The sequence below is a fragment of the Siphateles boraxobius genome, unplaced genomic scaffold, assembly GCF_051911475.1.
Source record: "Siphateles boraxobius isolate OS27281-9 unplaced genomic scaffold, OSU_SipBor_1 24, whole genome shotgun sequence".
NCBI lineage: Eukaryota > Metazoa > Chordata > Actinopteri > Cypriniformes > Leuciscidae > Siphateles > Siphateles boraxobius.
Window position 1 is genome coordinate 15,118,365 of NW_027508855.1, and position 144,179 is coordinate 15,262,543.

General features: G+C 35.8%; 10 protein-coding genes and 1 long non-coding RNA gene across 19 annotated transcripts in view; 4 read left to right on the forward strand and 7 right to left on the reverse strand.

The window, feature by feature from the left end:
- Nucleotides 1-2,606: 2,606 nt before the first annotated feature.
- On the reverse strand, nt 2,607-38,002 carry LOC143749131 (metal transporter CNNM4). Of its 3 annotated transcripts, none has more exons than XR_013206884.1 (8): nt 36,576-37,962; nt 22,067-22,210; nt 21,591-21,725; nt 20,459-20,628; nt 10,428-10,524; nt 5,727-5,902; nt 3,587-4,470; nt 2,607-3,480 (listed from the first exon to the last, which is right to left on the reverse strand). XR_013206884.1 is itself a non-coding variant. In XM_077241609.1 (8 exons), the coding sequence occupies exons 1-8, from the start codon at nt 37,945-37,947 to the stop codon at nt 4,231-4,233; spliced, it is 2,397 nt and encodes a 798-aa protein (XP_077097724.1). In that variant the 5' UTR covers nt 37,948-37,982; the 3' UTR covers nt 2,607-4,230. The 3 variants fall into 3 exon arrangements, 2 of the variants coding, with proteins under 2 accessions (XP_077097724.1, XP_077097723.1); XM_077241609.1 differs by adding an exon at nt 8,411-8,473 and having other exon boundaries at nt 2,607-4,470; nt 36,576-37,982; XM_077241608.1 differs by having other exon boundaries at nt 2,607-4,470; nt 36,576-38,002.
- LOC143749132 (uncharacterized) lies at nt 26,925-27,811 on the forward strand. Its single transcript, XR_013206885.1, has 3 exons — nt 26,925-27,027; nt 27,604-27,659; nt 27,771-27,811. It is a non-coding gene; the product is annotated as an uncharacterized LOC143749132 (long non-coding RNA).
- Nucleotides 38,003-39,335: 1,333 nt separating the features above from the next.
- On the reverse strand, nt 39,336-56,420 carry sec14l8 (SEC14-like lipid binding 8). Of its 2 annotated transcripts, XM_077241618.1 has the most exons (12): nt 56,272-56,420; nt 55,847-55,922; nt 51,983-52,026; nt 50,446-50,508; nt 49,510-49,698; nt 47,834-47,929; nt 47,681-47,741; nt 46,961-47,044; nt 45,908-46,014; nt 42,059-42,198; nt 40,463-40,632; nt 39,336-40,380 (listed from the first exon to the last, which is right to left on the reverse strand). In XM_077241618.1, the coding sequence occupies exons 1-12, from the start codon at nt 56,323-56,325 to the stop codon at nt 40,277-40,279; spliced, it is 1,188 nt and encodes a 395-aa protein (XP_077097733.1). In that variant the 5' UTR covers nt 56,326-56,420; the 3' UTR covers nt 39,336-40,276. The 2 variants fall into 2 exon arrangements, with proteins under 2 accessions (XP_077097733.1, XP_077097734.1); XM_077241619.1 differs by lacking the exons at nt 51,983-52,026; nt 56,272-56,420.
- Nucleotides 56,421-56,593: 173 nt separating this feature from the next.
- Nucleotides 56,594-68,075, reverse strand: tctn2 (tectonic family member 2). Of its 2 annotated transcripts, XM_077241616.1 has the most exons (18): nt 67,924-68,075; nt 67,562-67,675; nt 67,003-67,076; nt 64,540-64,741; nt 63,419-63,519; nt 62,915-63,114; nt 62,146-62,266; nt 61,927-62,065; nt 61,377-61,457; nt 60,471-60,584; nt 60,267-60,341; nt 60,076-60,165; nt 59,880-59,997; nt 59,678-59,781; nt 58,181-58,319; nt 57,905-58,048; nt 57,508-57,596; nt 56,594-56,927 (listed from the first exon to the last, which is right to left on the reverse strand). In XM_077241616.1, exons 1-18 carry the CDS (start codon nt 68,009-68,011, stop codon nt 56,806-56,808), a joined length of 2,115 nt encoding a protein of 704 aa, XP_077097731.1. In that variant the 5' UTR covers nt 68,012-68,075; the 3' UTR covers nt 56,594-56,805. The 2 variants fall into 2 exon arrangements, with proteins under 2 accessions (XP_077097731.1, XP_077097732.1); XM_077241617.1 differs by lacking the exons at nt 67,003-67,076; nt 67,562-67,675; nt 67,924-68,075 and adding an exon at nt 66,747-66,841.
- Nucleotides 68,076-68,305: 230 nt separating this feature from the next.
- ccl19a.1 (chemokine (C-C motif) ligand 19a, tandem duplicate 1) lies at nt 68,306-70,717 on the reverse strand. The gene is made up of 4 exons (XM_077241620.1): nt 70,534-70,717; nt 69,567-69,690; nt 69,247-69,367; nt 68,306-68,744 (listed from the first exon to the last, which is right to left on the reverse strand). Exons 1-4 carry the CDS (start codon nt 70,607-70,609, stop codon nt 68,706-68,708), a joined length of 360 nt encoding a protein of 119 aa, XP_077097735.1. The 5' UTR covers nt 70,610-70,717; the 3' UTR covers nt 68,306-68,705.
- Nucleotides 70,718-72,568: 1,851 nt separating this feature from the next.
- ccl19a.2 (chemokine (C-C motif) ligand 19a, tandem duplicate 2) lies at nt 72,569-73,816 on the reverse strand. 3 transcript variants are annotated; one of them, XM_077241622.1, is made up of 5 exons: nt 73,694-73,816; nt 73,506-73,587; nt 73,063-73,183; nt 72,855-72,982; nt 72,569-72,682 (listed from the first exon to the last, which is right to left on the reverse strand). In XM_077241622.1, the coding sequence occupies exons 2-4, from the start codon at nt 73,564-73,566 to the stop codon at nt 72,880-72,882; spliced, it is 285 nt and encodes a 94-aa protein (XP_077097737.1). In that variant the 5' UTR covers nt 73,567-73,587; nt 73,694-73,816; the 3' UTR covers nt 72,569-72,682; nt 72,855-72,879. The 3 variants fall into 3 exon arrangements, with proteins under 3 accessions (XP_077097737.1, XP_077097736.1, XP_077097738.1); XM_077241621.1 differs by lacking the exon at nt 73,694-73,816 and having other exon boundaries at nt 73,506-73,649; XM_077241623.1 differs by lacking the exon at nt 73,694-73,816 and having other exon boundaries at nt 72,682-72,703; nt 72,871-72,982; nt 73,506-73,649.
- An 18,827-nt stretch (nt 73,817-92,643) lies between these two features.
- Nucleotides 92,644-99,157, forward strand: ube2l3b (ubiquitin-conjugating enzyme E2L 3b). The gene is made up of 4 exons (XM_077241613.1): nt 92,644-93,015; nt 94,857-94,952; nt 95,616-95,802; nt 97,321-99,157. The coding sequence occupies exons 1-4, from the start codon at nt 92,989-92,991 to the stop codon at nt 97,473-97,475; spliced, it is 465 nt and encodes a 154-aa protein (XP_077097728.1). The 5' UTR covers nt 92,644-92,988; the 3' UTR covers nt 97,476-99,157.
- A 247-nt stretch (nt 99,158-99,404) lies between these two features.
- Nucleotides 99,405-106,420, reverse strand: ydjc (YdjC chitooligosaccharide deacetylase homolog). Of its 3 annotated transcripts, none has more exons than XM_077241612.1 (6): nt 106,314-106,420; nt 105,037-105,215; nt 104,302-104,458; nt 101,959-102,058; nt 100,659-100,783; nt 99,405-100,381 (listed from the first exon to the last, which is right to left on the reverse strand). In XM_077241612.1, the coding sequence occupies exons 2-6, from the start codon at nt 105,198-105,200 to the stop codon at nt 100,373-100,375; spliced, it is 555 nt and encodes a 184-aa protein (XP_077097727.1). In that variant the 5' UTR covers nt 105,201-105,215; nt 106,314-106,420; the 3' UTR covers nt 99,405-100,372. The 3 variants fall into 3 exon arrangements, with proteins under 3 accessions (XP_077097727.1, XP_077097725.1, XP_077097726.1); XM_077241610.1 differs by having other exon boundaries at nt 100,606-100,783; XM_077241611.1 differs by lacking the exon at nt 106,314-106,420 and adding an exon at nt 105,753-106,085 and having other exon boundaries at nt 100,606-100,783.
- Nucleotides 106,421-108,531: 2,111 nt separating this feature from the next.
- On the forward strand, nt 108,532-110,968 carry sdf2l1 (stromal cell-derived factor 2-like 1). The gene is made up of 3 exons (XM_077241614.1): nt 108,532-108,837; nt 109,884-110,080; nt 110,194-110,968. The coding sequence occupies exons 1-3, from the start codon at nt 108,660-108,662 to the stop codon at nt 110,470-110,472; spliced, it is 654 nt and encodes a 217-aa protein (XP_077097729.1). The 5' UTR covers nt 108,532-108,659; the 3' UTR covers nt 110,473-110,968.
- A 25,365-nt stretch (nt 110,969-136,333) lies between these two features.
- The window catches only part of top3b (DNA topoisomerase III beta), an 18,876-nt gene continuing 11,030 nt past the window's right edge, over nt 136,334-144,179 (forward strand). Inside the window, exons 1-11 of the mRNA XM_077241615.1 lie at nt 136,334-136,404; nt 136,512-136,622; nt 139,550-139,681; nt 139,800-139,906; nt 140,832-140,906; nt 141,010-141,206; nt 141,775-141,931; nt 142,064-142,177; nt 142,284-142,374; nt 143,429-143,583; nt 143,765-143,870. Of these exons, the coding sequence (XP_077097730.1) occupies nt 136,553-136,622; nt 139,550-139,681; nt 139,800-139,906; nt 140,832-140,906; nt 141,010-141,206; nt 141,775-141,931; nt 142,064-142,177; nt 142,284-142,374; nt 143,429-143,583; nt 143,765-143,870 (1,204 nt within the window). The 5' untranslated portion in view covers nt 136,334-136,404; nt 136,512-136,552. The remainder of the gene's footprint in view (nt 136,405-136,511; nt 136,623-139,549; nt 139,682-139,799; nt 139,907-140,831; nt 140,907-141,009; nt 141,207-141,774; nt 141,932-142,063; nt 142,178-142,283; nt 142,375-143,428; nt 143,584-143,764; nt 143,871-144,179) is intronic.
- LOC143749285 (interleukin-17A) lies at nt 137,157-138,879 on the reverse strand. Its single transcript, XM_077241832.1, has 3 exons — nt 138,781-138,879; nt 137,667-137,842; nt 137,157-137,443 (listed from the first exon to the last, which is right to left on the reverse strand). The coding sequence occupies exons 1-3, from the start codon at nt 138,877-138,879 to the stop codon at nt 137,224-137,226; spliced, it is 495 nt and encodes a 164-aa protein (XP_077097947.1). The 3' UTR covers nt 137,157-137,223.

A 144,179-nucleotide genomic window follows, 5' to 3' on the forward strand; every position in this document is an offset into this window, starting at 1 on the left:
CTATACCATGAAGCCGCTTTAGGTGGCTAGCCAGCTGTTTCAGTTTAGTTTGCGTCAACCCTGGGTTTTAGGGACCATGAAAGTGGTTTGGCTTTTAGCAGTGTTCATCGCCATAGTAACTTACGCTAGACGGCTAACCTGGTCCGGGGCAGGTTATGTTCCAGGTAAGAGGTTGCAAACTGAACTTGGACCAGTCAGCTGTGAGCAAAGTGACACATGTCTGATGCGATAAAGTCACTCCACTTGTTTCTACTCCAAATTAAAGGTCACTACATAGCAAATGATTTTTAAAGACAAAATCATCTGGTTTTTAGTGATGCTTATTTAGAATAATAAATTTGTATGATTTAGATATTATTTATGTAATTATTATACCCTTTATCAATCACACATGTACAATTTTAGTTAATCAATTATTATTACGCAGTTTAAATGAATAAATATATAAAGGTAATATAAATACGCTTTAGCATCAATAGATGAAGCTATAAAATGACTACATGTGAGCTTAAATGTTCAATTCTCTCTAAACCTTTATCAGCTGTATAAAATAACTTCATAACTTTTACTTGCATTGATATACAGTAGCGAGACTTTTTCTTTTAGTTGTCCTCTTTCATAGACAGCTGTTTTCTTCTTGCTGTGTAAATTTAATTCTTTAAATTCTTCCAATTTTAATACTTTTATTTAATAAGTGAATTGCGCTGCTTCTCTCGCAAGAAATTAATCTCAGTTTCACTCTTTCTGAACGTGTGATTGGCTGTTTGCTACTGATGTCACACCTAAACTCCTAAACTCAGGACCAAAGCCTGAGTTGACAGAGAAAGTTGATGATCAGCATCATGGTACCAACAAAGCCTGGTTGGATTGGTTTGGTTTTGTCAACTCTAAACTAATCCTGTAACCCTGAGTTTGTTCAACTACCATCATGGTACAGGCCTAGTGTGATGCACTTTCTTTATCACCTGCATATCAAACAAATCTGACAACCCAGGCAATTTTTACACCCAATACTTATGGCAGTTACAACCGTGACGATGCATTCTTTTGTTTGATCTTCATATTTGCCTGATAAAAAACAGTCATCAATGTTCTGTTGAAATTAAAATAGGCTAATTTCCACAGACAATAAAGTCGTTGTTGACTCATCTTACACAGTCTATCAGTATTCTCTGATAAATTAAATGTATTATTATCGATAAAGGTGCCCAGGTACTTATAACTTTCGACCAATTCAATCGAATGATTTTTGATAATTGTACATGGCACTACTGCCTGATTATACCACAGATCGATATCCTTGGTTTACTCAGCATTCAGAAGTAGACCATGAGGTACCTTCCTGTTCAAGCGCTGCCTGCAATCATTTACTGGTGGTGCAGTGAGGCAACAAGTCAGTTTCCTACTCTTATATTCATATGCAGCCATAATATCTAAAAGATGTGCATATCTGATTCAGGCTCAGTTCTTCATTCAAAGCTGCCTTATCTTTCTCATGAACATCCACATTAGTCAGTATCAGTGTTAAGACATTACAAGTAACATGAGTTAGGTAATCAGATTACTTTTTCCAGTAACCATAAGTAACACATTACTTTTGAATTTACAACAAAATATGTTGCACTTAAAAAAAAAAAAGTAATGCAAGTTACTTTGTTATCTCGTTTATTGAGTGACACTTCTCCTGTCCACATGAGAGAAATCAGGAGTAAGTGCAGAGACATGATAGTTATTGTAAACTGAATGTGAGCAAGCATTTACTCATTTGCAAAGAAACAGATTCAGTAATCCTGAAAATGGATGAGAACAGTGAAATGCCAACTCAGAATATTGCCCAAACTTGCATTATGTTAAATTACACAAATGCACTTCTTTTTTTTATCTCACTTTAACTAATGTCTTTGCTGCTGACATTCAATTATCCAATTCAACCATACTAATAAACAAAAATTACTTAAGCTAAATATCACAATTTGTATTTTTGCTGAAGAATGTTGAACTTTCTTCTCTTGTGTCCCATATTCTTCTACAATCTAGAATGGCAGCACAGCTGAAAGGTTTGATTGATCCACGTCATTTACTGTACAAGTGTATGTCCTAATAAGTATGAATGTATTTCCACTTCATTCAGCCTCATGCTTATTCATTACACTTTTGGTGTGAAAGGGACTTTATTAACCTTTTTTTTTTGTTATTAAAAAATAAACAAGTAGCCTAAGCCTAGTCCAGGTGAAAAAAATAAAAAGTTATGCAATGTATCACTTTCCATTAACTAAGCAACACAATTTGTTTATTTTTGTTTGGTTTTTTTGAGGAAGTAATGCCATAGGCCTACTTTTAAAAGTAACTTTCCCCAACACCAGTCAATACACATGCTGATGACTTAATGCAGAACATCTGAATTGTTACACAAGACTTTTGCTGTGGTAAACAGTGGAGGAGTCAGAGGGCTGGATGATTTACAGAATAAATCGCACTTTACAAACACAGGAAATTATTCATATAAAGTCATATAAAGAACTACTTCCCTTTAGTCCTTTTAGACATTCACTCGATTTGAGGTTTATAAAATACCACTGATTAAGAATACAAGAAAATGAAACATATTACACTGATTAAATAAATAATTTAATAGCCAAACTCAGATCATCTAAAAGAAGACCTTTCCCAAACCACAACATAACTTGGAAAAATACAGTATAAAAAGAATCAAGAAGTTGTTACACCTTCAGTTTCCATTAAAGAAACAAAAATAATCTGTGTTAATTTGCAATGCATTTCATCACTAATTTGAGAAGGACATGAAATAACGTGATTAACAGTTTGAACGAACAGGGAGTGTTTTCTTAAAAAAAAAAAAACAAAAAAAAAACTGAGCAGCTGTCAACAGCCAAAAATTGAAATACACAGTGCAGTTCTTGCACCTTTTTTTATCATAATCGAGAGATGCTACATAATTGAAGAGGCTTTTGTGTTCATTTGACTAAGCAAGATATCTTCCATGTTCTCATTGGTTTCAAACATATTTGGTATGAAAGCAAAAGATTTGCACAGAGGCAAAAAAAGGCAAAGAAATTATGAAATTTTATGAAGTCACTTCCTGAACCTGCCATCTCCTAGTTTTAGGCATCTACAATTTGTAGTTTGTACCATGTCAACCTGCATATAAAACGCACAGCAATTTTAAGAAATCACACACAAAAATAATCATAATAAAAAAGAAAATCATTTAAAAAATATACAACCTCAACTGAATGCTAAATAAATACAGCAAAGAGTTAAATTCTTTTGGTTAGGTTACCTCTGGTCCAATGGGAGCAACAGATACAGTTCGAGAGCTCAAATCACACACAAACATCTTGTGCAGAAAATTGACTCCATTTACAGTTGTACTACAACGACAAATGCTTGTTCTTTTTGGAGTAAAAAAAAAAGTCAATGCATTATTTTCAAAAGGACAATTTTACACATACACAAACACTGCATCACATTAACAAACATCCACAGACAACCAGCAGAAATATCAGACATAGAAATTACATGTGGATGCCATATGCATGAGATGCAGTGTATCTTAGTATTTCACTGTTTGGTGCATTTGACGACAGCATGCTTCACTTTTTTTGATCACTTGTCGCATGGATTCACGTAAATCAATAGGGAATTATCGAACATGCAGTTAGTATGTGAAGCTCAGCGTCTCCCTGAGTTGTTGCTTACGTGGGCTGCAACGGCCAAATCGGACTCATGCGTTGTCGTATATACAAACATATACTGGCACGTTTATCTCTATCACAAACTCACTTTCATTTTCACTCTCTCACACATATAGAATTTGGTACAAATATGACAGAGCTATGGACTAACACCAAATTAAAAGGCATCCACAGTTTCCCTCATTCGCGTTTCTGTGAGCAACCTCAATAGAAAAATGACAAAATAAACATCTTCATGTATATAGAAACGGCTCTATTCGCACAGTCTATAAAACGCCCCAGAGAGTCTGTCTGAAACAGGGGTCCTTTCTCAGTCCAGATACACTTTGGCTTCTCTGTGCCTTCGTCGTGCACAATGTGTTACAGAAAGTCTTCTTTAGATGTCTCAGCAAACTATTGCTCTTCATAGACCCACACTGATTTACTGTAATGGCTAGCGCTAAAACGGGTCTGGGAAAAGGTGCTAAAATGTCCAATGGGTGTGTGGGATATCGGTGAATTGTGTGTGAGTGTGTCAAATGGCACTCTCATTGTGTGTGCTGTGGTTGGCCTGGCACGTGGGTTGGTTGTTCTGTTCGATGAGGAGCGAGGTCGTCTCATCGGGGGCATCCGTGAGCGTGAGCATATTTTCCGACGAGGGATTGGGAATGGATGATGTGCTGTTATCCACACGGCCGTGTCCGCTGTCTGGAGACTGGGGCGAGCTGTCCAGACGAGACGCCATCAGACCGTTTTGATACTGAGAGCGTGTGATCTGGAAAACAGGAAGAGACGGAAAGGTATTATGAGAGGTATTTGGAATTTCTTGTGAAATTTCTGGATGGATGAAGGAATAAACCATAATAGTGACACACTGAAATTAATTAAACAAAAGCAAAATGAAAGTTTTCATTGAGCTGAAAACAGAAACCAAAAATAAAGTTCAATTAAGCATACATAAACATCTGAATTGTACATTGGGCAGTTTTTATATCAACCTTTTTATTAATATATAACTGTTGAAATATATACATTTAAACGGTGGCTAATAAAAACTTGTTTTCATTTCAAACTTAAGACAACAGGTTAAGCAAAAATATAATCAATAAATATAGCAAAATGCTTTATATATTTAGCCTCCCGAGAGTTATTTTTTCGAATTGACTACCAAGTTATGGTTATTGAATGGCTTTTAAATGTAATGTTACGTGACATTGTTTACACGCCGTTTTGTTGGTCTCTTTCTGTGGTTGCAACACTGATTGAGCGATTACATGAGAGATGATATATTTCTAGTTTTACTGTATCTTTCACTTGTTTATTTCGTGCTTTAACTAGTAGTAAAGATGATCGGTTCATGTGCCGTTTGTGTTTTGCTTTAAAAATGACAGAATTTGAAAGCTGAGACTTTGAGTCATGGCAAAAATAACAAAGCTTATTGTGATTTTTGGATGGTTGTTGCGATACAAATAATTTTGTGTTAAGTTTTGCTCATACATGCACTGAAAACAGCATAGACTAAATGAAGATCGATTAAAGTCGGCTTCTAGAACAAGAAAAGAATTTAGGGCGGGGCTTGATTTTGTCCATGGGGAATTGATTGGATGGTTGAATCATTGTGTTTTTTCTATAGGTGGGTCCTTTGTGAGTGACAGGTTGTCCCGACCTCGTGCCAGTAAACGTAGAGCATTGAAAAAAATTTGCTGCAAGAAGGGAGGGATTAAATATAACAAAGGCACGTGAATTATTTACAATTAAAAACTAAAAATTTTCACAAAAAATATGAATTGTCAATTTTGATTTCATAATGACTTTAAAATGAGAAATCAATAGTGCCCTAGTGTCCACTTCACACACATGTAGCCGATATGTTTACCTGTTTTAGTTTATCCACATTGTGTACATGACATATACGCTGGCACAGCAAAAATGTGCAATTGTAGAAGCGCTAATTAAATGTCACCGTTTTGGATTTCGGCCTTCCATAACGGTTTTGACCATTTCTGGAGCATAACTACACCATATCTTTACCTTCACAAACTGTAGGTCTGCCAGAGCTCGGACATTGAAGTCTGGTGAGTACTGTGGCAATGGAGCGCTGCTGAGCTGCGTGTTGCTGCCACCAACAGACTGAGGTTCAGGGTGATCCGTGTAGTTTAGAGACGCAGATCGGTTGAGTCCGCTGATGTGAGAGGGCGAGCGGAATTCTGAAACACACACATGGAAAATTGAAAAGGTTTGAGAGAGGAGGGCCAGTAAATGATAACAGACTTGCCTACACAATGATGATATAGAATGTATATAGGAGTTACAGTGCAAAAAATATGATACATAAAAAATAAACCAAAACAAAATAAATACTTATATCAGCAAGGACGCATTCATTGATCAAAAGACGTTAAATGTTATTAAAAAAAACAACTCTTTTTCAAATAAATGTTCTTTTGAACTTTCTGTTCGTCAGTGAATCATGAAAAAATGCATTACGGCTTCCACAAAAATATTAAGCAGCACAACTGTTTTCAACATTGATAAAAAATGTTTGTTGAGCAGCAAATCATCATATTAGAATGATTTCTGAAGGATCATGTGACACTGAAGACTGGAGTAATGATGCTGAAGATTCAGCTTGAACATCACAGGGATAAATTGCATGTTAAAATATATTAAAATAGAAAAAAGGTTATTTATAAATGTTATATTTCACAATATTACTGTATTTTTGATCAAATAAATGCAGCCTTGGTGAGCAGAAGTGACTATGCAAGATGATAGATGTGTAAAGTTGTCTTTAAAAGACAGACGAGTTGGTCCGAAAATAAACAATTCTGTCCTGAAAAGTTCATACGATATCAATACAAACATTTTTATGTTTAAGATTATGAAAGGGATATTACAACCAGAACCCTACTTTTTAATTGCAAATTTGAACATCTTTTAAAAGAGATAGTAAAAGGCAACATAGAGAGATGGTAAATGAAGTAAATGAAGAAGAATTCTACAAGCCCTTAGCCCTTTCCCAAGAAAAAATCTGTCAGCAGATAAGAACAGTCATTTTCTTCTGTCCAGTTTTTTGGCTTATTAACTTGCTGGACATGGAGGACATGATTTCCAGCAAGTAATTAAGCCAACAAACTGTACAGTGATCTCATCTGCTGACAGCTTTTTCCTTGGGAAAGTTCTGACACTCTAGATAAACTTGTGTGTTTTTTTAAAAGGACAACAGTTCATGCTTTTACGAGAGAGAGAGAGAGAGAGAGAGAGAGAGAGAGAGAGAGAGAGAGAGAGAGAGAGAGAGAGAGAGAGAGAGCGAGAGAGAGAAAGAGAGAGAGAGAAAGAGAGAGAGAGAGAGGGAGAGAGAGCGAGAGAGAGAAAGAGAGAGAGAGAAAGAGAGAGAGAGAGGGAGAGAGAGAGAGAGAGAGAGAGAGAGAGAGAGAGAGAGAGAGAGAGAGAGAGAGAGAGAGAGAGACCCAAAATGAATACAGAGCACATAAAATATTAGACAATGCAGGAACTCATGGAACATACACTGTTGTTCAAAGTTCTGGGTTTTACGATTTTCTGTTTGTTTTGAAAGAAAGCTATTCAACAAGGATGCATTTAATAGATCAAAAGTAACAGTAAAGGCATTTATGATGTTACAAATGATTTTGATATCAAATAAATGCTGTTCTTTTCAACTTTCTGTTCCTCAACGAATCCTGAAAAAATGTATTATGGTTTCCACACAAATATTAAGTAGCACAACTGTCTTGAGCAGGAAATCAGCATATTAGAATGATTTCTGAAGGATCATGTGACACTGAGGACTGGAGTAATGATGCTGAAAATTCAGCTTTGACATCACAGGAAATATTAACATTGTAAATAAAAAATAACGTTCAAAAACTAATCCTACCAACCCCAAACTTTTGAACGCTAGAGTACATGTTTAGAGTTGTTGTTGTAATGTGTGCAAGTGTGTAAGAAAGAATACATTATGATGTGAAGAAACAGCAGACAAAGAGATAAGGTATGCAGATGTGATGGATATCACACAGATAAAGACAAGCTCCACTCAGATATCGCCACCTACTGGCACATTCTAAGTACAGCAGACCACAGTTGGATAGTTCACCAAAAAATAAAAATTATTTCAGAATGATGTCATTATTTATTCCCTCTCATTGTCTTGTGTGAAATTATTTCTTATTTTAAACACAAAAGTAGCTATCTTGAGGAATGTCAAGCCCCAAAAAGACAAATTAAAGCACCATTACAGCATACACATTTTGAGCCTTACATTATTATTACAAAAAAGACATATCCACTGAAAATGCACCATAGCTTCTGCGTATAATTTGTGCTTGCACATATTCATTATATGGACTGTTTTTATGGTGCTTTCTGTGGCTTGGAAGTGCCTATTTTTACATTTATAGAAAAGAGCTGCTTTTCTGCTAAATATCTTTGTGTCCCACAAAGAAATAAATTCATATAGGTTTGGAACATGTGGGCGAGAACTGATCTGATCAAATCTACGTTAAATCTAGGTGTTACGTTATTGGTGTCTGTAAACAAAAACCCATTTACTTTACTATTCTTAAGTGATAGGAGAAGGAGCAAAAGGCTGCCCCTTAAATACCACTTGTAGGTTATTTCTGCAAAAACAATCACTGTTAATCAGTCTGACCCTTCCCTTTCAGTGGTTAGAGCCCCGACATGCCGGCAGTTACCTGGGAAACGAGAGAAGAGAGAGCATCTCTTAAGAGACAGGTGACGAGGACGAGACAGACTCACTGGGAGTGAGAGAGAAAGACAGAGATTGATGGGACATGTAAGACAGGGTTGAGGGAAGAACAGGTAGAGGGAAAACACAAGACACGCACTACCGTTCAAAAGATTTAGGTCAGTGAGATGTTTTTTTTTAAGTATAATACTTTTATTATAGCAAGGATGCTTTGAATAGATAAAAAAATGACAGTAAAGCCATGTATAATGGTACAAAAGATTTCTATTTCAAATAAATGCTGTTCAACTTTCTATCCATCAAAGAATCCCTAAAAAGATTAGAGAGATTTCACTCTTAGAAAAAAGGTTCAATGGGATTCTAAATAGAGCCCACAGGTTCTTGGCTCAATTTTAAAGAACACTTTATGCTAAAAACGATTCCAAATAAGGAAATATTTTCATGTTTAATTCATACAATTTAATCCAAATTAAAATCAATTAAAACAAAATTAATTCAAATTAAATTAAATTTATAAAGTGGTCTCCTGATGGGAACCCCTAAAAGGTTCTATATATGAAGACCTGACAGAAACACTTTAAGGTTCTTTAAAGCACCTTTTCTTCTAAGAGTGTATTATGTCATATGATATGTTTTTGTTTATTTATTCCTATGGTTTATTTCCAGTTTTAGAGTGAATTTTGAATCATATATGTGGGCTTTTTAACTGTTTTTTTAAACAATTTTTTTAACCATTTTACTGTATTTGTGATCAAATAAAGCAGCCTTGGTGAGCATAGAAATTTTCTTTAAAAAACATAAAATAATTATATGAATCCCAAACCTTTGAACGATAGAGTACATTCATGAGCAGATAGAAAAACACCAGGATGACCTCTATTATAATTAAAGTGTTAATTGACCCAAAAATTTATATTTATTTACTTGCCCTGATGACAATCCAAAATGGACTTTCTTTCGTGGAAGGCAAAAGAAGATGTTAGGCAGAACATTCACGCTGCTCTTTGTGTGAGTAAAAAACTGAAATTTAAGTCATTAAATCCTATAAAGCCTCCTCTCCATCACAGCTCTCAAATCTTATTCGCATAGATATATGCACATGAATATGCATTACATCAGGTTTAATATCAATAATGCCAATTGAAACTGTTTGTTGAACAGGTGGAATATATGCTCGAATATATGAAAGCTATGGCAGAGCAGATTTCCAGTGACTTCAATTTTGGTCTGTTCCTCACACAAAGCTATCGTATGGATTCAAAATGCTCATACTCTGGAAGTTGTATGAAATACTTTTATAATGCTTTTTCTGTCATTTTTGGAGCTTCCCATTTACTTCTATGACAAAGGGCAGCATCCACATTCAGCCAACAATCTCTTTTTGTACAACACTGAAAATCATACAGGTTTGGAATGACATGACGGTGAGTGACTGTAAATTATGACGATTTTCATTTATGAGTGAACTAACCATTTAAATGAACTAACAGGAAGCAGATGACCACTAGAGGGCGATGATCTACAGCTTTTTCAGAGCTCAACAAGTAAAGATGGGTGGCCTGGAAAAGTCCCAGTATCCCAAGTGAGATAATTATAATTATGAGTGATTAGTGGCAAAGCCGACTGTTGCTTTAAAGTATTTTCCCATCTGTTGTTGAACCCTTTCATAATATGGCCTTTACCATAATGCACACAGAGACGCAAAAACAAGACCACCTACTGTTCATCCATGCACAAATCCGAAAGGATCTGTGTAGGATATGATCTTTAAACAGACTATCCTGACGTCGAGCCACTTCATTTATGAACCCACAGCTTTGAAGGGGTCAGTAACAGAAAATGTAGTAGTACATATGTTTGTGCATGTTGGTAAATCAAATATTAGAGGTTTAGACTGTCCTATTGATTCCTATTGTGAAGTTGTTGATGAAAAGAAGTATGAAAAGAGTCTTGGTTTGCATGCATTTCTGATGTATGTTTTACTTTGTGTGTGTTTGACTCACCTAATGTTGGAGCGCTGAGAGCCATGACTCCATAGAAAGAGAAAGGTCCAGTCTCGAACTTCATGTTTTCATTCCCTGCCTCCACCTCCACACGGCCCTGTACACAATAAAGGAAGAGGATTCTGGGTGGGTTTTTTAAAACAACCACTGCAACAACAACAAAATAATAATAATAAAATTGTGATATGATATCAAAAAGTGCATAAATTATAGGTTTAAACTAAGTAAAAACACCATTATTCTGAAATAATATTACAATTTAAAATACCCGTTTTCTTATTTAAATATATTTGAAAGTGTAATTTATTCCTGCGATGGAATAAAAACTGGAATTTTCAGTATCATTACTCCAGTCTTCAGTCAATTAAAGTCAAGTCACCTTCATTTATATAGTGCTTTTAACAACATAGATTGTTTCAAAGCAGCTTTACAGTGATAATAGGAAATTAAAGTAACAGAGATTGTTTTGGCTTTACAGCAACTCTAGACTAAAGTTATTGTCCAGCTAAAGTTAGTTTTGATTGATTCACTACTGTCGCAACGATCATCAGTTATTAACTTAGGGGCCGCTTACACGACACTGTTCTAAAAGAAAACCCTTAATGCGTTCCGGCCGCTCATTTGCACAAAACAATGCCTGGTAGCTCGAGTCTTGAAAATTTTATAATACAGAATTTATCATCACTTCCGCATAGCCACATGAACAAGAATTATCCCGACAACGTTTTATCTGTACAGAGGTAAAGGGAAGGAGGCCTTCACAGTGGAGAGACTAGTTGACACTTCAGGACTGCGTTGTCGTCGTGCCCAGACGCAGGTCCTTCATCAGATCCGGATACGGCCTAGATCCGGCGGACTGCGGTAAACCTCAGGATAAACAGAGAGACTAATATTAGCGTAGACACCATCCTTCTTATGATGTAACAAGTACATCAGGATTTATGGGAAGTGTTCCCGGTTCCGGCTGACCTAATCTATGCAGCCTAACATTGAATTATAGAAGTCTATAATGTGTTAGGTGTATGCTAGGTCAAAGAGATGTGTTTTTAGTCTAGATTTGAACTGACAGAGTGTCTCTGCTTCCCGGACTATGTTAGGAAGACTGTTCCAAAGTTTTAGTACTAAATAGGGAAAGGATCTACCGCCACTCCACCAGCAATCGATTTTGATATTCTAGGTATTATCAACTGGCCGGAATTTTGAGATCGCAATAGACGTGAAGGACTATAATGCGTTAAGAGCTCGCTCAAGTACTAGGGAGATAAACCATTTAGTGCTTTGTAAGTAATCAGCAATATTTTAAAATGTATATGAAGTTTAATCGGGAGCCAATGCAGTGTTGACAGATCTGGGCTAATATGGTCATGCTTCCTGGTTCTGGTAAGAACTCTAGTTGTTGCGTTTTGGACCAGCTGTAGTTTGTTTATTACTCGTGCAGGGCAACCACACATAATAGCATTACAATAATCTAGCCTTGATGTCATGAAGGCATGAACTAAGCATATAATTTAGATATATTAGACGTAATTTAGATATATTTTTAAGATGGAAAAATGCGGTTATACAGGTACTAGACACGTGACTTTCAAATGAAAGATTGGTATCAAAGAGCACACCCAGGTTCCTAACCGACGACGAGGACTTGACAGAGCAGCCATCAAGTGTTAGACAGTATTCTAGGTTAGTATGTGAAGAAGTTTCTTGTCCAATAATTAGAATTTAAGTTTTTTCAGAAATAAGTAGTAGGAAATTACTACAATTTTACACAGCTATGCATTCCGTTAATTTTGTGAATTGGTAGGTTTCGTCAGGGCGTGAAAAAAGATAGAGCTGCGTATCATCAGCATAGCAGTGAAAAGTAATGCCATGCTTCCTAATGATATCTCCTAAGGGCAGCATGTACTCTGTACAGCAGCGGTCCTAGTACTGAGCCTTGTGGTACGCCATACTGAACTTTTGATCGATAAGACATCTCTTCATTTACTGCTACAAACTGATAACGGTCAGATAAGTATGATTTAAACCATGCTAATGCAATTCCACTAATGCCAACATAATTTTCAAGTCTATTTATAAGAATGTTGTGGTCAATGGTATCAAATGCAGCACTAAGATCGAGTAACACTAATAGAGAAATACAACCACGATCGGATGATAAGGGCAAATCATTTGTGACTCTGATGAGATCTGTCTCGGTACTATGGTACAGTCTAAATCCTGACTGAAAATCCTCGCAGATACAATTTCTTTCTAAAAAGGAACATAGTTGTGAGGATACTTTTCTATTATCTTTGACAGAAAAGGTAGATTCGAGATTGGCCTGTAATTGACTAATTCTGTAGGATCAAGTTTCGTTTTTTTAACAAGGGGTTTAAATCATAGCAAGCTTGAAAGTTTTTGGTACATGATATTCTAATGACAAAGATGAATTAATGATATTGAGAAGAGAATCTATGACCTCTGGAACCAGTAGGACCTCTCTTTCAGTAGCTTAGTCGGTATAGGGTCTAACATGTTGTCGATTTAGATGATTTAACGAGTTTAGAAAATTCTTCCTCTCCAATAGCAATGAATGAATAAAAAATTTCCTCAGGGAGACTACAATGCACTGCCTGATGCGATACTGTAATAGACGGTGTCACAGTTCGAGAAAGACCCAAAAACGAAAGCTGGTTTACAGGTTTATTGGAAATAGAATAAAAGTCAACACAGGCTGTCTGCCGATCACCGGCCGTCTTGGTGGACGCAGAACAGGAAAACGAAACCCAAAGACCAGGCAGCAACCAGGCAGGATGAGAGGCTCAGGTAGGAGTGGTCAAGAAGTGCACGCTGGAAATGACGAGTGCAAACTCCACTAGGCAGCAACCGCAGCACAGACTGTCAGGCATGACTCAGGATAGCAGGTGAAATCTTTCGTCTGACATACACACACAGGACAAGAATAAGCAGCAGAAATACTCGAAGATGATGCGTCTGCAACGGGCATTAACGAACAAACAATAAACCGACAAAGAAGGGAAAAGAACACAAGATCTAAATGGCCAGAAAATCAGGGCAAAGGAGAAACAGGTGTAAGAAGAGCAGGAGCGCGAACGCTGATTGAGAATGAGCTCAGCTGTGCGAAAGCGCACGTGAAGGAGAGGGAGAAGAGAAAAAAGCAAAGGAATAAGACTAGACTCCTGACAGACGGTTGCATAGTTATAATTTTCTCCCTGATATTATCAATCTTGTAAGTAAAAAAGTTCATAAAGTCATTACTGCTGTGCTCCTTGGAAACGTCTGGGGTTGAAGCTTTATTTTTCGTTAATTTAGCCACTGTTTCAAGTAAATACCTAGGGTTTTGTTTATTTCCTTTTAATAGGGTTGAAAAATAAGCAGATCTAGCAGCTTTTAAGGCCTCACTGTATGCAATCGCACTCTCTTTCCATGAAATGCGAAAAAACTCTAGTTTTGTTTTCTTCCAGTTGCGCTCCATTTTTCTGGCTGCTCTCTTTAGGGCCTGAGTGTGCTCGTTGTACCACAGCGTTGGACATTCTTCTTTTATGTTCTTTAAGCGCAAAGGAGCAACTGTGTCTAAAGTGCTGGTAAAAGAGAGTGTCAAAAGTTTCTGTTGCAATATCGAGTTCTTCTAAGCTATCTGGGATGTTGAGGAGATGAAACTGATCAGGAACATTTTTAATAAAGCAATATTTAGTGGCAGAAGTGATAGGTCTAACATATTTGTAACACGGAATCGACTTTGCAGCCTTGGTTAAATGAAGTATACACAAGACTAGATAATGATCTGAGTTGTCATCGCTCTGCTGTAGAATTTCAACGGCATCAACATTGATTCCATACGATAATATTAGATCTAGAGTATGATTACGACAATGAGTAGGTCCTGACATCTGTTGTCTAACTCCAATAGAGTTAAGAATGTCTTTAAATGCCAATCCCAATGCATCTTCTTCGATATCTACATGTATATTAAAATCACCAACAATTTGGAACTTATCTGCAGCCACTAGTACCAACTCTGATATAAAATTAGCAATTCTTTGATAAAGTCTGTATGGTACCCTGGTGGCTTGTATACAGTAGCCAGCACAAATATCAAACGTAATTTATCATATACACTAGATAGTGTTACATTAAGCACCAACACTTTAAAATATTTATATTTAAAACTAGACTTCGCAGTAATTCTGAAGATATTACTATAAATTACAGCAACACCTCCCCCTTCAGTGTCTCATGATCCCTCAGAAATCATTCTAATATGCTGATTTGCTGCTCAAGAAACATTTCTTCTTCTTATTATCAATGTTGAAAAGCTGTGCTGCTAAATTATTTGTGGAAAACATGATACTTTTTATCAGGATTCTTTGATGAATAGACAGTTTAAAAGAGCAGGATTTAATTGAAATAGAATGTCTTAAATATCTTTACTGTAACTTTTGATTAAATGAATGCGTCTTTGCTGAATAAAAGCATAGTTTTTTTTTCAAAACTAGTAGGCTACATTCTAATGAAAATCTGCTCAGTTCAAAATAAAAGCGTATTAAAAAAATATTGCTGAAACAAGTGAAACTCTTTTCATTATTTTGACAAGCTTAAAATAATGGACAAAAAAGTGTACTGTACAAAAAAGTAGTACAAATAGCCACATGATTAGCTTAATGCGAGAAAGTCAAATTAAAGTTTCTAATCACTGAAAATATTGTCTTCGATTGAAAGTCTGCTTTCATTACATTTAAATAAGAAGCGTGAACATTTTTCAAAAGATCTTCCCTTTGTGTTGCATGGAAAAAAGGGTTTGAGTGTGTGAATAAATTATAGATTGTTCATTTTTAGGTAAACTAATCCTTTGAATGAATTGGAGACTTAATGGAGATGAGATCATACCACAAGACTAGTTTCCCAGAAGCACCACCACCTAGGTGGACAGACACATAAATGAAAAACTAGCTTTAGACTGAGAAGGCCCTGAGTGTGGATTATAACGATAGGAGTGAGTGAATGTGAGCTGTGGTCAAGAGGAATGTGAGAACTGTAGCACAGTAAATCCACTAAGACAACAATGATGCTCTGAGAGAGGGGGCCGAATACCACGAGTGACGGATGTCCACATAATGAGGTGTACAATGCAGCGTGACTGACTGACACACACACACACACACACACACACACACACACACACACACACACACACACACACACACACACACACACACACACACACACACACACACGCACACACGCGCGCGCGCCAAGGTAGTGAGATTGTTTGCAGGGAGGGGACTGCAGCAGCTGCATGAATCGTGTTTTTCTGGAAAGATCAGATCAATCACGTTTCACAAATATGCAAACTGACCTTACAGAGAAAGACCTCCAGGACAAAAAGTACAGACACATAAATATCAGAAATGGAGAGAAGAGATCTTTAAATAGATTGTCCTGACTGTCATTGTGCCACTTAATATGCAAATCCACGACTGTGAGAAGGGTATAAATATGTGTGTACTGACAAAGGTAAAAGTTCACATTTGTCCTTTATAAACACACTTAACAAGCACACCTCAACTTAGGATGTCAACAACAAACAATCTTGCATATTCAGTTCTTAAAAAAACCTTTAAACACCAACTTAGCTAAATGAGGACCATCAAAGACTTCACAATTGTTTTTACAAGTCAATATTTGTATTAATAAATAGTGAAAATAATTACAATAAAACAATTAATTTATTTTGTTTTTAAATAAAACACATTTTGAGCTTTAATAAAAATATATATATATATATATATTGACATTTAAATCCAGCCAATTCTTGAATTTTAATTATTATAAATTATTAATAATAATGGTAATATTATTTTAAAATAAAGCCGAATTGTTTTTTAATAAATAGTAGTAATCATAATTAATAAATATTGACTTAATTGTTTTGCATTTTAATAAATTATAATAATAATAATACAAAACATTGACTTCTATTGTTTTTTAAAGAAGCCAAATCTTGTATTTTAATAATAATAAATTATACTACTACTACTACTAATAATAATAATAATAATAATAATACAGAAACATTTGTCTGTTTTTAAATTAAGCCAAATATTGCATTTTTATATTGCAAACTTTTGACAGATTTAGTCAACTCATTTGAATATTTTTACCTAATACACACAGTGAGCCTTTAATCCCAGGCAGATGGGCTATATGAATAATAGAGGTGTTGAGAAGAGATAATATTTGTTTATATATACATGTGTTTGTGTGTGTGTGTGTGTGTGTGTACGTGCAAAAGGCCTCGTTGAGTTGCATCATTCAGTAACCTCTTCTCAGCGTCAGTATTGTCAATCATTCACAAACATAACGTGGGTGGCCAAGCATACAGTGTAAAATTACTATGAGTATGTTTAAACAGCTCATTGTTTGAGTAACTAACAACAGTGAGCACAAGCAAACATCTTCAAATATTTGTGTACAGAAGAGACAATCACAGCCTCTCTTCCTGCACTGCTATAATTCCCTTCATCACGAAGCGGAGTTAAAAATAGGTATGTGCAAAACTATATATATCCAAAATCAATTAGACAGTGATTTGTCTGAACAATTAGACGCTCTTGAAGATGTCCTGTATAATTATGCTGCTTTACAGTTACTCCACCAGACATATTTCTTTAAGATATACCACCAAGCAAGCAAAGCCCTTAAATACACTGACCAACAGATATTTAACAAATAAACAGGCCAAATAACTATAAGGTTTTGTTTCATAAAGATATCACAGTGCTCACAAAAAAGACCTACATATTATAAATAAGAGCTTTAAATCACAGCGGATGATTCAAAGCTTGAAAGTAAATCATCTAAAACCATCACAGAATTTGCATCTTCAAAGCACTGTCGTTAAAAATATTAAAGCTAAATCTCCAGTTGTGGACCTCAATAACTGACTAGTCCTGACCTTTCACAATGCTTGCCACATGATATTTCAAGCTTACTATATATTTTTCATGACTTTGAGGCAAGTAGCCTATACGCTGAGATTCAGGTCATTTTTTCTTAGGGGTCAGACCTGGTTTTTAGTTGAAAACGGTGTGGTGTAAACGGCCCCTTAGCTAAACTTTAGATTAATCTTGAACTAAATCTTGTTTTTAGATTTGGAGAAACTAATTGTGTAGATTTAAAAATTAAAAAATAATCTAAAAGCTAAACTTAGTTTTTCTTGTCTATCTAAAACCTTAATTTTAGACAATACAAAAATAAACATCAAAAAGGTTTGTCTTATCTTTACATTCGAAAAATAATACTAAAAGATGAACATAAAAAATAATTTTGAATATTTAAAATATTTAAAGCACAATTTGAAAACTTCATCCTGTCTTTATTTACTTCATTTGTCTATCATCTTATGTTTTACAAGTTGTTATGTCTATTTATTTTTCTTGATGTCAGGTCTTCGGATTGTGCAAATTGGAAAATCAACGTGCTCTTTTATTCCTCACAAACTCCAAGTCCTTTTAGCACATATGCACAGGAGCGCAACAGAAGAAGTGCTGTGGATCTTTAACACAAAGCTTGACACCTCAGAGAAAGCAGCATTAACATTTGATGAAGGTCAGTCAGCCCGCTCTCAGCTGGAGGCCTGGCTGGAGGCCATCTTCAACTGGTGCCAGGAAAGAAAGGTCTCCATGTTGGGAAGTCTACTTGCAAGCACACTCAATGTATTAAATAATAATCATAATAATACAGCACATCCTGCTTCCAACACACACAACACTGAGCGGCTTTAAATAATAAATAACAAAAAGCCACACAAACAGATGCCCGACATATTTAACAGACTCAAAATGCTGCTAGTGTGCTCTTCATAATCTATTAATGAATCTCCTTCCCGCTGTGAATAATCTACACCGGGTGAACTAACTTCAGACATTTTAACCGGAGAGCTTGAACTTGACAAGTTAATTCCATGACAGTTCAAGAAACAAAGCTCACACTCTCAGAAGCGTAAATGCCAAAAAAGTTATGCCCCTATGCTTTTTTAGATATTACCTTTCATGTAGCGGTAATATAGCTGTTTGTGAAAGTAAAAGTTCTGCAAAGTTTTAAAAATTAAAGTGTTTCTCGAAAAAAAGAACCGATTCTGAACTGCCTTAAAAGAGTCGTCAGTTATTCCAGTCTTACTTCCTGCTCGAACCTACACGGGTCTGTAACAAATGTGCATAATGACAGCATAAGGTATTTTGCATTGTATATTATATAACAAAAAATAAAAAAAATCCACTTATCTTGAATGCATGTAAATCTATTGTAGGAGACCTTCAAAACAAAAAACTAACATGAAGAATATTTTTGTGATATTATGTGGTTCCCCACATTTATTTTGTGGATTATCATTGTTTTGAACGTTCATTATAGAAGAAACAATGTGTGAGGTCTGAAATTCACTGAATCATTGAAAGGTTGAGGTGTGCATGTGATGTTTAACCATCATGAGCTGAATGGTCTAATGATTGTTTAGAGGCCAATAATAACAACAACAAATCCAAGAAAGAGACCGAGAGAATGAATGGAGGAATACGTGATGGATGATTGTTCCACTGTGGGAAAAAGTACAACTCTGCACTTAGGAAGTCATCTGGATTTTCACATATGAAAAGCTCCAAAAATCTGAGATTAGCTTCATCCAGGTGATAACAATTTAACACAGTGTAAAATCGCCAAGCTAATGGATGGGAAAGCGTGTGCAGACACGTTAAACCTGATTTATTGGCAATAACCTCCATCGAATGCTTGTTATTGCTCCTTTACTTCCGTTGTGCAACACTTACAAGGTATTTTGGCTAATTTCTTTATACAAAACAGTTTCAGCATATTTTTGGGATGCCTTTCTTGGGAGTTTTTTTTATTTTTATTTTTTTAGCTCATGCCAGACCATTAAAGAGGACTGAAGTCAAGACAAGATACTTTGTCTTCCCAAAAAAAATCAAAACATACAGAAAACAGCCTCTTTTTTACTGTAGCTTCTGCGTTTTGAATTCTCCCTAAAGCAACCAGCAAATATACATGTATCAAAAAGTGCAAGTGCAATTTTTTTTTCTTGAATCTTCAACTTTCCTCTGTTATCTTGAAGGGAAATTAAATTGGGACACAATTGCCCACATATAGCACATATAGCAGTTAATTATTAATATTTCTGATAACTGTTTTTCTCATCTACACTATTGTTCAAAAGTTTGGGGTCAGTAAAATTTAATTTAAAGAAATTAATAATTTCATTCAGCAAAGAAGCATTAAATTGATCAAAAGTGACAAGAAATGCATTTATAATGATACAAAAGATTTTTTTTACTTCACATTCAAATAATCCTGAAATTGTTTCCACAAAAATATTAAGGAGCACAACTGTTTCCAAATGATAATAATAGGAAATGTTACTTCAGCAATTCAGTATATTAGAATGATTTCTGAAGGATCATGTGACACTGAAGACTGGAGTAGGCTAATGATGCTGAAAATTCATCTGTCATCAGGAATAAATTACATTAAAACATCTTTTTTTTAAAATATTAAACAGTTTTTACATTTACAGCATTATTGATCAAATAAATGTAGCTTAGGTAAGCATAAGAGACTTTTTTTAAAAACTTTTTTTTTTTTTTTTTTTTTTTTAAATCTTACCGACCCTACACTTTTGATTGCTAGTGTCAAAACTTGTACATCTAAAACCAAAACCTTCTTTTGAGGTCCTCTGAAATCATTTCTGATAAGGCCATAGCGCACAACATAGATGACCAGCTGGGCTGTTCCCAAACATCATCATATAGCCCTGATAAACTGTTTTGTAAGCCAGCAGTTCTGTTGAGTCAATTCTTCAATTTTAGCATGTAACAACAGAAGGCAATGCCAACCACGCGCTCATGCTGCAGGCCAAAGCCTGGTTTCTTAAACCGCTTAAAACACCTCGTCTGTCCAAATGGCTCCAAGCCGTGACCCAGGTGAGGATCAGGTCATTAGGCGTCAGTTTGTGCCGTTACCTGCAGTATGAGGATGAAGTAGTCCACGGGTTTTCCGCGCAGGTAAAGGTAGTGATGCAGCGATTTCTTTTCGCTCTCGTTGAACTTGATCTCCTGGATCACATCAGGGTGTTTAAGGATACGCAGAAGGATTTTCTCTGATATCAGAGATGGACTGAACAAATTAACCTCTGCGGAGACACAGGCGACATAGACAGAAACAGACAGACAAGAGATGTCAAATGTATAGAACATTTTGCTTAATTTAAGATGCATATTGTCTTACTTTTTGAGAAACCTGACCTGTAACACTTTACAATAAGATTAAACATGTTGGTTTGTGGTACTTTACAGTAGGGTTTCATTTCTTAATATTAGTTAACTACATTAGGAAATATGAACTAACAATGAAAAATTCTAAATCTAAAGGCAAGTTTACACGACAACTATGTACTAAAAACGGAAACGGTTTTCCTTTGCGTTTTCACGTTTTCAAAAGTTGATTTTTAAGGCACCCAAAACGTTGTTGTCATGTAAATGTGAAAGTTTCCAGTTTTTAGTTGAAAACGGTGACATGTAAACAGTCCCTTAAGGTTAATTTAAACATTTACTAAAATATTATTAAAATCAAAAGTTGCATCTGTTAATATAATTTAATGGACCTGAGCTAACATGAACAAACAATGACCAGTTGTATTTTTACATTAAAAAAAATTAATGAATACTGTAATAAATGTAAAGCTGATTCAAAGCCTGAATGCTGCCAGGATTCAATGCTATTTTCATTGTAAAAAAAAAAAAACTGGGTAAACATTACAAATTTTAATCTAGGTTAACATCAATTTCTACACTGCATGCATAATTATTTTGCAAGTCAATATTCTGATCATATAGGATTTTGATTTTTTTTGTGGATTTTTTCCACAGCACATTTTAACAATTACAAAACACATCAATCTTAATACTAATTATTCACTTTGTATATAATCATTTAAAAGTGATATATAATTGTTTTACGAGGCCAGGAAGTGAAAAACGCCTTATATTTAGATGTGCATAGTTTGTTAAGCAGGTTTTCTTTTACAGGTAAAATGAGCCGAAAAAGGAAAGGCAAGGTACACATACTGTTACACTCAGTCTGGTGATTGTTTACCTGTTGCTAGGAAGCGGTGAGCGGCCAGTAGCAGCTGAGGAGAGATCTTGACTTTAGACTCACTCTCATGTTTGAAGGCAGAGAAGTCTCGCTTGTTCTTATTGTGAGCCACTTTCTTTCTGTTGCGGTTATCAGCTGCAGAAAATACACACACAAAAACTTATATGAGCAGAACACAGGAATTTATAACACAAGTCAGATGACTTAATTCCTCCAACAACAACAACAACAACAACTAAAAATCACATTGGTACTATGAAAACTCTAACATGATGAACATGATGATAAGTGCTTTTCTCAAAAAATGCTGAGTGCATGTCTCTGTCATTTCGTAAGAATACGTGAAATGGTGTGTGATGCAGCACAGCAAGAGGAAGTCAAATGTATGTGTGTTGGAAAACTGAGATGTGCAAATGCTGTGTGAATTTATTTAAAGAAAAGACTAAAAACACATTCACTAGACACTGTCCACTCACTGTAGAGGTCAGACTCGTCCAGGATTTCTGATTTGATGATCTCCTCGATGACATCTTCCAAGGTGACCAATCCCAGCACCTCATAGAACGGATCTCCTTCCCCCTCATTATTAACTTTCTGAACAATCGCCAAGTGTGATTTACCTGCAAAAGATTTAATTATAAGCGTATTTGTGCTACTCTTTCAATAAATAGCTGTTAATAAATAATGTAAATAATAATAATAATTATAACATATTCAGTCAAATAACACTCATCAAAGAGCTTTAGTATTAAAGGGGTCATCGGATGCTCATTTTCCACAAGTTGGTATGATTCTTTAGGGTCTTCATGTAAAGTTTGTAACATACTTTGGTTAAAATTCTTCAATGGTTGTGTAAAACAACACATTTTTTACCTCCTCAAAAACAGCTCTGTTCACAGTGACCCGATTCAGTGAATATCTCTTTAAATGATAATGAGCAACTGCTCACCCCACCCCTCTCTTCCATGGGGAGTGTCGACACAAGACATTAAAGTGCTGCCATGGCGGACAGTATACAAATGGCTGAGGGTGGAAATATGCTAATACTGGACAGTCCGTCAGTGGTCGTGTACGGAGCATGAGCAATATGAAATGTTGCTCAGAAAATCCAAACAGCTAGATTATTCAGTGTGTATAGACTTTTTAATGATAAAAAAAAAGTGAATGGATTTTTTTTTTATTGTATGGTGGTGTCCACACATTGACAAAACACATCTATTTGAAAACACCACATAAAAATGAATTTTGCATCCAATGACCCCTTTAAAGTAGCAAATACATTCGCAAATAAGAAATCAAGCAGTAATGGTTTGACAGAGATTTGCATAAAGATAACATTGTAATATTATATGAAGCTAAACTCAAGATCCAAGACTTTTTCTATGTAAACAAAAGGCCTATTTCTCTCAAAAATTGTTCACAAATGTGTCTAAATCTGTGTTAGTGAGCACTTCTCCTTTGCCGAGATAATCCATCCACCTCACAGGTGTGGCATATCAAGACGCTGATTAGACAGCATTATTATTGCACAGGTGTGCCTTAGGCTGGCCACAATAAAAGGCCACTTTAATGTGCAGATTTACTGTATTGGGGGGGGGGGGGCAGTCAGTATCTGGTGTGACCACCATTTGCCTCACGCAGTGCAACACATCTCCTTTGCATAGAGTTGATCAGGTTGTTGATTGTGGCCTGTGTAATGTTGGTCCACTCCTCCTCAATAGCTGTGCGCAGTTGCTGGATATTGGCAGGACCTGGAAGACGCTGTCGTATACGCCGATCCAGAGCATCCCAAACATGCTCAATGGGTGACATGTCTGCAGAGTATGCTGGCAATGCAAGAACTGGGATGTTTTCAGCTTCCAGGAATTGTGCACAGATCCTTGCAACATGGGGCCGTGCATTATCATGCTGCAACATGAGGTGATGGTCGTAGATGAACGGCACAACAATGGGCCTCAGGATCTCGTCACGGTATTTTTGTTCATTTAAAATGCCATCAATAAAATGCATTTGTGTTCGTTGTCCATAACATGCATAACATGCCCATACCATAACCCCACCACCACCATGGGCCACAACGTTGAAATCAGCAAACCGCTCACCCACACGGCCGGTTGTATGTACTGCCAAATTCTCTGAAACGCCTTTGGAGACGGCTTATGAAATGAACTTTCAATTCACAGGCAACAGCTCTGGTGGACATTCCTGCAGTCAGCATGCCAATAGCACGCTCCCTCAAAACTTGCGACCACTGTGGCATTATGCTGTGTGATAAAACATTTTAGAGTGGTCTTTTATTGTGGCCAGCCTAAGGCACACCTGTGCAATAATCATGCTGTCTAATCAGCGTCTTGATATGCCACACCTGTGAGGTGGATGGATTATCTCGGAGAAGTGCTCACTAACCCAGATTTAGACAAATTTGTGAACAATTTTTGAGAGAAATTGGCCTTTTGTGTACATAGAAAAACTGTTAGATCTTTAAGTTCAGCTCATGAAAAAAGGGGGCAAAAACTATTTTTTTTTAATAATTTTTGCAGGCCAAATTTTTGTCAGTGTATATTATATTATAATGCATTTATAACATTTAAACAGATTCTGAATTTCAGAATGGGATTGCAGGCATTGCGCATACATTTAGACATTCCTGCAGTTATCGCAATAATAAAGCAAGAAATTCCCGCAAACATTTATGCACTTATAGCATGTTAAATGCGTAAATTAACCCAAGCAGATTATCAGAGAAAATAAGTCATTTGAAAACTTTCTGTGAGACGTAATGTGATGCAGCGGTACCGTGTCTTCTCTCTCTCTCTCTCTCTCTCAAAATGCAAAAAGATCTACACATCACCCCATAGTTGCATCTGCAATGCAAGCGAGCTGCACGCTGCGATACAAGACTTACACTCACAAAACACTCTGTGAGAGACTTTCAGCCAAAGCACACACACATAAAGTCAACAAATTGTTATTTTTTGAGGCTTATTGCGCTTAAATGGCCGAATACACGCAAAAAAATTCAAAAATACCTGTCTTGGCGAGTATTCATGTTCACACGGTCAGTTATGTCTTAAGTGAATGAATGTAAACAGCTAAGAAAGAAAACGCATGTGTATCAGTATACTGGATCCATGCATTAACACTTAAAGTGACAGCAGCCTAATAAACCTGTTGCTTTCTGTCAATGTTAATCAAACAACAAAAGAAAAAGAGACAATAACTCACTCACTCACTCGAATGAACAATTTTTTTTAGCTTTAATAAGGAATAATTTACATTTAATCAATTAAGGCTATGCAATTATTTTATATTTGAATATTCAATTTCTGTGGTATTTCTTCTTTGAATACTGTTAGACCTACCTGAAAAAGGTATAGTGCTGTTTATTTAATTTTTTATATTTATTCTATTGTATTTATTTGTGCTACTGGTTGTTATTTGTTTTATTACTGACTCAAAGTTTGAAATCAAGCTACCTTGTGCTGTCTAAATGCTATTGCAACAAAATTACCCCATTGTAGAAACAAACACAGAGAGAGCAAACGCCCCCACCCCTCCCCCCTCCAACTCCACCCTCTAATTAAAAAATCCCCCCCAAAAGAGTCAATTAAGAGGGAACCCTTTAGTGTTTGCAATCATATAACAAGGTGTTTATTTGGAATCCCCACAGTAAATGCACAGTGTAGCCTACTGTACGCTTTTGCTCAATTTAGTGATAAACCACAGTAGGCTAGTGCGCCGCTGCGCTTATTATATCTTGTTTCTTTGTAAATAGTCTCATGGACAAACAGAAAGAGCTAAGGGTTCACACAGTTTGTAAGACGTCTACTGTTGCCATTCAGCACACAAAGGGCCAGGAAATCCTAAAGCGTTTGCTCATCAAAACAAAAATCCAGGAGTTATGCCTAGACATAACACCCTGTTGCACTGACATAAGGAGCCAAAACAGTGAATTGCGAAACATAATTTAGCATCTACAAAATATTTCAACTCGTCTTGTCCAAAACCACAAAAACACTTCCTATCTACTACCACAGAAGTTTTGACTGCAAATGTTTAGACCATTGAACAATCACAGGAGAAAGAAGATTTCACTGCAATGTGGCATGACATGAAAAATCATGATATTTACATGGTATTTAAAGCTATGGTTTAAAGGCTACAATACCATTAAACTTTCGGGATTTCTAAATTCAGCAAGAATGCTTCAAATTGATCTAAAATTACAAAAAGACTGTTTAAATTTTTTTTAATTTCCATTAACGTTCTTTAGAATGTTGTTTTAATCAAATTATCCGGAAAAAGTCACTTTCCACACTTCATTAAGCAACACAACCATTTTCAACTAATAATAAAAGGAATGTTTCTTGAGCATCCAATCATAATATTATAATAATTTCTTCAGGATCACTTAATAGTAAAGACTTGATTAATGGCTGCTGAAAATTCAGCTTCACCACTACAGAAAAGAAATAGAAATTAAAATACAATAAAATAGAAAACAGCAAATAAATTCTTCATTAAAAGAATACCGAAAAAAATCTACAACTGTACAAATAAAATGTATAACTGAAATGTTTATATATATATATATATATATATATATATATCGCCGGCTTATCTTTCATCTGACTGTTTGAAATGTGACCGGATGTAGCTAATAAAGCCTGTGCGGCACATGCAGACTAAACAGCCTGTACTCGAGTGATGCAGAAGATTCCTGGATCTACAGCAAGTGTCTTTGCTTGAGGTAAACATAAGTCAGTTCAGTGCATTTGTAGAACAGATCTCCGGCAGCAGAAGTCTCTCAGTGGGTCTGCATTGTTCTGCAGAGGAACAAATGAGCCAAAAATCATGACGACACAAATGTAATGTTAAACACAATCTACTGCCAAAACAACAATTCCACACAACAAAATATTGTGTCAAACAACCCTCATTCCGAACCTGCTCAGAATCATCAAGCGCTCTGAACAAACACATAATCCTCCAATGCAATCTGGAATGCCATTAAAAATAAACCGACCACACTGTAAAAAATTCCTGTAAATTTACATGGAAATTTAACAGCAAAATGCTGTTTTCATGTAATAACTGTAAGTTACTGTTTTTTGCAATGCATTATGGGAGAACTTGGTCGCTTCAAATTGCGTGTTGACCAGCAACAGTATGACACTGTTATTTAACAATATAATACCATATTTTCCCATGTACATGTGAGTATAGGAAGACATTTTAGTTTATCTGCATGAGGTCATTTTGCAGCTCTGCCTGTTAATAATGTATTTGTAAACTACCTATTACTCTAAATATTACACTTTAAACATCCAGTGATGTTTTTGTGATTTAAATCGGATGAAGCGACTGTTTTTATCCGCAAGATACGACGGGAACGTGAGCCCATTGTACAGACTGTCATCACATCACATTCAAACGGGTAAGAAACTTTTATCCAACTCGGAAATTTTCCTAAATTTTATCTGAATAAAAAAATTTTTTGTGGTTAAAAATTTAACGTGGGATTCAAACCGTCCATTATCTGCTACTGTTTTTTGCAACCACGTCTTTGATTTGATCTGTAAGTTACCAAGTAGGCTACGTCTAAATATTAACATACAGTATAAAGATCCAGTGAAGTGTAAGATGACAGGAGAGCGTGTTTTAATCATGGAAAAGTAACCGAGTAAAATATGATAGCTTGCTTGTGAGCTTGTTAACATACACGTCAGACTGCATTTGGTTTGCTGTCGTCATGCACACTTTATGCATATGCAACGGACACATGTCCCAATCTTTATCTAAGCAAAAGATATGTGAGGTATGATCAAAATTCATAATTCTTGTGTAATTACTGCGAACGTGCACATTCAAACCGCTGCAGAAATACCAGCATAACAGATGGATGGAAGGAATGTCAATCATTTTCTGATTTTTCTTTTTTATTGAGGCTTTATTTTGTTCATTTATTTTTTATGTACCTCTTCTTTACATTATGTTTTCCTTGTAATTGTAGTTCGACTCCTGAAGGCTTACTTTGTAGAGAAGCAAGAACTGATTCTTTAAGAAACTGTAAGTTTGCCTATTGTTTGTTCTATGAACACCTGTATAGTAATTGTTCACCTAAAAATGGTATGTTCTCTCATCATTTACTTAACCTTATGTTGTCTCTTTCTCTTGGAGGAAAAATTAAGATATTGTCGTGGAGAAATTATGTCTGTTTGCCCAAACAATTGCAGACGAATGGGGACCAAACCTTCAAGCTCCAAAAGGAACATAAAGGTACAGTACCATTAAAGCTGCAGTAGGGAGTTTTGAGAAAATGTTGACTTAGCCTGAAAATTTGAACAAGCACAACTTACAGGTCCGACCCCCTTGCTCTCTGCTGCGCTACAGCCCTCCCTCCACAGCTCCTCCCCCACAGCGGAGCCTGCCGTGAACGCGCAGGCTAGTAAGCAGGACCACCGATGCCGGCGGATTATAAACAGTTATGGAACATTCACTAATAGGGACGAAACATCAACAATATGCTTTACATTGACTATGGCCTGCTCATACTTTGACTACAAACTTTGTCCTCAAATCATTATGTATTTTTCAATACATGTAACTTTATAACGTTGCACTCTTTCTATAAGTTATAAATAGCTAGTAAGATAACGTTAAAGGATTAGCTCACTTTTAAAAAAAACTTTTGCTGATAATTTACTCACCCCCATGTCATCCAAGATGTCCATGCCTTTCTTTCTTCAGTCGAAAAGAAATTAAGGTTTTTGATGAAAACATTCCAGGCTTTTTCTCCATATAATGGACTTTAATAGGACACATTTACAGTGCACTTCCTGACGCAGTTGTCCGATTGTGTAAATCTACTTTTCAATGTCTTGCTCTGGAGGCAGACATGTGACGTCACAGATCCCACCATATCCAAACAAAGCGTGGTTAAATAAATTCTTTGTTTATAATGAGGAGGACATTTTAAGCAATGAAACTTGCAGGATGTTTTAATAGTACAAAGAAATAGAGGTGACGCTGCAAAGTACTAGAAAATTCAAGTGTCTGCTGCCCACAAATGCAGGTTTTCCCAAAGTACTTTAGTTAAAATCTTAATTTCATTATATATATATATATATTACTATATATATATATATTACTATATATGTATATGTAATGAACATCCTCCGTACTTTCTGCATTTTACAAGCCAGTTTTGTCTTGCTGAGTCATCAATCCCTGCGGCTAAACAATGCTTGTCTGTCTCTTGCTCACTCCCTCCCTTTCCCTTTCCCTTTCTCTCTCTCTCTCTCTCTCTCTCTCTCTGCATCAGTAAACACACTCACCCACTGGCACACTCTGAACTCTGCGATCTACCTTAACAGCATCACCTGAAAGCCATTATGTATTCATTCATATAGTCACACAGGACAAAACTTGGCAAAAACCTTTCAAATGTTTAAAAGAAATTAACTATTTCCTGCGACACTGAGGGAATTTTCCATCATTTACGAGACAACACTTCTCCGCCATTGACGGAATATTCTGGCTTTCCGTGTCTTTCCGGTTATTCGGTAGTGGGCGCTTTTATGCAACTTCTGAATGAGCACAGAATCTCCTGATCAAAACACAGGCTAAAAAGAAGCAGAAACATGGGACATAATCATTGGTTTTGCATGTTGAAATCTTTGTGGAAAAAAGAAGCGATTTTCTCAGCTTTTTGTTCAAAATATTGCTTTTTTTTAACGAAACTTGCCCACATTCAAGGTTTGATTTAAAAAAGTATACTTTTTCTCTTTTCTTTCTTTTTTTATATATTTCATGTTCAGATATTCATACAACAAAATATTCTGGGGGCCATAACATTTTTGTGAAAATGATCAAAAATGCTGTTGGGGAAAGAGTTAATACTTTTATTCAGCTGGGATGCATTAAATTGATCAAAAGTGATAGTAAGACATTTATAATGTTCTCAAATTTCTATTATTCAAAGAGACCTGAAATGTATTATTACAGTTTTAACAACTGTTTTTAACATTGATGATGATAATAAGAAATGTTTCTTGAGCAGAAAATCAGCATATTAGAATGATTTCTGATGGATCATGTGACACTGAGGACTGGAGTAACGATGCTGAAAATTCAGCTTTGCATCACAGGAATAAATTACGTTTTAAAATATATTCAAATAGAAAACAGTTATTTTACATTGTAATAATGTTTTACAACGTATAAACTAACAATAATAAAAATACTGCAACAATAGTAAAAATAATATGATAAAAATGTAAATGTTAAAAGGTGTCTGAGTAAAAGGTGTATCATGGTAGATAAATCCTCATAATTTGGTGTTATTTAAAATTAATTTCTCGAAAATACAGCAGTATTTTAAAGGAAGTTTATAAACAACTTGGATTAATTTGTAAAGTAATTTCAATTACCAACTTAAATTGAATCACATAACATTAACAACTAGAGATCAAAATGTTACATCTTGCTTGTCAAATATATAAAGGTGAACGGAGTTGATTTAACTTGTTGAGTCACTCACATCTCTAAATGTATAAAATCAGCCCTGATTATCGATTAAAAGGTGTTGCAATATTTGAAAGAAGACAGTTAGGAGAAGGATTTCTATGAGACTTGTAATGATCATTATGTATCCTGACAAATCATGACATTAAATCATTTGAAGTCTTAATACATATGCATCCGAATGTTCTTACAATGAAGACTTGCAAAAAGCAAAATAATGCATTAAGCAAGCATGTTCACACCGTTGTGTCCCAGAGAAATTGTGTTTTGCAGGAACTGGACATTGCTGATCTCTTCCAAATGAATCATTCGCTAATCTGAGTCATATGCAATGAAAGACACCAATGTTTCTTTACGCAGGGGATGAGTAAATTGCATCTGTAACTGCACACGTCGTCTTTAGTTTTTTGTCATCTGCAGTTTCACTGAGGTTATGTTTCTGAAACTCATCTCAATTACTTCCCTACTGTACCACATAAAATGAACATCTGTCTGCAGCCAGCACTGTGGATGTGTATGCGCGATTGTTAAATATCTGAAAGTTTACATTTGTGTCCATTTATTTAACCAAAAATTTTAAGCAATTGTCATTACTGCATAACATCTTTACCAAAACTCCAGAACTATTTCTGGAACAAGCACAAATATTGTAACCGTTACGTGAACATAAATTGCCACATACACTACTGTTACACATATCAGATTGGAACCAGACCAAAGTGGAGAGTTTTCTAAAATGATGTGTAATTGGCTATTTGTCTATTAGTTTACATTAAGTAAATTCATCTGAAAAAGAAAGTGATTTGAGAGAAAGAGCAATATGGCCAAATTAATGATTTGATGACAACTATGGATATACACAGAAACTTTCACCAATTCTCAAATATCATTTTAATAACGCATCTTTAGGTCAACCATTTAACTTAATAGATTATACTATAAAAAAGAATTAAAAATCTCAAAAAACACAGAGATAAAATGTTTTTTATTTGAAAACTAAATTTTTAGCAAAAACTTTAGATCAATTGACTTTAAATAAATCATTAAATAATTATGTAAAATGCATATACATTAAATTAAAAAAATTATTTATTTTTTAGCTAGAACCCCTTGACTTTAACTAAATGGTTCTAATCGAGATTAAATGCATTTGTATTTTTATTTATTATAACTGCAACAAAGAAACCGAGATGAAAAATATGACTACTATTTATTTTATTTAGATAGTTATATTTGTATAAAAAAAATGTATATGTGTGTGTGTATTATATATATATATATATAAAACACACACACACACACACACACACACATATATACATTTTTTGTATTTATACAAATATAACTATCTAAATAATATAAATATTATTCATATTTTTCAGCTGTGTTTCTTTGTTGCAGTAATTACATCTTATCCATATATATTTCAAGATATGTCCAGAAAAAAGATCCAGAAAAAACAGAATATCTCTAGAGAACATTTCGGGGGTTTTTTTCAAATTACACTTAAAATTTGTAGTCTGACAAAAATTAAATAATTTTTCCCAGACAATTGCATATTTGTGTAATTAAGTGTATGGAAAGTGAGGCTCTGGCATTAGACCTAGAACCATCCAAATCCTCTTCTCCTTCCTCAACAGAGCCGTTCCTCCTTGGGATCGAACACAAGCACGAACACAGTGTATGCTCGGTCAGCACTCCTAATCAACAGATGACATGACAGGAAGTGAAGAATAGGAAGAGAGAAGTATTTGTGACACTGTAGCCATGAATGCATTCACAGAGAAACAGAGACCGTGATCCAACTAGAATACAGAGAGGCTTATGACATGACAATACCGTCAGAGAGCTGACCAAATCCACTTAGCAACACTAATCACTGACCAAAACAACAATGTTTGACAGAAATGTGTCTTTTCCACTTTCTCCGACTGTTTTTTTGGATTGTACTTGCACTTATATGGGGCCAAAATTCTAGTGGCGTCAAACAGGAGAGAAGACATGGTTCTTGCAAGAAATCCAATGACTAAACTCATTGTAAACAAGCTAAAAATGACTGAGTGCACTTTTAGGATTCTGCAATTCATTGGGGGTTTTGCCCTGCTTTTCCCCCTTACACATTCATACATGCATGCAATGTATAACCAAAACCATTTGCCAGAGTAGCACGTGGTAGACAGCAACCCAAACACTGAGCGGCATAAGCAGAATGCCATCTTTGAGTACTGCTATGTTTAAGTGGATGAGGAAAGAAATACAAAGATTCAGGTTTGTATCATGGACAGAAAGTGAAGAAAAGACTTCTGCTTAAACGAGAGGAAGTGCTTCAAAACGGACAAACTCATGAGCTGAACGAACAGCATGCATATCAATACCTAGTCTATCAATACCCAGTACCTATATCTAATATCTAGTAGCCAGCTGGTAACTAATATATTACATTACCTGCCCAATTCAAAACGACAATACGAAAGCACGCGTCTTGGGGCTTGACTGCCTTTCTGCTATCCGGTTAATGCGCAGCACACATTGTTCGATTTTGGGCTGTCCCGGATGAAGGATGACCAATCGAGTTGTGATTTCTGTGGTCGTGGCTCCTAAACGGTGGTTCTACGTCGTACAGAGAGAGAGGTTAAAAGACGACAGTTTACACTGTCTTGCAACCAAAGATCGTCTGCGATAATTCTCACAGTGTCAGAAATTGAACATGATCATCTCACAGTGTGTTTGCTGCCACGACCTACGACTAGCCAATAAAAATGCAACATGAAATGGCGTATTGATCAACGCGACATGGCGTTAAAACTACTTGCCTCAAGCTCCATTTGCAAAATTGGCATGACAAGTTGCAAACCACTTTTCCCTAGCCCTGACCGCATCCATATTCTCCTCTTTCACTTCCTTCCCTTTTCTTCAGCGCACAACATGTGATTCATCTTGCTCTATTTGTTTACCAATAGCGCATGCTGATGACATTTTACTCTTCTATACTAACTTGCATCATAGCCTACGATTCAATAGGTGACATCATCATTCAGTCTACATACATGTCATACCAAAGTTTATTAGATCCATGTCGTACAGTGTGATTTGTAATGATCTTAGAGGTCTGTAGCAGGCATTAGGTGCATGTCTGACATCAACAGAATCATAAGTCTGATTACCATAACAATCTGAAAGGTATCCACCGCACAGAGAAACCAAGTTTAATTAACAGTGAATCCAAAGATTTTTTCTAGGTTCTACATTAAAAGAGTCATCATGTTATCAGTTCAAATTCCTTTTGTATTATCGCCTACCATAACCGTTTGGACACATGGTGACTATCACTTCTACTGTAAATACAATTGAGCTATAATACGTGTCAAATAGGTCTCGTTAAATGAATGTGGCAGGAATATTAACACAATAACTAATACTAGAGTTAAGAATTATAATCGACTACAGGGAATCAATCAGACTTTGAATAATTGTATATGAATATGCCATTTTTGGTTTGGCCATGTTTAAATGGATGTTAATATGCAAGACACACTTCTTCACAGTTTGTGCAATAAAACTGTCCAAGATCAGAAAATATAGTCCCAAATCAAAACCTGCTGACAGTAAACTTGCACAAGCAATGATAAGATAACAGGTTTTTCTCCATTATTAGTAATGGTTATTGTGATGACAGCAAACCCATGTGATTAGTCAAACAAGTGCTGGTTGCATAAAATGCTTAGCCTAGTCTTAGACTCGTCATAACTGTTTAAAGTCAGTTACATGAAAAAGTAGATGGGTTTAATTTGAATCTGAAAAGCAAGAGTGATAACTAGCTGCTAGTTGGTCAGACTAGTTTTTTAAGTGATAGTTCTCCTGAAAATAAAATTTTCTGAAAAAGATCAATGTTCTGATGTAGAACCGGGGCCTGTACCATGATGGTAGTTGAACAAACTCAGGGTTACAGGATTAGTTTAGAGTTGACAAAACCAAACCAGTCCAACCAGGCTTTGTTGGTACCATGATGCTGATCATCAACTTTCTCTGTCAACTCAGGCTTTGATCCTGAGTTTAGGAGTTTAGGTGTGACATCAGTAGCGAACAGCCAATCACACGTTGAGAAAGAGTGAAACTGAGATTAATTTCTCGCGAGAGAAGCAGCGCAATTCACTTATTAAATAAAAGTATTAAAATAGTAAGAATTTAAAGAAATTTAAACAGCAAGAAGAAAACAGCTGTCTATGAAAGAGGACAACTAAAAGAAAAAGTCTCGCTACTGTATATCAATGCAAGTAAAAGTTATGAAGTTATTTTATACAGCTGATAAAGGTTTAGAGAGAATTGAACATTTAAGCTCACATGTAGTCATTTTATAGCTTCATCTATTGATGCTAAAGTGTATTTATATTACCTTTATATATTTATTTTTTTAAACTGCGTAATAATAATTGATGAACCAAAATTGAACATCTGTGATTGATTAAGGGTATAATAATTACATAAATAATATCTAAATCATACAAATGTAACTATTCTAAATAAGCATCACTAAAAACCAGACGATTTTGTCTTTAAAAATTTAATTAAACCTTTAATTTGGAGTAGAAACAGGTGGAGTGACTTTATCGCATCAGACATGTGTCACTTTGCTCACAGCTGACTGGTCCAAGTTCGGTTTGCAACCTCTTACCTGGGACATAACCTGCCCCGGACCAGGTTAGCCGTGTAGCGTAATTTACTATGGCGATGAACACTGCTTAAAGCCAAACCACTTTCATGGTCCCGAAAACCCAGGGTTGACGCAAACTAAACTGAAACATATCAGACTAGCCATCTAAAGCGGCTTCATGGTATAGGCCCCTGGAAGCGCTGCACTGTGTTTACTACATGAACAGTAGCAGACTGACATTGAAGAGAAGAGATTATAGCAACAATATATGTTGTAGATTGTAGAAAATATATATATAGATTGTTGAATAAAGTTTTGGGGTTTTTTTGCGCACAAAAAGTACTCTCGTCGCTTCATAACATTAAGGTTGAACCACTGTAGTTACATGGACTATTTTAATTATGTTTTTACTACCTTTCTGGGCCTTGAAAGTGGTTGTAAAAAGTCAGATTTCATCAAAAATATTTTGATTTGTGCTCCGAAGATGGACGAAGGTCTTACGGGTTTGGAACGACATGAGGCGGAGTAAATAATGACCACATTTTCATTTTTGGGGGAACTAATCCTTTATGACACAGTCTTAACCTAGCAGCTATGTTTATGTTATTGGCCCAGTGCTAGCTTCAAAATGTTAAACACCAGCTAAGTATTTTTGGCAAGGCTTTAGGACCAAACTACAAATGTCTGCTTAAACATACTTTCCCAGAGTTCCTGTGTTAATCACGGTTAGGCAACTAAGATATTGATTACAAAAACCTCATGGCTTGCTACTAATGACATTGCAACTATAAATTATTTGTGGATGCCATTAATATGGTTAAAAAGATTATACTGTATGTGGATAATTGTTGTTAAAAAATACAATCTTGATGACGTCAATATAATTAATTGTTTAAATAGTGGGTGGAGGATTAGATTATCTAAAATACAGAAGAAGGCCTGCGAGCCGAAACGTGTTATTCCTCTGTGAATAATGTAAAATAAAGTAACTAAAAAAAATTTTTAATTCTGAGTGAAGATCCGAGCTGTATTTTGAAGTAAACTGAAATAAAGCTGAAATAAATATAAAAATTCAACTAAACGAAAATTAGAAATGTTGCCTTGGCAAGTAACAGAAATAAGTTTAAGCTCAAGCACTAATTTACTAACTTGAAATAAATAAATACTAAAACTTTAACTGAAATAAAAAGCAGATAATGCTAAATAGTGATAAAATCAACAACATCAAATAAAATGACAAATGCACATAAAAATTAATACAAAATGACTAAAAAATTTTTTTGATTAAAATGAAAACTGACAAATATTAAAACAAAAGCAAATTCACAGTTATTAATAAAACCTATAATTGTATATAAAAAAAACACTAAAATAACACTGCTCTATATGACCAGTGTTTGGAGGGGCAGGATAATTTTCAGTAATTACATCATGCACTGATGACTTTATAAAAAAAGGTCAATTATGATTTCCTGTCGACTTCATGAGCTTCAGGAAGGCAAACCTCCCAAAAAATGTGTGTGGAAGAAAGAGAGAATACAAGAGAAGAAAGAATGCCAACAACTGACCCTCACAGTCAGTGGAGGAGAGAAAAGCTCATGGGGAGAGAGGATGCATGTTTTCCAACCTGATAAGAGTGGGACTAATTCATTAAAAACAGCTAGAGACCTTTACCACAAACTGTCTGAAAGTGACATCACTGCAGATACACATCCCTCCTTGCTACACCTGATGAAAACCTCCCTGATAGTGACAATGAGAAATACTGTAGGAAAAACAGAGTGTGTCACTGACAAAAATTTACCAACCTTTTTTAAACTCCTCCAGCATGGAATCCAACTTGGTGTCGTGAAACACAAAATGGACCGGATGGTTGTAGAACTTAGTAATGGTCTTCAACGTAGTGCAGTCATCTGGATCCACAAACGCCAGGTCTTTCACAAATAGGATGTCCACGATATTGGTCCGTTCATCCTCATAAACAGGAATGCGCGTGTATCCGCTCTCCATGATCTCCGACATGGTGTTGAAGTCCAGGACAGTGTCGCTGTTGATCATGAAGCAGTGGCTGAGAGGAGTCATGATGTCCTCCACTGTCTTAGTCCTCAACTCCAGAGCTCCCTGGATCATGTTCATCTCCTCTTTCACCAGGTCATTGTACGGTTCGGTCACCTTAAGCATCCCCACCAGCTTCTCTCGGTTGTACACGGTGCCGATCTCCTGGCCTAGCACGCAATCCAGGAGTTTGCTAATGGGGAAGGACAGTGGAAAGGTCAGAAGCATGAAGAACTTGGTGATGTGGATGGTGTTGGCACCCACCGCCAAGCCGTGGCGAGAGCAGAGCGCCTGAGGAACGATCTCGCCAAAGATGACTATACCGATGGTTGACGCCACCACAGCCCCCAGACCTGAGCCGATGAGATCATCGAGCAGGATGGTCAGCGTGGTGTTGACCAGCACGTTCCCGAGGAGAAGCGAGCACAGCAGGTAGTTTCCTTTCCTCCGTATGGGTTCGATCTTGCGTGCGTACTTCTTCTCTTTATCAGTGCCACAACTCTGCACAATCCGCAGCTCCATGGGGTCCAAAGCCATTAGCCCCAGGTTTAGACCACTGAACATCCCTGAGAGCACCAGGAGGCACGCTATCAAGATTATTTGGAACCAAATGGGAAGCAGCGACTTCTTCATCTCCACCACACGCAACCTTCCATCATCTTCTTCAAGCAGGTACCACTTCCCATCTTGGCTGTGTCTGATGCACAGCGCATATTCCCTCTGGGACTCACTTTTCCTAAGTGCTTTAATTTGGACCCCCAGAACCCCAGAGGTGCCCTGGCTGTTGACATTCATACTTTTACTGATGGAGATGTCTTTGGTAAAGTCAACACAAGTACTGTTGATGTCAGAGCTTCTGCCCTCGCTCTGATCCACGAACTTAATCTGCTCCCAGGTGTCATTGCTGATCTGCAGTCCGTAGAACCTGAGCTGGATGTCGCTGTCCTCGGATACCTGTATGATCCCATCATCGGTGGTCGTGGCAGGCTTGACGCTCCTCTCCAACCGCATGCCGAGGATCCTGCTGTCGCTCCCCCAGGATTCCGCTCTATTTGCACAGACTCTACTCCAAAACAACAGCATTAAAGTTAGCGTGTACCCTTTCCAACAGCATTCTGTCGCCATGTTTGTTTCACTCTGCGGAATGAGAGTTGACGTCACCTATTCATTTCATAAGACCACGCCCTTTCATTAACATAGCGTCCGCGGAACTCCAATCAGCGAGTGGTTCGTCACCTTACGAGGAAGAACGAGCCTTCTTGGGTTTGGTTGTTAAGGAAGACCGGGTTTTCTGTGCTGTTAAGGTGGAGCGGTTTGTTTTACTGTCCCGAACTCTCATTAGGCCTACGTCTGAAAATATGAAACAACTTGCCTTTTTTACGGAAAAGATTACATAAACATAAACTGATCAAAGCAACAGTAACATATTTATAATGTTACAAAAGACTTTCGTTTCAAATAAATGATGTGCTTTTTAACTTTAAATGAACATTGAAAATAATAAGAAATGTTTCTTGAGCACCAAACCAACACATTGATTTCTGAAGGATCTGTGAATTCAGGTTTGCTATCACAGCGGGGAAAAATAGATTTGAAAATAGATTAAAATAGTAATTGCAACAATGTTTCTCAATATTACTGTTTTTACTGTACAGCCTTGGTGAACATAAGAGACTTCTTTCTTACGACTCCAAACTTTTGAACGTTGGTGTATAAAGCCTAAATAAAATATACGTTAGGAATATATATTGCATTAATGAATGTCACAATAAAATATCTTTATTGTTTTAACAATCGTCTGATTTAAACACATAAGATCTTTTTGTATTAGATGAAAATATTTTTAAATTAATTCATTTATATGATATATTATTTATGAGTATAAATCATAGACAGTATAAGAAGGTATAAATATGTGTACATGTGAATGTATGTATATGTTTTTTAAATGCTTTGTAATTGGAAACGTTCTGCATCCTTAGATTCCCGTTTTTATGGCGCCATCTAATGGACAGAGATGTAATTCGCTTGATTAAAATGGATCAAAATGCTTCACCAAAAGATGGAGCCATCAGACCGGGTACAAATTAACACTACTACAACTATATCACACATTGTGATATTAAAGGGATAGTTTATGGGCCACATTGATTTCCATAGTATTTAGTTTTTCCTACTATGGAAGTCATTGGGTGCCGTCAATTTTAAAATATCTTCTTTTGTGTTCAATAGAAAAATGAAAGTCGTACTCGGCCTAATGACAACATTTTTATTTTTGGGTGAACTATACCTTTAAGACTGATTAAAATACTCACTTTGCATGAAGATAAACTAAAAGGAATCAATCTTGATATTAACCAAGCTTTAAGTAAATGTTTGTAAATAAAAGTAAATAAATGTCTTTATTTCAAATAATTTTAATTAGATTTAGTCTGTACGTGGGAACTGGTTATGTTAGACACTCCTTTAAAAGTATGCATAAATAAAGGTCAGAAAGAAAAGAAAAAAATGTGTTTGCTATTGTATTGTATATATTTATTTAGTAAATTAATCAAAAATCAATACAATATCACTCATAAATTGTATCAATATTAAAAGGACATGCAAATTCAGACAAAATACAATGTGGTCATCATAATAAGACATGGACAAAACAGATGCATGTTGCTGGAATCAAATACGGACACCGTTACTGTAAACACAAGAACCTGAGGTAAAACTCATTACTAACCAAAAGTTTACAACATTAATTAGAATTAAAGACAATCATAAGTTAAATTATAATAAAAAATATTTTTTTTAAAAAAAAAGCAACATCATACTCTGAATCAAGCCAAATGCTCTTTGTAAACAATATATTTCAGAAAGGTTCACAGATTGTGCGTCAATAACATAAACAAGAGTATATCCTAATTTAACTCCTTACTAAATTCTGAGGGGAAAAAGTGTGCCGACTCATTATCTAAACTAATTAATTATCAAAAGGAATTAATTGAAAGAGATTAAATACCAACAACGTAATAATAAAGAAGGCAGACAAGGGCCAGCACAAATAATGTGTACCAAGACAGTTTCAGTCTAGTTATTTGCAGCAGTTATTACACTTGATAAACCACAGTTCAATGATAAGTTCAACGATTAAACTTCGTTAATATATGGCAAATCAACTTGATAACAGCTGCACCTTAGAGAAACAAATGTAAAGAATAACACTGGCATTGAAGTCAGGATCCAGATACGTTGATGGACGATCACTAAAGCTTAAATTTCATCCCACCATTTTAATGCCGCGATTGGTCATTTCAATTACATACTCTCCTCTTCCCATCAGTAGCTTCATTATTGTATTTTCCTTTATTAACTACAGCAGATATACTGTATTCAGAGCACTAGTTTCTAAACAGTTTCATAATCTCAATTTACTGGCGTGGCGGCTTGCTTGCTGCCATCATTTCTAACGCTCTGATTGGTTGACCTGACTAGGTAGGAGGACGTCAACAGTGAAGCTGACTGTTTTGGACTGGAAGATGCTGTAGGTGTTGTCAAATCGCAGTACATCTGAGAAAATGAGGACAGTACAGTAAATTCATGTGCATGTTTAATGTTTATCTCAGTTACTTGATAGTAACTCTGTACTTACACACTCCTGGTTCTGGGCAGGTGAGCGATCCGTCCTCTGGAACAAGGTGAGCGTTATAACGCTGATTCGGCACAATTTCCTTCATATCACTGGCCTTCATCCACTCTCCTATCTTCTTTTTCAAATAGACACCAAAACCTACATCGGCACCATCGCACGAGAACTGCCATCTGAGGAAGAGAGCATTGAATTGAGTAGAGTCATACATGGACTCCTGACATGTTGTTTACAATTTTTGGTTGTATTGTTCTTGTTCTTGTAACAATGAAAACTAGCCTAATTTGGGTACATTTACATTCATAAATGTTGATTAATGTACACTGTCCCTTTTTAAATATAAATAAACAAATAAATGTTAAAGTAACTTATTAAAGATTATATCAATCACATCATTACACCAGTAGCCGGCGACAAGTGAGTTAAAACTATTATTTGTCATTGAATCATTTATTCAAGAGATTTGTTCAAAAATGCTGATTCATCGGTAATGAAACAAGTGAAACAAAAGTGATCAATTCAAATTCATTAAATATTTTTATTGCAGCGATTAACATTTTGTTAGAACATCTAGTAAATTATGTTAATTGAATTAGTTGCGGGAGAATCGCGATCTCTATTTTTAAGAAAAAGATTCTTAATTTATCCAGAATTGTGCAGCTCTATTGCTCAAAAGCTTGGGGTCAGTATGATTTTTTTTTTTTTTAATAAGAATAAGAAATTAATAAGAAATTAATAGTTTTTTTCAGCAAGAAAGCATTAAATCTATCAAAAGTGACAGTAAAGAAATGTATAATGTTACAAAAGATTTCTATTTTAAATAAATGAAATGATGAACTTTCTAATCATCAAACGGCTCTATAACTGTATAATGGTTTACACAAAAAAATGAAACAGCACAACTGTTTTCAACATTGATTATAATAAGAAATGTTTCTTGAGTATATAATCAGCATATTCAAATGATTTCAGAAGGATCATGTGACACTGAAGCCTGGAGTAATGATGCAGCTTTGATCACAGGAATAAATTACATTTTTAAAAATATTAAAATAGGACATTTTTAATTGCAATAATATTTTATCAAAATATTACTGTTTTTACTTATAAAAGCAGCCCTGGTGAGCATGAGGGACTTATTTCAAAAAGTGTACTGAATATTAAACACAATACTAGTGCACTATTCTAGTTCAAGGTCCAATTTAGTGGCAATAAGCACATGCATGTGCATGTTGAATCCAGCACATTGCTGAAAGTATTTTTAATGTTTTGTTCACTAAATTAGACCACACCCTAACATCCACCCACCACCCTTTCAAAGACATGCCAACAAACCCAATATCAGTAAAGTGCACGTCTCATATGCAGAGAATGTTGCTGGTTAGCTAGTTTGGCTTAAAAAGTTTGGCTTAAAAAAAAAAAGAGGATCAAGTGCTAAAAAAAAGTATACAGAACTTCACAAACACATATTTCAGTAATGTCTCTTTTAAGCATGATTTTATCAAAATAAATTGTTTACAGCATCTTTAATGTCATGATCTGGTGGTTCATGGCAAACTCCATATTTATTGAGAGTATCAGAAAGTGTTTTTTGCTCACCTTAATGCACAGTTTGGTGCAAGTAGCTCATATTCCACCTGATGAGATGAGCCACGGCCAATAGTCACACACTGATCATAGTCCACTTTAATGGAGTCTCGAACATAGTAGGTCCTGGGAATCTCTGATCCAAACGTAATCTGAAAAAAAAAAAAAAAACAGAAACATCTGCTTAACATATGCTTGGTTGAGATGAGTTGGTAATAATTAATCAGAATTGAAAATGGAAAAACAAAGGAGGATGAAACTTACAGAAGCATCATGAGTGCAAAAGATAAAAGCCTCATATTTAAATGTTAGTATTTTATGAACGACGAGGAAACAGAAAGAAAAAAACAGACAGCAAAGCAGCCCAAATCAAAGTGGCTTTTAATAAGGAACACAAATTGCCTTTACATTCACTGTTTGAGACTTATTATCCTACATATAGGTTGAGTAGTCTACTCTGAAGCTTGAGTGGAAAAATGATGTCTATTATTTATTTTATTTTTAAAAGCTCAAATTTCAGTAAAATACAGAAACAAGAGTCTAGATTGTCAATGAATACAATAAGATAATAAACAGCTTAACATGACAAAAACATCCAACACTTCATAAAAAAAAGGTTAAGGTCATGTTGTCTGGAGTCGCAGAGCCAAATATAGATGATGGTTGAGAAAAGGTGTCACTCCAAATGATTCACTACTATTTTGATACACAGAAAAAAAAAAACATTTAGACACTCACAATCACTAACAATAGTATTAGATCACTCAACATATAATGAAATCCCAATTCACATTCTTTACATCTTATCGTATGCAAGACTAGTGAATCCCAAATAATACTATACAAACGGTTTATGGATACTACACGATTTCCATAAAGATGTAATATACACTTCTGTTCAAACATTTGAAGTCAAAATTTTTTTTAATTCACACTTTATCCAGCAATGATGCATTAAATTCAGTGACAATTCAGTAAATTCAATCAAATCAGCATATTAGAATGATTTCTGAAGGATCACGTGACACTGAAGACTGGAGTAATGATGCTGAAAATTCATCTTTGCCAACACAGGAATACATTACATTTTAAAGTATATTAAAATAGAAAAAAGTTATTTTAAATTATAATAATATTTGGTAATATTTTCTATGTTTTTGATCAAATAAATGCAGCCTTGGTGAGCATAAGACAATTTTATCACTATTTCCTAATATCTTTTTACATACTCAAAAGTACATACTTGTAATGTGAATGTGGAATTTAGGAAGTATGTGAAATGGGATTTAGCCACAATCTTATTACTCACTCCATAAACCATCTTTGTGAGAAGACATTTCAATGGAAGTCTGTTTTATGATTTGCTTAAGTTTCAACATGTCACTCAAACATGTCATGACCTATCTGTGCTTATTAGTACAAACAAATCTTTTTTAACTTGCATCCCCCTTTAGTGATTTTCCCATGAAGGAAGTGCTCTAGTTTTCTTTAAGGTTATCACAGGTTTAATAGGCAAGGAAATTGCCGTCCACGTCACACCAGAGGGAAAACAAACACTCGAACTCTCTTTAAGACAAAATAAACAACTATCTTCAGCTCTCTAGCATTAAACACAGAAAACAAACATTTATTTGACTTGTGCGATATCACAGTCCAACAAAAGACTCCAAGGATTGTAGTTAACTAAATATCAGTCCACTTTGAGTTTTCACAAAGTCTTCTGAGGTCTTTTGAGCACTTCCAATCCTGAAGGGGGCAGCAGCTTTACCTGTGTATCTACACACAGAGACAAAATGTCTCATTTCAGAACTCTGAATGTGATTCTGCATGTTTTAAAATCAACATGAAATCAAAATTGACCATTCCTACTTTTTTAGGGAATATTGCAGAGTTTCTATAATACATGATTTATCCGTACATATCATTATTATTTTAATTAATGCGCCCTCATAAACATTCATTAAAATAACTTCCCCTTCCTCTAGCAGCAACATCTCCTCCTCTTAACTGGAGCCCTACATTTTTTCTTGATACTTGTTTTACTTTTTCGGAATGGTATGGAACAAGGTTATTTTTGGCACTTACTATATGAACACGCACACTTGTGATCTTGAAAAGAATGGGAAATATCTGAAAAAAGAGGGGGTCTTTGATAATGTCTAAATACATAACCAAATGCAAAACCTAACAAAAGTAATTATTTCTGAAAATATAATTATAAGCAACTGTTTTCTTTATAATGTAGAGGTGCATATTATCTACACTGAATTTTTTTTTTCTAAGTTGTAAATAAAAGATTACTGGAGTACGTTTTACTTAAAAAAAAAAAATACTATTTCAGTTTTTCTACTTTTTCTACTTTAATAGTGTTACTTGCCGTTTTTGTTAGTGAAATAGCCTGAGTGGCTAAAACTTTTTTTCAGTGTAATGAAATCTCTTAAAAAAATACATTCCTGAAACAAAACATAGTACAAAAATTTCAATAAAATTATTTAATACAATTACGATTAACATCTTCCTGTGCCCCCTTAGTGAGGAATACCAGAGGGTTAAATACGCGTTGTCCGTTTGACAGGGTGCTTTTCAAGAGCCCGTCCTCCTGTCATAACAGCCCTTTGCTCTTCACATTTAGGATTTATCACAAACAGAATCATAACCACAACGCAAAGACAGATTGAAGGGGAAGATTAGTCATGTCATGTGTTCCAAAGCTTCAACCTTGCCAACTGATCAACAGAGTAATCAGCCTATGCAATAACCATAGAAGCAATCCAACGGGCTCTAAACCAGATTACACCACAGAGTATCATAATGAAGTTTAAATGTTGTGCAAGAGGAAAATTAAAGATAATGTGATATAGATAAACAACCATTTGACAGTTATTCCACCCTTCTGTTGCTATGAGACATTGGCACTATTGGACTCTTAGAATGCATCTATAAGGAGATTGTGAGAGGCAACAGGCTGTATTTCTTGGAATTGCTAAATAATGTGGGCATACTGGTATTAGGATAAGCAGGAAGCTCTTATTGGTTTGAACTAAATAGGCGAATATGCAAATATTAAATGTTAAACTGAGTGACTAGGTGGACTGAAAATTTTCTGCCATTGTTTCATAACAATAATTTGAGAAGGAAATGATTTCAAGACAAATGCTGATGCCTGAATACAGCACTGTTGGAAGTTATACTAGCAAATAATACATCTTATACATTAATTTCATACCAAAAATATACTCCAAAACAATAAGCGATAACCATAAAGGGTTAGGGTTAGGGGTTAGGGTTTCTATGCCGCTAGATTGTCAGGAAACAAACAGTATACAAACAGTCCAAAGTGAACTTTTTCCAACACTCTTGACAATAGCACATGAGAAGGCTATGAAAGTAATTATTTTCTAAGAAAAAAATTGAAATTGTTAAGCTATTTTCCCTAATATAAGCAATAGTTAATGATGTCTCGCATAGCATCATATACAAGCCAGAAAAACTCTCTGTGATGCCAACTGTCATTAAACTGTGATCTTGCTCTTGTTCCTTATATTTAAATTTAGGTGGTTTAACAGAAAGACTAACTTAAAAAGAAATATAATCTTAACTTAAGTAAAGTATCAGATAGAGGACACTCTGGCAAGAGAGAAAGTCGGCTTTGTACAGCTAGAACTCAAGGTTCGTCAAATGGGAACTGTTGTCTGACTCTTATGTGGGTTTCGCAACTTCCCTAATATATTAAGTGTCATTCTATTTAAAGAGAGAACTGAAAGAAGAAATCTGGGACAGTTGCAGCTCAACAATACTTCGTTAGCAAGTCAACGTCACCAGGCCAACACTAGAATGACGTGTCGAGTGTCTTTAACTCACCATGGTCTTACATTTAGGGTCACCATCAGGGTCGGTGAGTTTGCCCCCATAGTACACTGGGAGCTCTTCAGGGTCAATGTATTTCTGTAACAACTCCTTCCAGTTTGCTGAGGAGACAGACACAGAAGCTTAGTCACGGCAAACTTGATGAGAGAATGGATTTGTGAGTAAACATCTGGATGACAGCTGTGGATCCTAAAGGCCCCGATATACAGTACGATGAAGATCTTTTTCGTTCTTTGCTTAGGGGTAAAAACAAGTTCGAATTACATGACCAGCAGTTTACTGTTAAAAAACATCCCGACGCCCCTCTGTACATAAATATGTAAATATGAAAATGTAAATATGTAAATATGTGCAGCACGCTTTCTCTCAATAACAAAATAAACCCACAACAAAAATGAAAAACAAAAGTGGTGAGGAAACGGCAGTTAAGAAAGCATCTGATCATAGTGATGTGGATATGTTTGCACCAGTTCTGCAATTCACCACTTCAGTCAAGTCACGTTTATTTATATATCACTTTATACAATAGATTTCTTTAGAAACAGTGTTCGTTTCTGTTTCGATCAGAATTAAAACTTCAGTTTCTACTTTAAAGCGGCTCTGACTCTGAGGAATGAACAGGAGAAATGAAGCGGAGAAGATTTCCACGTAAAGGAAGGCGGATCCAGTTGTAAGGTGTTTACCAGCCGGAGCAAACTTTCTAGAAACTTCCCCGGAAAGTTCACTGACAAGCTGTTTCAAACTCGCCTAATTTTGTTCGAAATGACGTTACACCAGTTTGTTTGATTTAACTTGATGTATATCGGGGCCTTAACAACATTTTTGTATCAACATCTATGTATTGTATTAACAACATCTAATATATAATTCCTCAACCAAAGATATTTGAGAAGCTTTCCACCTGAATACATTTTAATACAACTGAATTATTCAAAATAACTGCCAGATCAAGTTGAGACTTTCTCTGAGAAAGTGTTATGAAAGCAATAGCAACAGATGAATTGTATAGAAAAACATAAGTGTAGTAAGATACATGTGCTAGCTTACACCCCAGGACGATGACCTTACGGCGAGTGTCCTCACTCAAAAAATGTTTCACCAGATTGTAAGCCACAGGAAACAGTTTGGGTGCTGCAACAGAAACAGTCCAGAGATTCAGATATTAAAAGGGGTGCATCACAGTGGCACGATACAATAATGTATGAAATACTTTTTATTTTCTTTAAATTCCATTTTCCTTTTACACAAATTTAATCTTTTCTTTTATGTTTCTGGGATTCTGTTTTAAGGGTTTAATTAAAATTTTAGTCATCAAAAATATTGTCTAATCAATTATATTTTTGATTTATAATATAATATGAAATGCGTTTTATTTTTTCAGAAAGGATTTGGGTCTGTTTAAATGATAACACTTTACAATAAGGTTTCATTTGTTAACATACATTAGTTAACATGAACTAACAATGAACAATACTTCTACAGCATTTATTAATCTTAGGTCATCTAAATCTCAGCATTTACTAATACATTTTTAAGATCAAAAGTTGAACATCAAGTAGTGTACAGCCCTACTTTTGATTTATTCATCCAAATTTTGCCATTTTCTGACAAATTCTGCATTATTGTTACTGTAAATTCATTATTTTGACTGGATTTCGTCTGTTTCCTGCATCACGCCCTACTTACTAAATAACTTGTGCCACTTCAATTTGTTTGATGTAATATGCTTTATAGGCCATTCGGAGAAGTTATAAAACTACTACTGACCTTTAATGACAAATAACCTCTTAAGTCCCTCTGGATAGTTATCTTCAAACATAGTGAGAATCTACGAAAAAAAAAAAAGAGACTACAGCAGCCTAACGTACCTGAAAGAGCCAAGCAGCATATTAATAATAGAGAAACACATAAAAAACACACCTCTCCATAAGTCTCTATAGCCGGCTTATATAAGTGCTTCATTCCCAGACCATCACAGTCATAGACCATAGTAATAGACTCAATGTTCCTGCCCAGCTGGGAGAAAAGAACAAGAAACAGACAGACATATAAAGACATGATATGAGTGATTATAACCACAGGACCAGTTGAATAAACTGTTACTAGTCTTACCGACTAGCTCTTAACCAAGGTATAATCAGTCTTACTTTTCAGATTCAAATTAGACCAATCTACATTTTTATGTAACGACTTAAAAAGTTATGACCAGTCTTAAATAAAATACTGATTAACTTGTAAGAGAAGTTCTTCAGTGAAAGTGAGAGTTCACCTTAAGGCTGGAATACACTACATAAAACCCCCCTCCCTTATAATTTCTCTTGTATTCATTGCCTTCTAGCAAAGAGTCCAGGGTAAGACTGCTAGTGGTCGTTTAGTGCAGAGGTTCTCAAACTGTTTTTGTCAGCCGAACCCCTGAGACATTAAATATTTACTTGATGGACCCCCCCTGAGAATTTAAGTTAATATTTCAATAATTAAAAGCTGCAGTCGGCAAGATTTTTTTGATCATTTTCACTGAAACCGACAATATGCTCCGACAGAACAACATAAATCAGCCGGTTTTAGAGAAAAAAACTGCGCTTCTACTTCCACCTAGAGCCTGTTATTTGTTTTGCAAAAGTCCATCCATCTCGGTTCTTCTGGTCCAATCAGCGCAGGGCTGTGTGAGATCTGACTGTCAATCACAGTTCATGCACACGCCACAGATCCCCCTCCCCCTCGCGCACGTTACAATATACACGCACTGACGGGCACGAACTCGATGGGAGGGGCATGAGAGTTGTAAACATTCGAAATTTTGGCTAAATCCCCTCAATCTGCCAGACTTGCCGACTGCAGTTTTAACAACACATTTGCATGTTCACGGTTCTCTGATGTCAGTTAATAGTCAATCGATCAAATATATTTAAAAAAGTGTTCATTTTGATTCCTTTTATTTAAAAATTCTTTAATTATATAGGGCTGCACAATTTAGCCAAAATATTACATTGCGATTTTTGTTGTCATATATTGCACAGAGCGGCTAAAAGGACATGGTGATGGTAAGAAAATAATAATAACAATTACTCACAAAAGTATTGCAGCCCCCCCGAGAAACTCGCAAAACTTTTGCGTTCCCCCGAGAGTATAATCTGAAGTGGGAGGGAAAACTATATTTCAGTGATTTTGTGAGGAAATTTAATCGCTTTGTAAGAAAACTCAAAATGTATTGTGAGCGAATGCAAAGTTTCTCAGAGAGAGCAATATTTTTGTGAGAGAACGCAAACGTTTTGCGGTGTAACGAATATATACTCCAGCCTTAAAAATGAAAAATCTGTTTTTATTTACTCACCCTCGTGGAACACAAAAAGAATTTTTTTCAAGATTATTCATGCTGTTTGAAAAAGAACTGCTGAAAACTTGGAATATAGTGCACAAGACATTTGCACTAGATGTTTTTTGGTCTTTTTTAGAGCTTGGTAGTTTGATCCTCATTCACTTTGTGCATGGTACTTATAAGACTTCAATATGAAGAAAGAAAATACGTATGTGTGGGTGACAGAATTGTCATTTTTGGGTGAACTATTCCTGGCCAGTTTTCACAGCCGCACACCTACCCGTTCGCTCTGTAAGTCGCACTCTTTCTGCAGAATCTCGCAGTCTCTGACTTTAGACTTTATTAAGTCCTGCTTAGACGCTGAATGCATCAGACCCTTAGGGTCCATAGGTCCGACGACATCATACCACACCGGGCTCCCTTCACGGTCATGGCCACACATGCCACCAGACAGATACTTCTCTATTACCTAAAAAAAAAACCACACACACACACACACACTGGATGAAACATGAACACAGTACCAATTATAAGTAAATCGTAAGATTCAACACTGCAAATGTCCTTTCCCTCTTTATGCTCAATATTTACCAAAACTAAACTACAAATAAGGATGATTAAAAAATGCTTATGGGTATAATGAGCATGAGCAGGTCAGCCAATCATAATAGAGGTCAAAGGCATATAAGTCTTAAAGGCACAGTAACAATAACCACCTGTTTAATTCTAGGTGACAGAAATAAGGGGAAAAATTGCGTTTTATGACTATTAAACTATTATGACTGTTTTTATGCAACAAGTTTTGACTAATATTATAAATTGACTTTAGGGGGGAAAAATTAAATGCTAGTGGAGAATATGGTCTCTTCATGATTTAATATATGAAAAGATCAATTCCAAACGGCACCTTTTTATCAATGACAAACTCTTAAATTGAATAAAATAACAAATATCAAATATTAAAATTTTCTGTCTCTAAAAAAAGTATGCTGAAAATTCAGCTTTTCCATCGCAGGAATAAATTATATTTTAAAAGATATTAAAATCAGTTATTATTATTATTATTATTAATAAAACTAATCAATATATAATAAATAAATAAATAAATATTTTAAATTTAAAATCTTCTGATCCAATACTGAACAGTAGTGCAAATATATTTAAACAAAACTATGAAACAGATATGTATTTTTATCATAAATCGAGGTTGTCGTACCTCTGGCACCTGCCATTCCGTAGTGATGGTGTCAACTTTCATGTTTTTTCGAAATTCCACATGCTGCAGATGAAAAACAACACATGGTTAAAAACATTTTGCATAATCAAATCAGGATTCAGAACCATCAACATAACAAAGTTTGACAGCATTATCAGTTCGGCCTGAACATAATTTGCCACCATGAGTCTTTGTGTATTAATTACAGCTGTGCTTTGACCTGAGGTGCAACAGATACTGGTGACAGAGTTCAAAGATATAACATGGCGACCAAAAACGTCTGTAATAAAAGACCAATGAACTACACAAGCATCACTCGCACAATGGGAAAGCAAACAGCACTTTGAACACCCAATAGCATTGAATGATCATGGTGTAATCGTCCATAAACTGTGATTAGGCAATGGTGTGACTCATCAGTGCAATGTAGGCTCCTGAATTAAATCCTGAAAAGCACAATTCACCTTTGCAGAGCTGCTATCTGCTGCATGAATACTTTTATGATTATGCATTAAAATTAAACCTTTTAAACTGCACGGCCAGACAAAACAAACAAATCTGAAATAGAACATTGCCTGTCTACCTTATTTTTAACGTAAGATTGGCCGCGGCCATTTGTAAGTTGATTTTGAATGGCTTCCGGTGTCATTCGCTTCCAGTTAGTTTACCTGTACAAAAACAGCCCATTTAGTCCAACCAGGACTAAATGTAGCATTTTCTTTATGGTCTGGACCTAAAGAACCAAGGGTACTGAACTACAAGTGTGAACCCTTAGTGCAACAAAGTACAATTTTATAATAAAATTGTGTAGTTTACACCTGTAATTAAAGGGATAAAAACTCGAAATGAGGTCCAAAACATTTACACCACATTTGGAGGACTTCAGCTATAGACTATAAAACACATTAATCAAACTTTTTTTTTTAACAGCATGCCATCGTGAGTGATGTATATAGTTATGAAATCAGCAATCCTCCCCTTGAAATCTGATCACAAGTGTTCCACCAAGTGTAAACGGGGCCTAATATTAGTTGGATCATATTTCATAGTGTTATTCAACATGTTGTTTGAAGCCTTTGGGTAATGTACACCAACCCTTGACATAAAGCCTGGCATTGTGAGGGTCCGTCACACCCATACATCATCACACTGGATGAATCCAGAGATGACGAATTTACAGAAAAGTTCTTCTATCAGAAAATTTGAGATAGTCTGTGCACAAAGGTTAATGAATTACACAGCACATTATTCTGGATTGTGTAAATGTGAAGTTTAAAGCACAGAGTTACTGACACCAAGAGCTTGTTTATAAGCTGAATAATAGCAACTTTATATATGATGATATCCACTACCGTTCAAAAGTTAGAGGTCAAAAATATATATATTTTTAAGAATTGATACTTTTATTCAGGAAGGAAACATTAAATTTAAAGGTGGCAGTAGAAAGACATTTATAATGTTACAAAAGATTTCTATTTCATATAGATGTTGTTATATATTTTTTTAAACACCATGTAGTATTAAGTTTGTGTGCTACCTTGCGCAGCATGGCCTCGGCTTTCTGTAGATTGAAATTCCTGGCTGGAAAACAAGAGAGACAAGTTGAAAAAAAAAAGATGTAATGTAGTTATTGATGTAGTTAGTATAGAAAAGATAATAAAATATGCACTAATTTGTCATTCAACAGGTTTTTGTCCAATATAACTAATTTATTACAAGAAGCTTAAAGGGATAGTTGACTTAAAAATGAAAATTCTGTCATCATTTGCTCAATTTGTTCCCAACCGTTATGAGTCTCTTTCTTCTGTTGAACACAAAAGAAGATATTTTGAAGAATATGGGTAACCAAAAAGTTGATGGTAGCCACTGACTTCCATTGTAGGAAAAAAATAAATACTATGGAAGTCAATGGGTCCCATCAACTGTTTGGTTGCCGACATTCTTCAAAATAACTTTTTCAGTAGAAGAAAGAAATTCAAAGAGGTCTGGAACAACTTGAGGGTGCATAAATGATGACAGATTTTTCATTTTTGAGCGAACTATCACCTTAAGTGTCTTGCAGGGTTCGAACCTACAAACCTTCAGTTTCCAGCCCTAATATTTAACCACATGGCTAGTAAATCCAATAATAAACTGGCACACTCACAGTATAAACAGCATATTGTAACAAACCTTACAACATCATGACTCCATAAGACAAGTTGCTATCAAGTGTTTTATTAAGATAACTTGCACATAACTGGAAGCCGTATGCCACTGAAAGTTACTATTTGGTAACAGATTAACTGTTCAGTTGAAAAGAAGCAAAGTTTGCAGACATGAGGAGACTAGGTGACCGCAGTGTGCTGACCTTCAACATATTCCCAATCCCATGTACATAGGCTTTTCCCTCCAACAAAATAAGCCTATCCTCAAAAAAACCAACCCAACCCTGTATAGGGAGTGGATTAGTTTCATTGTCTTATAGTCACTCTAGTCTGTACCTGACTGGCCTAGAGACACAACTGAACTGACCCAGAATTAGTCAGACATGGAGTCATTCATAAGTATTTAATACTCATAAAGAAGATTATGTGACACAGCTGACAGAAGCATTCAGTGTTTTGTGGAACGGATATGCCAGTTGCTTCCCTATGAAGACTTTTCGTAGTGAACTAGAGCGACGACATATTTATTTACAAACTAGATTTATTTATTTATAAGTTTATTTATTCATTCATTTAATAATCAGCAGCAAAGTCAAAATCAGAGAAGTAGATTTCAAACTAGTCACAATTATAATATAAAATTAAATAAGGCTACAATTAATTTAACAATATTTTTCTTACCACAAAAAAAAATGTTTTTTAAATATAATTCAGTTTGATAAAAAAAAATTTTTTTCAATTTCTTATACATAGTGTGTTGTATTTGCCTTTGATAGGATGAGGTACTTGGGTTTTTTTTTTTTAGAATGTTGATAATTTGGTTGCCAGGGTGTTCTGGGAGGTTGCTAGGTGTTTGCTTACTGGCGCATCCCCAAGTCTCTTCATATCTCTATGATATTCTGATCTCTAGATATGGCTTCAATGTATGTCTATGACATGTTTGCTCATTTTATTGTCCACAAGGCAATAAGTCTAATCACCTGGAAAATAATAACAGATACCACTCATGATCGTAGCATGAGTGTGGGACGAGATACACGCCTAAAAACCTAACTTTTGAATGGTAGTGTATGCATTTATTTAAAGTCATGAGCTACCTGCACACTCGTACTGTAGTAAACTGCACTGACTTGTGTCACAATCGAGTGTTTATCTTATCAACACTTGCGAGATGCCTTTATTAAGGAAATGTGCATGTGTCAACACTCAAAAGATTATAATACCGGTATGTAGAACTACGTATATGAATAACCCCAAATCCTTTAGAGGAAAAACATGCCTTGTCATGATATGTGACACTCTTGAGCTTCCATCACGCATTCCAGACTCTAGATGAGGTCATTTTTACATGCTAATTAAACAATGACATCAGTAATCTCATGTAAAATCTGCTAGTCTCTGTCTGGTGCCTAAAAATCTCTGCAGAAGACTGGCTGCATTCAGCAGCGTTCATGCACACAAATCAGCCTTTGTCAAAACCCAAGAACAGTCTCTGTAAAGCTGCCAGAGAGGGGTTTAAACACCACTCTGAAGGGTCAAATTAAAGTTTAGAAAACATTTACATTTAGCAGACGCTTTATCCAAAGCAACTAACAACAGAGAAACAAAAGAGAAAATCAGAAGAACTTAAATAAAAGGCCTCTATGTAGAATTCAGAAACTCTTGTTATTAGCGATATAACTCTTGTTATTACCTGTATATACACATACAAATATTTCTTAAATATATACATGCATATGTGTGTGTTTATATATATAAAATACTTATACACAGTAAACACACATATTATTTAAATCAAAAACTTTTATTTTTGTTGGGATTAAGCGTGGTTAATCGTTGCCCAGCACTACTTTTAAGTAAAAGAGGGACGTTTAGATGAATATGTATTTGCTGTGTGCTTTTCTCTTAATAACAAATTAACCACCAAAAATGACAGCAGAGAGAAAGCAGCAGTTATAAAACATTTGATAGTGATGTGGATATGTTTGGAACAGGTTTTGCAATTCACCGGCATCATGTCGACAGATGAGATAATTAAAATGACACTGTTGTGATATTTTGATTATAAAGAAGGCCTATATTTAAGACTACAGACTATATAGATCTGGCAATGTGAGACTATAGTTTGAATTAAACCCTTTTCTTTGCAGGACACATTGACATTACAGTACAGAATAGCTTTTTCGCCATTATCCTGAACATTGTATAAGCATTCCTTTCATGTGTCATCATAGAACGGAAGAGAGGCTCTCGGGAGAGCGCGTAAACGTCACATCCTTTAGATTTTCCAAGGAAAAATGTCCTGAATTCTTCACATAAAACATAGACAACCGAGGAAGTCTGAGAAGGTCTCGTTTTTATACGTTTCGTTATAAGCTGTTCACACTTTTTTTAATGTAATATGTTTATACTGGTAAATAAAATAGCCATAAAGATTTACAATAATTGAATGAGCAAATAAATACAGAACATTTCTAACCAGAATAATACACAAAGGCCTAATCTATCATCTAGCCTACTGTGTGAGTTCCAGCACTATCTGAATTTGTCCTCGTGCATCATGTCCTCACGACACACGCAGTCTTGAGCCGATTACACTGAATCATACGGTCTGAACATGAGTCAGTACAGAACATATCATGTCTTTCCAGAATCCTTCACAAAACCTGTGATTCGATTCTTAAAAGAGAGATCATAGTCTAAAATAGATTCTATGCTATAGACTGTATCATTACATAAGATTCCTTCTAAATAAATTCATACTTCATGGTCATTCTATAATATTGTATTAAACAGATGATATGCTAAATATGTATTTTAATGTATAGGTACGCTCATTCTATATCATTCACAATTGTGTTCCATAGGTGGTGTCAGTTTAGAAGATTCTTTCAAACAGTTGTCATTATAGTTTAATACTGTCAAAAAATAGTTTGTGTCATTCTATATAATTTTATTCTATAGATGGCATCATTCTAAAATATGTTATTCTATTCCAATCTATAAGTTTAGATTCTATAGATCATGCTCACTCTTTTAGATTAAGTTTTTTAATGCCTGTTATAATATTGCCATCTATGCAACTAAGGACTTGCAACTGTTCTCCAAGTAAAATGCATTTCTATATTAAAATAGGATAGAGGGATTTCTCTCTCTCTCTCTCTCTCTCTCTCAACATTTAAGTATTTAAGCAGGACATTAGTATTTAACCTACTTCAATTTGCATCACGAATGTGTCAGTGAAAGTATCTCACCTCTCAGCCATCGGAGCAGAAATTGGTCACTCTGTGATGGACACTGGGGCAGAATATCCTGAACCTTTTCTCGAAACTGAGGAGTAACGTTACAGATGAAGAATTATACAATGTCAACAGTATGAAGTTGCACATAAGTTACACGCACATTGCTGGAAACTATCCCTTAACTACATCGCCTCACGTGCTGACAACAGTGCAAACTTGTGCAGTCACGTCATTTACACAACTCGGCAAGAGAGGGACAAACTAATAAAGCTTAAACACTTTGTAATCTTTCTAAAGTCTATTAATTCTGCATTCAAAACGAATGTATTTTCATCTGCGATGTGTGGCCTCTCTCTGCTCGGGAGAATGTTTCATCCCGTCATCTACAGGATCACTCCACAAATAAATCCCCGAGATAAGAAAGGGAAATAATTCACCTGTGCCAAAGCTTCGGCTTGTTTCACGCTCAGATCTCCAACTCTTCCGCTCATGTCGCCACGAGTACACCAGAAATAACTGTCTAAAATGCAGCTAGAGTCAGAGAGACTGTGAGGCACTGGGTGATGTTTTTGTCCCCGCCCCCCTGTTACGCGGCCTCTGCACCGCTAGGGGCGCTGCGGGAACACTGATTCAAATCATACACTAATTATATCACATATATTAATAATAATAATAATAATAATTCATAACAATTCTTATTGTAAGTTATTATTATATGTTATAATTTGTTACATATATAGGAGTGGAAGAAACAAAATAGTTGTAACATATAAAATATATGTATATTTATTTTGCATTGTATATATTTAATAAAAAAGTACAAAAGTTGCATTTCACAAAACATAATAAATTATTTATACAGTTTATAAACCACAAAAGAAATATAATTACATCTTCACAACTATTCACAAAGAAATATGACATTTTATTTGATACATAATTTTCCTTTTCTATCTCTTGCTCTCTCGCTCTCATAATCGAGCACTGTTCCATGCCTGTCGGATTTGTCTCCATGGCGTTCCTAAAACAGACGCAGCGATGAAGAAGAACACTAGAATAAGACCCTTTGCCAGAGCCTGAGAATATGGCTCACCTGCAAAAAACAAAACAAAGCAAAAAAACATTACCTTCATATTTTAGGGAAGGGCTTAGACTAAGCCAGGATTAGGCCTTAGTACAATTAGGGCATTTAGGGAGCTTTTATAAGCGTGCCTTAGATGGTGTGCATTTTGAGACAAAACAATGGCACAGACATATATGACAGAACAAGTTGCTTTCAGTTAAAAAAGCTCAATGCATTTTAAACTATCTTAAGCTGTGTCTGTAAAACCGGGGGTATGACTTAAGGATTTAGGTTCAAATGTAGATCTATACATTTTTGTATAAGGGAAACTTTATATTTTATTTTTAAATCACCTATTTGCAGCTTACTTAAATAGTTCTGTAGTGTGACAAAATAAAAGCACAAATATTCTATATTATCCACAGATATAACAACAATGGCTTACACAAGAATTACAAAAATAGTTTTAGATGAGGTATAGCATTTCACACTGCAAGACACTGCTATTAGTGCTTCACGTTTCACATCAACTACCTAAAATACACCAAAACATGAGTGATAAACTAGTTAAAAAAATATACAAAGACACAAAGGAAATTCAAGCCCTCACCAGTGTAGTATCTTGTGAGAGGGAACGCCAGCTCAGGCCAGCACACATCATTCCGGTCACAGTCAAACTCTGTGAAGTTAATACTGAACCTGCAGAAGAGAAGATACTTCAATTCAACTTTACAGAGTTCACAAGACTGCACGACTAGCTTGGATTTGTGAAATAATGCCATAATGCAAGCAACAGATTCAAACAAATAGAAATAAGTAAAACTACTTCTGAAATGTATAACATGACATTAAGAATCTGGAATTTAGTTTATTTACATTTCAAAATAAATGTTTTATTTTTATTGCACCTTTTATCAGGGAAAAAAAAACTGTAAAAAAAAATGACAATGAAAATTTTCACTGCATCTATAATCATCAAACTCAATATGTATGCGTTTAGGACCGACCTGGATCTAGGGGGTTGTGTATTAAGAGGATTGTCAGTAAAGGTCACAGAAGAGGTCACGGGGAAATTCTGCATTAGCTCTGGGTTTACACAGGGGTTCATCCTGCCAATATCACACTGTATCCTCCATGTTGTTTCTATAAAACTGAGAATTGGAAAAAGAATGAATGGCAAACAAAATGTTCAAAACAGCATATGCATCTCTAGATACATCAAGCTCAAACATTGACAGCAATTGTTTTTGCTATCAGGATAGTGAGATGATAAGAACCTGTACCTAATCTCCACTGCCTGGATAACTGTCTGGGGCACACCCTGCACCCTGCCCGTGATGACGTGGATGTGGAGGTGGGTCGGGACGGCAGAACACTCTCCACTGCTGCCCTCTGCTGGATGACTGGAGTTCTGCAGTGATGCTGAGAGGCACAAGAGCAAGAACATCGTTTACTCATTCATTCAAAGCAGTGGTTCTCAAGCAGGAGCCGGAGGCCACTAGAGAGCCTCAGCAAACTTCTGGGGGGAAGTTATTTCAATTTAGCTATATTAACAATCTTTAAGGGATGGATTAACGCACTGTCCAGGGTGAGTGTCCAGGGCACTCGAACAGGGGGGGGTGGCAGACAAACTGCGGTGGGATCCCCCGCTCAACCATAAAATCGTCGCCAAACCCATACGCACTGCACCGCACCATTTCTCCCACCCACCCACCTCCCACTCAACAAGTAATCGGAGCACCGAAGGGCCTTTAGACCATGTCATAACCAATCCCTGACCAGAGGTACATATCAGCTTCGACAGAAGGGCCTTTGAATATTGTCTTGGAATATGGGTAGTATTGCAGTCGAAAAGGTTGTGGATCACTGACTTAAAGCAGTAGTTAACTTTTTCAAGTGGTGATTTTTTTAAACATTTTTGAAAGAAGCTTATCCAGGCTGAATTTGTTTGATCAAAAATACATTAAAAACAGTAATATTGTGAAATAGTATTACAATTTAAAATAAATACTTTTAAAGCATAATTTATTCCTGTGATGGCAAAGCTGAATTTTCAGCAGCCAATAAGCCAATCTTTAGTGTCACATGATCTTTCAGGGTGTGTGTCAATCAGCCTCGTCACTACTGGTAAATATGAACAGAGGAGCAGATATCTTTCTGTCATTATTTGTTTATTTTATTTAAAGGACATTTCCCTGCAACATTTCAGCCATAAATGAATAATAAATGTTAGCTAAATTTGAGATTTTTAGAATTTTAGAAGGATTTTAGCATTGAGACGGCCTTAAAACGTCCGACTGCCTGATCAGTGCCCTTGAACTTAGCTATTGAACTAAGGAGCTGATTGAGACACCCTCAGAAATCATTCTAATATGCTGATTTGCAGTTCAAGAAGCATTTCTTATCATGATCGATGTTGTAAACAGTTGCGTACATTTTTTTTGTGGAAGCCGTGGTAAATTTTTTTCAGGATTCTTTAAATAGAACATTTAAATAGAACAGCTTTTACATGAAAAAAAAAAACATTGTAACATTATAAATGTCTTTACTGTCACTTTTGATAAATTTAATACATTCTTGCTGAGTAAAACTAAAAGTATTAATTTCTTTAAAAAAACTTTTGAATTGTAGTTTATATAGACTTGGCGTATGTGTACATATAAAGACAGCTTGATCAGAATTCAAAGCTGCAACATTGCAGTTTATAAGATTAGGTATAAATAGACTCAAGAACAGCTTGACATATTATATTAGAGATAATTATATGATGTAGTGCTCACTAGTAATGTTGACCCAATCCACTAGGTTGGAAAAGTTTGGGTTTCCTGTTGTGGAAACGAGTGTAGCAGTCACTAATTCAGCTAGGACAGCACGCACCGTTTCTCTGTCAAATGACATGCAAAAGAAAGACTTCTGTCAAATGAAACTGTTCAATAGGAATCTTTTTTATTTTGTTCAAAAGCCTTCGGCAATGATACTCACCTCAACTGACTGCACTGTGTCACATTCAGCAAACTCACAGGAATCACACAGCCTGATGTGGAGTTGATCCCGAACAGAGCTGGTCTCAGTTCAGCAGAAGAGCATAGTCCATCTCCACCTGCACAGGACACAGAACAGGATTAAACTCATATTTTTTTGTATTCCTGTATGGATAAATATGGATATGCTACACTACCTGGCTGCCAGAGATTGATCTGGGCCCTCTGTATAACTTCTGTAGCAGAGTCAAAAATGCCACCAATCACTGGCCTCTTCACCAGGTAACCTGTGCAAACAGTAGTAATGCATAAGAAATTATTTCTGCTGGGTAAGTTTAACAATGTTCCTGAGCATCTGACGCTAAGGTATTATGGTAGTTGCTTTAACCTGAATTCCCAGAGTTTGGCTGAGATGTTTCATTTCCGTTCACAAACACTGCAGAATATCTTCTGGTCAAATATACTAGATGGGAGGTAAGAGGTAAGATTTAAAAAATATATAATAGAGAGAAAGAAATGCATGTGTAAGAAAAACGTGCAGTGAAGAGGTCTGTTATATTGAGTCAACAGGAAGACAATAACTGTGACTTACCAGGAAGCGTGATGTTTGCAGTGGTCCGTTTCACAGTAATGGCAGTGAGGCCATTCTCTCTCCAGTAAAGAGTGTAACTCAAGGCCACAACCACATTATCACACTGTTGTGGCACTAAAACAAATTAATTAAAAAAAATTATACAATGAAAAACTTTACATCAAACTTTACATATAATGTCCATTGTGCCTTCAATGTTACTTAAAGAGAAACTTTAGTCATATTTTCTGTATTATTATTTGATACGTACAATACCAAATATTTGGGGTTAGTAAGTTTTGTAGTGTTTTTTAATGAAAGAAGTCTCTTAAGCTCACGAAGGCTGCATTTATTTGATCAGAAATACAGTAAAACAATAATGTTGTTACAGTAATAATTAACTGTTTTATATTTTCTCATATTTTAAAAGTGATTTTTTTAAATTCTGAATTTTCATATCTGAATTTTCAGCATCATTACTCCAGTCTTCAGTCACAAGACCCTTCGCAAATCATTCTAATATGCTGATTTGCTGTTGAAAAAACATTTCATATTATCAATGTAGAAAACCGTTGTAGCAGTTGCTTCAATTTTGTGGAAACCGTGATACTTTTTTTCAGGATTTTTTGATTAATAGAAAGTTTAAAAGAGCAACATTTATTTGAAATATAAATGTTTTTATAACATTATAAACGTCTTTAATGTCACTTTAATTGCATCAGTTTATTGCATCCTTGCTGAAGTACTAATTTCTTTTTTTTTTAACTTGAATGCTATAGTGTATATTATTGATATTTGGTACTAAGTTATTAATCAAACTCACAAGAATTGACTAGTTCTTAATATTTTATATTATATTATCTATTATCTATAATAGATGAACTTATATTTAAATAAATAACTGCTGAAAATGTTCATACAACTGACCAGATATGGGCTCAAGAGAATTTGACAGAAATAATCTGAGGTCATTGGCTGCTTCATCCACAACTCTGACTGTGACCACACCTGGGAAGAATGCAAAAATAAGAAAAGTCTCACATATGAATATTTGCATGCATACTCAGAAAGACAACATGATTAATAGATTCATAGATTCATAAGCTACAGTATATTTATATATCTGAAGCATATAATTGAGGATAGATTCACCATTCCCGTGCTATTCCTTAAAAGCATATAGTTGTATCCTAAAACACTGTCAAAAGAGTAAAAGGCACACTGGGAAGGACATTTTCGTACTTTGCTGCCTGAAATAGCACATGGAAGATGGATCTCTGATAAACCCATCTATGTTGACATGGCATAAAAGGATTTTAGATTTTCTCACAATGTTTTATCAGATATGGAGACCTTTTTTATTTATAAAAACAGTATCTACTGCAGCATGCTACATATTCTATTATGTTGTAATATGTGGTTTATATTCTTGTGTTTGGTTGAGGGAAGCAAATAAACGGTTATATTGAATATCTACCTCCCAATCCATCTTTAACATCCAACCTCAGGTCATCTGATGGTGATGGACAGAACTGCAGCCTCCACACACACTGAGAATCAAAGTTCTCCAAAAATGCCACTGGAGCATTGTCTGCGCACTGGCCCAGTACAGAGTTCTGCTCAGAGGACAGATACACACATGCATGAATGCGTGCACTCATATAAACAGACACGTACACTAGCAATGTTATCTAACCTGTGGGATGGTGAAGTATTGGTCATCCTTAGTGAATATTGGATCCCCCTGGCGGTAGTTTATGGGAGGTACAGCAGCTGTCATCTGCGGGGCTTGGAATGATGGACTGGGCTTTGGGGAGCTGTACAAACCCATGCAAATTTAGAAAATCACCAAACATACACCCACTACCATTCAAAAGTTTGGAGTCAGTACTTTTTTTTGTTCTTTTCTACAAAATATAATACGTTTATTCACCAACAACGCATATAAATTGTTAAAAGTGACAGTAAAGACATTTATAATGTTACAAAAGATTTCTATTTCAAATAAATGCTGTTCTTTTAAACTCATTATTCATAAAATAAATAACAATGCATCACAGCGTTCAAAAAATATTAAACTGCAGAACCCGTTTCAGTTTTGTAATAATAAGAAGAAATGTTTCTTGAGCACCAAATCAGCATATTAGAATGATTTCTGAAGGATCATGTGACACTGAAGACTGGAGTAATTATGCTGTAAATTCAGCTTTGCATCACAGGAATAAATTACATTTTAAAATATATTAATTTAAAACAGAAAACACTTTCCAATATTACTGTTTTTACTGTATTTTTTAATTAAAGAAATGCAACCTTGATGAGCGTAAGATACTTTTTTCTTATTGGCCCCCAAACATTTGAACAGTAGTGTATTTTTGAATAAGTCTAATAATACATGGAGTTGTACATAAACAAAACTGAAACTGTATAGAAGATAATGCACTAGAAAAACTTCAACTCCTTACACAGTCCGACCATCATAGAAAAGTCCCAGAAAGGGGTTGTTGTCCGAGGGGGAGATGACACAGAGAAAGGGGAACCAATCAGGGTCATTTTCAGAGGACTGAGCTGAGCACTGATACTCTGGAACAGGACTGAAACTTCCCCCAAATGGTCCAGGAAGACACTGAGTCACAAACAAATGCAGAACTTCCTGAGTGCAGTCCTAAAAGAGAAAAAATACACTCATAAATAAACTAAGAACTTATCATGCCCCCCTTTGTTGATGTAAGCTTTACGAAACACTAACCTACTCTTTTTTTCTAGTTTTAGAATAGGGTTGAAAATACTATCGCAACTTCTGTTGTATGCAGCATTTAATGTAGGGCTTAGCAAAGTGTCAACTGGATCAACAGCAGAATCCCATTGAAAAGGACTGATGTATTAGAGACAGATGTTTAACTGTCCACCTATCATGATTAAATACATTTACCTAATAAACTAAACTTTCTCCAAGCTTTAATTATTACCTGGTCACAACAGCAGCGTATGTCACACTCGCCAAGGGAAACATCACATGGGCAGCTGCCGAGGGGCTGAAACACTTGGTTGGGAATGGCTGTTTTATTTTCTGCAAAAAAATCAAATATGCATTATGATATAATACAAGAAACATTTACGTATTTAAGATTTCTCTATGAAAAAGTACTATAGTGGTACCATGGTACAAATGATGGTCTCAGAGGGTAATGCCAAGATTGCATGCAATTAGGTGGACAATTTTATCTGAAGTGACATTGCATTAAGGGAATACATATACCGGTTATCAGTTCTAGAATTCCCTGCGAATTAAACCCAAGACCTTGATATTATTAGCACCATGCTTGTGATGTTCCTCAAATTTACTTCTGCTAAATTAATATATGCAAACAAAAATGATTAAATGACAGCAATATTAAACAAACCATGGAATATGGAATATACTTTATCGCTGATTTGGCTTCATTTTATAATTGTAAATTTTGCAACATCGACACTGTTATTGAAATGAATTGAATCAACAATGAACGTACTCAAAGTGAATAATGACACTATTGTCTTCTGTAGAGCTCCTTATAGCTAAACTGAACACGATGAACTTCACACAGTAATTTAACTGAACTGAATCAACAATGAACAGAGCTGAATAATGACAGTATTGTCCACTTTGGACATTCTACTAACTACAAGTAACTACATGTCAACTAACTCTCATTCATTTGCAACTACAAGTAAACTAGAATTAGAGAATAAAACTATAATAGAGAGTAAAACTCATTAGAGAATTAGTAGACTGTTACGTTAAGGTTAGGATTAGGGTTAGTAGAATAAGTTGATATGTTCTTGCAAAGTTCCGTAAAATGTCTGTTGAGAGAGCATCAAAATAAAGTGTTAGCAGATATTAAGCAGACAGTCTCCTAATACTCTAATGATTGCTAGATGACATGTAGTTGCAACAGAGAGACATTAGGACAATGTCTAATTGTATAAAGTGCTTTATAAATAAAGGTGACTTTACTAAACATCAAAAATATAGTCCCACCGTGATTCTAAAAACCTCTAGGTTGTACTACAGCACTTCAAATTCAGTAACATGAAAAAAGACACTAACCAGAAAGGGGTTTGTTGGGGAAGGTCTGAGCATAAATATGGGTCTGTATGATGAGTGAGGCTTTTGGGGCTTCATCAACACATGCAGACACAAGGAGAGTCTCCTGGAGACAGAGCGGCTCCAGGCAGCAGTCCGGGACAGATGTTTCATTCCCACACAGCTGCAGACTGCGGTTGAGACTCACTTGCACCCGGAAGGCATTCTGACATATTGGTATTCAACAGAAAGAATATATGGTATTCAAAATTCAATATTGCAAAGTTACAGTATTGCTTATGTTTTGTCTCGTTTTCTCAACGTATAAACTTGGGCATTCCACTTTGAAATAAATAGCACATACACTACCGTTCAAAATGTAAGATTTTTATTTAAGGAATTAAAATCCTGTTCACAACAAGAATGATAACTATAAAGATAACTATGTTCGCGTCCACACCAGCGGGCGATATCGTTCTTCTGTTAATTGTAAGCGCGCACTGTAGGTTTTTTCATCAGTGCGCTGGTTGTATAAACATAGCCATTATGTTAAGACAGTGTCTTAAGTTCTGGTGTGACCCAATAGAAGTTAGTCTGGGGATGTCACTTTTACTTTTCAGTATTAAATTAGGCTAATCTACGTTTTTATGTAACTGATTTAAAAAAGCTATGAACACTCTTAAAGAAAGAAAAAAAGGTGTCTAACTTGTAAGACTAGTCTTAGCGGTTTATGCAGCCGGCCCATGCTGCTTAAAATGCTCAAGCTCTTTAAAGCAGGATGGATTCTGATTGGCTGTCAATGTTTTTATCTTTCATCAGCTGGAAAAAAAAATCATTCTGAAAGTGATTCCAACTATATCATTTCATTGTGCAGTTAGCGTTATAGCTGTGGTGTGAACTCTGTGAACTATGCTAGTGTATAATGTGGTGTATTTCAGGTTAGGTGAGGTCAAAATGTCAAAATGTATAGTTGAGCCGCTCATTCTGGTTTGTCAAACTCGAATGTCAGGGATATTCCTAGCATGTTTATTGAAGTCAACCGGATTATTTTTCCACCATGAAATTAGTTAAGTTTTCATATGAACAACAGATATTAATGTACAAATTTCAAGGTCAGATCCATTTCATACAATGACCTGAAGCAATGTTTTTTATGTTTTTAAAAGAAGTCTCTTATGCTCACCAATACTTATTTGATCAAAAATACTGTAAAAACAGTAATATTGTGAAATATTATTACAATTTAAAATAACAGTTTTCTGTTTATTTTCAAATAAACAGACATTTTAAAATGTAATTTATTCCTGGGATGCAAAGCTTAATTTTTTCCAGCATCGTTACTCTAGGCTTCAGTGTCACATGATCTTTCAGAAATAAATCTAATATGCTGATTAGCTGCTAAAAAAAGATTTCTTATCATTTCTTATTATTAACAGTTGTGTTGCTTAATATTTTTTGTGAACGACCAAGGATTCTTTGATGAATAGAAAGCACTGGTTTGAAATAGAAAGATTTTGTAACATTATAAATATCTTTACTGTTACTTTTAATTAATTTAATGCATTTTTCCTCAATAAAAGTATTAATTAATTAGGGTCCAGTTCTTGCTATTAACTAGTTGCTTATTAGCATGCATATTACTAGGATACTGGCTGTTTAATAGTAACTACAAAGCACATATTAATGCCTTATTATGCATGACCATATTCTACATCCCTTTATCCTAACCAATACCTAAACTTAACAACTACCCTACTATTAATAGTACCTACTTTACAACATAACAACTATTTATAAGCAACTATTAATTTATTAGGCGTGTATTGAGGCAAAAGTTGTAGTTAGTTAATAGTGAGAATCAAACCTTAATCTAAAGTGTGACCAAAAAAATCTTACAGATCGCAGAAGATACTTCCTTACCAAAGCAACTTACAAGAAAGTGCCATTTCACAACAGTGAAAATTACCACAAAAAGTACCGACTGTTTGAATACTCTATTAAATTCTAAAGTAACTGCTACGCCCTGTGCTGAGATGCCTAAAGAAAAAGAAAGGAAAGTAGTTTCTCATTTTACTTTGACGTCACCCAAAATATTATTAAAAATCCCTGGGCAAATTCTTCAGCTCATAATACGCATCTCTCTACAAACTATTTCCCTGATAGGGCTACACAGAAAAATAGAAGGCGGAATTTCAGTCATTCACAAAAACGTGATGCGTAGGTGATCACACCCTGCTTAATGCCAGGTTGACTGGAATAAACGTTAATAATACAGATTGCATTTTCCTGTTGTTTCACCGGGGACTTTGCAAGTTAATATCTTGATTCTCATAAACTGTTGGAAATTCTTTCCATGTTACATAGCTATATTTTCCATGTTGGAGATTTTGAGCACCTTCTAAACAGAATAAAGATAGAGATTTATTAAACAGTATTTGCCCTTCAATACTGCATAAAGCTACAGTTAATGTGGCAGAATCAACTCACCTTCCCTATTAATTCATATGAAAGATTCCACTGTGTTTGATAAACCGGCACACAAGATGACAATGGGATGCTTCCTGAAGTAGTTCACAATGAAAACATTGTTGAAGTTAAAATATTACAGTTATGCATGGGTAACACTTAACAATAAGGTTCCATTTGTTAACATTAGTTAATTCATTAGTTAACGTGAACTAACAATGCTTTTAAAATGCTTAGTTCATCAAAATATGAAAATTCTATCATTATTTACTCACCCTCAAGCTGTTCCAAAACTGCATGAGTTTCTTTCTTCTGCTGAACACAAAAGAAGATATTTTGAAGACATTGACTTCAACTGCCTGGTTACCGAGATTCTTCAAAATATCTTCTTTTGTGTTCAGCAGAAGAAAGAAATTTAAACAGGTTTGGAACAACTTGAGGGTGAGTAAATGACAGAATTTTCATTTTAGGGTGAACTATCCATTTAATGCATTAACTAATGTTAACTAATGGGACCTTACAGTCATGTGAGTAGTATTTGTTGTAGTAGTTTAATAGAAATATTGTGGTAATTCTCTACCTGTGGCATTCGAGGATGAAACAGCACTGATGCTGAAGGAAATGCCAGACACGTTTCCGACCAGAAATGATGATATTCTTGGACCAGATGCCAGAATAAACGCAGGCTGAAACACTGAAATAATCATAAATATTCCCTATTGATTTCAGATGTAACTTTATATTACGATTGACTCTGGAATGCAAGGGTTTATTTACATATTTATGGAGTTATTCATTAATATATGCTTTATTAATATTTAATTATAAATTCAAGCTTGCGTTTCTCCATGGCAACAATATGTTTGCTAACAGTTATCCAGCTAACTGGCTTCTGTTCACGGGTTTTCTTACTGATATTTCATTTATTCAAAACTCACTTACCAACATTACAAATAGTTCCGTCATTTAAGAGCATAATAATTATACACAGAAAATGAAATACGACGTGAGAGCCTGAAAATCGTGTCATATTGTGGCGTTGGTCTGACTAGTCCTCTTCTTCGTGATAGCTTGATGGCTCGCTACACAGAAGAAGAGATCAGATCAGCTCATTTGCGCCGCTCAGTGGCGTTTAGCGCTTCTGTGTGTGTGTGTGTGTGTGTGTGTGTGTGTGTGTGTGTGTGTGTGTGTGTGTGCATACATTATATAAACAAACTTTTATGTTAGATTAATCGATTTGACAGTTACTACCCAGCAGCAGCACTATATGCATTTATCATTCCTAAGTCAGAACGTCACATAAAGAATACAGTCCCACCAATAATTGTGTTTGTCAATTAATTTATTAAATTCAACAAGATGATTATATAAAAATACAACAAACAAACAGAAAAAAATGTATTTGTGAATAATAAGATCACACAATGGCCTGATTTTGTCATAGGCAATGCTGAATGAGGAAGAAGTGGAGTTTTTACCCCCTTTATTATTAAACAGAAAGATGTTAGCTGCCACTGAATGTGTGTGTGTGTGTGTGTGTGTGTGTGTGTGTGTGTGTGTGTGTGTGTGTGTGTGTGTGTGTGTGTGTGTGTGTGTGTGTGTGTGTGTGTGTGTGCGTGCGTGCGTGCGTGTGTGTGTGTGTGTGTGTGTGTGTGTGTGTGTGTGTGTGTGTGTGTGTGTGTGTGTGTGTGTGTGTGTGTGTGTTCGTGTGTGTGTGTGTTCACTCAAATAGTCGGATTCTTCAGGGCATGACAGCGTTTCTCCTGAAATACAAGCACACAAAACACACCATTAGTTAAAGCCTGCTTATAAAGATATTTCACTTGACTGTCAACGTCAAATTTAATAGTTCTAATTTTTACTGTTGCATTCCTTTCAGAATTCTGATACAAATTCTAATTGCATTGTTTGAAATAGAGATCTGCTGCACATGCTTAAATGCTCGACTGAGTCCAAGTCTGAGTCCACAGTGTTGGTGGTCTGTTTGAAGCTGAGTAAATTTGCCGTAGGAGGATGTTTTGGCTTGTGGTTTCATAGTTGAATAGTTTGTGGTTTTGAATGAGTAAGACAATAACATCCAAATCAAGATCTACTACATATAAACAATGTCATGAGTCAGAGGAAACCAGAGAAGAGAAAGTGGCCTGCTGCAGGACTTCTGCAATAACAATGACATGCCTATGTTGTGCAACCGGTTTTATGTCATCCGACAACTGAGGAAATAAAACCATCAAGCTACTGAATAAATCTGAGGTAAATACATACACTGAATTTGATTTCTTTGCACTTCTTGAGCCTAGTGTCCAGAAACTTGATATTCTCTTTAACCCACTGCTCTTCAGCGGCAGGCGGGGAGCAAAGTTTCCGACCTTTCCTGGTTAGGAATCTGAAAGATAATTGATTTTTGTGCATTATTTGACTAGAACAGACAATTAGAGCATTGTTAATACACACTTTCACATCTGCTCTGCTTAGAAATGTGATCATAAATAGTTTCATTCTCTCCCAGGCTCCCACACATAACCCAGGATTTTGAACTGCATGTAAATATCCAGTACTTTCCAGTGTTTGATGAATATACTTACATAACAGCATCACGGGGGCAGCCGTCAAATTTGAACTGCTTCCGGTAAGTGAGGAGGAGGTGTTTAGGAATGGATTTATGGCTGACCGTCAGGCAACAGTCCAATGCTAAGTCTGCCTGAGCCTCTGAGAAAGATTAAGACAAAAGGGAAATAGACATGATGAGAGACAAGAGATGGGAAGACAGGAAAAGGAGGGATCAGCACCACCTGTGTCTGCCTCTAGAGAAGTCTCGAAAACATATGTGTGTAAGAAAAACAACATTTCTTGGCATAAAAGATGTATTGTGCATAATTTACTGTGCTGTACAAGCGAAACAAATGTGAAATGCACAGCTGGGATCGAGTGGGAATAACAACTAGCCTATAACTAAGATTAAACTGTTTACTAAACATGTTGTTTATGTTATGTTACATTTATTTTGTTCATTTGTTTTTTAAATTAATAGAAAAATGTCTGTCAAAAATCTGTAACATTATATATATATATATATTTTGTTGCAAGATTATGCAGTGTGCAGAACTTCTGCTTTATCCTTACTTTAAAAGTAATGATTACTAATAATTGTTAAATTATTGATAAATTATATATGTATACATAATGTAATAAATATATATATATATATATATATAACACATGATGTCTATATTATATGCATATAAGCTAATGAATAATATTATAAATATTTGTGTATTATGAATTTTAAAATTATTTAATATATGAATAATACATGCTATATCATGAATAATAATAATAAAACATAATAATAATAATAATATAACTTTAAATAACAAAATTGATGACTCAATTAAAGTCTTAAGTTTATTAGATTTTAGTTCATCTGAAAAAATAGATGGGATTTTTTTTCTCAAATTGTTGAGTTGTGTGACACATCTGCAATCATATATCAGAAGAAATGAATGAAATAAGCACATGCAATGGATGAAGGAAGAAAACATGAGCGTTTACCTGCGGGACTGCAGTAGAGAACGAACGCCAGTACACAGAGACTCACACTCAGCGCAGGAATAACGGATGAAGCCATGGCAACGGGAACAGAAGAAGATGCTGGAACAAGTGTTGAGTCTTTCCTGCTCAAGTGGCTGGAAGATCTTTTTCTCTTTCCTGACACTCTCCTCTCATCGCTCCATCACTCCCGTTTTATACAATCTTAAGTTTCACTATGACATAGTCCCTCCCCGTCATGTAAAAAAAAAAAAAATATTCAAAGCAGGAGAGGCTGAACCAGAGGTTGTGACCTGGACAATTTTTTTTATTTTTTTTATTATTTTTTTAAATGAGGGCCTGTTTACAGCACAATGCACCACATTCTCTGTATCTGTTCCTCACTCTCTCTTTTCTCTTTTCCCATATATGCCCACTCTCACAGACTTTCACATACTTTCTCACTCAAAGGCCAATAGTCTGGCAGATGTTTCAATATGACTGATGAAGTATAGTTCAGCTAAACCTGCCAAACTGAATAGTTTGCTCGACTTATTGCCAATGCAGAGCCGGAATTTCCAGAGGGTTAAAAAAAAGGAACGATATCTGTTAATGTTTACTTAGTGTTACACAGTTAATTATTATTGGTGTGTGTGTGTGTAGTTCAGGTAAACCCTATTTTAAAATCTTTCATAAAGACAATATCTGTAATCCTTGTCCCTGTGGAGACATGTGCAGGGTAGGTTTAGGTTTAGGAGATAGAATATACAGATTGTAAAGTATAAAAATCATTATCTACATGGAAAGTCCCCATAAAACATGAAAACACAACACGTGTGCCTGCACGCGCGTGTGTATGTGTGTGTGGGAAACTACATAGTGAATTCTGTTGGGTTTATTGTAAAAGTTTGACTGTCAAAGCACAACTTTATGTACTGTTTACAGTATGTACTAATAGATTGGCTTAATGGTTGAACATTTAGGGTTGTAAACAGATGGTTATTAGATTCAATTCTTAAATGTGTAGCAATAAAAATTTAGATCAAATCTAACAGTATTATGAAAAATGCCTTTCTATTCAGCATTGTCATTGTGCATTTGAATAAAACAGAGGATTCACAAAATTTCAGCAAGCACACCATCTATTTCTAAATATATGCCGATTATCAAGGATTTTCATCACTCTTTCAAGCATTTGACAAAATATAACAACAAAAAAATGGAAAGTAACCGCATTGTGCATGAACATCTGCATCGTCGTGTTTGTAACGACAACATTTACATCAGACATCAAACAAGTTTACAACGGGAGTTTCTGCCATTTCAAACAGTATCATTTAAAAGTTTGGGGTCAGTAAGATTTTTTTGGAAAGAAATTAATACTTTTATTCCGCAAGAATGAATTAAATTAATCAAAAGTGATGTTACAAAAGATTTCTTTTTCAAATAAATGCTGTCCATTTGAACTTTGCAATCAAAGAATCTTGAAACAATATTCACAATTTTCAATATTGATAAAAAATAAATACATGTTTTTGAAGCAAATCTGGATATTAGAATGCTTTCTGAAGGATCATGTGACACTGAAGAAGAGTAATGATGCTGAAAAATAATCTTTGCATATTTGAAATAAATTACATTTTAATATATATTCAAATAGAAACAGTTATTTTAAATTTTAATAATATTTCCCAATATTACTGATTTTACTGTGATTTTGATTAAATAAATGAAGCCTTTGAAAGCATAAAAGACTTCTTCCAAGAAAGTCTTGAAAAGGCATATTACTGCATCTTGTCCAGAAGGACAAATGAAGGAGAAACAACACTGCAGATGAAATAATTGCGGTGAACAGGAGATTTAACAAAATTAATTTATTTGAAAACATTATTTGAAAAAATTTCCAGTCACACATACATATAACAGATGTCCTAAAAATACAGATACAGCTTACATGAAACCTCGTGCAAGTGTATGAGACTCACAATCTACAGAAAGACAGTACAGTCAACTATAAACAACGTACATTGCGCAAATAGCATATCTGCATTTAATCATTTACAACGTTCAAAATACTTTGTAAATATTTGTTGTAAATAAAAATCACTGTCGCAGTTGGTGATTTAGTGAAGTCACTTCCTGTGTATTCAGTGTTGCTCAGTGCAGCTATAGGGTCATCATGTTCACCTCCGGTCTGTAAAGCAGGAAAACGAAACCAGATTAAGAAAAGCTTTTAAGGAAGAAGAACTGCACAACTTCTGCTAAATGTCTGATTCCACTTAATAGATATGTGAGATATCACAGGACTAAGAGAGCAGAACTAAATCTTGAAAAGGGACATGTAGTGGGAGTTGTTAGTACCATGTGATCCTACTGAGGAGTTTTCTTCTTGTCCAGGCGTGAGATGATTTTGGTAACCCAGCTGTTTTTCTGTGGTGGAGAGCACAGTTTCTTGCCCTTTTTTGTGATGAATCTATGGGAACATATGGGAAACATGCATTAATACGATCCTAGTTTATCAATGAAGCCAATTGGGAATCAACTGATACTTACACAGTAGCTTCAATGGGACATCCAGTGTCTGTGGATTGATGAATGTAGGATGCAACAATTTGTATTGGGATACGAGTGTCCTTGGTGGTCAGACAGCAGTCCACAGCTGTGTCTGAAAATGCTGAGAACGAAAGGTTCCCATTAGTTATGCTTGTCACTGGAAATCCCCCCTCATTTAATGTGTACTTGACCCCCTCCAAGAACAAAACTGGGTCTGTTTCTGGACTTACAGGAACTTGCTCCCACAGTTACTATAACTGAATCTTTGAGAAGAACAAGTCAGCACAGTCAAAGCCAAGAATTGCTCTATTTATCAATGGCTGGAAATCTTAAGCTGCAGACAGTCCTCATTTTCGATTTGAAATTCTGCTGGATGCTTCTGAGAAGTTGCAAGTGTGTGTGTCATGAGAGTAAGTGTTTCAATGTTTCAGTTCGAGTCTTACCTTCTATGTTGCCCCAGAGGACTGCAGTAATGACCAGGAGAGTTACTGTTGAAGTCTGCATTCTTGTCTTTATGTTTGATCTCTGCAAGAGTATCAGACAAATGTGCACAGGTGTGACATGCAGGTATCAGGTGCATGTATTTATACACAAAAAATTAACACACTTTCACTTTCACACTAAGACTTACCGCAACTGTTCCACCCCTACTCGTAAATCCAGCAGTTTAATTTGGCTTCACCAGTCTCACATTTTTTCACAAGTCTTGTCCCCCTCAATTCCAGTATAATTCTCTGCAGGGGTGCATGACCTGATCCTTGGGCACAAACAAATCTTACTTAACTGAAATCTCAGTGAAATATTTCGTTGTTGTTTTTTATCAGGGTTGCAATGCAGCATTGCATAACGGTTTAGTGCTGATAGCTTTCGTTTTCTCTACAGAACCTATTCATATAGTGATCTGATTTAGTAACTTTAGACTTGGGGAATGTGTTCCAAAAGTCTGAGACTACCAGTGAAAATATTTCACCTGCATTTATTTCTAATTTAATACCTTTTTATTCATATTTAACAATAATATTATTAATATAAATATACATCACTAATACATTTATTAAATATCTTTTTAATTTGACATTTTCAAATACTTTTCAATAGCCTCAGACTTTTGGACCCCACTGTATTTCAGTTCAGCATACTATAAAAATTCCTATATTTCACAAAATGCAGTTCAAACCCGGATAGAAACTGATGGGTGAAATGAATTTTCTGGGAAATGTCTTTAATGGAGACAGAATAATAATACACATAATCTAGATCTTTCAAAACCCTTCTGTACAACAAAGAGGCATTTCAAGTGATCAAGACATGTCATTATCTTAATAATGAATAGTTTGAATGCCTTTTGACATATGAAAGCTTTGCAAGGATCAGAGGGTGTGTGATTTTCCGTGAAGCAACAACGCCAAGAGCATCAATATTGTCAAGAGACTAAAGGGAAATCTGCCCCCACAATGCATCACTGACCTGTCCTGAGCTGAACTGCTAAATGAAAGCTTAATTTTCAAAAGCACAGCCCTCCAACCATTTATGCACGCCTTAGTTTCGTTTTTATGAATACCTAACTTTCAATTTCTCCGTTCTGATTTACTGTAGCTTTCCGAAATCAACAGTCTATATGTGGATAACCTGTCATTTTCAGATTAGAATGAAAAAAAACTTGCTATGAAGTTTAAACATATACCAACGTTTAGAGATTTTATTCTGCACATCCTATATAAAATATAGTGCAGTGGTAGTACCATGGTACAGTAATGTTTCATCAAATTTTCCTCATGTTTCTTTACATTTTCTATACAGTCATCACTACATACCTCTGTATACTTCATAGGACTACAATAACTTTGTTTTTGCATCATATTTTTTTAAATATTTGCACCAACAGCTCACTCCACTTTGGGATGAAGCTGATTATTTTCATCATATCTTTTTGTGTTACTTTGCAATTGCAATTGGAACCTTTGCTTTTATTCTGTTCAAGAGCATTCTGCAAAAAACATTCATAGAACACAAGCAGAACAAATTTTGGTGCATGGTTCTTACAGCTATTTCAAATTGCTTACACACTAAAAGTGGAACTTGATGCACACTCAGTGAAACCATTCACTCATGTACAGATTCTTCAGACCAAGTCTGCAAAAATGCAAGCACATTTTATGCTTTACACTCAGTTTGAAATTGAAAAACAAGCAATAAGATCATTCTCTGAAGTGGCCGAAAGAAGCAGCCAGTGGATATGGATTAAGCGGAAGGACCCTTTCTGGGCTTCAAGAGCATCAACATGACCCGCTCACTAATCCACTCCATACCCCACTTGAGAACCCAGGTCACAACCCTCCAGGAAGAGGGTGAACAAGGTATTCGGTCAGCTCTAGGCTTGACTCAGGGAAGAGGAGGCCCCCTGCCTTGCATAGTACCGTGGTCTGCGCCATTTAAACAACCTGTCATGATTGGACATGACATGTTGTGAACTTTTTCTTCTAAAGTGTAGGAACTCAGAAGCGAAGACCAGGAGACTTGGTTGTATCTTCAGCAAGATTCTTTATTGAGAAACACGAGCTGTTGGTAGCTGCAGTCCTCATCAAGTAAAGTCTAAACTCAATAGCTAAACACAGAGTTTTATACCTTTCAAGGGGGAGGGATTTTACATAGAGACAGAGATCAGCATGACAGTGTAACTCAGAGCCTCTGAAAAAAGTAGGTAAATAAGAGAAAACAAAGCCCAACTGTTCGTGTCATCATCTATGCCTAAAAATGGAAAAAACAGTGTGCAACTTTCTCAGTTAAAATACTATAGTATTGGAAGCTCAATTAAACATTTTAATAAATTTGTAACACTACAGACACAAGCTCAGGTTTGATCACCCTGTAGCTGGCCACCTTTGATGAGGGTGTCTAGTGTTGAAAGGCCGAAACACCCCCTGATTCAAAGGTACACTACTGATGATGTGTCCCGAAAATTACGTCTTTCCCATGTCTGAGATACAGCCCTTACGCCACTCTCAACAGCAAGGCAAATCTCATGTGGATACCATCCATTGGCACAGTGGACAGCTTAACATAACGTCCCGTGTTTCATGATTCATTATGCAGCATTATCTTAATGTAGTCATAACCTCTGGATATTTTCTGGACTCTAACTAAGTTGTATTTTTATGGCCGACTGTAGGGGGCTACATGGTTACTTTTTAACAATAGCAAGTGTGTATGCAGCATCAGAATCAGAATCAGAATCAGAAAGAGCTTTATTGCAAAGTGTGCGGTCACACACAAGGAATTTGTTTTGTTACTGAGGCTTCCAGTGGACATATACAAATACAAATACAACAAGAAACATAATACTACAAATTATAAGAATAAAAAAAAAAAATATAGGAGAATAAAAGTATCACAGTTGGGTTTAGTCAGAATAGACATTTTCAGATTTACAGATTATGAACATATAGTGTTTTGAATATTATAAATAAATAAATCTACATATAAGTAGATTATATGTTGAATTCCTTTAGCATTGTTGCTGAATTGTTTAGCATTGTTAAGCATTGTTGAATTGCTTTAGCCATAACCTCTGGTTATCTATCAGACTGGCGAGTTTGTGATCGTGAGATCTGCGTAAACGGCCGTCGCGAGACTCTTTGAGTGAGATAGCTTCCTAGTGAATGAGTAAAATATAAATTAAAGAGTTAAATAGAACAATCAAATGTATTGCTAAACTATTATATGCTTGACCAACCACCAATTATTAATCGAACCTAAATTCGAGGTTGTGATAAAATGAAGTCAGATAAAAGCTTAAATGGAATTAAATTACTTTGCCATGCGGAAAATCAGCAATGCGCAGAGACCTTCACCCATTCTATCGGATGCCGCCATTGGGCCGATCTAGACGGGCTTACACACCTTGGCTGAGAAGTAGCTTGGCCAACAAGCCAATAGTGTCAATATTCAGCTCAAGTCACGTTATGGAGCAAGAAGAACAGACTCTTCTGCGAAAGGAGGCTATAGAAAGGGTTCCTCCTCCCAGTAGGGAGTCAGGGGTTTACAGCCATTACTTAATTGTTCCAAAGAAGGATGAAGGCTTGCATTCAAACAGATTGTGTCCCAGATTCAATCCAAGGACTGTTTGTCACGGTAGATTTGAAGGACGGGTCCTTCCGTGTAGCCATCCGTCCTCATCATACGAAGTCCCTGAGGTTCACTTTTGGGGGCAAAGTGTATCGGAATCTTCCCTTCGGCCTAGGTAAAACTAGGCTAGTCACTGACTGTTGGGTCTCATGGCAGCTGCGTCCAACTTAATAACTTTTGGCCTCCTGTACATGAGACCCCTGCAGTGGTGGCTCAGGACCAAGGGGTTTTCTCTGAGGAGAAAACCGTTTTGCATGATCAAGGTCACGCGGCGATGCTTACGTGCATTAGTCACGTGGAACTGTTATGATCTCTTATGACCTAGTGTCAAAAGAGGCAACATTGGGGTTGTGATAAAACTGTGTGTTATTGAGTTTGGCAAGAGACAACACTTAACGAAGTAATACGAAAGAAATATAATTTATTCAACAGAGGTGAAATAATTATATAACAAAATGTACAATAATAATAATAATAATAGCGGTGAATATAAACAAAGAAAAATAAACAAAATATTTACGGATCAAAAGATATCAAATAAATAGATAATCCAAGAGGAAAAGGGATGTAATTAGTGAAGCCAAAGAAATAAAAAGAACAAAACAAAACTCCGTCTAACTTGTGGTCAAACATCTAATCTAACTAATAAACAAAAGAAAAGAAAAGACATACATCTTCAGCGTCAAACGCCCTCACTAAATTACTCTGACTAACAAACACAAAACATACAAAGGGTGGCATTCACTTGCTTACCTGGTGTATCTATACATCGAGTTTCCTAGGTGTTGTTTTGTGTAAGTCACGCAGTGGTGGAAAGAGTACTGAAAAAACATACTCAAGTAAAAGTACCATTACATTCCAAAAAATGTAGTGTGAGTAGAGTAAAAAGTACTTGTCCAAAAAACTACTTGAGTAAGAGTAAAAAAGTAGCTTATTTAAAAGTACTCATGAGTAGTGAGTAGTGAGTACTGAGCTGCGGATTCTACCCCTTATAATAAACACTGTGCACTACAATTTATAAATTAAAAAAAATTGCACATACTGTAATTCACATTATATTTTCTTCTTTGTCAGAAGGATTGAAGAATATATATCATCCATCTTTTTAAAATGCATCAAATCAGTACACTCATTACCATTTAAATCATATTATTTGGGGGGGGAAAGCATTTAAAATTAGGCGAAAAGAAACTGGGCCTGAGCATGCTATTGTTGCACATAAAATATCAATATTCATAACTGTGCAAAGAATTCAAAAACCTTTAGAAACTCATATGATAGTTCAGCATCACACACCATGAGATGGGTTAATAGAGAGATTAAAAAATACCCAATTTCTCTGCAAAACGGTACCAATGTTAGTGTTTTGATAAATGAGAATAACTAATATTATCAGATTACCTCACCTAATGCACTGAAAAAGGCTAAGATAGTGAGCTAACACCAATTACACACTTTAATTCCATGCTATTAAATATGTTAGAATTTAAACGTAAATGCACATTGTTCTAGAAGGGTGGCATCATCCCTTACATTTTACACGGCTACATTTACTCGCATTGTAATGCTGATAATATAATTTGTAAGGAAAATTGTGCATTAAATAGGGAAGTTATATCCAGGAAACTTTTACAAAAGAAACAAACAAACACACACACACGCATGTCTCTTTGTAGTCTCGGCGAAGCTGTTTTATCAGCAGCATCCAATATTATCTGTCTGCAGTCCCGGAGGCTGCATTTTCAGGACCCCACTTCTAGGACCGCATTTCTAAGACCCTAGTTTTTTGTGACAGCGCCACCTACCGAGTCGGAGAACCGCAGTCCCAGGAACGCATTTCCAGGACCCTAGTTTTGGAGGACCGAAAAAAGTGCCAGCAATGTAATATTTCCACCCAGTTTTAACTACATTAGAGTGTTTTTTTTCTTTCAAGTTTTATTACACCCAAATACTACTTTCTTTATTGCAATTAAACCAGGTTCCTAGGAATGTTGAGAAATGACTGGGTCTAAGTAGCATATAATAACTCAAGTAAAATAAACAAGGAATCATTTTATAGTCTTTTCAGTCACTATGGACCACATTTTCAAGTACAGAGGGAAGACAAGGATGACTCTGGGGGTAGATTTAAGATTTTGTATTTTACAAAATAATATAAAACACCTGAACTTGAACACACAAAATATTTTACAAAATAATATATAACTGAAATTGAACACACAAAATATTTTACAAAATAATATATAAAAACTGAAATTGAACACACAAAATATTTTACAAAATAATATATAACCACTGAACTTGAACACACAAAAAAACAAATTTGATTATGACGTGAACCACATAGACAGAACTTCAATGGATGGACAAACACATGGACAACATCATCACTGACTCCTAAGAGAGAGAAAGAGAAGTGATTTAAATAAGGAACATTTAGTTGACCATGTTCTACTCTCTAATTTTAAATTTCATATTTAAAAGATCTTAGTTACCACAGAGTAATGATAATGATAAAAATAATGATATCAATCTCCATACCAATTAATTTTCATAATACAATTATTGCATACTGTTCAAAGATTTGAAAAAAAAAATGATTTTGATGTTCTCGGAACAAAGGTTCTAGAAACACTCATGTCGTTTCTTGAAAAACATTTTTAAGTTAATTTCATATAAATAAATAGACATAAATTTGGCCTAAGCCTAGTGCTTATCCAATTTATTTATTTATCTTTTGTCATACTATTGCCTACCCTGAGCTGTGTCCTTGATAGCACTTCATATAGAGTACAGTATACAGTAAATGACACAATCTAACACGTGGGATTTCAATTATTATAATGGCCTCTCGGATATGTCTGACTATTAAAATGTCATATGTCTCAACCAACTTTATAAAACCATGTCAAAATGAAGAGACGTACACATAACATGTATTGTGGGTAACGTTAAACAGGCTGACTGTGAGCAGGTGACAGTGAAAACATTAAGATTATTTTAACTGAATTAAAATGGAAAAACAATGAGTAATAAACAAGCTTTCAGAACAAACATGCTACAGTTTATTGTGCTGTAAATAAGTCAACACAGGCTTATCATGCAACAGTTCCGTTAAATGAACGTGCTAACAATTCATTTTCCAGCATTAGAGGCTAATATATGATGGCTATGCATTCAAGACTGTTTAGCAAATCACCAGCACGTTGGCAACGATAACTTTCCAATGAAATGCATCAAAATTGTTTTTAAAGTTAAACAAATAAAAATTGATTCGCATTTGATACTCACACTCTGAATGTCATTCATCTTCGCTGGTCCTCTAATTCGATAGGTGGCGTTGTCACTAAAAAGCTAGGGTCCTAGAAATGCGGTCCTAGAAGTGGGGTCCTGAAAATGCAGCCTCCGTGTCTGCAGGCAGATGCTACTCGCAGCATCCACACACAAAAAAACAAAGTTCAACATGAAAAATGTTTTTGCGCAAGTGCACTTGCCAAATGAAGACGGATTGTATAATGGATCAATCAAAAACGTTGTTTATTAACGAGCTGTAACGTTAGTCACAGACTGACAGAATAAATGCAGTTCAAGTTAACGCCATGGTTCATAGAGTGAACTTGAAAAAAAGTTCAAGATGGCGCCGAGTATGGCTGCTGCGTTGCGAGCTCCGTCACAACATGGTAGTTTTTTGTTTGTTCTGTTTACAGTTCTTTTGTTTTTTGTCTTGGATGTTGTCTGTCTTATTCAGTACGACATACAAACACTTTTGGACATTGGTTCCGCAATCGAACACCGAAAACCGGACTTTCATTTCTTCAGTGATGCCCCGCTGTTTACAAACACGGCAGCGGAGCCCTTTGTCTGGGCAGCTTGGCCGCGGAAACGCAGCCGGAGAAGGGGAAGAAGAGCCGGCGTTCTCGTCAGAGTAAGACGGCGTGCAAATCGACCCCCGCTTCCCCTTATTCTGCTAGCAAACGTTCAGTCTCTAGACAACAAGCTCTGTGAGTTGAGAGCGCGGATCTCTTTCCAACGGGAGACGAGGGACTGCTGCATTATCTGCCTTACAGAAACTTGGATGTCTGCTGAGATTCCAGACTCGGCCATCGAAACCGCGGGGTTCTCAGTGCACCGAGCGGATAGAGTTAAAGACCTCTCAGGTAAAAGCAGAGGTGGGGGTGTATGTTTTATGATCAACAAATCCTGGTGTGATCAGAGGCACGTACATTCTATCAAGTCTTTCTGCTCTCCTGATCTGGAATTTCTCATGCTTCTGTGTCGACCATTCTGGCTACCGAGGGAATTCACAGCGGTCATTATCACGGCTGTGTACATTCCCCCACAAGCCGACACAGACCGGGCACTAAAGGAACTGTATGGGGAAATAAGCGAGCAGGAAACCGCGCACCCTGAGGCCGCGTTCATTGTGTCCGGGGACTTTAACAAAGCCAACTTCAAGAAAATAGCACCTAAATACCACCAACACATAAACTTTAACACACGAGGGGACCGGGTTTTGGATCATTGCTACTCCCCTTTCCGGGATGGCTACAAATCCCTCCCCCGCCCACCTTTTGGCAAATCGGATCACTCTTCCGTTCTCCTTCTGCCCGCTTACAGGCAGAAACTGAAACAGGAAACACCCGCCCTCAAAACGATCCAGTGCTGGTCGGACCAATCAGACTCTATGCTTCAGGACTGTTTTGATCACGCGGACTGGGAGATGTTCCGGTCGGCCTCTGATGACGACATCGAGGCTTATGCTGATAGCGTAACCTGTTTCATCAGGAAGTGCGTAGAAGACGTTGTTCCGATCAAAACAATACGGATTTACCCGAACCAGAAACCATGGATTAATGGCGATGTTCGTGCAGCACTCAACGCGCGGACCTCCGCTTTTAACTCCGGGAGTGCGGAGGAGCAAAAACAAGCAAGTTATGCCCTCCGAAAAACTATCAGAGCAGCAAAACGCCAATTCAGGGACAAGATTGAAGGACAGTTCAACACCACCGACTCTAGAAGCATGTGGAAGGGAATTAATAGCATTACGGACTATAAAGGAAACATAAACCCCACAGTGAACAACACTCTCTCTCTCCCAGATGAGCTGAACACTTTTTATGCTCGATTTGAGGGAACTAACATCCCCCTCGCGGAGAGAGTTCTCTCGGCTGAAGCTACAGAGGTTAGTACACTCTCCGTCTCTGTAGCGGATGTAACCCGATCTTTCCGTCGGGTGAACATCCGTAAAGCCGCGGGTCCAGACGGTATTCCGGGCCGCGTCATCAGAAAGTGCGCGAACCAACTAGCTGGTGTTTTTACGGACATTTTCAATTGGTCCCTCTCCTTGTCTGTAGTCCCCACATGCTTCAAAACGTCCATCATCGTACCTGTACCGAAGCAAACCAACATCACCTGCTTAAATGACTGGCGCCCTGTTGCTCTGACCCCCATCATCAGTAAATGCTTTGAGAGACTAGTCAGAGATTACATCTGCTCTGTTCTACCTTCCTCACTGGACCCACTGCAGTTTGCATACCGCAATAACCGCTCCACTGATGATGCTATTGCATCTACAATACACACTGCTCTCTCCCACCTGGAAAAGAGGAACACATATGTGAGAATGCTATTTGTAGACTACAGCTCAGCATTCAATACCATAGTGCCCTCCTTGCTTGATGTGAAACTCCGGGCTCTGGGCTTAAACAGCTTGCTGTGCAGCTGGATCCTGGACTTCCTGTCAAACAGACGCCAGGTGGTTAGAATAGGCAGCAACATCTCCTCATCACTGACCCTCAACACTGGAGCCCCACAGGGCTGTGTTCTCAGCCCACTCTTGTACTCCTTGTACACATATGACTGCGTGGCAACTCACAGCTCTAATTCCATCATCAAGTTTGCTGATGATACTACGGTCGTAGGTCTGATCACCGACAACGATGAAACGGCCTACAGAGAGGAGGTGCTCACTCTGACGCACTGGTGTCAGAGGAACAACCTCTCCCTCAACATCAGCAAAACCAAGGAGCTAGTGGTCGACTTCAGGAAGAACGACAGAGAACACAGCCCCATCACCATCAATGGAGCACCGGTGGAGAGAGTCAGCAGCTTCAAGTTCCTCGGTGTCCACATCACAGAGGAACTCACATGGTCCGTCCACACTGAGGCCGTCGTGAAGAAGGCTCATCAGCGCCTCTTCTTCCTGAGACGGCTGAGGAAGTTTGGAATGAACCGCCACATCCTCACACAGTTCTACACCAGCACCGTCGAGAGCATCCTGACTGGCTGCATCACTGCCTGGTATGGCAATACTACCAGCCGTAACCGCAAAGCCTTGCGAAGGGTGGTGCGCACTGCCAGCCGTATCATCGGAGGTGAGCTTCCCTCCCTCCAGGATATTTATGCGAGGCGGTGTGTGAAGAAAGCTCGGAGGATCATCAGAGACTCTAGCCACCCGAGCCATGGGCTGCTCTCACTGCTACCCTCAGGCCGGCGGTACCGCAGCATCAGGACACACACCAGCCGACTCCATGACAGCTTCTTCCCACAAGCAATTAGATTTCTAAACTCTTGATCCCTCATGATCAATAACCATAAACATTCTAACTGTCAACACAGCACAACATAACCTACTGCATTTACATAATATATATATATATATATATATATATATATATATATATATATATATATATTTGCACCTTACGAGTATCTATTCTATGTATAATTACCTCTTTTTGTATTTTGTATACTGTTGTATATTGTAAATTGTTGTATATTGTATATTGTTGTATATTGTAAACTGTTGTATATTGTACATTGTATATTATTTATTGTTCTGTTAGTGTATATGGTACTGTGAGTAATTGTGCGCACATTAGATGTGTAATCTATGTAAATCTGATGTTTGCTGTAATTGTTTTCGTCACATCGTGTCATACTGCTATGTTGCTCGGAACTGCACCTAAGAATTTCACCCACTGTTGCACTTGTGTATATGGTTGTGTGACAATAAAAGGATTTGATTTGATTTGATTTGAGTGCACTGATTCTGAATCTGGCGGCATGGCGAGCGCGAGACGCGGCATTGCACAGATCGTGACGCGCGTCTCTCTATAATGTGATTGTGAAGTAAACGGGAGCGGGAATTCACCGCATTATGAACTCGTCACGCAATACCCCCAACCTCAAACCAAATGTTAGGCCATTTAGACAGGCCAGCCTATATAAATATCATAAGCAGAAATGTGAAATGTACCTTAAGCATATTAGAGGAAGACGCTGATATCTGGATTGAATTGATGCGTGAAGAATGCACTTCCACAGCATCACGACACGAGAAACAGCAGGAATAGGCGGTTAAAGTTTTCTATGCTTAACTTGATTTGATGACAGTCACGAGACCGATTACTCAATCCAATCACGTTGATGGATAAAAATTAAATGAAATTAGGCTAAAACAAGCATATGTAACGAGTAACGACCACAAACAGAAGGAAAATAGCGGAGAAAAAGTACCGATACATCACTTAAAATGTACTCAAGTAAAAGTAAAATTACACAATTTTTAAACTACTCAAACAAGTACAATTTCTGAAAAAAACTACTTAATTACAGTAACGTGAGTATTTGTAATTCGTTACTTCACACCCCTGAAGTCACGTGACATTTTACCTGTCCACATTACTCTTGGTAACCTCAAACCACGCCACAAAGGGGGAGAAAACATTACTCTTTGTATCCTCAAACCACGCCATCAAAAGGGCAAAAAGAAAATGTAAAGGGAACGTGTCGCAATAATAATACAAACGAGATTGCAAAAATAAACAACAGGATAATAAAGGTAACAAAAAATATAAGGAGCGTACAAGGCACCAAAACAGAGTGTCAAGAAAACAAGCTGCTCTCGCGTTCCTTTCAGCGTCCTTTTAAATGCTGGCGGGAAACTTGATTGGCTGCGGGGGAGGTGACGTCACGCCATTGATGGAAACGGACAGGTCTCGCAGGCAACAGCAGATCAGCAGTGGAGCGAGCCTAAGGATGTGTGTGTGTGTGTGTGTGTGTGAGAGAGAGAGAGAGAGAGAGAGAGAGAGAGAGAGAGAGAGAGAGAGAGAGAGAGAGAGAGAGAGAGAGAGAGAAGAGAGAGAGAGAGAAACAGCCACACACAACCACGAGGACGTAACAGGAATAAACCTTGGTTCCTCGCCCAAGGCCCAATGTTGGGGGCTTCATGTCGTCGTGTAATGCTAACGACAGATGCTTCTTTCACAGGTTGGGGGTCGATCATGAGTGGTCGCTCAATGCAAGGTCTGTGGCAGGGCCGTCTACTTTCTTAGCACATAAATCGTTGTGTTAATGGTGGTGTTTAAATGGTGGTGTTAAACATGTTAAACATAAATGGTGGTGTTTCGAGCTCTCACTCAATTCCTACCAGACCTGAGGGGCCATCATGTGCTTGTCCGCACAGACACATCGGTGGTCTCTTACGTCAATCATCAGGGAGGTCTGAGGTGAAGTCACTTACGCAAACTGGCACCAGATCCTCCTGTGGGCCCAAGGGAATTTGCTCTCTCTAAAGGAAATTTACATCCCAGGGTTTTTAATTTCAGGAGCAGACATCCTGTCAAGGCAGGGGCCGAGGCCCGGGAAATGGAGACTCCACCCCGAGGTGGTATCTCTCAGTCGAGCGGGTTGATCCTTCACCCCCGCCCAGAATTGTGGAAACTTTGGGCTTGGCCTCTGAGGGGCCCCAGCTCATAAGTTCAGGTCTCTCAACTGAGGTTGTTGAGACCATCCTCCACTCCAGAGCTCCCTCCACGAGGAAACTCTACACCTTTAAGTGCATATTGTTCACTTCCAGGTGTGGAGAGCACCAGCTTGACCCAGTTATCTGCCCTGTGGTTGCAGTGCTGGATTTACTGCAGATCGTTTCTCCGCAGGTCTATCCCCCTCCACACTAAAGGTGTACATGGCGGCCTTAGCTGCTTACTACGTCCCTTTAAGTGGTGTATCCTTGGGGAGACACCCTCTAGTAACGTTTCCTTCGTGGCACTGTGAGGCGGCAGACACTAAGAGTATGGCTGATTCTAAAACATTATTGTCAGGAGTTTCCCTCCAATATATTTGTGATGTGGCAGGATGTTGCCTCGCTGCACACATTAGTGAGGCTTTTGACCTTGACCACGGCTCCACTCCAGGGGCGCAGGTGCTTTCGTCTCGGTGTTCGCAGAAACTTCACATGAACAGGCACTTGTTACTATGGTGTCGTGGGTATAGTGTTCCCACAGCGTCTCGACGCAGCTCGAGTTCCCTTGAAAGGGAACGTCTCAGGTTACGACTGTAACCCTGGTTTCCTGAAGAGGTGAATGAGACACTGCGTCGCCCTGCCATACTCCCTGGATGCCTGTGATCAACTTATCAGAAGCGAGCGCAGTCTGTTTTCAGGTGTGCTTTATAGTTTCCTGGTTGACAACGTCTTGTCTCTCCATTGGACTGATTTATACACGTGCATCACGACGCAATCACGCAGGGGAGTACCCACGTCTCGTTCCCTCTTCAGTCGTAACCGTTTAACTCATTCCAAAAGAGTTTTTTTTTTTATTGTTTATCAGCATTATGTATAACAAACAAACGAAACCCACGCAATCTGAGCCCCATCTCAGAGCAGGTAAAAGGTCTTCCTGAAAGCATTGCCCAACATTCTGAATACATTACCCAAAATGGACAAATGTGCATTTCCATCTAGGTCTACATTGCATAAATTAATAAATAATAAATAAATAAATATAAATAATTATAAATATTATATATATAAATATTATGCACGCAGTAAGGCGAGCACGCTTTCTCTATACTACTTTACACATACATGGAAAATGGATGTTACATTACAGATAATTGAAGTTACTAATCATTACACATCTTTACTTTGTATTGTAGAATGTTTGCTTAAAAAGTGTTATTTGTTATTTATCTCTATAATCCTATTGAAACATGAGAGTAAAAAGGGGGGAAAGGGGCGAGAGGGAGGGAGAGAGGGAGAGGGAGGGGGGGAGGGGGGGGGGGGGTTGGTCTTGGGCACTCATCCAGCCATATGTAAACTATGACATAACAAAAGTATGTTCACTAAGGGGAAAGTCCCTCAGTGGTTTCTCAGTTGAGAATTCAACATGAAGTATTTGGATGTGGTATAATGTTGGAGTCAAAGTAAACTTTCCAGTAATCCAACAGCAATAAAGCCAACAAAACAAACCACAAAGGTTCAGAAGAAAAACTCTATATTGCTCTTACTGAGAAAGCCTTGATCACATGAAATATTGATTTTGAATTATTTTATTATGTGAAAAGAAAGAGCGTGGAGTGATGTGAATTCCAGAGAGTTGTGCACTAATAATTGTTATCATATATATATACACATACAGTGGGGCCAAAAAGTATTTAGTCAGCCACTGATTGTGCAAGTTCTCCTACTTAGAAATGATGAGAGAGGTCTGTAATTTTCATCATAGGTACACTTCAACTATGAGACAAAATGAGAAAAAAAAAATCCAGGAAATCACATTGTAGGATTTTTAAAGAATTTATTTGTAAATTATGGTGGAAAATAAGTATTTGGTCAATAACAAAAGTTTAGCTTAATACTTTGTAACATAACCTTTGTTGGCAATGACAGAGGTCAAATGCTTCCTGTAAGTCTTCACCAAGTAGCTGGTATTTTGGCCCATTCCTCCATGCAGATCTCCTCTAGAGCAGTGATCTAAAACGGGGCTGTCGCTGGGCAACACGGACTTTCAACTCCCTCCACAAATTTTCTATGAGGTTAAGGTCTGGAGACTGGCTAGGCCACTCCAGGACCTTGAAATGCTCTTTACGGAGCCACTCCTTCGTTGCCCGGGCGGTGTGTTTGGGATCATTGTCATGCTGGAAGACCCAGCCACGTTTCATATTCAAGGCTCTCACTGATGAAAGGAGGTTTTGGCTTAAAATCTTACGATACATGGCCCTGTTCATTCTTCCCTTAACACGGATCAGTTTTCCTGTCCCCTTTGCAGAAAAACACCCCCAAAGCATGATGTTTCCTCCCCCATGCTTCACAGTAGGTATGGTGTTCTTGGGATGGAACTCTGCATTCTTCTTCCTCCAAACACGACGAGTTGAGTTTTTACCAAAAAGTTATATTTTGGTTTCATCTGACCACATGATATTCTCCCAATCCTCTTCTGGATCATCCATATGCTCGCTTAAGCAGGGGGACAGGCCTGGCACTGCAGGATTTGAGTCCCTCTCGACGTAGTGTGTTACTTATGGCAGTCTTTGTTACTTTGGTCCCAGCTCTCTACAGGTCATTCATCAGGTCCCTCCGTGTAGTTCTGGGATTTTTGCTCACCGTTCTCATGATCATTTTGACCCCACGGGATGAGATCTTGCGTGGAGCCTCAGATCGAGGGAGATTATCAATGGTCTTGTATGTCTTCCATTTTCTTACAATTGCTCCCACAGTTGATGTTTTCACACCAAGCTGCTTGCCTATTGTAGATTCACTCTTCCCAGCCTGTTGCAGGTCTACAATTTTATTCCTGGTGTTTTTCGACAGCTCTTTGGTCTTGGCCATGGTGGAGTTTGGAGTGTGACTGTTTTTGAGGCTGTGGACAGGTGTCTCTTATACAGATAACGGGTTCAAACAGGTGCCATTAATACAGGTAACGAGTGGAGGACAAAAGAGAAGAAGTTACAGGTATGTGAGACCAAATACTTATTTTCCACCATAATTTACAAATAAATTCTTTAAAAATCCTACAATGTGACAAATGGGGTTTCTCATTTTGTCTCTCATAGTTGAAGGGTACCGATAAAAATTACAGACCTCTCTCATCATTCTAAGTAGGAGAACTTGCACAATCAGTGGCTGACTAAACATTTTTGGCCCCACTGTATATACAAGTCTAAAACTGCATAAAGCAAGTCATAGATGCAATGCAGTGAAAATAAACCTATTGTTTTTAAGAGGTTCTAGGTCAGATCACATGCTTCAATTGTATATTCTGGCAGGCAGCTGTTTTCTTAGCATTTTCATACCTGTGTTAACATTCTTCATGCCCGCAATCTAAGTAATTTAAGTGACTCAACTTGGAATATTAAGCATCGGTTTTACCTATTAATCCAAAATGAATGTATTAAGCAAAACTCCTGATGTTTTTGAATGCTAAACATATAAAAAGCAGGAACAAGATAGTTAATGTTTCCCATCAGCAACATTACCTGAAATTGCTGAAGGGGAAGCAAGTCTGATCAAGTTGTCTCAGTCATGTGGTTTCCAGGAAACTATGGGAGAGTGCAAGCTCACTTTTTTAGCGCTCCTTGGTCCGAAAAGCATGTTGGTGGTGTAGTATATGGGCTCCTATGACAAGAAAAGATAATCAACAAATAAGCAAACTGACAAAACCACAAATTCACATACACACAAACAGCTCACACAATTAATCCAGCACTTAACTTTTGATGTACAGACCCTGTTCAAACTGTATTTGGACATAGACATTATAAGAAATGTATGATTAAAAATTAATAGGCCTATATTTCATATTGCCTTGCATTCAAAGAATATTCCAGAAAACTGAACCCTATAAAATCCTTCTGAAACCAGTCAACAGTCTTGCAGTGCGTATCTCAAATTTTGCTCGAAAGTCTTAGCTCACGATGCTTTTGAGAAACGCATTCCAGGTTGGGAGACCAGCAAATGATATTAAGCTGGTTTAAAGCTCCAGTAGGTAACTTTTGTAAACAAATATTTGTTAAAACTCTCATTATGTCCTGAAAGTAGAATATGAGACAGATAATCTGTGAAAAAAAATCAAGCTCCTCTGACTCCTCCCTGTGGTCCTATTGCCATTTGCAGAAATACACCGCTCCCGGTCAGAAACAACCAATCAGAGCCAGGAGGAATGTCTTAGCAGTGTCAATCACGCTCGTGTACGCGCTGATCACCCCTCTCTTGCACAGCGCGAGCGCGTACCGTCGTTCGTGACTCTCCTGTTCAAACTCGTTCATCCAAATGAACGAATCTTTTTTCGAGTCATTTCGTTCATTCAACGAACGAAATGACTCGAAAAAAGATTTGTTCATTTTGAACGAGTCTTTTTCGGAGTCATTTCGTTCATTCAACGAACGAATGACTCGAAAAAAGATTTGTTCATTTGGATGAACGAGTTCGAACAGGATCACGAACGTGCATCACAGAACAGAGCAAGGCGAGCATTTGTGCTTATAAAACTTAAAGTTTTTTATTTATTTTTGAAATGACCGATCGTTTCGCTAGATAAGACCCTTATTCATCGTCTGGTATCGTTTAAAACCCTTTGAAGCTGCGCTGAAACTGTCATTTGGTCCTCGAAACGTTTATGTCCTATTGAAGTCCACTATATGGAGAAAAAGCCTGGAATGTTTTCATCAAAAAACTTAATTTCTTTTCGACTGAAGAAAGAAAGACATGGACATCTTGGATGACATGGGGGTGAGTAAATTATCAGCAAAAGTTTTTTTTAAAAGTGAACTAATCCTTTAACGTTATTTTAGAAGCTATAACTTATAGAAAGAGTGCAACCTTATAAAGTTACATGTATTGCAAAATACATAATGATTTGAGGACCAAGTTTGTAGTCAAAGTATGGGCAGGCCATAGTCAATGTAAAGCATATTGTTGATGTTTCGTCCCTATTAGTGAATGCTCCATAACTGTTTATAATCCGCCGTCATCGGTGGACCTGCTTACTAGCCTGCGCGTTCACGGCAGGCTCCGCTGTGGGGGAGGAGCTGTGGAGGGAGGGCTGTAGCGCAGCAGAGAGCAAGGGGGTCGGACCTGTAAGTTGTGCTTGTTCAAATTTTCAGGCTAAGTCAACATTTTCTCAAAACTCCCTACTGCAGCTTTAAGTTGGGTTTCAGTGAAAAATAAGTACACTTTAGATTTTTTTGAAAGCTTTAAATGTTTTTGGTTAATAATTGCATGTTCATTTAAATTAAATTAAAATCTATTATAGTTTACATTTTTATTAAATGCAAATAGTTGAATGTAAGAGTGCTTTTTTGGCATATACTGAAGTAGAACTTAAGTCCATCATTGTACGTATTTTCATAATTACCTATATTGTAGTTGATTAAAGTGTACTGTTGATTAGCATTTATGGTAATCTAAAATATACTTTAATTTCATTCTATTAAAACGTATTAAAATATACTTAATCAATTATTTGTTTCTCATTTTGTCTCTCATAGTTGAAGGGTACCGATGAAAATTACAGACCTCTCTCATCATTCTGAGTAGGAGAACTTGCACAATCAGTGGCTGACTAAATACTTTTTGGCCCCACTGTATGTACAAGTCTAAAACTGCATAAAGCAAGTCATAGATGCAATGCAGTGAAAATAAACCTATTGTTTTTAAGAGGTTCTAGGTCAGATCACATGCTTCAATTGTATATTCTGGCAGGCAGCTGTTTTCTTAGCATTTTCATACCTGTGTTAACATTCTTCATGCCCGCAATCTAAGTAATTTAAGTGACTCAACTTGGAATATTAAGCATCGGTTTTACCTATTAATCCAAAATGAATGTATTAAGCAAAACTCCTGATGTTTTTGAATGCTAAACATATTAAAATATACTTAATCAATTATTTGTAATAATGCAGTTGCAGTTTAGTACATTAAAAATATATTAACTTCATAATGCGTAATGTCGAATAACCAGTGGTGGAAATGACTGAGATTCACAGCCGGACCCTGGTTGGGGACATATATTTTCTTTTTTAAACCATATCACAAAAAAGGTTTGATGGGGTTCAATATAGAACCCTAGGGTTCTTCACTCAATATTAAGAAACCTTTATGCCAAAAAGGTTCTATTTATAAGGAGAAATGTCTTAAATGATTGCATAATGCATTTAATGTTTAACGGGTTATTTTTATTTTTTCTAGAGATAAAGCATGTTTACAAGCTGTTTAACTTATAAAGTTTAATTAAAATAAGAAATTAATTAAAATAAAATGTATTAATTAAAAAAATAGATCCCTAAAATGATCACGTGATGGAAACCCCTAAAAGGTTGTAGCTATATGAAGCGCCTTACAGAAACCTTTACGTTTTTTATATATAACCTTTTCTTCTAAGAGTGGAAAATCCCACTATGTATGACATTTGCAACGCGTTTGGAGGCGATGGACGTGAATAAACGGTCTAAATCCACTGCATTTTGAACTGGAACTCCGTCCTCCCCTTGAAAACCCTGGGTTGTCGTTTGTGTAATGTCACAAATTCAAACACTGACTCGGCATCAAATAACGTTAACCACTGATAATTATTGCTTACTCTGGAGTGACATCATGTGGTCACTAACTAGTACTAAACTAGAAATACGGAAAAGACACTTCCTTGTCAAGGACGTTGAATGGATTTTGTGTTTCTCGGCACACCTACATCCTGAAGTTCACTGAAATTATTCAGTAATTCAGTTCAATAAATTTTCGAGATAAGTAACGTTAAATAATAAAGGCTAGAGCTTGATTCATCACAGGAGAACCAATTCTATCCACAGTGTAATAAATTACATTTTTGTTTCGTATTGTAATGGAAAGTACCCACAGGTGCTGACCTGAGATCAGTATTCGCGGTCTTCTCTCGCCTGTTGTGTCGGTTGTACGCGACTATTAAATCTGATTCCAGATCAACCGAAGTTTTAAAAACGCGCACGAGCTCATGATTCCATCGTTGCGCCGCGCGGTGCATTCTGGTAGTAGTTGAAAGATTCAAGATGGCGGCGAGCAGGAGACTACACAAGGTAGACGTCTAAACCTCGTACTTTTTACATCGCATATAAAGAGTAACCACATACGACGACGCGATATGGGTTTAAACATGAAGTTTAACTCGCCCAAAATGCGATTTGCTGGCTCTTTGGGGCTTGATCGACGTTGGTACGAGCGGTTCTCTCACTCGATGACTCGGCTCGCTTCGCGTTTCCAAACATGAAGGAGGAAAAGCGCCGGTGGAGGCCGCGGGACTATAGAACAGGGTTTTGGGGTCGAGTTTGTTGAGACAATGGGTCAAAGTGCCGTTAGAGTAGGATTTAGTGTCTTAAAAAATCCTTTCGTTTATTGACTGCAAGTAAATGACTGTAATATAATGTATAGGATTCTAATGCGTTGAGTTCCGTTAGAATGGATTTGGATGATTGAAACAAATCTGAATACAATAACTATAAATTAAGCGGCTGTTATAAATCTAATGGGTCATTGTAACCGAATCTTAATGTTTAAACCCACTGCAGTGACGTTAGAGATGACTCAAAGGGACCAAACCAGCAACATCTGACTAATTTAAGCTGCAATTGACGCTCTTTCTCCGTTTAAAGCTTAAATAGCACAAATAATTAGACTACTACTTAAATAGGACGTTTTACTGTTTCAGGTGGTAAGCTACAGTAACGCCCTTCATTTAAAACGAAACCGTAACCGACTTAACAACAAGCTTTCGCTTTATGAACTTCCGTCTTGTTTAAATCACTTCATTCCCAACATGTGAATAACTTGTTTTTAACCACTTAACGTTAGATGTTTCTGTCCTATTTTTTCGAGGTCAAACTCTCTGAAATGTCGTACATTTGAGGTTTTAGTGTGTTTGTGTACAGCTAGCAGACTTTTTTTGTCACAATGATCATCTTAGCGAGTTTACTTCCTTATTAGATAAGATAGTTTGTAAATGTCAATCAGCTCTCAGTGGTAATGGTAGGAAATGGGTAATCTTCACAGGGCAGTAAAAACACACTCTTTCTATAGTACCTGTTTTTCAATATCTAATTGTTGATGTTTTATTTAAAACTGTATGAACTTGTGAGACTAGGGCTGCAACAACCAATTGATAATGAAAAAAATCAATAATGAATTTTAAATCTATTAATCACTTCTTAGTGTTGTGAACTAAACACCGCAAGTCACGTCACTTTACAGGGGTGAATGACATTTCTATAGACAAAACACAACTGAAATATAGCAGTGGACACAGGCTGATATGCTGTGGGGAAAACTGCTTGGATCAAGTTGTCTAAAACATAAGACTGCGGATTAAAAAAGGCTTTTTTTGGTGTGTGAATATATATATATATATATATATATATTCACACACCAAAAAAAGCCTTTTTTAATCCGATTAGTCGGAGGAATAATTGACAGATTAATAGATTTAATAAGTTGTAGCCCTATGTGGAAGTGAATAGACATCTTCAAAAGCATATGTTAGGGCAATAGTTTTCAGATATAATGGTACTTCAAACATTTAAGGTGTGGTTTGTTGTTGTATTAATGCACACTCACTTCAGGTCAGTTATTTACAGTAAGCTGCTGAGGAAGGGGTAATTTCTCCGACTCATTAGGTCAAGACCTGACTCTGGTTACACTTGGTGTCTTGACCATAATATAAGCTGTTGGCCAATGTTTTAAACTCAACTATAATTGCGAATTCATTTATTTGCACTTAATTAGTGGTGATCGTGCTATAAAGAAAGGTTGTTTTGTCGTAAACTCATCCATCTCAGATGTTCTATATTTCTGCTCCACAATTAAAAGTTGTAATAACACACTAGTAGTATCTAACATCCTTGTTTACAACCCTTGTTTTTATCAGGAGCTTGAAGAAATCCGCAAATCTGGAATGAAAAACTTCCGTAACATTCAAGTTGATGAATCAAACATATTGACATGGCAAGGCCTCATTGTTCCAGTAAGTTTATCATTCTTGCATGAATTGTATTCACATGTTATTTGCCTATCCATAAAGTCAAGACAAGAAATTATGTTATAAGACAGCATTAGAATTTGGAAACACAAATCTGATACATAATTGCATGTAAAATGCTTTATATATATGCTAAAACAGATGCCCAAACCATGGTCTGTGGGCCAGAGATGGCTGACCTTTTATGACCTTTGATATATGAAATATGGGGGAAACATGCCATTTAAGCATATCTTAGTTTCTAATTTATGTCTTTTATTTTTGCATTGAAATGTAGAGAATATAAGTGAATCAGATTTTTTTTAAATGTAAATTTTAATATATTTTTGTTTTAAATAAAGCAACATGTACTTTTGGCCCACGGCCCTCAATCAATTTAGATTTGTGTCACTTTTGTAGTATAAGCTTGGGCACCACTCTTCTAAAACATTGCTTAAGTTTCAGTATGTTCATTGTTGAACAGATTTCAAATGCTAGACTGCATTTAGACCTGGATGATATCTGTGCTTTTCATAATGCAATCAAGCCATATCTGATCTTATACTACATGCATTCAGCCTTCTGTCCCGTTGTCAACATCCATTTGTTTCTAATTATATACAATACCGACTGAGCTGTGCTCACCTCATTCACTTTATTCTCCCACAGGACAATCCTCCATACGACAAAGGGGCGTTCAGGATCGAGATCATCTTCCCTGCAGAGTACCCATTCAAACCACCGAAGATCACGTTCAAAACGAAGATCTACCACCCCAACATTGACGAGAAGGGACAGGTCTGCCTGCCTGTTATTAGTGCAGAGAACTGGAAACCAGCCACCAAAACTGACCAAGGTGAGATGCGCTGCAATATTCCTGAAACCGCCACATGAGTCAGACCGCGAAAGCTCTCATGTACACTCTCGGTCTTGTCATCATTTTATTATGTAGAAATCATGAACAAATAGAAGTCGTTGTTTTTAGAGAAATAATTACTTTTAATCAGTAAGGACTCATTAAATTGATCAAAAGTAGCAGTTACGACATTTATAATGTTATAAAAGATTTCTATTTCAAATAAATTTTAAAATATTTTTAAATAGAAAACACTTATTTTAAATTGTAATAATATTTCACAATATTACAGTTTTTCCAGTATTTTCAAACAAATAAATGCAGACTTCTTTCAAATACATCAAGAAATATTACAGACCCCAAACGTTTGAACGGTAGTGTATATGATTGTATTGAATCTGCTAGTCTTGCAGTTGTTAGTTATTGCAGCTTTGTAGATGATCACAAATTTCTCCAGGAACAGATGCATTCAAACAATCTTTCAAACATGTATATGATCTTTTTACTGCATTCTTGTAATGTCATGCATTTCTTCAGAAAACTAGATCACTCTCACCAAGTTGAGATCATGCAGTACTAAATTTCTAGTTTATAAAGTTGTTTATGGGATTTTACTCACAGTTTTGTATTGTGGGTGTATTGATTACATTAGAGGACACTGTAAACCCAGAGAAGTTGGCAGACCTCAAAAACATTTGAGCTAATAAGTTGCATCAATTTTTAAGTTAAGAAATTCAAAGTTTAAGCAAGCAGGACTGGCACATTTTTATTTTGTACTCATATATTTTAATTGCTCTTAATTAAAAAATGTTTGAGTAAGCTAATTCATACATTTAACTTAAATTATCATGTAATCTCAACTTGGCTAGCTTTAAGTAGCTAATTCAGTAAATGCTAACTTGCTAATTGGAAACACAATTCTGTAATAGCATTAGCACAGCAATTGCTGAATAAATAAGGCAATATAGAACATTTAACATATACCTGTTCTCAAACCAAGCTCATGCTCCACTCGTCGCCATAATGATAATCCCCATAAATCCAACATGAAACATACTAAATCCCCCTACTTTACATTAATCTTGCTATAAAAAAAAACACACACACACACACATTATAAAACACTTAATTTTAGCATTTATTCTCCCTTTTGAGTGTCATCATCATGGCTGGGAAATAGAAATCCCAGCCCAGTTTCAGTTAAATTTAAGTTTGTCTAAATTAAAAGAAACGAGTTCATAAAACTCAAAACAAGGAAACGATTCAGATTACTTAAAAAGTGTCTTTTTTTTGTGAGCTCAAAAAAAAAATAATGAAGTTCTAAATACTCATAAATGTTACCTTGATTGAACTAATTTGTTTAATTTCAATTAAACCCTACTCAAATGGTAGGGTTACCCTACTCAAATCAGTTAATTATTTTGAGCGTTAGGATTTACAGTTTTGTATATTGCATTCTTATGAATAATGTGGCTCTTATTTCCTGCCTAACCAGCATTCTTTCCCCTTCTTTTACAGTAATTCAGTCGCTCATTGCCCTGGTGAACGACCCACAGCCAGAACACCCTCTGAGGGCCGACCTAGCAGAAGAATACTCAAAAGACCGTAAAAAGTTCTTTAAGAATGCAGAAGAGTTTACAAAGAAACACGGCGAAAAGCGGCCAGTGGACTAACAATACCAGACAAGTGTGTAGCCCCAGAACCCCCCCCCCCCCCTCCTCTGATCCTCTTCCCCTCGCTCTACTACCTTCCTCCCAACACCCAATTGCCATCCTCTATCCCTCCCTCCCGCTTTCCCTCCTTCTCCTCTCCTTTCCACGTGTCACTCTAGTCAAGCTGGAGAAGTACTGCGCAGCTGCAGCCTCCGTCTTGAAGCAGGACACCGTGAGGACATCTTGAGTTTCTGGTGTTAGCTTGAGGCCCTTACTAACTTTTTACTATGTTGTTTATTTTTTTTCTTTCTGAAGTTTGAAAGCATCGAAATTTGTTAGAGGATAACTTAAGAGAAAGAAGTTGGAAATTGTACAGGGCGTTTCAGTTATGAATGCTGTTTGACCCTTTTGTAATGAGAAAATGAATCATTGCATTATTACACACAACTTTCAGAAATTACTTTTGGAAGTGACAGTTCATTTAAAACCAGATGGATTGTAATTTATCATGTATATTATTATTATTATTATTATGTTGTTCCCTCTTCTTACATGTGTGTTCTTTGATTTCCACAATACCAAACAAAACGGAGACATTAAGGAGGAATGGAGGTTAGCCAGCTGAAGGATTTCAGTGAGGGCAAGCGATTATTTCATATAACCCTTTTACTTTCACTGCACTTGCTGGGTTGCATGGTATGTCTGAGAAACAGGCTACTTTCAGCCCCTTACCAAGCCTCGAATCGGCAAAACCACTGTAGAGTCAGAAACAAAGGCTGAGATTGCTATGAAATACTTAGTTTAACAAATGAAAAAGGAAGGATGAAAACAATGTTTTTTGTGTGAGTGAACGTAATTTTCCATGTTGATGATCACTCATTTTAAACATCTCTCTTTTAACGTGTTTCATAGGAGATTCTTGTATATTATTGATTATTTGGGTTTAAACAGGGAAATGGCCCCTAGATTTACAGAAATGTACGCTACTGAAGAATATTATTCTTATTTTCTCCCAACACAGAATAAACGCAGTAGTTGACCGTACGTTTTCTAGAACATTCTCTTTAAAGTATATTATTCAATCTGTCAAGAGTTTACTTAAGACTGACTTAAGTACGCCACGCTTTATAATGCAAAATCGACGAGGTTCTTTGGGCTTTGTTTCGTTCAAGATATTTAAGTAATATTTGCTTATGCATTTGGGTGAAATCTATGCCTCAAATAAGCCCCTTGCTCTCTTCGGTGTCATTTTATTCTTCTTAAAGGCTTATTTTTGTGCAGACTTTAAAAACACTCCCTTTTGTGTACCGAAATAAAAGAGGAAGACCAATCACAGGAACCTTTCAAACATTGGCTAAATTCACTTTTTTTCCCCACTTCTACAGATTGGTCAGGGATTTCCTATTAAAATCAACCAATCAAAATATTTTTCTGGGATGCCCCACTTTAAAAGAGCATTACGGATTTGTGTGCTGAAATCAAATTCTAAAAGCGTTCATAGATTTTTTTAACCTGAATATATTAGTATTAGTAAACGATATATTTATGAAGGCTACTACTTAAAGTCCGAACTGTTGCTTCAATTACAGCTTACATCTGAAATGCCACTAATGGCCTGAATTTAATATACACAGGTTATAAACATGTTAATCCTAATATGTGACAAAAGGTTGAACTCACCAAATAAAGGCTATTTTGACCTAGTTCTGAATGAGTTTCAATAGGATGGATGATCAGTGTACAAATACATACACATATTGCACATGCACAAATGCATTTCTATGGTGCCACTGGTCTAAACGTTTATCCTTGGTCTAAAGTTATGGTGTTAATCAGTAGTACATAAAAGATAAAATGCCAAATGTATGTGCTTGTACAATACAGTTTTACTTTCGATGCTAAAGCATAATACTTGTTTCAAAGCCTTTTTTTCCACAAAGAAATCCAGAGTAAATGGTACTGTGCTTTTAATTCAAGTTAATAAAAATATCATAAATAGATTCATTAAAAACATTGTACCTGAAAAATACCATTACATTTTTAAATATAAAGTAATCGCTACATGTTATGTTGAGTTAAAATCTTCATGTGGTATGTTACAGTTATAAATACAGATTGCTATTGGATTTTACAATTCTCTGCAATATTTGAGAGAATTTTCAGCACAAATAAGCCAAAAGTTTTCTAATCAAATCCAATTAAAATGGCAACTTCCTATTATAAGAACCAGCCTGAAGCAGCTCTCCATCTTAAAGTGAATAGCAGCTGTAAAAAGAAAACTTAAAATACAATTTAAAAAAGGTCAATCTAATAGTAACTTGGGCTTTTGTTGAAAAATTGGTATAATATTCTTGTTTTGGCTGTACTTTAACAGGTAGTAGCCTCAAATAGTTTAGTATGGGCTTTGTACGCAGCACAAAGAAACTGAATGCTGATTTTCTGCCTTTTCCCAAACCAAGCATTCATACTGTAATATAAATAATTGATCTGTTGAGGTATGGGTCAAGATCTTATTTCCTAACAGCAGACATACATTCGGTTTGAAATGCCCCAAATAATCTGCTATAAGTGTTTAAAAGTCTTTAAAGGCACAGAGGTGGATCCCCTGTTGCCTGTAGTAGTGAAGCACCGAAGGGTCCCTCAAAGTATTCAGCTCGTGCAGTCGGTCTGCAGACTGTGAGAAGTCATCTGGTCCTTCTCCACATCCACCCTGCTGATGTTGACTTGGATATCCTGGATGCACCATAAGCTCTGCTGTAACTGGTCGATAGGAGTCGGTCCCGGCATCATCGGACTGCGTCAGTATTAATGGGGAAGTCACAGTGTCATCCAGTGAAGCCTCCAGCGCGAAGCCCAACGCGCGTTTCAGGTTGGGCACAGACATGTTTTTACCCATGGTGCTTAGCCCCAGGTATACATCAGGCCACCTAAGGAGTCATACAAAGTACTTAGTTGATTAGATTTCATGCATATTGTGTTTATACTGTGCCTGCTTATATGAAGGACAAAATTGACTATTTATAGACTATTCAATGTTCATGTGTTTTTGAAGGCGATGAACTGATAACTATACAAGGATATTGAAGACAAAAAAACATCTGTGAAATCTTGGAAAGCAGATGCTGATCCTTTAAAATGTTGCCTCACAAACCTAATTCCATGGCGATGAAAGACCTCGATAGATTCAAGGGCATCTTTTTTAACCTGTGTGTTGAAGTCTTGCAGATGTGATGGGGGGAAGGTGCAGAATTTAAGACCAGGTTCTATGGGGACCCGTGTGTAGGTGACCCCAAAATCAGAGAGAACTTGGGCGAACACCACTCGCACCTCTGAAAACAATGGGAAAAAAGTTAAATAAATATGAAAAGAAGACAATGTAACAAGGAAATGTAATACTTATATTCAGCAAGGGAACATTAAACGGATTAAAAATGACAGTAAAAGCATTTCAGATATTACAAAAGGTTTCTACTTTCTATTCATCAATGAATCCTGAAAAAAAAACCCGGTCTTGACTCTTGGTGAACATTAGTGATATTAAAAACCGTAACCAACCCCAAACTTTTAAATGATACACGTATAAAAATAAAGGTTCCAAAAGGAGAGTTTTGCAGCGATGCCATTAAGGAACCATTTTTGGTTCTACAAAGAACTCTTCAGTGAACAGTTCTTGAAAGAATCATTTTCTTCTTAGTGTGAAGAACATCTTAATAATTTAGAGAATATTTTTCCAGGTTCCATGGATGTTAAAGGTTCTTTATAGCCTGGGAAAACCCAGACGAACTTCCGGCAAATTTTGATTTGCTCTGCAAGTTAGTCTGGCGAAGAGCCCATTCAAACTCATTTCCAATCTCTCCAAATCGAGGCACCAATCACAAACGTTGAGGCGGGCTTTACAAGATGACCATCGATCTGATTGGTTTTAAGGTCTATGGAATTGCTTACAGAGGCATTTGAGTGACGTCCCTAGGTGACGCCCCTTTGGAAATGAGCTGCTAATGAACATTCCCAAGACCCTAACTTAGTTACGACTGAGAAGGGTCTGGTTTTAACCAGGCTAGGCTCTTTATGGGACCATCGATGAAAATAAAGAATGTTTAAGAGGTATAGTGTAGTTAAAATAAAACTGACACACTGCCAGACTGATTGGCAGCCATTATAAGGTATTAATAGTTACATTTAAATTCAAGGCATTGATGTTTGCCTTTAGAACAACCGTTGGCTCTGCACCCCTATACCTAAACTCACTACTTCAGACCTATATGCACACACAAAATCGCTTTCACAGACCGTTACCTGGACTGTTCCCTGCTGGTGGAATGACCTGCCTAACTTAACCCAAGCCGCTATGTCTTTTGCCACTTTCAAGAAACGACTAAATACGAATTCAGAACTAGGTTGATTGCTTTTATTGCTCTCTTCATTTGTAATTCGCTTTGGATAAAAACGTCTGGTAAATGATTAAATGTAAATGTAAGGTGAAAAGGGTTGTTCAAACTGTTACCCGGCAGCACATGCACATGCTGATGGCCGTCCATATGGTAGGGCACGTGGCCAACCAGTTCACAAAAACGATTGACCTGGGCTCTGAGCTCCACCTCCACCTTATAAACAGACAAAACAACACAGGAAAACAAATGTGTTTTAAATGGTAGTGCTGTGCTTGGCTCTGAAGTCTGAAACTTTAAAAATGGTTTTATACCGAATATTTAAAGAATTTATATTGTGGAAAATTGGCTTATCCTTAATGTTTGCAAATAAAAAGGTTGGTTGCACTTTATTTTACAGTATGTGCACTTTCAATGTACTAAAAGTATCCTAACCCACAAAAGTACTGAGTAGTGTAAGGTAACCACATGGGTTTATTTAAGGTTTAGGGGTAGGTCCAGGGTTAGTACCTAGTTAGTGTCATTACTACAATAAGTACATAATATGTTCATGCAAAACAGGACCGGAAAATAAAGTGCTACCAACAGGTTAATTTGTAACAAAAAACTTATGTGAAAAAATACTATTGAAAACAACATCTATTGAAACTAAGCTTTAAAAATAAAATAAAAGGGTCAGAGAAAAGGAGAAAATGTTAAAAAATTATGTAAAAATATAATACATCTGTTTTGGGCGCAAACCCTTAGTGAACTTTAAAAAAAAATTGAATGATGAAAATTATGAAATTATCTTTATTGGCATTTATCATTTGCTTTTTAAATGTACCACCAATTGAGATTTACATAGTTGTAGATATTTTGCATACCTGTTGCTTTAAACTAGTATGTAATGTCAACACGTCTTACGATCAAGATGATAAAGTTCTTTAATGCTCTACTTTGAGCAACCTTTGACACTTGCATACAGTAGCAGCCTTTGCTATGTTTCATCCGTTTCACTTGAAACGAGCCTCTTAATAGAAGGGGTCTTCGTTTGACCTCAAAAAAGACCCCCGACCCCTGCCATCATGCTGCACACACACACCAGGGTCAGACATTATTGGGCTTGGGGCAAAAATGCCCCCAAAATGCAATATGCCGCAATAAATGTCCATTTATGAATTCTTGTTTTTCTTGTTTTTAATAGGCCTATAATGGATATAAGTTAATATCAGCACGATTGAAGATGTGATAATAATCCAACAGTTCAATAAACAAGTAATCAATATTAGGTAACTTACATTTTAGACTATTTTTTAAAAACAGAATATTGTCTGTTTTTGGTCTATTTCGGCAATAAAAATAATTCCAAACAAATCCAAATGAGTGATCGTTTTAGTTTCATATTTAAAAGTATCTTATCAGTTTTTTCATAATTTCATTTCACTATATTTAAACCTCTAGTGTTGTTCGGTCATTTTAGACAGAAATTTTTATTAAAAATTTTAAAAATCGCTACTTCATTAGAATTGTACGAAACTCTGTGACATTTGCGGCAGTCGCTATGTCACCACAAAAAACAATGGTGCACTTGAATCGAAAAAAGCTAAATGGTTGTAAAAAAAAAAATAGTCACACTTTGTTGTTCGCCGATTTTTGACCGCCATAATTAATACATGAGAAATATTTAAAAAACATACAGAGAATTTTCACTATGTAGAGAAAAGTGCACAGGGGTGAAACTCTCAAATATCAAGAGTGCAAAATAGACAAATTCCATTATTATTGAACAAAGATTCTGTATTACGCTGATTTTACTGAAATAAAAAAAAGTTATATTTCAGGTGGTCGGTCCTTTTGAATGCCAACAACACGCGTGACTCCCAAATAAACAATACCAGAAGGTTAAGCTATATCTCACACCTGTGGCTGATAAAATAACACCTGCGGTCCATCATCCTACAAGAAAGACTGTACGCACTTGCTATCATTCCAACACGACATTATGAGATTGTTGGATAAGGATAAAGAATAAGGATAAACTTGTCTGGAGCTTTTGGAGCACTCCGTCATCGGAAAGCCAAGGTCTATTTCTATTCATATTGTATTAGTACTAATTCCCATTACATCCATTATCTAATCCCTCTTCTCGAATTTTTATTGCTCTCAATGCCTGATTGTTTTTGTTTTCGGTCGAGATTCTGGTTATACAGATAGAATTTGTTTATAAATAGAATATTAAGTGTGAAATATGAGATAACATTATAACAGAGATAATAAAGTAATTGCAGTCGCATCATTTTTTTTCAATGGAGGGCGGGCCTCCAACAAAGGCAACCTCTGCTGCTATATAACATGAATACAAAACAATCCCTATTCACTGTGATGTAAACAGTGTCACATAGACGCCCAGCTTTATGGTTTAAATTTACTCCCATGTGCTTTTGGGTTGGACTTTATAGGTGCGTGTTCCTGTGTACCTCTGACATCTTGAGCTGACCACTCTGCAAAACTTCCCTGAAGCCCATCTTCCCATGGAAGAACCCATCCTTGTTGAGGATTGTTGAGCCCTTCAGTTCCTGAGACACTGGAAGACCCTCTGAGAGATTTGCATGGAGTCCGATTGGGATGTGATACCTGTGCATGAGAAGCTATTATTATTGATTTTAATAACATTTTGAATTTTTTCAATTATAGTTTTAATAATTTTGTTGTGTGTTTTTTTTTTATAACTGGTGAGTATTTTTAAGTAACACCACAGACACAGTGGAATCACCATGGGAAAATATCAGAGTAAAACTGGGAGTTGTGAAAAATATGATACACCGGTGTTTTCCCAGATGAGAAGTTTATCCATGTATCATCTTTTTAATCTTTGAATTTATTTTATAACTGTATCATATATTTCTTTTAATTTCTTTTGTAACCATTTAAATTTTCCTTGCTTTTATTTTGTAATTATTTTAATTCCCCTCTATAAAACACTTTGAATTGCCATAGCGTATGAAATGTGCTATATAAATAAACTTGCCTTGCCTTGGTGCAAAGACATGAAGAGTAAATTTTAACCTCTATACATCTACCCTGTCCGGGTTTTTTTTTTTTTTTACAAGTAGGCCTAATCTTATCTTTGGGAACAGGTTTAACAGGCTCACATGTAAGGGAGAGTGTCATCATACTCATACCAAACGTAGTTTAGAAATCAGCTGCTGTACCTTTTGGCCAGCTCTGCCGCGTGCTTCGCTGAGACTGCATTCACCAGAAGAGAGACATTGGAGATCGCACCAGCTCTGAAGCAATCCACAATCCCTTGATTTCTTCTCTCGCAGTAGCCAAAATCATCTCCCGTCACCACCAGCTTGACCTTGGGTTGAGGCATCTTCTCCTCGCCTTGCTGATGAAAAAGAAAAACACAAAAGAAGATCAACCAATATTGCTTTGATTGAAATTATATTGCTTTGATTGAAATTATTTTGCTTTTTTAATTTTATTTTTTACATTTAGAAGAATGATAATAAATAATGGCTCTTCAGAGTTTACTACAGAATTAAATTATTTTATAAATAATAAATACATTGTTGCTACTTGTGGAGTTAAATTAAATTGTTTTGCCTGATCTAAAAGGCCACAAATTTATTTGCATATTTGTTTTAGGCTGTCTAATTGTAAAGATATTCATACTTGAAAATAAATAGCTGATTTATGTTAATGATTATTTTTATGCTAAACAGAATTCGAATTGGTTTTATTTGTACTTTTTGACAATAATAACTAATGCAGAATATATTATAAATATTATTAATTAACGTAATACGTTTTAATTTTTGCAACTAAATGTTGATATTTATTAAAGTCTGATCTAAGAGCACACATTTTATTTATTAAAATGTTGAGAAATTAGGCAATCAATGCATTAAATAAGTTACTCTACCTGTTGTTTTGTGTTACTCTTTAGAGATTCATCAAACAGTGAGGATTAAATGCAAAATGTCCGGGAGGGAGATACATCAATAAAACCGATTATCGATCTCTAAATTAATAAATTAATAAATAAATTTCAAACCGAACTCAGACAGAAAAGTCTTGGGGTGAATCATCATGAGATGGAAGTCCAAGTCATCCACACGACAGGAAACAAAATGACTCACGTCATTCAACATCATAATGTTTAAAGGCGAATCGAAAGGGTCAGTTTTAAACGCGAATCGGTTGCGGGAAAGCTGCTTATCACCACCGGCGAATAAGGCAGATCTAGAAGTCTGCCGCCTTATTCACTTCATCTGTGTTAACATACTAACAGCTGCCACTGCTTATCCATGCCCACATTCAGGTATAATCGCATCTGCAGATCTAAGTTACACAGCCCAATGACATACTCGGTTTAGTGTGTAGCCGGGATTCTAAGAAACAAACGCTTTATCATTTAAATGGGACGAATTCTGGTTTATAATATATACGCCTAGCTAGCAGTAATAATGTAGTAATCGCTTACCCATTTTATTGCGAGGTTTTTGCCATTAATCCCCTTTTACACTGTATCCATCTAACACAGCTCGGGGCGACTGAAGACTTTAATGCAATTTCCTTTTCCGGAGTTGCAGCGCCCTCTACAGGGTGTCAATAAAACAACACCACATGTCCAAATAGGCCCATGTAGTTTTCACATCCTGATGGATGTAGAATATAGATATAGATATATAAAGTATATTTGATAAAGTTTTTGATTACGTTTTTTAAAAACTTTTAGCCTATATGTGTTAAAGTCAAGAATATATTTAGAACCCCGTTGCATCTTTTTTTCTAAGAGTAATTTTTATACTGCGAGAGATCAGGAGATGCCCATACTTTTGAAGCTGAATCTTAATATTTCACATACACAAAGTATATCTTATTTTAATATGTTTTACACGACTCCTTAATATTCAAATGCATCCACCTTGTATTAGGAAGAATAGAGACTGAATAAAAAGATCTGGTATTTTGAGAAATAACAAAGAGATGAACTTATTGCAAACATTTATGGAAGTTTTTTCAAATTTAGATATCAATTATTAAATGATCATCTCAAACATCATGGCATACTCACCAGAGTCAGGATTCTGCTTCTCTCAATGTTATGAATGTGAAACTGAAGGATTTCCTTGTACACAGACTTAAGGCAGCAGGTGTGACTTTGCCTACGTGTCTATGGAGGCTCATGAATGTTTTCCCAAGACACTTAACCTTAGAAATATGGAACACATTACAAAGATAGAGAGAATGGGAGAGAGAGTATCATGTTTATGATCTTTGGTTCTTCAGCCACCTGACATAACAGCATAACAATAACATGCAATCACTTAGATTATGTGCTAGAATAACCTGGGCTGTCATTGGTTGGGGGGGGGGGGGGGGGGGGGGGGTGCGCCCCACTCTTTCAACCCAAACACCCCCATCCCATCCCACCCCATCCTATCCCCAGAACATGATTTTATTTGAGGGGGACACCCCCACATGAATCACATAGAATCCAACAAATAAACTGCCTGACTAATCCTTGTAAAGTAAACATGTGCTTAGTTTCAGTTGACAACGATTTATTTCTTTTTATATGACAAAATATAAAAGTGGATCACACTACTTTGTGGAAATTGATTCTTTAATAAGCTGTAGTGGAGACCAGGGTTAGTTGTCACACAGTTATCACAAGCGCTATATCTTAGTATCTCTAATGTTTTGAAGCTAAACTCTAATTGCATTAATGCTCATTTTGTATTTAGTGCTTATCTAGGTTTCAAACCACTAGTTCAAAAGTAGTCTTAAATTATAAGGTTTAATTATAAATTAAGGTGAGGTACATTTAACCACATAGTTGAACTGTGTATGTTGTCACATTGATATCAGTTGTCACACACTGAAAAATTTTCAGTGTGAAATTTTCAATCCAAAATTGCTAGTAAATTTCACAATTGAATTCTAAGAAACTGCAAAGTAACACATTAAATTAAAAGTGAAATTTGAAAGACTGACAGATAGCACTTTCAAGAAAACACTGAAAGAAAATCTGTTTTTGAAAATAAAAATAAAATTAGGTGCATGTTGGACTTTTATACAATTCATATTGTACACAATTAGCCAGTAAGCTAAACGAATATATATATATATATATATATATATATATATATATATATATATATATATATATATTTTATATATATATATAATTATATAATTTTTTTTTATATAAAATGACAATGGATTTTTTTTTATGTTTGCTTGTTTTTTCTTTTGTACCTGTATCTAACATCAGAATTGGTAATTGAATTGTAGCTGTTTGTAAATGTACCAAAAATGAATCCATATCGAAAAATACAACTAAAATAACAGTAAACAATAATAATAGCAACAATAATAAACTGATATTTAACTAGGCTACTTACATTTTAGTAGTTCTTAAAAGAATAATGTTTGTATAAGTGATTCTTGATATGATTCCGTTAACATAACTTTCTGTAATAACTTATAACAAATTATGTTTAAATACCCATTGATATATATTCAAATAGACTTCATTAATAAAAGTGTCGTGATATTTCTAACTATTTAAATGTGAACTAATTTTTTATTTTTATTTTTGAATCAATGCCATGAGAACAAGACGTATTGCAATGGACTTAAATGGTTACGTCACATCATCCTCGACCAATCACTGATTTCCGAGTGTGTGCGCGGATCACTTCCTTGTTTTCGGACTTGTCATGATGCGATTGGTTAGAAAGCGTGTCAGCGTTTGAATGGGACTCACCGTATCCATTTTTTGTGATGTACATAGACACTTTGCTGTAACTTTGGTGTAACAATGGGACAATTAAGAGTTATATCTGTCTTTCTGGGTTTTATTTTAGCATGTTTCATGTTTGCCCAATGCGGGGCCAGTGATTTGGACTCCAGCTACGTGACGTGTGGATCCCTGATCAAACTGATGAACACACGGCACAGCGTCAGACTTCACTCTCATGATGTCAAATACGGATCAGGTATAACCACTTATAAGCATAACCTTTAACAATTTGATTAACGTAGCCCTCAGAGGATGCTTATGTTGTTGCCGACCATTTAATATTCACTTTGAGCCTTTTATTCACTTATATTATTGTGCTTAGTGTAATACCAGCTGGTGCATGCATGCATTAGCCAGGAAGCTAATGATGATTAGTAATATTTCCCATCAGTGATCAGCAAAGTACTGTATCTGCCTTTCTGAAAGCATTTATAGACTCTCATATCATGTCTCTTATTCAATGGTTTTATTTTTGTTGGTTATGATATAATATGTTTACCTGAAGGATGCATGTAATCATGACGACAGGTGCACTACAATATAGTAAAACAAAGGTAACATGGTAATACCATTTTTGACATTTGGAATGGTAATACTATGGTATTCCTTCGAGTGGCGTGAGTTTCTTAGTTCGAAGTGGCATTAAATCTTTTAGAATTGATTGTACTTTTAACAAAACATATATATGTGTGTGTGTGTGTGTGTGTTATAATGAGTGATATTTCACTCAGTGGATCCAGATATTTTAGCCGTTCTTTAGGTAAAACTGTTTGTATAATTATCTATATGTGTGTCTCTACATAAATTGACCAATAGTGAATGTCCACCCTGAATAGTAAAGAAAAATAATATAAATTATTAATAATTATTATCATTTTGATGATTATATAATAATAATCCAGGACCCTCTTGCAAAAGAGATTTTAAATCTCAAGAGTTTTTTAAATGTTGTATAATTGATTCTTGATATGATAATGTTTATATAACTTCTAACAGTATAATTATAACAATAATAACGTGCCATTAAAAAATTTGGAATGTAAATACAATAAAAAGCTGGAGAAGTTACTTCTCAATGATATTTTGTGATATTTGATAACTATTTGTCAATATCATGTATTTATTTTTTATATGCATTATAAAAAGCTACTGTTATATTCTCAGAGTACTATGTAAATGCATATGGGATGCATACATATATGCTCAAATGTACCAAACATTTTTTTACACGATACCCTGCAGGCAGTGGCCAGCAGTCAGTAACAGGCGTGGATTCGGCCGAGGATGCCAACAGCTACTGGCGTATCCGTGGGAAACCAGACCGCGTTTGTCAGCGTGGGGTGCCCATACGGTGCGGAGAGGCCATCCGAATAACACACATGAAGACTGGACGCAACCTACACTCGCATCACTTCAGCTCCCCGCTGTCTAACCACCAGGTACACCCGCACAATACTCTCCTAACTTAACCTACATGTCCAGGTGGCTTGATTTGAATTATAACTGTAGTAGAGCATAACCCAGGTTATTACAAGCGGTTTTGTTTTTGCAGGAAGTGAGTGCGTTTGGCGAAAATGGAGAAGGAGATGATTTAGACGTATGGAGCGTTCAGTGCAGCGCAACATACTGGGAACGTGACGACGCGGTGCGATTTAAACACGTCGGCACTGAGGTTTTCCTCAGTGTTACAGGAGAGCAGTTTGGTCATCCAATCAGAGGCCAGCGTGAGGTCCATGGAATGCCTTCACCCAATCAGCATAACTACTGGAAGGTGATGGAGGGGGTTTTTATTCAGCCCAGCAGTGATCCCGTGAACCATGATGAGCTCTGATGATGCACTGTACTCCTCTCACACATGCTGTGAAGCCTTCTCTATTTAAACTTTCAGTTTCTTCAAAGTTTTACGTTTATTGGTCAAACTCATTGTTGTGTTGCAATTTTTGAGACAAAACTCACCCACAAAATCACATCACAGACAAAAAAGACGAAAAGGTTTGTTTTACTAGATTTCTTATGATTGGAATTTGTCTTTTTGTATATAAGGGAATAAAATGACTTTAAAAACCAGGATTTTGGGCAAAAAAAATTGTGTATTTTTTATTAATTATATTTAGGATGTCATATTACTAATAGAACAATTTACATTAATAACTTGTACTATGAAATACTGTAGTAGTTTTGTGCACATGAAAGATATGAAATTACTGTTTTGGTTTAAGTTTTCAATATAACTGTAACTCCCAGTAGTTGTTTCCCCCCTCATACTGTATATGACCCGATATGTACATAATTTGGTGAAAGAGTAAATAAATTTTTTGAAAATGTTATTAATTTTTTTTATTTCAGTTAAAGCAACTAATATCATGTTTTGGTAACACTTTACAATAAGGTTCCTTAGTTAACTACCTTAGTTAACATGAACTAAGACTGAATAATACTTCTTCAGCATTTATTAATCTTAGTTAATATTGATTTCAACATAACTAACACGTTATTAAAATCAAAGGTTGTATTTGTTAACATCAGTTAAGGCACTGAATTAACATGAACAAACAATGAACAGCTGGATTTGTATTAACTAACATTAACAAAGATTAATAAATACTGTAAAAAAGTATTGCTCATTGTTAGTTCATGTTAATACATTAACTAATGTTAACAAACGAAACCTTATTGTAAAGTGTTACCCATGTTTTAAATATCCATGTAATATAAAAATTGTAAACCAGCAGGTGCATCATTGTGACGCATGTGAATAATTTCTGAATCCTGTCAATCGTACCGTATTATAAATACTGCGCTCTATCTGGAATGTATTAAGGATTACTCTGAAATTACAATTGCAGTGACCTTTTAAGGTGATGGTAAGAGTGTCATATTTCTGCTCATTTCGTTATTCTTTTATATGAAAGATGACACGCAGCATCCAGATGGGGGCAGCATTGAGCTACAGTCCTGACACGCACTGAGATTGAGAAGAAGGGAATATCCCTATGAAAAGAGGGGCGGAAAGTGGAAAACTGACTGACTAGCCTATACATATTGGCATACTATAAGCGTCAAAAACGCTGAACAACTATTACCAAATTAAAACCTATACTGTTTTGAAAGAAAAATGTGCTTAACGACAGTTAATTCTTACATTTTTTAAATAAAACATTCAAACAAACTACTAACTAGCCAGTCTGATGCTGGATCTATTATTTATATATTTATTGTTTATATAAATTAGTTTCAAGATTTTTTCAGTGACGACATTTTTAAAAAAAATCACCATAAATAGGTTAGTTTGCGCCAAAATGTTTTCATTAAAAAATAAAGATTCTAAAAGCTGCTCACGCTGTTTGAAGAGGATTTCATATTCATTTAACATGGTTTTACTGTAGTTGTTTAGCTGTTTAGTATCGGGCATGCTACTGTAAATAGGTTGTATTTTCTAATATGTTTCAAAAGATGTAGCCTCATACTGTGCAAATAGCCAAAATTCTCCACGGCTTTCAGCTAGAGAAATATTTTAAAAAAACACAAACACCTAAGTAGGCAACAACATTAAATGTGTATTAATGTTTTCAATAGCTAAAATGCACAATAGCCAAATAGCTATCTAAATTATCTTATTTTTACAATTTCATTGTGTATTTCATAACCTCTTGCCTGATTGATTCTTTCCTGAAGATTTTAGCGTTTGTAAATTTTAACATATAATGATTTGCCAAGTAGGTTGTGTCATTTCACTACATTTCTCATCACTGCAGTGCACGTGATGTGTGACCACTGATATCATAGATCTATGGATATGACATCCATTCACTTTTATATGCATATTGCTTATTTATCCTGAACTAAATATATCTGCATCATCTAATTAAATGTTTGCTCCCGATTTATTAATACAAATAAATGTAAGAGTGGTCAAGCATCTTTAATGAAGATAGGTCTATTATTTTAATTTCAGTAGCCTTTAATGCCAATTTTAAGTTTCATAGCTTGTTTTCCTTTAAGTTCAATCGTCATAATTTCTACTTTTTAATCTTATTATTATGATTTACTAAAGCATATTTTTCCCGTCATGTGGCTGAAATGGGCTTCCATAGCAGGTTGAAGTTGAACCCTATTTTGTATTCCCAGAAGATGGCGACATAATATAACACACGGTTTGGGTCAGTCACACTGTAACCGTCATGAACTCTATATCTTTAATGTTATCAGCTAAACTGAGCTGAATCTGTATTGAAGATCCCTTTTTTATTGTCTTCCTATTATGCATGATATGTGTATCTGTACAATGCACTGAATGTGACTTCATTGCCCATTCTACATTAATTGCAGCTGTTTGTTGACATATACTCAACATATCAAAAGAGAACCTGTATTACCCAGTGCTTTCATCATATCTGACACACAATCTTGATGCGATGCCATACAGCACCAGAGGAGCCAAAAAAAACGGATGATTTAGATAGCTCAAACGCATAATATCTCAAGCTCTCTATTGCACTCATAATTAAATTAATAGCAGGATTGAGTATTAACATGGACGGGGTAGCCATTAAAACTCACTGCTCACGGGGTCAAGAGAAGACAAGCATTTAGGTTACAGCCTAGAGGTGATCGAGGGCTGACCAGGAAATTGAAGTGTCTGAGGTCGCAATATTACACTAAACCACTTCTGTGGGCAGAGAGACAGGATCTGAAATTTGCCTTCAGAAAGTCACCTTGAATGCAGAATTATCCTCATGGCAATTTTAGGAATACAGAAAGGATAAATTATATAATTTGTCATATTAGCAGTAAATTAATGCAAATTCATTTTAGTGTTTATTACATTTCATTAACACACACACACACTGGTCTATGAGTACGTTTCATCGGCGTAATGGTCTTTATTCTGTACAAATCGTATATCCTATCACACTAACCTGACCCCTATACACTAAAACATTGTTTAGTATGTTCTTTTAAGACTCAGGAAATGTCATAAACCATGTTTACATAGTAATACCAGTGTAATATCCATGTCATTATACAAATTGATGTTCTCACAAATCATATAAACACACACACAGGTTAGGTATTTGCTATCTTTGTGAGGACATTACTAGACATAATGGTTTTTATACTGTACAAACATATTCTATCCCCTTCCACTAAACCTACCCCCCTCCCCCACCACCCCCACCCACACACACACCCACACACACTAATATATTGGACACAATTTTTGTCAATATTCAACATGCATTTATTTTGGAGATACAAGATCAGAATAAAACTGGGAATTAATAAACTGCAATATTAAATATGGTCAAGCAACTATAACACATATACATGATGTTCCATGAAGATATTTTGTACATTTTCTACAGTATATATATAAAAATATATATATTTTTGAGTGAATGCAGCAAAATCGCAAACATAAATGGACAACTTCAAAGGCGATTTTCTCAATGTTTAGATTTTTTTGCAACGTCAGATTCCAGATTTTCAAAGAGTTACCCTTGTGACTGGTTTTGTGCTCTAGGCAGGGTCACATCTATAAATCTCATCTTATGATACTCTATCAGGTAAAATACTGTTCAATGCAAGTAAAAATTGAAAAATACAATAAAATATGGTATGAATTGCTGCTATACACATACAAAAAAAAATGACATTTAATTTCAAACGCAGGCAATATACAATATACAGTTAACAGAATTTAAATAAAAAAAAAACACAATTTACTTATTTAATGCATTCTTTTCTTTTATTGAAGACTGGTTATGAGTACAGCAAATCATAAAGAAACAAACACCAGTCATGATGTATCTGGACAGATTAGTGTCTCAGCTCATTAAACCATGTCATTTGTGGTAGATAAAGGATAGGTAGGGGTAGGGGTAGAGGTAGGGGTGTGTGTGTGTGTGTGTGTGGGGTGGTCCAGTGGACTGATGCCCTTTCATTATTGCACTGCTAGCTCCAGCTTCCACAGTAGTGCAACAGGGAAAGAGTGTCAGGCAACCGACAGCAAGCTGAAGGAAACAAGGGGATCAAAAAACATGCTCACACCAACAGGTCATAAATCAGCTTCTTATACAATCATATTACACACACGTTTACTTAGAGGGGTTTGTTTGCTAAATAGCCAAATGCTTGCAAGCTATTTCAGGTGGTCTAGACCAATAAAACACACGCTCAACAGCTTTTGAAAATGCACCTGTCAGACCAACACAAGAAATTCTTTCCCAACCCTTTCATAACGACCATTTTTCAGACCTCACAGCTTCCACGTAATACTGCATACACACTCACTCGAGGTTAACCTATTGATTATGGGATCATGATGACATTGACTAAATTATAACAATTTGAAACCACATAGAGAGATAAACTTTCACACAAACCAGTCGCATAATGAAATGCTGCAATGCGTTTGACTTGCTTTGCATTGATTTAATGTTGAACTGGTAGGTTGAAATGGGTATTTTCAGAAATCACAATCTGCAAGCAAAACAGTTGTGTTGACATTACCGTTATATTAATAATAAATAAATATGGCCAATAAAATGTGTAACTGATTACATTTATTGGAATATATCTGTTATGTTGAGTAGTTTATTTTCATTGGGTTGGGGAGGTAACAGCATGATCAGTGCATGCATGCTGAGGTAAAATATGTATTATCAAAAACATAGAAAATACAGAGGAATACAAACAAAATATTTCTTTCTGAAGACATTGACGTGGCAAAAAAAAAAGCTGCTTAAGAATAGTCTGAATAAAATAAAGTAGCCTAAGTCTATTACTTTTGTTTCGACAGCGCAAAGGACAGCATGTTCTCAGACATAATGATAGAATTCATATTGGGTACGTTTAAATGTAATCATTGTTAACAGTGCATGATTCACTCAAGTGTTTGCACTGTTAAAAGCAAGCTGACTTTCACAGTCACAACAAAATGTTTGTGGGCCATTTTGTTTTCACATTAAACAGGGATTATTTATTGTATTTCAAGTGAAATGGTTGAGAGAATGCAGCAAACCCCCATTCTTTCCCCACAAAAAGATTGACAGAGATTGAGATCTTGTTGAGCCTTAGCATAAAATCATTGCCCATTTAAATAAAAATGACAAAGAACAATGACATCCTTGAATGTTCCTGAAATTGCAGATTACCCTCAAAGTCAAGACCCTATAAGCAATATTGCACTACTCCATAAACAGTGAAAAAAGCAGAGGCAATATTGATAGGGTCTCGCCTGCAAGATGCATTTATCATGATAATCACACAGCACTTTAGGGAAAAGATAGCATGGCTGTGCAAAACACAATATCTAGAGGTTTGAATCCCTACATGAGGAGACTGAAAATGGTTCCTGCTCTACAACACATGATACGCAAACCTCTTTGTGACATCTGACCCTTCACATGCAGTGAGGAACAGCCTACAAACAAACCAGCCTTTATGATCCCAAAGTGAATGGCACAATGCTGTGCATTTCAGTAATCATTTTATTTAAGCAGAATTAAATTTAGTTTATAATTTTTTCCTGCTAAAGAATTTTTTTTATATAAAATGTAATAGCAAAACCAATAAACTGAGGTTTTTACATGTTTGACTTTTTTTAAAGACGCTTTCATCCTTAATCATGAAATGTAATCTTTGAGTAAAGACTATTTATAATCATATACAGACAAACATACATTCATGTACCATGTGAAATTCTTCCAAACACATCATTTTCAGCACATCTGGCATTTTAAATGGGCTATACTTAAAAGCAAATATCTTCTCAAGATAACGAATAATATATGTTTGCATGCCATCAGTAAATTCATCAGTTCTTACACGCTTGTGGACTGACTTCACAGGTTTTCAGACATGAGAAACACTGACTGGAACGCGTATTGTAGGTTCTCTGCGTCCAAAAGCAGTCTTGGTGCTCTGTAATTCCACGCATACCAGCTTCTGCCTTTGAGTTGACGACATGCTCCAACAGGATGGGTTTTTTCTCCTTTGGGAATTTCACATTGAACTCACATGCATGATCTTACTTGCCCCCGTCGGTAATAAAACACGTTAAACAATTTACCAATCAGGTTTCAAGCAGTGAAGTTACAGTGAAAATGTTGAATCAAGACAACAGGGCGAGAAAAATACGCACTAAAAAAAAGATACGAACGATTATTGTATCATCTGACCACACTGACCCGTAGTGGTCTTGTGTAAGAACGTCACGCACTGTAAAGTAACGTTAATATGTTATGCAAACACGCACTAGTTCGGAACTGAATTCGTATGGCGATTATTATGGTTCTGCATAAGAATATGGAATGCGCTACCAAATCTGCAGGTAAAAAAAACTAAAAACTTACCACCAGAAGGTGCCCTCATATGAAGCTTGAAGCTTCAAAGCCCACCAGCTCAGAGCTGAAACAGGATCATGAGAACAGAGCTGTAGGCCTCAGTATGCTATATAGTACCCTGTGAACGCGCTGCGCATGCGCGTTGCTGTATGTAGCGCAACATTCCTCATACACCCAGTTCAGAACGGTGAGTTCTCAAGCATACCTTCTGTTGTGGAGCCTCTATATATGCGGGTCAATTACAAATGTTCGAGATCCTAAAAATGATAAATATTTTAAAGGTCTTGCTTAAAACACGTGGACTAAGTTTGACGTTCTCATGCATTTCTTTAAAAAAACGTTTATAAAAATGTCTTTACAAAAAACATATATAGGAAACCAATAGGCTAGATCACTTAGTAGCTATATTTTAAGAATATTAATTTTAAAAAACAAAAACTAAAATGTCTAGTGATGTAGCCTAACCGTCAATTTCAAATTTGAAAATACTTTCCCTTGTATAGGCCTAGGCTATACTGTGAATCCACGTGAATGTATTAGCTATATTAAAAAAATATTTAAATAATAAACAATAATAAAATTCATGATTTTTATGTCATAAATATACCAAATGGTTTTATTATCTAATGGGTTAGGCCTACTTCGTTTGAACAAAGCTGAATAATGAGTGCATTTTTATAAATAGGCTAAATAAAAATATTTGTTTAAAAAAAAAGAAGAAATTAGCTTCAATATAAATGGTTCTTCTCTGTTTCTTGTCACATGACAACAAAATGGTTCCTGCGTGTTGCTTAAGACACATTTATAAATAGCTTATTAATAACAACAATAATAAAATATTGTCCCAGACTATAGGCTACTTATGCCAATATTGCTTTTAAAAAATCCAGTCTTTAAATTGAAGGGTTTTTCCTCTCTTTTTTATTTTTGTTTTAGTATTGTCATTATTTATTTATTTTTTTTGAAACCTCGGAAGTTACACCACCTATAGGCCTACATATATAATCTCATAAAAAATAATCCCGGAATTAAAAGCGTGTTCATCATAGAAGAGACTTCATTTATTTGTGTAAATGTTTTATTTAAAATATAGGCTATATGTCAGTCACGCCTCGTACATCACGTAGCCTACATAGCCTACAAAGTATGTGTGTGTTTTGCCTGTGTCTTTACACACAACGAACTGCTTACGAATCATTAAATGCAACAAATAGATTACACTTCGTTTGCCCGGATGTCCATTCTTTTGATGAGACAACCAAAAAGTTAAACTTGCATAACCTTGCAGATACTGACCAAGAGTAAAATGTCACTATGGGCGACCTCCCCTCCTCACATTCCCTCCCTTTCCTCCCCTCTCGGAAGGGACCTGCCCCCTACATTCTTTACAAATAGTCCCATCCCCCACCGATCGCGCTCAAACAAGAGAATCATCCCTTCCTTCTGCCTTCTGCAAGAGCTCCTTCATTATAAATAAAAATCTAAATATACGGTACCAACACCTACCAGCTCTTTAGTTGCATAGATGAGTGGACGCATTGGTAGTTGCAAATAGCTTCGCATCAAACAGCTTAATTCCCACAACAATGATTAATATATAAATATAGATGTAAGTGTAAAAAAAACACTAATTGCTTTGGGACTGAATTTACAACAGATAGCTTCAATATCTAAAATGAGAAAGATATTAAAAATATTAAACAATAAACACGAACTTTAATTGCACGAAAATTAAAAGGTGCTATAATGCAATCTTAAAGAATAAAAATGCAGGATACATTACTAATTTAAACAGGCCTCAGACAAAATAAATAAATAATTATTGTTCTGAAAAGAAAATTCAACACGTTGCTGTAGACAACAAAACATAGGAGGATGCATTTTTTATATATAAAAGAACCCTGAAAATACTTTATAAGAAGACATTATTATTGATAATATTGGCTGCGTTGTGTATGCTTCGTGCGCTCGTGACATTTACGAATCGACAAAAACATACAAAAGGGCGTTTAGATTATTATTTACGTCAGCTCGTTTTATCCACTGCTTTTCTACACCTCGCTGCCAGCAGGCCTCACACAGAAGTTCCCGAAATATGCAAAAGGTTAAGGAACTCACTTCAAAGCATTGCTGGAGTGTTACTTAACCGAACACGTGGTTTTCAATGCAAACGAAGACGACCTCAGTCGTACAAAATGTTCTTTCGGAGGAGGCGTGGTCTGTAGGCATTTTCAAATAAGTGGAAAAACCTGGTGTCACCGATATACCATATAGGTCAAATACTGCAGATCACACGCCTTTTTATTCTCTAAAACAATGTTGTAGTGAATTAAATGAATCCAAAATTATGCACACATTTTGGCCTATACATCTAGGAGGTCTATACTCCCCTTTCGCCAGTTGAAATAGCCTCGAACGCCTTTAACCATATAGGCCTACCGCTCGCCTAGCAGGCTCTAGTGGGTGAGTAAGCGAAAGCCGAATGCAATGACAATACTATTGCACTGCTTGAGTAGATGGTTCAGTAGTGCAACATCGTCAAAGCAACAGACCTTAGCTGAGCCGAAACGCATATAGGCCATTTGAACAGGCTACAACAGTGCCGAAATCATTCGTCACAGTTGCAGTTATTCAAGAGAATTAGAACGAGTTATAGGCCTACATAAAGTAACGCATGCTTGAAGTTATAAACCAGTATCTGCTTAATCGGCAACTAAACGTATTTAGCTTCGTTTTATTTGACTTGAGCTCGTGTAGCATTTGGTAGGCTATAGCCTAGACCCGCAACGCCATTTTCACATCATAGCCTAATACATTTCATTATCGAATCAATTCATTACACCTGTTATATCAATCATGAAATTTAGACGAACTGGCGGTGTGAGAACTTGAAACAAGTTGAAAGCTTAGGGGAGGGGTGGAGGTTACTTTTCTTTCTTTCCTTTTTTTGTCAGCCAATGCCCTTTTAATATTGCACTGCTCATCTGACTGCACAGTAGTACAACAGAAAAAGGGCCCTGGTCAACAACAGTAAAGAAACTGAACACATGGTTGTTATAAATAATGGTGTGTGCTTTAAACTGCATTTATCAAAATGACACATGCCCTACACAGAGCGAGTCCACGAAATGACTGGGATGTTTTAACAATTAAAGCAATTCATGTTTCCTATTCGCTTAAGTCTGAGAAAAATATAGAGCACGGGGGGGGGGGGGGGGGGGGGGGCAAAAATAATTGTAATAAATAAAAAATCTCCAAACCTCCCAAACGAGGCTGCTATTATAGGCTGAGGATAACAACACACATAATTAAAGAAACCAAGCAGAACGTGGCACAACCTCCGAATTAGCATTTACATTTAACAGCCATAGTTTCCACATATTTGTCATACAATTTCAACAGCAAATAACGATGAACACACTGCTTTGGAGGGAGATACGAAGAAAGAGGAGGAAAATATAGGGCAAAGAGCACATTCCGCGATACAGTACGAGGAACCTTCGTATAATTCGTATTATTCTTGTCCCCTTTGCCAAACTGGCAATTTGAAACTGGTGAGGGGACAAGGTGAGGGGGCGGGAGCTCCTTAAGGTTGTTATTTTCAATGCATACATTAACAGTGCTTTTGGACACTTGGAGGGAGAAAAAACAGGGAAAATGTTAATGTTTCCTAAAATAAACATTTATATTTGGCTGAGAATGATTCGAACTATACAAATAATACTTTAATGACGAGATACACACATTTATATACAACCTCGTGCAAGCCTCCAGTACAATTTTGCGCATTAATTACTTGCATTACAGGATTTACAGAAATTGGTACAGAGAATATTTTTTCGCAACAAGGATGGCACTGTAAACGCACACAAAAAGCTTCGATTTCAATGTATTCAGGAATGTATATGCTACTACCCATTAACTGCATTTGCATCAAAATATAAGTACTAGCCTATTGCAAAAAAAAAAATACATTTTCAGTTTCAGTTTATGTGGACTTCAAAGTATAAGCTGCATTTTTTTAAAAAGTGGCACATCGTGTTTCAATTTCTGAGCTCGCAGAATATTTTATTCCCAAAAGCTATTATTTTACAGTTGTTGATCTGTGTAGGAAAAACACGTGGAAAATACAGACTATGTTTCCCAGAGCCTTTTGCAAGTTAATCATTGGCTTCTTGGGAATATGGTGAAGTTGCATGCATTCCTCGGACTAAATACCCAAGCAGTTGGCAGCAACAGATCAACGCTCATGACAATAGAAGAGAAAGAAAGGAGATTGTTTCCTTTGCTCTGACTGACAGGCTGACAGACAAGACATCTCAAATGCGATGCCCTCTTGATATCCTCCTCACCATGCAGCGCGCGCGCTCTTCACATTTCTAACTACAGCCATGTTCGGGGGCTTCTCTCTCTGGCACCCCATTCGTCGTTCTCCCCACCCAAGCCGACTCAACGTTGTCGTTTTTGCCCCTGAGCTCCCGCCATTTCTACCAAATCACCCGGATGCTACTCACAAACAGAAAGAGGACCCACTAAATTTCATGAATGGTACCTGGCCAAGGGAGGGACAATCCTTGAAAGCAGAAGACACCGACAAAAGGAGAAAAAGTTGGACCGAAGGGTTGCGAGGCAAGACGCGCGAATTTCTTCAAATATCTTCGCATTCCTCCTGGTTAACATAGTGCCATCTTGTCGCGCTCGCGCATTCTTTCCCCTCATGGTCTAAAAAATCAAAACCGTAATTTATCCATGGCAAGCCAATGGCCCTCTTTGCTCAAGACTCCATCTTTGACTAGTTGACATTCAGCTCTTGCTGAAGCAAATTCCTCATTTGCATGAGTCTTTGAGATTGGCCCGTTTCTGCGCTAGTCTTTGCCGCTTGTAGAACCATTGGTTGAAGTCAAAGGCATTTAACTGTCTTGTGAGACCAGCGATTGGCTCCTCTGAGTGAAGCGTCACCGTATAGTTTTAGTTTAACAATGAACACTCAAATTCTGCTCTCCATTCACAAATTTCTTCTTATGCTAGATTGAAAAACTACATGAGTTGTATTTATAAAGTAGAAGATTGCATGAAAACGGTTTGTACATTTCATGCCAGATCAACAAAATCAATGTTAACTTTTTAGAAACGTTTATTATGAACTGTAGATTACTTTGAAGAATAGCCTACGTAACTAGTCAAAAATCCTCATCATTTAGAGCTAATCCTTTAAGAATAAAAAATATCATATTGCACATAATCTGAAATGCTGGGGGAAAAGCAGAAAAATAGACATTTTAGTTTATTTAACAGGGCATTATTTCATTCATATGGATGGTTTCACAGACAGGGTTTAGAATAACTATAGGATTAGACCTTCGTTCAATTAGGGCATTTAAATAGCTTTTATAAACATGCCTTATAGAAAAAAACATTATAGTGTGTATATCTTGAGACAAAACAATGGCACTGACATATTTTTAGATAGGCTATGTCAGAGCAAGTTGCTTTCAGTTAAAACAGCTCAAACATGACTCAAACAAGTCTTTGAAACTAGGGATAGAATTCTTAAATGACAGAAATTCTGTTAGCATTCCTTACGGATTTTTATGACTTGAATGCAAAGTCACGTCCATAAAAACATAGAACAAATGTAGGCTATACATTTCTTCTTATGTTGCTTATTTGTTTTGCCATGCAGTCAAATTAAATATTCAATATTTATATATATATTTAATCTATGTTCTGTACGATTATATACACAGCAATAAGTCTGAAAGGAAAAATCATATTTTTCTTTGGTGAGCCCTTTGTAAGAATTTGACGGACGGATTTTCTCATGAGACGACAGCTTAGAGAAGCAACTGTGGAATGCACTGAGAAAGCTATGTCTCCGGGATAGATATGGTGACCCGAGGAGAAGAGAGAGGGGGGGGGGGCACAGTCGAGGCCCTTTGGTTGACGCCTAGAGGAGGGCAGCGGCCTGTAAAATCCGGCATTCCTGGCCAATGGAGCTTAAATAATGGCATTGTCCGGCGGAAAAGAACCGCCTCTCTCTGTCTTACTCTCCCCGTTTACTGCGGGGACCTGATTGTGTAGCTAATCGGCAGAGAGCGTTTGATCCAAAGCAGAGCGTGAATTCAGTATGCAGTGGACGTATCAAGAAGGACACCCTCCCCTCCCTCTCCCCTTCTATAACACACACACACACACATACGAAAGGGCCTATATCAGATAAACCTTCTTAGTGCGCTGTGTGTGTGCGCAAATCGCCAGCAGAAGTTTGATGCACCTTTATTAAAAGATGTATGTTCCTATAGCCTGTTTAAAACAAACATAAATAATTCTACTTCCTATTAGGAATTGCTTCTAAAATAACTTTAGTTTGACGTAATTACTGATTATGGCATGTCGAAAATCAACCCAAACCATTTGACTTTAGGCTATATCCACCCATAAAATAGCAAGCACAAATTTGCATGCACTTCACAATCGTCAACGAACCATTAACCCTCCTCACTTGCTCGCATGCAGCGGTTAATATATAGCCTGTGTTCTTGTTTCGTTCGATTTGCACGTGCTGCCCTTTTCGTCCATGTGATCTACAGAACGCCACGCGCTCGAACTTTAAAAACACAGAACGCGCAGGCGCGCACAAGCAAGTGTTTACACTAGTAACCGAACTATTTTCTATTTTAATTTATAAGTATTTATGCACCTTTAAATAACAAGAACAAAAATAGCCTTTGTAAAGAAAATTCTAGACCAATAGGCTATTTTTATTGATAAACCGAAGTTATAGGCTATTTTATTAAATCCAATCTAATCAAATCAAATGATTTTGCTTAAATATTTTAAACCACGTGCAAAATGTTAATATATTTACAACTTTAAAAAAAATGCAGTTCTTTCTGTGTATAGCCTATTACTAGATGAATAAAACATTCATATTTATCCAACCCATATATCACATCTTTTAGAGAAGAGAGAAAATATTGATAGCCTAATCTCCGCCTCTTTAGGGATCATGTGACGCTTCCCAAACCCTGCTGGACACGCCTACGTCCCAGCAAAAGAGTAAACTCTCACGTGTGTTTGATAAAGGGTAATTTTCTGTTCATCACAGGGCTTCATTATTAATGCTTTATAATCTAAATGTCTGTACAAACATCATTCCAAGATATTTTATTACGGACAGATATTGCCAAATTATCTTTAAATGTAGGCTACACACAATTACTGCACTTCTCTCATGTAAACCTAAAACTAATTACATGTACAGTTCTTTTCCTTCAAACATGTATGTTGGATTTCACCACACAAATAACTAAGAAATTCTCACACTACACTTGTCCTTTTACTCTTAAAAAAGCAGTGTACGTTTTTCTACACTTGAAATTTGTATGTTCGAACAAACATACTAGCTAAAACTAAATATTTGACATCAAATAAATTTTTTGTAATAAAATAATGCAAAGTTTTGATAGATCTTTCTAGATGTGTGTCTTTGTGGAACAACAGTTTAGCTGTCAATATACAGAAAACAACATAAACTGCATTAACTTGTGTTTAATGACAAATCTTGTAAATCATAACAAAACTGTAGTGTTGTATTTTAGAGGGATGGTGGAATTTATTACTGATTACTTTAAATATAAATATGTGTCACCAGACTATCTCACTGAATCAATCAATAAAGAAGTAAATATAGATAAAACAGAGCCTTTACAGTTTCAACATAAAAAGCTTTTGTGTTCTGAAATGTGTGTCAACCACATTTATCTACCTTAAATAATGATTATTAATAATAAAAAAAAGGAAATGTTACACTTTATTTGAAGGTGATGTTGTTACATTGTAACTACTAAGTAATGAGCAATATTAATTATCTACATGTACTAACAGAGTTATGATTAGATTAGGTTTTGTTTTAGTGCTAGTTGCTTAAAATGATGCATCATTTATTGTTATTACTATGTATGTTCTTAAAATAAGGTGTTACCATAAGAAAAATTGGGTTTCAATTTATCCTTTGTTGCTGAATGACATTTTAATGTAGAAAAACTTTATTAGCATTTTAAACAGGTTAGCAGCAAATATAAAATAATGTGAATGTATTGATAACTCAATACTTATTGGTTATTTTTATTGAAAGCCGGCAAATGTACCTACATTACAGAAAGTCTCAGAGCTGATTAGCTTTTTTTTTCAATGCATTCCTCTAATAATATTCATTTTAAACATTATATAAAAAAAAAGTGATAGGTTTAGTAGTTTCTGTTCTTGGTGAAAGCTAGCTATGAGTCAAACACATTCACTTTATTTTGGTGGTTGTCAGCATTGATCTTTTCTCTCTCTCTCTCTCACTCTCTCTCTCTCTCTCTCTCTCTCTCTCTCTCTCTCTCTCTTTCCTCTTTGATTCATACATTTCCTTCCGTTTGTTAATGTAGCATGGCTGCTCTCTCTCTCTCTCTCTCTCTCTCTCTCTCTCTCTCTCTCTCTCTCTCTCTCTCTCTCTCACTCTCCTGCAAGGGGTCTATTGACTGGGGGCCGATTCCTATTGACGGGTATTGATGACCATGAGGGGAAGGCACTGTGAGGTTGTGAGAAGCCGGTGTGTTCTTCTCTTCACCTCGCCTGTTTCTTTCCCCCTCTGCCTTTATTTCCACCCCCTCTCTCTGACTCTTCAGACAGGCTCCATGCAGCTCCTTGCCATACCCCCACCCCCAGCCCCGTCCCGTCCCGTCCCGTCCCAGCCCCCCAACTCCTGCTACAATCTCTCCTAATTGCATGCATGACATTCCAGCTGGGTGGGTGGCATAGAGCCTTCTGTACACTGTAAAGTGTTATAGCAGGAACTGGAGAGCTTTTTAGAATTGAGTGACATTCAAACACAAACACATTAATGCAGGAGCATGTCATGCACTTTCACTATATCTATGTAAACTCTCATGCATTATAACTTTCTTTAAATATTCTGTATATTTTAATATAATCAATCAAATTAAAAAAGCATAATTTTTACAGTTATGTTTTTTTTACAGTATTTTTTCAATGTCTTGATAGTCTATTATATATATATATATATATATATATATTATTAACTACTTAGCACCTTATTTTAATGTTGTTTTTTATTGTTGTTGTTACTGTTAATTTGTATATTTTGTTCTTGTCATTAAGTCTTGATGGATGCCTACTTGTTTTTGTATATGCAATGAAAATGTCTTTATTCTTATTCTAAAATTTAAAAGGATTAATTGATTTTTTTAATTATTTTTTTTTACCATTTATGCAATGCATGATTCCTTAAGCAGAATTGAAAAGTAGTAAATAAAACGATTTTTATCAAGCTATTTATAAAAAATCAAGGATTGCATTGTCACAAAGAACAAAACGTCTTCAGTTTTATTGGTAGCCATTGATTATTGTATCAACTAACCATGTGCTTTACATTTGTTACAGTATTTATTAATCTTTGTTAGTTAATATAAATACATCTGGTCATTGTTAGATCTTGTTAGACCAGGTCCATTAAATAATTATCAACCGATAACTTGATGTATGTATTCCAATGTATGTTGAAATTAACATTAAACTAAGATTAACAAATGCTTTAGCAGTATTTTTCATTGTTCATGTAACTAATGTATTTAACTAACAAATGGAACATTGTAAATAGTTAGTTTTATTGTTGTCATTTATATACACTGTAAATTATATAGGCCTAATCAATAAGTTATGACAACATATGTTCTTACATTGTTTTAACTCAACAAAATAAAATCAGTGTAATGTGATTTAAGTTGAAATGACTTAATCATCCAATTTGATTGTAATTAAAATTAAGGCAGCAACTCTTTTAAAAAAAATATATATTTCAGAGCATGTCATATTTTTAAAACTAATTTAATCATAATTTATTATGACAACTTTCCCCATCTGCCTCAGTTTTTTGCTGTCAAAAAATGAACCAAAACGTCATGACTGTTCAATCACCTCAGTGTTTGCTCTCAATACGCACAGATGTGTGCTCTCACAGGACACTCAATCTCTCTCTTTTCACCAAAGGTGCAGGAAATGCTTCCTTCAATGGAAATGTAAATAATAAGAAATCCAGCATTACTGCCAGATGTGCAGGCTCGGGCATCATCAACCTTTCCTCTCTTCAGACGAGTCAATAACCCCTCTATGGTTATCCCCGTTCTCTGTCTTGCTCGCTCTCCCCTTCTCAAAAAGGAAGCTGGTGGACCCCCAGGTGACCTCTGCCCCCCAGAGGTCAGCATCCTCAGAATTCGCAGATGTCAGAGTTCAGAGCCACTGCTCAGGGTCTCAGGTTTCGTGCATATCCGTGTGGCGCCAGGCCACTGCTCTGCTCTCTACATACCACCCAGATCCCTCTATACCTGCTATTCAGCCTACAGGCTCGGTATCAGAGCGAGAATCTGCAGAACGAACAAAAGACGGCCGTTTGGTGACGTCACAGAAGAGCTGATTGATCTTTGTTGGATCAATAAATGTGGATTTTTGGTGTTTGCTGGTTTGTTCGCTGTGTTTCCTTTGTTGTGTTTTTAGTAATGATAAGATTGTCATTTGCATTCAGTGGAAGGCATTTTAAAAGCCTTGAATATTTCAGCTGTCTTATTTTTTGGTGCAAAATTAAAATATGTATATAGCCAAGAGTAATGATTATAAAGCATTCCCATTTGCTTTTAAATATTATAACTTTATAAAATTGAGGGAAAATAGCTTTGTTTGTTTTTATTTAATATAATTGATTCAAAAAGTAAAACACAATTTTTATGTCTAAGATGTTTCTATAATTAATTTAAATTCACATTTATTTGTACAGTGCTTTTCACAATGCACATAATCTCAAAGCAGCTTTACAGAAAATGCATGAGTCCACATTACAATTTAGAGTGATCTATTATCAAAGGAAACTGTCTAATTTATGTATTTCAGAAATGTACAAATCACACAGTTAGCGAAAAATATATTAATTTAAACAATGTAATAAGGCAGAGCTCATTGAAGTAATGAATACATGTTTGTTGACAAATGATTATGACATAGAAAATTGTTGAATGGTGATTGTTGATTGTCTCTGACAGACAGTTTCGTCACTTCCTGTCAAATATCCTTCCTTACACTCCTTTTAACACCAAACATCCACCCAGTCATCCATATTTAAACTTTTTTTTTCATGTTTATAAGTAGCCTATAATTGAAACTTTCTTAAAAGTGAAATAAATATATTCAAATTTTAAATTACGTTAACAAAAAACGTATAGCTAACCTCGAAAGGCAAACATTCGTTTGGATTGTTTGTTGTATTAAAAAAAACGTATTCAATTTAATATTAATCTTTTTTACATAGAAGTTGAGGTTCACCAATTTTAATCATGAGTTTTTTGAAGATCCTTACATTTGTTCAATTTGTTAACTTCCGTTATGTGTTTTATGGACGTCCACGTTATGAAGTTATTTCTATTCTTTCTCTTTTAACAACTAAATTTATGAATGACCCCTATTGAGACATAAAACGGAGGCTTCATTCATCTAAAACTATTGGAGCTCATCTTTAAAAGCGATTAAAGGTCACAGAGCTGTCTGACATTCCTCAGTGCGCGCGCGCGCGCGCGCGTGTGTGTGTGTGTGTTGAGAAGAGGCGTGTCTATGTAAAGTGCACATTTGTTGTCACATCTTTGAAAACACAAGCGCGCTTTAGTGGTTCAACATCACATCGAAAAGCAACTGATTATTTCGTTGATTTTTGATTATTTATGAGTTCATCCACGCGTTTTGATCGCTGAAATCCGTTTAGCAGGCACGGGAATTTATGCTCTTCACGACGGAAGTTTAAAAAATAAGTGTGCTGAAAACGGAAAATCGCTTTAAATAGTTGTACAAATAATGATAATATCGATAGGATGTTTAAATCTATAGCCTAATTAGACAGATATCTTCAGTCTGTTGTTTACATGTCAATCTATCCGTCCGTTTTAACCGTGACACTGTTAAACCCATTTTTAATTAGCTTTTTTTCAACGAAAAATAATGTTTGTGTAACCGACAACAGTTCCACTTGATCGAATTTCTTAATATATGTGTTTTGAAAATGATAATTAAACGAATGAAAAACTACTTCCAGAGAAGAGTGTTTTTCTATTTTATGTGTTGATTGCAAACCTTTTATTTGTTAACATGTTAACATTAAATTTTAATGTAGGCTATATTTCAGATTTATTTGTTTTAATTTACATGTTATTTTTTAGTCCAAACATTTCAAAGCCTTATGGACTTGAATTAGGCTACTGTTTACAGCTTTCTTTTAAAAAGATCTACTATTTTTAGGACACCAAAATGAGCACAAAGTATGAGTTGCAAGGACACATTTGTTAAAGATTTAGCCATTTATGTAATGATTAAGATCTCAATAATCACAGGAATTGCTATTCCTTTCTTAATTTGATTTTATTAACAATTATGATTTTGTAAAAATTAAACTTTAAACATTCTTAAAAGTCTGCTCCATGAAAAATGTTTAGCACATCAATAACTGTCATTCACCTTAAACAAAAGTATGATTATATTTTTCCCTACATTTTTAAATTAAACAATTAAAAACAAGAGATACAATCAAACAAAAAATGCATTATCAACCTTCTAACTTTATTCAATATTTTTATTCTCTAGTTCTTTAGAAAACCATGGTATTTAATAAACCTAAAAACATTATACTGATCTGAATCGATATGTTTTTAAAGCTCCAAAGAACAATATGACTCAGAAAAACATCCTATAATAGCAGTGATCTTTGCTAAACTTCAGGGGAAAATAAAGAGTAGCCTAATTGAAGAAACTTTATTTTGATGCAAACACAGTCTTTAATCTCCTAAATCATCCTTGGAATGTGTTTAATGTTCCTATAGAGAATATTACAGGGCATTAAACTTTAAAGAAACAACTCAAATCTGCAATACGTCACATGTCATTTTCCATGAAAAGGAAAAGGCAATCTTCATAACTTTAGGGAAGGATCTTCTTAAGAAATATAGCAGACAGTTCTGTGACATTAAACATTATGATTTACATGGATCTTAATCTAAAAATATATATATATTTTAATGATTTGTTATCACAACATTTTTTCTTTTGTCAAATCAACTTTATCATTTAAATGGTTCAGATAACTAAATATTTGGGGTTTCTGTTGATTAAACCAATCTCCTTCATTGTATTAACTACATTTTTCAGTTTCAATGAACTTAACATTTTAAGGCAACCAGGTTACTTACTTTTTTAAGTTAAACTTACAATAATAGATTACAGTAAAACCCCTTGACAATGTGAGGATGATGAAAACCTACAGTTAGAGAAACCAATGACCTGTAAGTAATTAATCATTGTCTTCATTGAAGTCTCCCATGATGGATGGACACCGGCCACAGTTTAGCCCACTGTGGTCTTGTTATTCTGAATTTTTTTTTTTTAAACCCGATCATGTACATGGTAGATTAAAAAAAAAAAAACTCAACAAGAATTGCACCTTCATGAAAACAGTACAACAAAAAACCAGCGGCCATCACAGTGTTTTTGTGTGAGGTGATGAGTTCAGGACATGGAGGAGGTCTCTTGTTTTTCTGCATGCGTGTGATGGAGAGAGTTCCTGAACGTGTTGTTTTCTACATTTTCCCGGCCCCTCGGTGGTCCTCCATGGTGTGTGTGCTTCCCTTGTGTGTTAGCGCACAGGTTTGACTTCAGACGAATTCCAGCTCTTTGAGGTCTCGCTGCACATACCTAATGCAGGAGAGGTCAGAGGGCAACAGCCCCTAGCTAAAGGCATGGCCTTGATGTGAGGACCCTGTTCAAACAATAAAGGAATCCCAGGTTCCCAACTAAAACTGAGTGAAAGATGGAGGAGGGAGGCAGTGAGCGGGGGAGAGGAGAACAACACTCTTAAAAATAAAGGTTGTTTATTGGCATCTATGGTTCCATGAAGAACCTTTAACATCCATGGAACCTTTACATTCTAGATTTTTAAATGCTCTTTAGAAAAACATGGTTCTTTTTAAGAACTGTTCACTGAAAGGTTCTTTGGGGAACCAAAAATGGTTCTTCTGTCATTGTTATGAAAACCCCCTTTTGGAAGCTTTAGTTTTTAGAGTGGACTATTAATAAAATAATTGTTTATAATCTTGGAAAGATAGAAGCTAAATTGAATTCTTGCATGTACAACGCTTGGAAATATCGAAAGACTGTTTGAAAGTAACTTGAGTCTTAATTTTCTCACGCGATGTGATTTTGTCATTTTCCCTCTTCAAAATTTCTGAAAATTGTGATATTTAAAATATGATTTATTTCATTTATCTAAAGAGTCGCAGAACTTAACTCCAATTTGTCTGTTTATTTCTGGAAAAGAATCCAAAGGATTTGCTGTAACACAAAATGCATTCTTTATTTTGTAAACTATATGATGACATCTTTCACCGATCAGATGTTCAGCAAATATTCATCAGCTGTTCATATTAAAAACAGCAATATTCTGAAATATAATTGCAATTTAAAACAACCATTTTCTATTTTAATATATTTTACTATGTAATTTATTCCTGTGATGCAAAGCTGAATTTTCAGCATCATTACGCCGGTCTTCAGTGTCACATGATCCCTCAGAAACCATTCTGATTTGCTGCTCAAGAAACATTTCTTATTATTAAAGTTGAAAAGAATGTTGATAACTATATTGCTTAATATACGTGGAAACAGCTGATGCATTTTTCAGAATTCTTTGATGAATAGAATTTGAATCTTTTTCAAAATGAATCTTTTGTGTCATTATAAATGCCTTTCTTGAATGCATCCTTGCTGAATAAAAGTATTGATTTTGTAAAATCTAATCCATAAAATAATTAAGTTTGGTTTACATCATTTCTTTTTAGAATGTAAACCGAACTTAAGTCTTTTATATATTTACATTTCCTAAAAGCAATAGAATTGCTTTTCTTTTGTTTGTTTTCCCCTCCTCCCTTCATCATCACACCTTGAACCACTCCTCACCTTCCTCACAGCGGAGTGCCAGAATGCTTCGTACTCCTGCATATCTCATAGATATGTGTGAAGATGAGAGGGAAGAAGGACACTGATAGAAGACAGGAAGACGACAGGAGACGAGAGAAGGAAGAGCCTGACAATAATGGCCAGTGATTATATGGTCAGTGATGATGATGATCAAGTAGAAGAGTATAGGCAACTATTAACATGATATCTGAAACTATATGTCCATGTTAATTACAGTAAGTGAACATGAGAACATACTCGGTAGCTAAAATATAAGAACAAACAGCACACATGAGATGTTCCTCTTCAATGACTAAACAAACACCACAAAAGTCACATCAGCGGTGTGTGCTCTCGCTTAAACATTTGAATTACATTCACACGAATCAAACACTTTAATGTTTTATGTTATTAAATATTTTTTTTTTTTAAATCTGTATTGGGAATACAGCCGCAAACGTTATTTCAAACAGGATCCCTTCAAAGATTTGAACTTTGAATTTAATTTAATCCCACCTTCTTTAAAAGAAAAGTTTCAATGTGGTTCTAAATAGAACCCTGTGTGGTTCCTTGATTCAATATTAAGGAATCCTTTATGTCAAAAAGTTTATTTATATGGAGAAATGTATTAAATTATAGCAAAATACTTTCATGTTTGACAGACTATTTCATTTTTCTCATGATAAATGTTTGAAAATGAATTAAAGCAAATTATTTAATTGAAAGAAAATCCATAAAATGTTCCAATAGCTATATTTCGATAGCTATATGTTTAATGCCTATGTTTAAAGAGTGAGGCTTAAACGTTATCATCAAAAAATCGAATCATATTATGATGTTTAACCAGCTAGACCTTTTGCTTGGAATGATTTAAAAAATCATTTCTTGATACTTTATGTTTCAATGGATTGTGGAGAGTCAAATTGCTTTACTTAGACTTAATGGAGATCTCAGACAAATTCGTGCAAGTTTAAACATTAGAAGTAAATAAGAAATTCATTTAGATGGCTTAGATTCTTTTCGTCTTGTTGATCTCATCTGGAAATCTTAAAGAGACACATGCAAAGTCTCAGTTTGGTCTCCATTTAATCTCATTGCTGTGAGAGAAACAGTTGTGATATTTATCCCTAAAGCTGAAATAGTATTCAGAAAAATCATGGTTTTGAAAGGGAAAACTTTCTGAAAAAATATTTGATATTTGAGGCATCATGCTTTTATGATATGAGAATGGAGTTCATACTGGAAGAGGTCAAAACTGAGCAAAAATATGCAATATTTGTTGACATTTATATGGCCAAAAAGTAAGATGCAATTCTGATAGCTTTAATGTAAATCAATGAGATTTTTTATATGCTATAGATTACATAAAATGCAAGTATAATTTGTCCCTCTATATCTCCCAATAATATGTCTTATATCCAAATGCTTCATTTTATGATCAAGCTCTGTTGTTTTAATTGTGGGGGGCAAAACATGTAACGTAATGCAATGCAATACAACGATGACTGTGAGATGAAAAAAAAAAACGTTCCTCAAAAGCCTGACGTATCCTATATGATCCTCACATTTTAATAAGATTTTTCTAAAAAGTAATTGATAATCTAAACAGACTTCCAGTAGTGTGTATTTTGAAAGATCACTAGTTATTCATAAATAAGTAGGCTATTTACGGCAAAAAGACACTAACTATATCAATCAGGGCAGAAGGCATTGTGTACAACAGTATTTTTTTTTTTTTTAGCAATCATGTTAATAATTTAGAAACCTTAGAAGTTAATCTATCAAATATGATTCACTAGGCTTGATGGGCTTAAACATTTTTTTTTAAAGGAGTTTAGCATGAAAGAATGCACTCCAGTTTGTGTTGGACATAAAATTAAGGACATAGAGACAACAACAAGTGAGATCTTAACTGCAGCTCTGTTCTTCTGTTTGCTTTCTATAGTTACACCACTGGTTAGATCAAGCGAGTGAGTCACACATCTTTACTGGCAAGAGTTTTAATGGTTAAGATCATTTCCCCGTCCTGCCAGTCAATTCCGCCCTCTCTCAAGCTTTCATCCAACATATACAGTATTGTGATGTTTATATTGTACATTTGAAAGGGAATCCATCAAAACCTCTTTAAATGTATCTGTGAATGAGCACGAGAGAGCAAAGGAGAGAGAGAAACAGCAGCAAATAACTGCTGTTTGTTCACCCATGTCTGTAATTTCATCCATAAAGGCCCTGTAATCATTCACTTGTCTCTCTTTGTCCTCCTCCTTCAACGTGCTGAATGTTCTCCTGGTCTTAAACACTGCTTTTTTCTTGCTTCAAACGTGTTTATGTGTCTGTCTATGAGTAAGAGAAGATGAAGGAGTGATGAAAATTAGAAACTATGACTCATCTCACCCAATCAGATGCATGTACACGTGAAGCTCTCTGCGGATTGATGTTGGAGATGCTCCTTGACCGAAGCCTATATGTTCTGTTCTAGCACAGTAATGGGGAATAGGATCTGGATCGTAATTTCATCGGTTTATCTGTGTCATCCAATGATCTGTGTGAGTGTGTGTGTGCCGTGACAGTCCAGATGAGTCAATACTGGAGGAGGCAGGCATTGTGGGTTGGATATGTGTTCAATTGATCAGCCCGCTGAAGGAGACCAACTCAACTCCCCCTCCCTCTGCCATCTGTGGGGTCGCAGACACAAGCGCATTTCAGCGACTCGTCTTCCCTTTTCATTACATTCTTTTTTTTCTCACTCGACTCGTTTTTTATAAAGCATTGTACATTTGACTAAACAAACTGGCTGAACAAATTGAACTGTCCTGTGCTGTATTTTCTAATTGCCAGGATCTCACATGAGCGATCTGGAGTCAGATGCTGCTACAATCTGTTTGAGGGCTCAAGAGATTATTATTAGTATTATGTCACATCGCCATCTAGTGGCCATTAAATGCGTCGCATGCATCAATAATGCTGACGTCCGTTTATAAAATTAAAAAAATAAAATAATAATAATAATAAACAATTAAATTAAATTAAATAATAATAAAATAATAATAATAAAATAAAATAAAGATCAATTTATTTAAATGTAATTCCCCCCCCCCCCTTATTTTTCTGTGAGTATTGTTTATAAATATGTATAAATAAATTCATACAGGTCTGGAACAACTTGAGGGTGAGTAAATTATGACCATGATCATTTAATGATCTGTATATGAACTGCAAGTGTTCAGTACTTTTTTTCTTTCTTTTTTGTCTGTGGCCAAGACTGCAAGGTACCTATAGAAATTGACTTAAAATAAAAAAAAAAATAAAAAAAAAAATACAGAGGAATATCCGCTGGAGTGGAATATTAGCAGTCTTCAGGAAATTACTATAAAATGTCACAAGCTCAATTCCTTTAAAAAGAACGATTTTTATTTTGTTTTAGCATAGATTGTTCAGGTAAAAAAAAGCATTTGTCAGTCACTATATGTTGTGAATGGAGTCTCTCTGTATCAAAGAGGGGGAATCACACAAGCGATATGCAGTAGATCAACATGATTAGAATCTGGGATGGATTTGTGCATCATATCATGTGGAGATTACTGATATACTGTCATGTGATGACACTGACAAATGAAGAAGCAATTGAACAATTGAATTCTTCTAGAATACAAATATTGACAGTTAACTTTTTATATAATAACAATAACTATAACAATAATAATAATAATTTGCAATTGAAATTCAAACGTTGCTGTGAATTTAAGTGAGTGATGACATCATAACATCATGTTACAGTCTGGATTGGTACGGAAACAAAAATGGCTATGGGCAAGTGTTCTATTAATGTCCCCTTGATAGAGACTTTGAAGAATATTCAATAATATAGAAATGTGAATATAAATTATTTCCATTTCCAGAGCTTTAATTGATTTTTTAGAGTGTTGAGTATTACTAAATAAATAAGAAAGAAAAAAACGTTATTTATTTATTTATAATTTATTCATATTATTTTAATATATAAAATTATATATATATATATATATATATATATATATATATATATATATATATATAATAAACATTATTCATATATAAAGTGTTTTTTATTTGTTTGTTGATAATTGTAAAAAAAATTGTATTATTATTATTATTATTATTATTATTATTATTATTATTATTATTATTATTATTATTATTATTATTATTATTATTATTATTATTATTATGATTATTATTATTATTATTATTATTATTTAATCTTATTTGTTATTTTAACCCCCGGTTACACATATGTAGTAAATGTAGTAAAATATTTTGGCTTTTATTTTGACAAAACACGAACAACCCGGAAGTTAAAATGCTTGAAGTAGTGGCTGCAGCATATACCGGTGTGTTATTATCTCGGTTATTGGTTTTATTAAGTTTATTTTGTATTATGGTATCTTTAGTTATTAACTTTGAAATAAGATATTTTCTTTTGTTATTTCATTGTCAGGTCCCGTTGGTGTTTATGACAGATAAGTACATCCAGCAGCGATGAGGACTGTGTTTATGGTGGCTGAGAAGCCCTCTCTGGCTCAGTCCATTGCCAAAATCCTCTCTAAAGGTGAGTCTGTATGATATTTATATACATTAAATCTACTGCACATAATCATGCTACTGCATGCAGAATGGTTTGCTTTGGTAAGTTAGTTTATTAATACAATAGCACCCTCATATCTTGTTTGATCTGATGAGTTACTCTAATGTTACATCTAACGTTATAACGTTACCTGTTTAACAAGTTGAGTAGTTAACATGACAAACACCTGCAATGTGACATGCTAGACTAAAACTGTTTTGAATAGCGTGTTTCGTTTCTAATTATTTTAAAATTATAATACATGCCGTTATAATACAAGCAGGGTGGATTTTTTTAACATGAGTATTTCCATATAAATACGATTCTTTGCTGTACATTTGTTTCTTGAATGAATGGGAAACCCAAAAATTGCAAGTTTTTGTTACAAAACAAATAAAATGTATTTATTCACGTTTACAAGCATTCGGCAACTTAAGACATCTATATTGCAGTGTATGCGTTGTGGTGGTGTTTAAGATAATAAGAATTATTATTCAGTAGACTTATTTGTGGTTGACCTTCAATTTAAATTACACAGTTATAATAATTGAAAAGGAATCTAGTGCATGAATTTTCAGACCCAGCTCTAATTCTGTCTGGATGTTGCACATATACAGGCGATGTTGACATCCTCGAATTCCAGTGCGTAAGTTGGGCATCTTGGGTTTTTTCTGAGAAAGGGCATTTTGATTGCAATGGGGATGCTCTCCAGACTGAAAGAGCTGTCGACCCCCTTACAGGTATGACTGTTCAGGCAGTTTGCTTCATAGATGATCTGTGGCACACGGTCCAGGTCGAGGTTCTCCCTGTTATTGGTGCAGAAGAATTTATGTTGATATATACCACATTTTCATTTCAGATTACATTGTAAGCCTATTAGGACAAATACAGACCGTCAAATTCTGAATTGTTACAAAATGTACACGATTGCATGCATGCATCCTGTATAAAATGTACCTGCAGTATACTTTCCCTGTTATTGGCTGTAAATCTCTATTTTAAAAGGGCTCAAACATCTGCTCAACTCACACGTAGCTCCATGCGGCGACGCTGCGTTCGTTGATCCTGCTGGGGAGGTTGATGAGCTGTGTGTGGTACTCTTTCAGCGTGGAGGAGCAGTAGGTGTGCTCCACACACTGGGTCGTGATCGGATTGCACTTGCTGGGGTCCAGGACCAGCAGAAAAATGCTCAGGAGTCTTAGAATCTGAGTGAGAGAGAGAGTGAAGTAGGCATCAGCACATATGAGTTTGCATCTGTCATGTGGGCTTCTTTATTTGTGGTTTGTGGATGACAACAATTGTATCATGCATATTTTCAGTCCTTCCATTGTTGACACCTTCAAAGATTGAAGCTAATGCCAAAAGCCTACATTCACAGATCCAGTGCAATTTAGTGATGAATCTGAATCTTCAGTGATGAAGAATAAATAACTAGGCTTTAGTTTATTAAAACATTGTCATGGGCTATCGGTTATAGCAATTTTAGGTTTGTGGCTTTTTTTAACCAATTTATAATAAACCGGCAGATTTATCCGAAGGTATTGGCTAGCTTTCAGGTTTGAATGCCCATTTTTAGATTAGCTATAAACCTAAATTGTCCAGGCCTCTTTTGGCCAATTTAAGATTAGCGGTATTGGCTGATAATTGTGCTAGCTTGACCAATAACATGTAAAATGTTAGTTCTTCCTTATAGTAAAACCACAATCTATTAATAAATTATTTTACTCTGCAAGGATGCATTAAATTAATCCAAAGTGACAGTAAAGACATAATATGCTGTTTGTTTGTTTGTTTTAACTTTCTATTCATCAAAGAATCCACAAATATATTTAGGAACACAACTGTTTTCAACGTGATTAAATGTATTTTTGAGCTGCAAATCAGCCTATTAGAATGATTTTTGAAGGATCATGTGACGCTGAAGACTGGAGTAAGGATGCTGAAAATTCAGCTTTGCTTCAGATGAATAAATACATTTTTTAAAAATATTAAAATAGAAAACAGTTCATTTAAATTGTTATATTATTATTATTTGTGCTGCATTTTTGATCAGATAAATGCAGGCTTGGTGAGCAAAAGAGACTTCTTTCGAAAGCATTCAAAATCTTCCTGGAGTCTTGTGTGAATAGTGTCGGTGACTTACCTGTAGCTGTTGCATGCTGTATCGTTGACAAACGGAAGTGAGGAGGGGAATGAGATGCCGGAGGCTTGCTGGTAAATCTGCTGGTCCAAATGTGTCCATCCCCTCGCTTCGGGCCTATATTTATGTACCATAGTCTCAATGGAGACCTCCAAAGAACCGTAGCATAAGCCAGTGCTCAAGGTTCATCATCAACATCATCATCATCATCATGCTTTTTTTAGGCTCATTCACTCCGTCTGGATATGAGAGTTCAGCCTTGGGAGCAGCATCTCATTAGCTAACGGCGACCATCAGCGTCATTCAAGTTTAAGTCTGGTAGAGCACAAACAAAATGGAAAAAAATGAATGAAAAGAATAATGCATAATCAACTCTCTGCTCTCTCATTTCACTTTATGATGGATCGCTCAATGCCAGCTTCTTTCAGCCTGATTTCGTCAATGTCCACCATAAATGTCTATGTAAGAACGCTTATGCAGTAGTCAAGCTTACATGGTCGTGTTTGTTGCATTTACAGACTTTGGAAAGAGTCTCGATGCAAATATTCTGGTATCAATTGAATAAGCAAAGTGTAAGGTTGTGTTTGGATGATTACTTGAATTAAAGTGCACCTAAAGGTGTATCTTTAAGGTTAAGTAGTTTTTTTTTGGATAATAAAACGTAATTTTATTCCAGTTAAATGTGTAATAAGCCATTCAGCCATTTGCTATTGACAGGTGCAGTTAAGTCAAAAGTTGTATGAGCATTTCATTTATTTCCTTTTGTTTATAGGTAGCTGTTCAACCCGAAAAGGCCTAAATGGAGCGTGCTCAGTTCATGAGTACACCGGAAGCTTTGTGGGCCAAAATGTGAAGTTTAAGATGACGTCAGTGTGTGGACACGTCATGAGTCTGGACTTTATCGGCAAGTGTCTAGTCTTCAGTAGGGCTGCTTTTAAAATGCAGGAAAATTCTGGAATGTGCAATAGTCAAAATGATGCAAACTTTGGGGTGTAATATTCCCTATCCATAATTTTTTACAGGAAAGTATAACAACTGGGATAAAGTCGATCCAGGTGAGTTGTTCAGCAAGGCTCCGACTGAGAAGAAGGAAGCAAACCCCAAACTAAATATGGTCAAATTCCTTCAGGTGACTCTACCTTTCATTACCTGACTGCCTTTGGTGTTTTTATTGTCTAAAATAATAAAACATTCCGACAAACTGTATTTAAAGACTACATAAAATCAAATTTGACCCTCTTTATTTGCTGTTCCAAACATGTTAAAGAAATTATTCCATTTTTATATTAAATAATATATTATATATAGAATAAAATGATTATCATGACATTAATCTTCCAAAATTCATTGCTTCAATAATGTTCAATTATAGATTTTTTTTATTTAAAAAAAATTTGTAAGAAGTCTCTTTTGTTCACCAAATGCTGCATTTATTCATTCAAAAATACATTAAAAACAGTAAAACAAATAATTGTTTCTTTTTTTAAATAAATTTAATTTTTTTTATTTATTTCTCTGATGCACAGCTGAATTTTCAGTGTCACGTGATCATTCAGAAATAATTCAAATATGCTGATTTGATTATCATCATCACAATGTAAAAAAAAGAGAGAAATTAATACTTTTATTTTTCAAGGATGCATTAAATTGGTCAAGTGACAGAGAGACATTTATAATGTTACAAAAGATTTAATAAAAGCAAATAAATGCTGTTCATTAAACTTCCTATTCATCAGTGTATCCTAAGAAAAATATCACAATTTCCACAAAAAAATTTTAACCAGCAACCAACTGTTTCAACATTGATAATTATAAGAAATGTTTCTTGAGCATAAAATCAGCATATTAGAATGATTTCTGAAGACTGGAGTGACGATACCAAAAATATATTTAAATAGGAAACCTTTATTTTAATTTAATAATATTTCGATACTTTCGATAATTTTCAAACTTTTGACAGGTATATTATGTTACATTACATTATATTATATTTTAAAAAAGTCATATTTAAAAATTCTTCCATTTTAAAATACCAAAGTTGCTGTTGTTGACAGGTTGAAGCAAAAGGTTGTGACTTTGTCGTTCTGTGGCTGGACTGTGACAAAGAAGGAGAGAACATTTGTTTTGAGGTGAGTCTGAATCGACTTCAGTTAATTGACAGAAAAAAAATAGGTGTTTGGCCTTGTTTTTTTTTGTGTGTTTTCTCCATTGGTGTGTGTTGTACCATCTCAGGTGTTGGATGCCATTCAGCCTGGGATGAATAAGCCATACGGTAATGAGCGCACGGTGTATCGGGCCAAGTTCAGCTCCATCACAGACACCGATATCTGTAACGCCATGGCTCGACTCGGAGAACCCAACAAGAACGAGGCTCTGTCCGTAGATGCTCGTCAGGAACTGGATCTCAGGATTGGGTGTGCTTTCACACGGTATGAAAGAGGTCATTTGGGTAGAGCAGATGTTTTTTTTTTATATATATATTTTTATACCATTGCATTGCAATCTTGTTTTGTGCAATACACACTGCTGTTGAATAGTTTGGGGTCTCTAGGATTTTTTAAAAATATTTTTGAAAAGTCACTTATGCTCACCAAGGCTTCAGTTATTTTAGCAAAAATATAGTAATATTGTGAAATATTATTACAATTTAATTTTTTTTCTATTTTAGTATATTTCAGAATATAATTTAATCCTGTGCGTGGTGCTGCTTAATATTTTCTTGGAAACCATGATACATTTTTTTTTCTGGATCTTTCATGAATATACAGTACAAAATAACAGCAGTTATTTGAAATAGAAATCTTTTGTAACATCATAAATGACTTTACTGTCACTTTTGATACATTTTTTGCATCCTTGCTGAATAAATTATTTTTTTATTTTATTTTTTTATTTTTTTACTGACCCCAAAACTTTTGAACAGTAGTGCAAACTGTTCTGATGTCTGATTATTCAGTAGGTCATTCATCACACCTAACCATTGTCTCTGGATTTTAGTTTCCAAACCAAATACTTCCAGGGGAAATATGGGAATTTGGACTCCTCCTTGATTTCTTTTGGTCCCTGTCAGACTCCCACACTGGGGTTCTGTGTGGATCGTCACGACAAGATCCAGTCCTTCAAACCTGAAGCATACTGGGTCGTACAAGCAAAGGTCAGTTCTGGTCTTACCACTTGAATGACAAAATCCAATTTTAGAAATTTGTTTAAAGAATAGTTGTATATCATATCGCATTTAATACTTGCTTTTCTGTATTTTCCTTCTTTTTTTTTTTGGTGCAAACAGGTTTTTAAAGGAAAGGACAGCCCACTCACCTTGGACTGGGACCGCGTTAGAGTTTTTGACCGAGATATTGGTCAAATGTTTGTCAACATGGCAAAGACTGCTAAGGAGGCTAAAGTATGTATTTGTATCTCAGTTATATGTAATTTCCTATTTCAGTGATGGTATGTGTGCTAAAGCACTTCAAGTGTGAATGCATGAGTTATGTGTCTTTTCTTTGCAGGTTGAATCTGTGACTAAGAAAGAGAAAGCCAAGCAGAGACCTTTCGCATTGAATACAGTGGAGATGTTAAGAGTGGCCAGCTCTGCTTTGGGTGGGCTGCTTCCCTTGAGATATTAAATGTGTATTTAAAAATCAAAAAGGATAAGAAATAGGGTTTGAATGAGGAAAGAAAGACCAAGCTTTACACAGACTGCTTAAAGGGATAGTTAAATTACGTCATCATTTACTCACCCTTGTTCCAAACCTGTATGAGTTGTTTCTTCTGCTGAACACATAAGAAGATATTTTGACGAATGTTGATAATCAAACATTTGACATTAGCCACTGACTTCCAAAGTGAGAAAAAAATACTATGGAAGTCAATGGCTGCCGTCAACTGTCTGGTTACCAACATTTGTCATCAAATATCTTCTGTGTTCAACAGAAGAAAGAAACTCATACAGGTTTGGAACAATTTGAGGGTAAGTAAATAATGACAGAAGTTTTATTTTGGGGTGAACTATCCCTTTAAGTGTATAAATCCAAGGAGGCAATAAAACCAACCAATACATTTTGGCAAGTAATGACTGGTCATGAAATTGAATTTAGATTATATGGTCAAGAACCTTATATGGTTACCTTTTTGGCAAATAATTAAATTGTGTAGCATTGTAGTATTATTCACAAATGAATAATTAGGCTGAAAATGGTAAACACTCTACTGTTAAAAAGTTTATGGTCAAAGAAGTTTTTCATAGAAGTCTCACCAAAGCTGCATTTATTTGATCAAAAATGCAGTAAAAACTGTAATATTGTGAAATATTATTACAATTTAAAAGTGCTGTCACTTCTGTTTTCTATTTTAATATATTTTAAATATCATTTATTCCTGTGAAGTCTTCAGTGTCACATGATCCTTCAGAAATCATTCTAAAATGCAGATTTGCTGCTCAAGAAACATTTCTGATTATTATCAATGTTAAAACCATGTTTGCTGCTTAATATTTTTGTGGAAACTGTGATACATATTTTCAGGATTCTTTAATAAATAAAAGTAAAAAACAGCAGCATTTATCAAAAAAAAAAAAATATCTCACTGACCTCAAACTTTTGAACGGTATATATATATATATATATATATATGATTTTATCTGTTTATTTCTCAGGAATGGGTCCCCAGCATACCATGCAGATAGCAGAGCGTCTCTACACACAGGGTTATATCAGCTATCCTCGCACAGAGACAACGCATTACCCTGAAAACTTTGACCTGAAGGGCACCCTCAAACAACAGGCCAACAGCTCCTTCTGGGGTGAAACGGTGAGCATGTGACCTTTCCAACGCCCTGATGAGATCATCTAAAGAAGAACTATTTTTACACCTATTTGACAAGCTTTGTTTTGTGTCTGTAAAAAAACTCTTTGAGTAATTAAATGAATAATTAAAAGTGATTAATATTGTCTTATATGAAAAATGCTTATGTGTGTGTTTGTGTATACAGGTAAAAGCACTTCTCTCTGAGGGCATTAATAGGCCAAGGAAAGGATCGGACGCAGGAGACCATCCGCCAATCACACCCATGAGAGCCGCCTCTGAGAGCGAGCTGGGTACAACCGTCAGACTGCATATTTTCACATTTAATGTGTTACATCATGTGTGATATTGAAAGGTCAAGCAGAGAGATATTAGGGATCACACCCAGGTCATTCTATGATTCATATCTGGCGTTGCAGGACAAGATCCATGATCTTGTTTCTAATTATTGAATAAAAGAATAGAAAATATAGACTAAAATATCTTCATTTTAATTTGTTTAAAAAGTTTAGTGTCAGTAAGGTTTTCTTTTTAAAGATATTAATACATTTTAGGATGTATTAAATTGATCAAAAGTTACAATAAATCTAAAATATTAAGCA

What these genes read in the sequence shown, in the direction of transcription:
- ube2l3b (XM_077241613.1), top strand. Translation starts at nt 92,989, where the DNA reads ATGGCGGCGAGCAGGAGACTACACAAG. An exon ending in CGAGCAGGAGACTACACAAG is followed by an intron (nt 93,016 to 94,856) that starts GTAGACGTCTAA and finishes TGTTTTTATCAG; the next exon opens with GAGCTTGAAGAAATCCGCAA. An exon ending in GGCAAGGCCTCATTGTTCCA is followed by an intron (nt 94,953 to 95,615) that starts GTAAGTTTATCA and finishes ATTCTCCCACAG; the next exon opens with GACAATCCTCCATACGACAA.
- tctn2 (XM_077241616.1), bottom strand. Translation starts at nt 68,011, where the DNA reads ATGACACGATTTTCAGGCTCTCACGTCGTATTTCATTTTCTGTGTATA. An exon ending in CATATGAATTAATAGGGAAG is followed by an intron (nt 64,742 to 67,002) that starts GTGAGTTGATTC and finishes CCAATATGTCAG; the next exon opens with AATGCCTTCCGGGTGCAAGT. An exon ending in GCCAAACTCTGGGAATTCAG is followed by an intron (nt 60,166 to 60,266) that starts GTTAAAGCAACT and finishes CTGTTTGCACAG; the next exon opens with GTTACCTGGTGAAGAGGCCA.
- ccl19a.1 (XM_077241620.1), bottom strand. Translation starts at nt 70,609, where the DNA reads ATGGCTTCATCCGTTATTCCTGCGCTGAGTGTGAGTCTCTGTGTACTG. An exon ending in TCTCTACTGCAGTCCCGCAG is followed by an intron (nt 69,691 to 70,533) that starts GTAAACGCTCAT and finishes AATCTTTCTCAG; the next exon opens with AGGCTCAGGCAGACTTAGCA. An exon ending in TGCCCCCGTGATGCTGTTAT is followed by an intron (nt 69,368 to 69,566) that starts GTAAGTATATTC and finishes ATTATCTTTCAG; the next exon opens with ATTCCTAACCAGGAAAGGTC.
- LOC143749285 (XM_077241832.1), bottom strand. Translation starts at nt 138,879, where the DNA reads ATGGACACATTTGGACCAGCAGATTTACCAGCAAGCCTCCGGCATCTC. An exon ending in ACAGCATGCAACAGCTACAG is followed by an intron (nt 137,843 to 138,780) that starts GTAAGTCACCGA and finishes TCTCTCACTCAG; the next exon opens with ATTCTAAGACTCCTGAGCAT. An exon ending in GTCGCCGCATGGAGCTACGT is followed by an intron (nt 137,444 to 137,666) that starts GTGAGTTGAGCA and finishes CACCAATAACAG; the next exon opens with GGAGAACCTCGACCTGGACC.
- ydjc (XM_077241610.1), bottom strand. Translation starts at nt 105,200, where the DNA reads ATGCCTCAACCCAAGGTCAAGCTGGTGGTGACGGGAGATGATTTTGGC. An exon ending in GCGGCAGAGCTGGCCAAAAG is followed by an intron (nt 104,459 to 105,036) that starts GTACAGCAGCTG and finishes TCTCATGCACAG; the next exon opens with GTATCACATCCCAATCGGAC. An exon ending in TTTCATCGCCATGGAATTAG is followed by an intron (nt 100,382 to 100,605) that starts GTTTGTGAGGCA and finishes ATGACTCCTTAG; the next exon opens with GTGGCCTGATGTATACCTGG.
- sdf2l1 (XM_077241614.1), top strand. Translation starts at nt 108,660, where the DNA reads ATGGGACAATTAAGAGTTATATCTGTCTTTCTGGGTTTTATTTTAGCA. An exon ending in TGATGTCAAATACGGATCAG is followed by an intron (nt 108,838 to 109,883) that starts GTATAACCACTT and finishes GATACCCTGCAG; the next exon opens with GCAGTGGCCAGCAGTCAGTA. An exon ending in CCCCGCTGTCTAACCACCAG is followed by an intron (nt 110,081 to 110,193) that starts GTACACCCGCAC and finishes TTGTTTTTGCAG; the next exon opens with GAAGTGAGTGCGTTTGGCGA.
- ccl19a.2 (XM_077241622.1), bottom strand. Translation starts at nt 73,566, where the DNA reads ATGCAGACTTCAACAGTAACTCTCCTGGTCATTACTGCAGTCCTCTGG. An exon ending in CCTCTGGGGCAACATAGAAG is followed by an intron (nt 73,184 to 73,505) that starts GTAAGACTCGAA and finishes TTTCGTTCTCAG; the next exon opens with CATTTTCAGACACAGCTGTG. An exon ending in TGTCCCATTGAAGCTACTGT is followed by an intron (nt 72,983 to 73,062) that starts GTAAGTATCAGT and finishes ATGTTCCCATAG; the next exon opens with ATTCATCACAAAAAAGGGCA.
- sec14l8 (XM_077241618.1), bottom strand. Translation starts at nt 56,325, where the DNA reads ATGAGCGGAAGAGTTGGAGATCTGAGCGTGAAACAAGCCGAAGCTTTG. An exon ending in AAGCCGAAGCTTTGGCACAG is followed by an intron (nt 55,923 to 56,271) that starts GTGAATTATTTC and finishes GTTACTCCTCAG; the next exon opens with TTTCGAGAAAAGGTTCAGGA. An exon ending in CCGAGGCCATGCTGCGCAAG is followed by an intron (nt 50,509 to 51,982) that starts GTAGCACACAAA and finishes TTTCATCTGCAG; the next exon opens with CATGTGGAATTTCGAAAAAA.
- LOC143749131 (XM_077241609.1), bottom strand. Translation starts at nt 37,947, where the DNA reads ATGGCGACAGAATGCTGTTGGAAAGGGTACACGCTAACTTTAATGCTG. An exon ending in TCTCAGCGCTCCAACATTAG is followed by an intron (nt 8,474 to 10,427) that starts GTGAGTCAAACA and finishes TCTCACTCCCAG; the next exon opens with TGAGTCTGTCTCGTCCTCGT. An exon ending in TCTCTTCTCTCGTTTCCCAG is followed by an intron (nt 5,903 to 8,410) that starts GTAACTGCCGGC and finishes TGTGTGTTTCAG; the next exon opens with AATTCCGCTCGCCCTCTCAC.